Source organism: Dipteris shenzhenensis, chromosome 6 (genome assembly GCF_047967505.1).
Source record: "Dipteris shenzhenensis isolate YYH24624 ecotype China chromosome 6, Dip_SZ_1.0, whole genome shotgun sequence".
In the NCBI taxonomy this organism is placed as follows: domain Eukaryota; kingdom Viridiplantae; phylum Streptophyta; class Polypodiopsida; order Gleicheniales; family Dipteridaceae; genus Dipteris; species Dipteris shenzhenensis.
This window is the reverse complement of record NC_141601.1, coordinates 59,142,429-59,286,607: the sequence shown is the minus strand read 5'-3', so window position 1 is coordinate 59,286,607 and position 144,179 is coordinate 59,142,429. Positions and strand designations below refer to the sequence as shown.

The 144,179-nt window shown below is 44.1% G+C and overlaps 1 protein-coding gene across 1 annotated transcript; it reads left to right on the top strand.

Moving 5' to 3' along the window:
• The first annotated feature begins 23,688 nt into the window (after positions 1-23,688).
• LOC147901427 (uncharacterized) lies at positions 23,689-74,983 on the top strand. Its single transcript, XM_087376486.1, has 5 exons — positions 23,689-23,905; positions 50,953-51,041; positions 54,930-55,070; positions 74,640-74,751; positions 74,919-74,983. Exons 1-5 carry the CDS (start codon positions 23,689-23,691, stop codon positions 74,981-74,983), a joined length of 624 nt encoding a protein of 207 aa, XP_087232612.1.
• Positions 74,984-144,179: the final 69,196 nt, after the last annotated feature.

Genomic DNA, 144,179 nt, shown 5'->3' with positions numbered 1-144,179 from the left:
GCACGCAAGTCCATTTCAACTAGGTTGAGATGCGTGCAAGGTATTGTCACCATCGAATATGCTCTGCATGGTCGATTACACATTATACAATGTTTTTCCCGTAGTGATATGCACATCCACAAAAAAACACGCCCTTAGTACGTTATCTGACCAAGTACTTATCGGATGGGTGTGTCTCTTTGAGAACATTTCAATACCACCTAGTTTAAGGCATAGGAAAAGTATTGTGTCCATCGGATATGCTTTGCATGGTCGATCAAGCATTAAATACCATTTTTGCCTTAGTGTCATGCAGATCCGTAAAAAAACACGCTGCTAGGTGTGTTATCCTATCAAGTACTTGTGCGATGGGAATGCCACTTTGCATGTAATTTAATTCCACCTAGTTGAAGGTTTGTGCAAAGTATTGTGCCCATCGAATATGCTTTGCATTGTGGATCAAGCATAAAACACCGTTTTTGCCTCAGTGTCATGCACAACCATATAAAAACACGGTCCTATGTGTCTGATTCAAACAAGTACTTATCGGATGGGGGCTCCACTTTGCACGCAATTCCGTTTCAACTACGTTGAGGTGCGGGCAAAGTATTGTCACCATCGGATATGCTTCGCATGGCCGATCATCCATTATACACCGGTTTTCCCTTAGTGATATGCACATCCATAAAAAAACACGCCCTTAGGTGTGTTATCCGACCAAGTACTTATCGGATGGGTTTGCCTCTTTGAGAACATTTCAATACCACCTAGGTTGAGGCATAGGAAAACTGTTGTGCCCATCAGATATCCTTTGCATGGTCGATCGAGCATTAAATACTATTTTTGCTCGTGTGATGCACATCCGTAAAAAAACACACTGCTAGGTATGTTATCCCATCAAGCACTTATGGGATGGGAGTGCCACTTTGCATGTAAGTCAATTCCACCTAGTTGAAGGTGTGTGCAAAGTATTGTTCCCATCGGATATGATTTGCATTGTCGATCAAGCATAAAACACCGTTTTTGCCTTAATGTCATGCACAACCATGAAAAAACATGGTCCTAGGTGTGTTAATCAAACAAGTACTTATCGGATGGGGGCTCCACTTTACACGCAAGTCCGTTTCAACTAGGTTGAGATACATGCAAAGTATTGTCACCATCGAATATGCTCTGCATGGTCGATTACACATTATACAACCCTTTTCCGGTAGTGATATGCACATCGGCAAAAAAACAAGCCCTTAGGTATGTTACCTGACCAAGTACTTATCGATCCACCTAGGTGTAAGTCATTGACTTACATATCGGATATGTTAACCACCAATTACTTATCGACCAAGCACTTTGCATGTAAGTCAATTCCACCTAGTTGAAGGTGTGTGCAAAGTATTGTGCCCATCGGATATGCTTTGCACTGTCGATCAATCATAAAACACCGTTTCTGCCTCATGGTCGATCGAGCATTAAATACTATTTTTGCTCTAGTGTCATGCACATCCGTAAAAAAACACGCTGCTAGGTATGTTATCCGATCAAGCACTTATTGGTTGGGCGTGCCACTTTGCATGTAAGTCAATTCCACCTAGTTGAAGGTTTGTGCAAAGTATTGTGCCCATCGGATATGCTTTGCATTGTCGATCAAGCATAAAACACCGTTTTTGCCTTAGCATCATGCACAACCATGAAAAAACACGGTCCTAAGTGTGTTAATCAAACAAGTACTTATCGGATGGGGGCTCCACTTTGCCCGCAAGTCCGTTTCAACTAGGTTGAGATGCGTGCTAAGTATTGTCACCATCGGATATGCTCCACATGGTCGATTACGCATTATACAACGTTTTCCCCGTAGTGATATGCACATCCGCAAAAAAACACGCCCTTAGGTATGCTATCTAACCAAGTACTTATCGGATGGGTATGCCTCTTTGAGAACATTTCAATATCACCTAGGTTAAGGCGTAGGAAAAGTATTGTGCCCATCGGATATGCTTTGCATGGTCGATCAAGCATTAAATACCATTTTTGCCTTAGTGTCATGCACATCCGTAAAAAAACACGCTGCTAGGTGTGTTATCCGATCAAGTACTTATGCGATGGGAATGCCACTTTGCATGTAAGTCAATTCCACGTAGTTGAAGGTGTGTGCAAAGTATTGTGCCCATCGGATATGCTTTGCATTGTGGATCAAGCATAAAACATCGTTTTTGCCTTAGTGTCATGCACAACCATATAAAAACACAGCCCTAGGTGTGTTATTCAAACAAGTACTTATCGGATGGGAGCTCCATTTTGCATGCAAGTCCGTTTCAGCTACGTTGAGGTGCGTGCAAAGTATTGTCACCATCGGATATGCTTTGCATGGTCGATCATGCATTATACACCGTTTTTTTCCTAGTGATATGCACATCCGCAAAAAAACACGACCTTAGGTGTGTTATCTGACCAACTACTTATCGAATGGGTGTGCCTCTTTGAGACCTTTTCAATACCACCTAGGTTGAGGCATAGGTAAAGTGTTGTGCCCATCGGATATCCTTTGCATGGTCGATCGAGCATTAAATACTATTTTTGCTCTAGTGTCATGCATATCCGTAAAAAAACACACTGCTAGGTATTTTATCCGATCAAGCACTTATCGGATGGGCGTTCCACTTTGCATGTAAGTCAATTCCACCTAGTTGAAGGTGTGTGAAAAGTATTGTGCCATCAGATATACTTTGCATTGTCGATCAAGCATAAAACACCGTTTTTGCCTTAGTGTCATGCACAACCATGAAAAAACACGGTCCTAGGTGTGTTAATCAAACATGTACTTATCGGATGGGGGCTCCACTTTGTATGAAAGTCCTTTTTAACTAGATTGAGGTTCGTGCAAAGTATTGTCACCATCAGATATGCTTTGCATGGCCGATCACGCATTATACACTGTTTTTCACCTAGTCATATGCACATCCGCAACAAAACACGCCCTTAGGTGTGTTATCTGACCAGGTACTTATCGGATGGGTGTGCCTCTTTTAGAAAATTTCAATACCACCTAGGTTGAGGCATAGGAAAAGTTTTGTGCCCATCAGATATCCTTTGCATGGTCGATCAAGCATTAAATATTTTTGCTCTAGCGTCATGCACATCCGAAAGAAACACACTACTAGGTATGTTTTTAGATCAAGCACTTATGGGATGGGCGTGCCACTTTGTATGTAAGTCAATTCCACCTATTTGAAGGTGTGTGCAAAGTATTGTGCCCATCGGATATGCTTTGCATTGTCGATCAAGCATAAAACACCGTTTTTGCCTTAGTGTCATGCACAACCATAAAAAAACACGATCCTAGGTGTGTTAATCAAACAAGTACTTATCGGATGGGGGCTCCACTTTGCACGCAAGTCTATTTCAACTAGATTGAGATGTGTGCAAGGTATTGTCACCATCGAATATGCTCTACATGGTCGATTACGCATTATACAACGTTTTTCCCGTAGTGATATGCACATCCGTAAAAAAACACGCCCTTAGTATGTTATCTGACCAAGTACTTATCGGATGGGTGTGTCTCTTTGAGAACATTTCAATACCACCTAGTTTAAGGCATAGGAAAAGTATTGTGTCCATCGGATATGCTTTGCATGGTCGATCGAGCCTTAAATACCATTGTGCCTTAGTGTCATGTAGATCCGTAAAAAAACACGCTGCTAGGTGTGTTATCCGATCAAGTACTTGTGCGATGGGAATGCCACGTTGCATGTAATTCAATTCCACCTAGTTGAAGGTTTGTGCACAGTATTGTGCCCATCGAATATGCTTTGCATTGTGGATCAAGCATAAAACACCGTTTTTGCCTCAATGTCATGCACAACCATATAAAAACACGGTCCTACGTATCTTATTCAAACAAGTACTTATCGGATGGGGGCTCCACTTTGCACGCAAGTCCTTTTCAACTACGTTGAGGTGCCGGCAAAGTATTGTCACCATCGGATATGCTTCGCATGGCTGATCATGCATTATACACCATTTTTCCCCTAGTGATATGCACATCCGCAAAAAAACACGCCCTTAGGTGTGTTATCCGACCAAGTACTTATCGGATGGGTGTGCCTCTTTGAGAACATTTCAATACCACCTAGGTTGAGGCGTAGGAAAAGTGTTGTGCCCACCGGATATCCTTTTCATGGTCGATCGAGCATTAAATACTATTTTTGCTCTAGTGTCATGCACATCCGTAAAAAAACACGCTACTAGGTATGTTATCCCATCAAGCACTTGTGGGATGGGCGTGCCACTTTGAAATGTAAGTCAATTCCACATAGTTGAAGGTGTGTGCAAAGTATTGTGCCCATCGGATATGCTTTGCATTGTCGATCAAGCATAAAACACCGTTTTTGCCTTAGTGTCATGCACAACCATGAAAAAACACGGTCCTAGGTGTGTTAATCAAACAAGTACTTATCGAATGGGGGCTCCAGTTTGCACGCAAGTTTGTTTCAACTAGGTTGAGATTCATGCAAAGTATTGTCACCATCGGATATGTGCTGCATGGTCGATTACGCATTATACAACGTTTTTACCGTAGTGATATGCACATCTGCAAAAATACACGCCCTTAGGTATGTTATCTGACCAAGTACCTATCGGATGGGTGTGCCTCTTTGAGAACATTTCAATACCACCTAGGTTAAGGTGTAGGAAAAGTATTGTGCCCATCGGATATGCTTTGCATGGTCGATTACGCATTATACACCGTTTTATCCTTAGTGTCATGCACAACCATGCAAAAACACAGTCCTAGGTGTGTTAATCAAACAAGTACTTATCCGATGGGGGCTCTAGTTTGCACACAAATCCGTTTCAACTAGGTTGAGATGCATGCAAAGCATTGTCACCATCGGATATGCTCTGCATTGTCGATTACGCATTATACAACGTTTTTCCCGTAGTGAAATGCACATCTGCAAAAAAACACGCCCTTAGGTATGTTATCTGACCAAGTACCTATCAGATGCGTGTGCCTCTTTGAGAAAGTTTCAATACCACCTAGGTTAAGGTGTACAAAAAGTATTGTGCCCATCGAATATGCTTTGCATGGTCGATCGAGCATTAAATACCATTTTTGCCTTAGTGTCATGCACATCCGTAAAAAAACACGTTGCTAGGTGTGTTATCTGATCAAGTACTTATGCGATGGGAATGCCACTTTGCATGTAAGTCAATTCCACCAAGTTGAAGGTGTATGCAAAGTATTGTGCCCATCGGATATGCTTTGCATTGTTGATCAAGCATAAAAAACCGTTTTTGCCTTAGTGTCATGCACAACCATATAGAAACACGGCCCTAGGTGTGTTATTCAAACAAGTACTTATCGGATGGGGTCTCCACTTTGCAAGCAAGTCTCTTTCAACTACATTGAGGTGCGTGCAAAGTATTGTCACCATCGGATATGCTTTGCATGGTCGATCACGCATTATACACCGTTTTTTTCCTAGTGATATGCACGTCCGCAAAAAAACACACCCTTAGGTGTCTTATCTAACCAAGTACTTATTGGAAAGTGTTGTGCCCATCGGATATCCTCTGTATGCTCGATTGAGCATTAAATACTATTTTTGCTCTAGTGTCATGCACATTCGTAAAAAATCACGCTGCTAGGTATGTTATCCGATCAACCACGTATGGGATGGGCGTGCCACTTTTCATGTAAGTCAATTCCACCTAGTTGAAGGTTTTTGCATAGTGTTGTGCCAATCGAATATGCTTTGCATTGTCGATCAAGCATAAAACACCGTTTTCGCCTTAGTGTCGTGCACAACCATGAAAAAACATAGTCCTAGGTGTCTTAATCAAACAAGTACTTATCGGATGGGGGCTCTAGTTTGCACACAAGTCCGTTTCAACTAGGTTGAGATGCATGCAAAGTATTTTCACCATGGAATATGCTGTGCAAGGTCGATTACGGATTATACAACGTTTCTCCCATAGTGATATGCACATCTGCAAAAAAACACGCCCTTAGGTATGTTATCTGTCCAAGTACTTATCGGATGGGTGTGCCACTTTGAGAACATTTCAATACCACCTAGGTTAAGGTGTATGAAAAGTATTGTGCCCATCAGATATGCTTTGCATGGTCGATCGAGCATTAAATACCATTTTTGCCTTAGTGTCATGCACATCCGTAAAAAAACACGCTGCTAGGTGTGTTATCCGATCAAGTACCTATGCGATGGGAATGCCACTTTGCATGTAAGTCAATTCCACCTAGTTGAAGATGTGTTCAAAGTATTGTGCCCATCGGATATGCTTTGCATTGTCGATCAAGCATAAAACACTGTTTTTGCCTTAGTGTCATGCACAACCATATAAAAACACGGCCCTAGGTGTGTTATTCAAACAAGTACTTATTGGATGGGGGCTCCACTTTGCATGCAAGTCCGTTTCAACTACATTGAGTGCATGCAAAGTATTGTCACCATCAGATATGCTTTGCATGGTCGATCACGTATTATACACCATTTTTTCCCTAGTGATATGCACATCCGCAAAAAAACACGCCCTTAGGTGTGTTATCTGACCAAGTACTTATCGAATGGGTGTGCCTGTTTGAGAACATTTCAATACCACCTGGGTTGAGGCATAGGAAAAGTGTTGTGCCCATCGGATATCCTTTGCATGGTCGATCGAGCATTAAATACTATTTTTGCTCTAGTGTCATGCACATCCATAAAAAAACACGCTGCTAGGTATGTTATCCGATCAAGCACTTATGGGATGGGAGTGCCACTTTGCATGTAAGTCAATTCCACTTAGTTGAAGGTGTGTGCAAAGTATTGTGCCCATCGGATATGGTTTGCATTGTCAATCAAGCATAAAACACCGTTTTTGGCTTAGTGTCATGCACAACCATGAAAAAACACGATCGTAGGTGTAATATTCAAACAAGTACGGAAGTCTGTTTCAACGAAATTGAGGTGCATGCAAAGCATTGTCACCATTGGATATGCTTTGCATGGTCGATCACGCATTATACACCGTTTTTCCCCTAGTGATATGCACATCCGTAAAAAAACACACCCTTAGGTGTGTTATCTGACCAAGTACTTATCGGATGGGTGTACCTCTTTGAGAACATTTCAATACCACCTAGGTTGTGGTGTAATAAAAGTGTTGTGCCCATCGGATATCCTTTGCATGGTCGATCGAGCATTAAATACTATTTTTGCTCTAGTGTCATGCACATCCATAAAAAAACATGCTGCTAGGTATGTTATCCGATCAAGCACTTATGGGATGGGCATGCCACTTTGCATGTAAGTCAATTCCACTTAGTTGAAGGTGTGTGCAAAGTATTGTGCCCATCGGATATGCTTTGCATTGTCGATCAAGCATAAAACACCGTTTTTGCCTTAGTGTCAAGCACATTTGTAAAAAAACACGGTCCTAGGTGTGTTATCGGATCAAGTACTTATCTAATCGACATGCCACTTTTCATGCAACTCAAAAACACGTAGGTTGAGGTGGGTTCAAAGTATTGTGCCCATAGGATGTACTTTTCATGGTATATCACGTATTAAACTCCGTTTGTGCCTCAATGTCATGCACAACCATAAAAAAACACGCTTTCAGGTGTGTTATGTGACCAACTGCTTATCACCACTTTGCATGCAATGCAATACCACAATTGTTGAGACTCATGCAAAGTATTGTGCCCATCGGCGGATATGCTTTGCATGGTCGAACAAGCATTAAACACTGTTTTGGCCTTAGTGTCATGCACAACCGTCAAATAACGCGGTCCTAGATTTGTTATTCGACTAAGTACTTATGGGATGGGCACGCCACTTTGCATGTAACGTCAATAATACCTAGATTGAGATGTGTCAAAGTATTGTGATGATCGGATATGCGTTGCATTGTCGATTAAGCATAAAACAGCATTTTTGCCTTAGTGTCATGGACAACAACCAATAAAAGACATGGTCCTAGGTGTGATATTTATAAAAAGTACTTGTCAGATGGGGGAGCCACTTTGCAAGAAAGTCAATTTCAGCTAGGTTGATGTGCATGCACAGTACTGTGTCTATCGGTTATGCTTTGCATGGGGGATCACACATTATACACCGTTTCCCCCCTAGTGTTATGCACATCTGTCAAAGAACATGCTCTTAGGTGTATTATCATACCAAGTACTTATTGAATGGGCGTTCCACTTTGCATGGAACACCATACCACCGCTTTTGAGGCACGTGCAAAGTATTGTGCCCATCGGATATGCTTTACATGGTAGATTGAGTATTATACCGTTTTTGCCTTGGTGTCATGTACAACCGTCCAAAAACACGATCCTAGGTGTATTTTTCAAACAAGTACTTATCGGATGGGAATGCCACTTTGCACACAAGTCAATACTGCCTAGGTTGAGGAATGTGCAAAGTCTTGTGTCCATTGGATATGCTTTACATAGTTGATCGCACATTATACACCATTTTGTTCCTAGTGTTATGCACAATCATCATAAAATATGTTTGGAGGTGTGTTATCCGAACAAGTACTTATGGGATGGGTGCACCACTTTGTATGCAAGTCAATACGACCTAGATTGAGGCGTGTACAAAGTTTTGTGCCCATTGGAGAAATGTAGATGCGATAATATTAGAAAATTCTCAGTATGTGTATATGTGTGTGTGTGTGGCAAACAATTTTGATACAAGTAAACACCTAGTGCACAAATTATGCACTTCATACCTTGAGTATTGTGTCAAAATAAAAGCTAAAATAAGCTTGTTGATGAGGATAAATACTCCCTTGAATAAAAGCACAGTTGTTGTATGACCACAATAGGATCACTTTGACACCTGTGATTTTGCCCACATGTAAGTTTGCAAATAGTATAAAAAATCATATAATAATATATTAATAGTTTGCAAATGTGTATAGCAAGTGAGTAATGGGAAGTGGAAGTGGGAGTGAGGAGGGAGGAGTGGAATGGGAGAGGGAACTAATAGGGGTGTATGATAATAAGTATAAAAAATAGTATAATAATATATTAATAATTTTCAAATGGCAAGTGAGTAATGGGAAGTGGAAGTGAGAGTGGGGAGGGAAGAATGGAATGGGAGAGGGGGAGGTAATAGGGGAGTAGGATAATAAGGGAGTGAAATGAGTGAGGGGAGTTAATAGGGGATGAAAAAGAGGAGGGTGAGATGGGGAAATATGGGATTTTGGGAAATGGGAGGAGTATGGGACGTGGTGGAAATGTGGGATGGGAGTCGTGGCAATGGGGGAGGAAGAAGAAATGGATGGGGGGAGGCCCAATGGAAGATTGGGATGAGGGATGGGGGTCCAATGGGAGAGGGGGAGTAATGGGAGCCAATGGGAGAGGGGAGAAATGAAAAGCCAATAGGAGAGAGGGGAGGAATGGAAAGCCAATAGGAGAGGAGGAGGAAAACCTAATTTTTCTTATATATAGTCTTCCTTCTTCATTCATTCTCCCCTCATTTCATTCATTGAAGCAAGAAAGCAAGAAAGCAAGGACGAGCAAGAAAGCAAGGAAGGAAGAGCAAGAAAGCAAGAAAGAGCAAACTTACAAACTTTTCCCAGGTACTTGTAAATTTTTTTGATTAATTCTTTATCTAGATTTTTGTTCTTAAATTTGAAGAGAGAGAAAGAAAGAAAGAGAGAGAGGAACTAGAGAGAGAGAGAAACTTTAGAGAGAAGGAGAGAATCCTTGGAGGCCGCGGCATCCAGGAGGAAGAGGGAAGTGGAGGGGGATGAGAGGGAGGAGCGACGGAAGAGGGGAGGGAGGAAGAGGGAGAGAGGGAGGGAGGAGCAGAGGTAGGGGGAGAGAGGGAGGGAGGTAGGAGGAAGGAGGAAGAGAGAGGGAGGAAGGGGGGACTAGAGGGAGGGGGGGCGGCGTCGAGAGGGGGGGCGGCATCGAGAGGAGGGGGGGCGACTGGGTCGAGAGGAGGGAGGGGCGACGAGGGGGGGGCGGCATCCAGAGGAGGGGGGCGGGGTCAAGAGGAGGGGGCGGGGGGGGGTCAAGGGAGGGAGGGGATGGAGGGGGGGTCCTAGCGGCCGTGGCCGCCAAGACAGGAGGGAGGGGAGGGAGGGGCGGCGGGGGGTCGAGGGAGGGAGGGGATGGAGGGGGGGTCCTGGCGGCTGCGGCCGCCAGGACAGGAGGGAGGGGAGGGGCGGGGGGGGTCGAGGGAGGGAGGGGATGGAGGGGGGGGTCTTGGCGGCCGCGGCCACCAGGACAGGAGGGAGGGGCAGGGGGGGTCGAGGGAGGGAGGGGATGGAGGGGGGGGGTCCTAGCGGCCGCGACCGCCAGGACAGGAGGGAGGGGAGGGAGGCAAGAGGGAGGGAGGGGAGGGAGGCGGGAGGGAGGGAGGGGATGGAGGGGGGGTCCTGGCAGCCGCCAGGACAGGAGGGAGGGGAGGGAGGGGCGGGGGGGGTCGAGGGAGGGAGGGGATCGAGGGTGGGGGTCCTGGCGGCCACGGCCGTGAGAACGGGAGGGACGGGAGGGAGGGGTGGGGGGGGGGGTCCTGGCAGCCGCGACCGCCAGGACGGGAGGGAGGGGAGGGAGGGGCGGGGGGGTCGAGGGAGGGAGGGGATGGAGGGGGGGCTTTGGCGGCTACGGCTGCCAGGACGGGAGGGAGGGAGGGGATGGAGGGGGGTCCTGGCGGCCACGGCCGCTAGGACGGGAGGGAGGGGAGGGAGGGGCAAGGGGGGTCGAGGTAGGGAGGGGATGGAGGGGGGTCCTGGTGGCCGCGGCCGCCAGGACAGGAGGGAGGGGAGGGGAGGGAGAGAGAGAGGGGAGGGGAGGGAGAGAGAAAGCGAGAGGAGGGAGGGGAGAGGAGGGAGGGGACGGGGGGTCCTGGCGGCCACGGCTGCCAGGGTGAGAGGGAGGGGAGAGGAGGGAGGAGAAGGAGAGAGAGGGGAGAGGAGGGAGGGAAGGGAGAGAGAGAGAGAGAGGGAGGGGAGAGGAGGGAGCGGAAGGAGAGAGAGGGGAGAGGAGGGAGGGGAGGGAGAGAGAGAGAGAGAGGGGGGGGAGGGAGAGAGAGAGTGTGAGGAGAGGGAGAGAGAAAGCAAGAGAGAGAGTGAGGGGGGGAAGGTAAGGGAGCGAGAGAGAGAGTGAGGGAGAGAGAAAGCGAGAGAGAGAGTGAGAGGTTGGGAAGGTATGGGACTAGAGAGAGAGAGATATGCGACTAGAGAGGGAGCTCCATCGTATAGAGAGGGAGCTCCATTAGAGAGAGAGAGAGCCCACTACATAGAGAAGAGGAGTAGAGGGAGAGAGGTCAAATTATTACAAGAGCGACAAATAAGATTTGACTTAGGAAGCTTTCAAGTCATTTTTGAATAAGTTTTTACAGGTGTTCTTGGATAATTTGTGCATCCATTCAAACAAACAGGACCACTTCAAATGTCTTGAAGAAGTACTAATCAAATGCAAGGAGTATGGCATCTCCCTAAATCCAACAAAATGCCAGTTCACATCGTCTCTCAACATGGGATTGCAACTGACATGGACAAAATCAAAATTATCATGGAATTGCCTCCTCCTACAAATTCCAAAGGTGTACAAGTCTTTATGGGACATGTCGGCTATTATAGAAGATTTATATTACGGTATGCCATGATAGCTAGATGACTTTACAAATTATTAGTGGAGTTCTTATGGACTGAAGAGTGCGACCAAGCCTTTGAGCTTTTAAAGTGGCGCCTAATCACAACACCCATCCTTATATCTCCCAATTGGGATATTGATTTTCATGTTCATACTAATGGATCCAAGTATGCAATTGGGAGTGTGCTTTGTCAACCTGGTGAACATAAGAAAGACTACCCCTTCTACTTCGCCAGTCGACAACTCAATAATGTAGAGATCAACTATACAACCACAGAAAGAGAAGCCCTAGCAATGGTGTATAGTGTAAAGAAATTTCGGCACTATCTATTGGCAAATGATTTTGTCTTCTACACTGACCATCAAGCATTACTTTATCTTGTGAACCATCCATGTACCACAGGAAGAATAACCAGATGGCCCCTCTTGCTTCAAGAATTCAACTTCAAAATAGTGGTCTGCAAAGGTGCGCAACACTACATTGCCGATCACATGTCTCGAGTCAAGTCGGAAGAAGAAGACACTGGAGTAGAAGACGACTTACTAGATGCAACACTATTTCAAATAGATGTTGTTCCAGAATGGTGCGGAGATATCATTGGGTACTTAATGGCAGGAAGACCACCCCCTGACATGAAGGCAGTAGATGCCAGAAAATTGATTCTAAAGGCTGCACCCTATCAACTCATTGCAGGACAACTGTACAAGATGGGCAAGGACCAGATCTTAAGAAGATGTGTTATGCCTCATGAGATCATGCCAATCCTGAGTGAAGTCCATGAAGGCATTGCAGGAGGACACTTCCAAGGGGAAGCCACAGCAAGAAAAGCTCTCCTCGTAGGTTACTAGTGGCCAACACTATGGGCAGATGCCTATAAATATGTAAAAGGCTGTGATGTATGCCAATGGACTATTAAACCACAACACAAAGACTTCAATCCCCTAACACCAATTGTTGCACAAAAACCATTTGAAAAATGGGGGATTGACTATGTGGGTCCCATACATCCAGCAGCAAAAGGAACACAGACCCGCTACATCATTGTGGCCACTGATTACTTTACAAAATGGGCTGAAGCTAAAGCAGTCAGAAAGGCAGATGCCAGAAGCACAGTAAGATTCTTATACGAAAATGTGATCACCCGATTCGGATGCCCCATTGAAATTGTGTCGGATAGAGGCACACATTTTGTCAATAAGGTAATCCAAGAACTCTTGTCTAGCTTCATGGTAATCCATAGAAAAAGCACACCCTACTACCCCCAAGGGAATGGACTAGCAAAATCCACAAACAAAATAATATGCATTATCCTCACCAAGGTAGTAGAACCACAGCGTTCTGATTGGGCAGAGAAACTGAATGCAGCCTTATGGGCATACAGAACCACATTCAAGGTCAGTACAGGGAACACACCTTTTCAATTGGTGTACGGCCTTGAAGCTGTGGTCCCACTTGAATTTGTAATACCAAGTCTACGCATCGCAGTACGGGAACGCATGGGTGACCATGAATCCTTGAAAGAAAGGCTCTATCAGTTGGAAAAGCATACAGAGATAAAACTAGTCGCCTATCATGCCATGACAACAGAAAAATGTAGAAGAAAGGCATGGTTTGACAGAAACCTTAACGCTAAAGACATCAAGGAAGGCGACTTAGTCCTGTTATACAATGCCAAAGTACACAAGGGAAAACTAAAGTATCTAGGTCAAGGACCATACCGAGTACGAAAGATGAATCCCATCGGAGCTGTGCTACTAGAAACATTAAATGGAGTCCAATTCAACACAACAGTAAACGGGAGCCGACTAAAGCACTACTACATCAACACGCAAGCCATCCCCGACAAAAATGAAGATTTGGGAAACCTAGTCTTCCTTAGTTAGGATTAGATTGTATCACGAGCACTCACTAGCATATGCACGTTTTTGCACATATAATTTCCACTAGATTGTTACACACACACTCACTGGCATATGCACGTTCTTGCACATGTAGGAAGACCTACTCAATTTCGTATTAGGGATGATTGAGTCATAGTTTCCTTAATAAATCCCACAAATAAGCATATAGTTAGACATATCACATGCACTCACACGATTTTTCATAGGCACATAATAGATTGCATCAATAATAGTATCACACACTCTCATTCCATACTCTCAAAGCATGCAATGAATTCACAAGCATGACATGAAGCTCTGCCAAAACTCTAGATGAATTGGCAAAAGAGTCTGTAGCCTCCGCAACGAGACCCCCGCTAAACATCATAGCCGTCTCCTATATGCAAAAATATCCGACTTGCATACTAATTATCTACAAGCTCAATGCTATAGGTGTAATCGCATCCAAGATGTATGCAAGATAGCAAGAAATGCCAGCCTCAACAACGAGACCCCCACCAAACCTCTTCCCAAAGAGATTCGATGGCAGAGTCCGTAACCTTAGCAACGAGATCCCGTCTGAAATTCACAGCTGTCTACCCCTCTTTAAGAGGAGATAAGCTTCTTGACTACAAACTACAAATTGTCTGGTGCAAAAGCATTATAGCAGGAACGACTCGCATGCCACAAGCTAAACAGCCACTGGATTACGCACATGGCATCCCAACTTTGAAATCAAAATAAGCCATAACCCGAGGACAGGTAATAAAATGGATCCGGGAGTATGTTGACTCTGTGCCAACATGAACTTATGTAGAAAGAGAATGTGATACAACTTTGTGTTACAACTTTGTGATACAACTTTGTGTTACAACTTCTACATACGACTTCTACATGTAGAAAGAGAATGTGTTACAACTTTGTGATACAACTTTGTGTTACAACTTTGTGTTACAACTTTGTGATAAAACTTTGTGTTACAACTTCTACATGTAGAAAGAGAATGTGTTACAACTTCTACATGTAGAAAGAGAATGTGTTACAACTTTGTGTTACAATTTTGTGTTACAACTTTGTGATACAACTTTGTGCAGAGAGAGAAGCTCTCCAACTTGTATAAATACCCCATAATGGAATGAAGCCCACACTCTTCAGGGCATTGTGTTGAGTCTACTTTAGTATTCCAAGCATTTGTCTCAAGTGTCCATGCTTCCTTGCACCTTGCAACTCCTCCTCCCCTCTCCTCCAACCTTGCAACCCATCCTCTCCCTCTACTCTTCCCTCCTCCTCCTCTTTCCTCCTCCTCCCTCCTCCTCCTCCTCCTCCCTCCTCCTCCTCCTCCTCTCGCCTCCTCCTCCCTCCTCCTCCTCCCCCCTCTCTCGTCTTTCCCCCATGCTCTTACACCTTCTTCCTCTCCCACTCCTATGCTCCCCCTAAACCCTTTGTTCCTCAACCCTTAAAACTCCATGATCTATGAGGAAGACGGGTTCTCCACCATGTACTCTACCCTGAACCTTGGAACCTCCTTCTAAACCCTGGAACCTCCTTCTAAACCCTGGATCCTCCTTCTAAACCCTGGAACTCCTTCTAAACCCTGGAACCTCCTTCTGAACCTTGGATCCTCCTTCTAACCCTAGACTCCTTCTAAACCTTGGAACCTCCTTCTCAACCCTGGAACCTCCTTCTGAACCCTGGAACCTCCTTCTAACCCTTGAACCTCCTTCTAACCCTTAAACTCCTCCTAAACCCTACAACCCCCAATGAAGGCAAAAGCCTTCATTACCTCAACAAAGATGATTTACGTTCCTTTTACACATGCATGCACTTTGTTTGCTTACCACACTTAAGCTTACGTCTCTCACCGGAACATGACTCAAGGTCCTAAGCTACACATATACTACAACCGACAACACCAATATATCTATAGGTGACAAAAAGCCTTGGAACGCTGCATACTGAGGTAACCCAGCTCTTCCTACGAAAGCCATAGGAAAGAGCCAACACCTGTGCATGGTCATCTATGAAAGTCGGCAAAAATTGATAAGAAAGAGCCGCTATGAGGGCATCTGGAGCGTTGGGCTAGTGGTTGCCATCTACACTGGCAAAGATTTGTTCTTTCGATTCTTCTGACAAGAATTCCCACCAATTGGCAATGACTCTAGTGAAACCTTTTGTTGTCTCAACTATAGCGTCTTGTGAATTCCATCCATAAATAGTGACCAGAGACATCATATGGCCATAGAAATATCTTTCATGGCCTGTGGAGAGGCTGCATCAATGTTGAGAATATACATCTGGGGAAGGACTTATGCTGAAGGCATCGTTGCAGATCAGCTTGATCGTTAAGGTCACCATCAGTGTAATGTGTCTGGAATTCACCATGCATGAACTGGGCACCTGGGGAATCATAGAATGCAGTGCGCTTTCCACACCAGGGCTACTGTTGGAGCTTGCGGAGGGGGAGCTGAAGTAGAAGGTTGGGGATCTTCATCCATTAGCTCAGGTTTAACTCCTTGGTTCATATACAAGAAAGGAGAAGCAAAGGAAGAAGAACTAATAGAAAGAATACTGGGAGATTCAGGACATGATGGAGAATCTGGCTCTAGCTCAAGTGCAGGTGGAGGAACAGGGGGAACTTGTTCAGGGATAGTCGGAGTATGCACAAGCGGAGCTTCAGGGGTGACATATGGAAAGAAAAGTGTAGGATCAAGTGGGATAAAGAAAATAGGAGGAACTTCTTCAACATTATAATCATCTTGGTCGGTCTAGCAAAAGGCACGAATAATGGGATGTGCAGGATCCAGCCATTGAGAAGGTTCACAATCAAAATCAGAGGGAGTAGAGACTGTTGGCCAAAGCATGAAAGTGGGAGCATCAGCAAGACGGATTGAATTGTCAATAGGACTAGAATAAGTATATTGGGTTTTATAAGGTGAAGTCATCATTGAGCACCATTTGCACTCCTTTTGCCCCTCCACATAGATCAAGTCGTATCTCTTGATCCAGGAACTTGCAAACAAAAGAGAACCAACTTTGGCAGAAGTACCTCTCATGCATGAGGTATTCTTGATTTAATTCATACAGATGTATGGGATTATGCCCAGACCCGCAACATCAATGGTTCACTTTACTACTTGACTTTCATCGACGACTACAGTAGATATTATTGGGTCTACTTTCTGAAAGAGAAATCTAAAGTGTTTTCCAGATTTCAATAATTCAAAGCCATGGTAGAAAACCAGACAGGTAGAAAGATCAAGGTCATCAGATCAGATAGACGAGGTGAATACATGTCTTCAGCATTCATGAACTTTTGTAGAAATCACGGCATTCGAAGACAATTCACATGTGCAGATACTCCTCAGCAGAATGCAAGAGCTGAAAGGAAGAATGGGACTTTAGCAGACAGTGCTAGAGCAATGCTTAGTGAAAAGCATCTTCCGAATCAGTATTGGGCAAAAGCAATAGCTACAGCAAACTACTTGCTTAATCGGCTTCCTACCAAACCGATATAGGGTATGACTCCTTATGAAGCATTCATTAGACACAAGCCACACATTGGGCATCTCCACATATTTGGTTGCATTGCATATGCTCACATACATGATAATCATCGCAGGAAATTGCATGCGAAGTCACGCAAATGCATCATGGTTGGCTACAGTGAAGAAAGTAAAGCATATAAATTGTATGATCCCATCAACCGCAAGGTCATTATCTCCAGCGATGTAATCTTTGATGAGGAATCAAAATGGAAAACCTCACCTACACAGGAGATAGAAGCATCAACTTCACAATCATCTACAAAACAGGCTGATGAGAAGAAGAGCAAGAATTGCTGGCAACACCCCAAGCAGAACCACAATAGCTTACATGGTCTACTAGGGAAAGTAGCCATCCAGCCAGATTAACATATGCTCAGAAAGGCAAAGCAATTCAGGTGGAAACCACCAACTATGCTCTTATGACTACCATCATGGCTATAGAAGAGCCAGTGTACTTCGAAAATGCCGTAGACAAGCCAGAATGGCAAACTGCTATGAATGAAGAAATGGATGATTTGTATAAGAATCATACTTGGGAATTATGCGACCTTCCACCAAGAAAGAAGGCCATAGCAAACAAATGGGTATACAAAGTGAAGTACAATCTAGATGGTAGTATTCAAAGATACAAAGCCAGACTAGTTGCAAAAGGATTTGCACAACAATGTGGTGAGGACTATGATGAGACTTATGCTCCAATAGCAAAGATGGATTTCATACGGTTCTTGATATCACTAGCGACACTCAGTAGATGGAATGTGTACCAGCTCGATGTCAAGAATGCATTTCTCAATGATTATCTAGACCAGGAAGTCTACATGCAACAACCAGTAGGTTATGTTGAACCAGGAAAGGAGAATAAGGTTTGCCATCTCAAGAAAAGTCTCTATGGCTTAAAGCAAGCACCCAAAAGTTGGTACAATAGAATTGACAAGTATTTTGCTGATCTGGGATACATGAAATCCAATGCAGATCATACTCTCTACTACAAAGTTCAAGGGGAAGACATTACTATTGCACTTTTGTACGTAGATGATCTGATTTTATGATAGGAAGCAAGGATAGCTTCATCAGAAAGCTAAAACAAGACTTATCTACAGAGTTTGACATAAAAGATCTTGGACTCATGCACTATTGTCTTGGAATTGAGTTCTGGAAAGATTTAGATAGCACATTCATGAGTCAGCTCAAGTATGTTGACAGTCTGCTAAAGAAGTTTCATATGGTAGATTGCAAGATTGCAACCACTCCCATGGAGCAGAGTTTGAAACTTACTAAAGATTCAGAAAAGCCTACAGTCAATGACAGGTACCACAAGCAGCTCATCGGATCTCTTATATATCTGACTATCACTCGGCCAGATATTTGTTATCCAGTAAGCTCACTAGCATAGTTTATGGCAAATCCAAAATAGTCTCACTAGAATGCAGCCAAAATAGTCTTGAGATACATCAAAGCTACAAGACAGTTTGGGATAGAATACAGAGGAAGTCATCCACGGTTCCATGGATATTGTGACAGTGACTATGCCGGAGATCATGAGACCAAGAGATCGATGCAAGGATATGCATTTTTCCTTGGTCAAGGTGCTATATCATGGTTGTCAAACAAACACCCAACTATTTCTTTGTCTTCAATTGAAGCAGAATATAGGGCACTCACTACAGTTGCATGTGAGTCCCACCAGCATGGAGCACCACCACTATTGTATCGATACACAAAGCAGGATGCCTCACGGACATTGGAAACAATTGCACCCTCATTATTGGCCACACATTGACCAAGATCTATGGATCGGTACTAGAGAGAGAGATCAACAATAGTCATACAGAGGCACGGGGGTAGCAAGCACTAGGGCAAGCAGGATTTAGGAGACACCACTCTACTCTAGACCACATTTCCACTCTAAGGGCTATCATTAAGGAGGCAAGGTCTAGACCTCAGAAAGTCTACACATGTTTCGTAGACTTTTGAAAGGATTTTGACACTGTCCCATGATCATGTATGATCAGGAGACTCTAGGAGATGTAGATTCTAGAGATACTGATCTTGGGTGTGATGAGCTTATACGAGCCAGTCACAAGTAGGGTCCATGATCCACGCCTGAGGTAGTCTATCCGATTGGGTTGAGAGCATAATTGGGGTGAAGCAAGGCTGCCCTCTCTCATCGACTCTCTTTAGAGTCTACATCGATGAAATCACATCCTTTATAGATCGCCTAGGGAGCGAGGGTTCATTACTGGGTAATCTCCTCATACAAATATTGTTATATGATGATGACATACTCCTTATATCCTCTTCAACGGAGGCCTCATGATTACTACCCCTACGAGGAGGGAAGTGGCACCTTGATCCACTACCTCTTGCCAAAGGATCAACAGGTCCCCGTATTCCAGACTTGCCCCCGTAAATGCAAGGGTGAGAGACCTAAAATCAATTTCTCGGAGACCCCCGCTCTAATGTTACACCTGCCAGGGTCCTCCCCATAGAGCAAGTGAATGCCCTACCGAGGTACTTTAAACCATCCGGTGTCCTATTTCAAATGCCAGGGCCCACACTTCTTGAAGGATTGTCCATATAGGGATCGTACCCCCACCGCCCCAACCATGACCGACCCCACCCCCTTATGTGCAAGGTGTGGAATCGGGCATCTATTCTAGGACTCTCCCACCATGAGGAGACCAACCACCCCAATCATCCTGCCAAGGAGCACCAGCCTTAATCTGCTTAGCATTGAATAGGGCCATGTGGCCGCAATGCCACTAAAAGTCATCACGAGGATGCAAGCCAAGGCATTATGCAAAGCAATGAGGAATCTCAAAAGGAAGGGTAAAGGATCCCCGTTGCATGGCCCCAAGATTCCCCCACATCCCCTAACCCAGTCCAAGAAGGCCATTCGAGTAGGTGACGGCTTCGATCAGGTGCTCATCCAAAACGGTTCTGATGAGGAGATAGCTACTCTTGCCACCTCCTCTACTTCCGAATAGTATTCCACCTAGGGTGACCCTGAAGTGCCCCTGATTCGAGAGTTGAACAATCCAGTGAGGGCCCAGGGCCTAGCACCCTCACCCCCCTACAAGGAGACCTATCCCCAGTCTTAGAAAAGCAATACATAAAATATGCCCAAAACTTGGTACGGGATTGCCAAGAGAAGTTCAAGCATCGACTAAAGGCCAGTAGAGGATCATATACTATTCATCTAGCCCACTTGATGGGCCATCGAGGGGCGAAATCACTCAAGGTACTGGAGAGGGTGGAGGAATAGGACCTCAGCTTCGAGCAGTCAGAAGCTCTGGATCTGATGCAGAAGATGTTCCAGGAAGACCCAGTGTTGAATAACCTCCAGGAGGAAGGAGACTTGTATGGCTTTGAGGACATGTTGTTCATCGAGGAAGAAGCTTCACCAGAGGCCTGCGACAATGTCGGGTTGGTTGTCTTCCTATTGATAGAGGTAAAAATGCGGATCGCTTCCCTACTATGAGGAAATCCCATCCTATGGCGCGATCTATCCAATTGGATGAATAGGCCATTCTTACCTCCAACCCTTGCCGGCCCTAAGCCCAACCACATAAAGCTATTCCAACCCTGTGATAAGGAAGAGGATGAGAAGGAGTTTGACGACTTCTGGTATGCACCTCTCTGCGAGCCTGAATTCTTGGAGAATTGGATGCACATCTTAGCCAATATAGATGTTACACAAAGAGTAGGGTTGCAGATCACCACTCCAGAGCTCGAGGGTTTGACCCTGGTGGTTCCCCTAAGAATGTTTAACATGCTCAAACCCCAAGAGGTAAGCAAGGGAGCCGTGAGGGTAAAATTAGATCTTCATTGGTTGTGCTACGTAGGTGCCATGACTGCTCACCACAAGTTCTCCAATTGTGAAAACAGGGCGAGTAGGGTAACCACCCCCGTCGGCTCTATAAGCGCAAGGGAAGAGCCCCCTTTAGGTCCCAAATCCCCTGTATGCAAAGGCAAGGCTAAGTCCAAAAGGACCATTGCTCCAGCAGAGATAGAGGAGGAAACTGCAGATAAAGAGGACCTACGGCAGGTACCGGCCCACTACAAGGCCTATACGATTCAAGATCGTAAGATCTTATAACCAAAATACAAAAGCCTCGAGAGGACGGTTGTTCTCAAGGGTATGACGGGAGAGCCCCGGTCAAGGAGGTAAACCTAGCCCCAAAAGGGCAGGACCCACAACCCGTATTCATCATCGATGACCTCACCCCCAATGAGGAGAGTGCGTTAATAGCTCTTCTATAGGAGTACAAGGACTACATGGCTTGGAAGTTACTGCACTACTTGTTGGCTAACAAGTTTGTCTTCTTTTTGGACCATCAAGCATTGCTATACTTGGTCAAAAACCTTGCATGATGGGACGCATCACTAGGTGGATGCTGATCCTTCTAGAATTCGACTTCACAGTCGCTATACGTAAAGGCAAAACCCACATCCTAGCTGACCACCTATCGAGGATCCCAAATGATGAAGCCCCAACGGGAGTAAAATATGATCTCCCCGATGCTTCTCTCTTCTTCCTCGACATCATTCCCGAATGGGCCGCTGAAATTGGCCACTACTTGGCCAACGAATTACCCTTAGGCCAGGCCCTTAAGAAGGATAGAGCTCGCAAACTCATTAAGGATGCAGCGCCGTATCAATTGATAGTCGACCAACTATATTGCATGGGCAAGGATGGCAACTTACAAAGATGCATGTGCGAACATGAATACATCAATGTGCTTGAAGAAGCCCACTCAAGAATTGCAAGAGGTCATTTTTCCCGCTGATGTTATGGCACATAAGGGCAGATGGCATCCAAATCAAGGGCCTGCTCTAGAATTCACCTACTTCTACATCTTCTCTTGCTCCTTCTTGTTGCACCAGACCTTTCAGAGGTTGCTAGTCATTGTTTTGCTATCATTTTTCTCTGTTTCCCTGCATCTAGCCCTGTTGCACATAGCCCGAGTCAAGGAACACCTCCTGCAACTTGTTGGAGCCCCTTCTAGTGCTGTTTTGCTCCTGTACAGTGGCATTATATGGACTTACAAATAAACTGTAAGAACCTTCTTCAGGCTGCAGGGGCTGTGTATGGACTGTACGGCCATGACGTACAGCCTGTGCGGACCTTGTATGCGTTCGATGCTTGCACACAACTCGAGGTTGGTTTCTCTTGCTGCAAATTAGGGTTTTCGGCTGTGAAACTCTATTTTGAGGTCTTTGGCAGGGTTCTGGATACCTCATGGACCTATTCTTGTGAGGAGCAGGTGTTTGTGGTTGTAGCCCGTGCTGTGGGGCCACAATCCCAGATTTCCAACCCAGTTTCTCTTTGTTTTCACTGTGGGATTGATTTCTAAATCTCTGTTTTGAGATTCTTTACGGGATTCCTTGGGTCTATTGCAATCACCCAATTACAGAGGATGAACACAGGTTGAGACCAGGTTGTTGAGGACAGAGGATGCATGTGCCTTGCTCTAGCAATTGGGATGCACAGTTTGCCAGTTTGATGCATTGAGTGCCTAGTGTGGGCCGATGAACAGTGGTAGCTAGTGTTGGGAACGGTTTAGGGTGCACCCTAGTTGTAAGTTTGCTATTACTTTTTAGTAAAGAAGAATAAAGAAATACCGCAAGGGGCGCCAAGTGTTTGGGGTCAATTGGTGTCGCTGTGTGATCATTGATAAAGGGCATTCTAGCCTCACCTGTACTTTCTTTTATGATATTTGATGTGGTGTGTTTAATTGGGTGCTAAGTGTTTGTAATTGACCGTGTGATCAGAGATAGTTGTGGTTTACTATCCTTTGGGGTTTCAAAGGCTGGTTACAGTGGTTCCATTGCCGGGATCACACTCTCTTTCAACAGAAGGTGGGCCTTGGTAACTTTGGGTGAAGAGAAGTGGTTATTGCATCTGTATTACAGCCACGATGTCACACTGTGAGCAGTCAAAGACTCTCCACATAGGAGGAGGTAGAGTTGTCAGATGGCCATGAGGAAGAGCCTTATGCCAGTGGGGATGATGCACCTGATGCGGGACAGCATCTTCCCCTTGAGTCTATGCATGTAGCCCCTCAGGATGATGAGTCGTCTGATGAGTCACATGATTCAGAGGCAAAAGCTCTCCTTAAAGCACGAGTGGCAAGTACCATGGAAGCTTTGAATTTGCTCACGCAAAATCATGTAGAAATTATGCAAGCACCTCCCAGAAGCAAGCGGGCAACAAAGAAGAAGAAGACTCATAGGCATGTATTTTTCAGTGGACAGCCACCAAAGGTACCCTTGCATGGACCAAATATGCCTTTGCATGGATCTGGGATGGGAAATGCCCAACAACCCGATAATTTGCAGCAAAATCCCTCGCAAGGGAATAATTTTCAGTTTGTGCATCAAGGAAAGTAGTCCTACCCTCAACCTATGATGCAACCAGGTTATTTTGGCAATGAATCATTTTTCCAAGCCATGGTGGGATAGCCCATGGGAGGAACAGGTACGCCAAGCCCTCAGAATGTTCCATTTCAGCCCTGTATGCAGCCGATACATGATGGGAGGTATGATGCAACCCGAGAATGCAAATGTAATGTATGCCAACATGGGAATGCAAATAGGGGTGCTTTTGGTATGCAAGGTGGTTCCTTGGGACCCCCGCAAATGTCTGGTATGGGACCCGGCATGGGTAATCCTAGTATGGGAACTGGAACTAATGTACCTAGAATGATGCAGTCCCCATACTTGCAGCCACCAATGTATGACAATTTGGTGCCTAATGGCAAATTAAAGGACTTCAAAGAAGGTGGGGCAGCGGTCAACTTTGAGACTTTCAATGGGATGCAGGACCAGTTGAAAGCTTTGATGTATTTGCAACAGTTTGATGCTACGTATACTGGAGGTAACTTCACTGAGAGCTCAAAAAACAGAAAAGCCGCCACTTTCTTGAAGGGTAATGCTCTTCAGTGGTGTACTAATTTACTTTTGCAAGGAAAAGCTCCCACGACATGGGTTGAGTTTAATCAGTTGTTTTCAGTGGCATGGCTGACCACCACATTATTTGAAGTGGACATTATGACTCAATGGCATTAGCTTAATGCAGAGGGTTGCAGAAATTTGGATGAATACAACAAGAAATTTTGGGTTGCCTTGTTACCTATCAGTTCTTACCGTCGGATTTCCTTCTCTGAATAGGTTGAGAAATACTGTTGTGGATTGCCTAAAGAGATAAGGGATTATTACACAAAAACACAGGTGACAAATCTATCCCAACTCATAGAGAATGCAAATACAGCATATGCTTTGATGCAGGGATGGATCAGTGGGTTTAAAAACAACTTAGGAAACAAAGGTAATGCCAGGAAGATCTTAAAAAGGCTAAGTGGTTTGAAAAACCAGAAAATTCAGCCTTTATTGCAGGCCAGAGGCATAGACAGCCTTTGTCATGACCTCAATTGTCTCCCGAGGAGAAGCAGGCATTGTTTGAAGCCCACAAGTGCTTTATTTGCAAGCAGGAAGGCCATAGAGCCCATGAATGCACTCATCGGAAGAGAAAGTCCTTTGCAAAGGAAAAGCATGAGCATAAAGAGGAAAAGAAAGATGACACAAGGGGGGAAAAGCCAAAGCTGAGTGCTGGTCTATTGCCTGATGTTATTGGAGACACGCATGAATCGAAGAAAACAGAGTTATGCAAGGCTTGGAGAAAGATCAGGGATCACAATCATGTCTTATTTTCTTTGATCCGGGAGTCCGAGCGAATTTCATTTTACCTAAGCTCACAGCAAAGTTGGGTATACGTGCAGAAGATACGGGAGCTCAGTGTGAAGAAAACATCGCTAATCCCAAGTTGGTCACTCCTGTTACTCCAATCATTGGGAAGTTGCAGTTGCACAGCTAGAACTATGTGGGTAGAGAAGAGTTCTATATTATGCCACTACCTGAGTGTGACATTTTGTTGGGGATGCCATGGTGTTATCGAGTTGGAGGTGTGCTTGACACTAGAAACAAGAAGCTGACACTTACTCATCGGGGCAAGACCCATGTTCTTGATGTAAAACATAAGGGAGAGTCAATCCCTATTATATCAGCTTCTGCTATTACAAATATAATGAAAAAGCATCTTTCAGCTTACTTGATTTTTGCAAAAGAGGGCTCTTTGAGTGAGGAAAATCCCAGCTCTTTTAGAGCTGCATAAAAGCAGGACAATTTTTCTTTTACAATTTCACGATTGTTTTTTTGATGCTTTGCCACAAGAATTGCCACCTGAAAGGCCGGAAGATCATGGTATTGATGTGATTCCAGGTAGCTCACCACCCAACAAGCCTCCATATCAGGTTAGTGTAGCCCAACAAGAGGAAATCATGAGCCAGGTGAAGGAGCTATTGGAAAAATCCTCTCCCTATTGCTCTCCAGTGCTTCTTGTTCAGAAGAAGGATGGGTCATGGCGGATGTGCATTGACTACAGGGCTATGAACAAGGTCACGATCAAGAATAGATTTTCAATTCCATGAATAGATGACATTCTAGATCAATTGGAAGGGTTCATATTCAGCCATATTGATTTGAAAAGTGGGTATCACTAGATATGCATACGGCCAGGGGATGAGCACAAAACAGACTTTAGGGTTTGTATGAGTTTTTAGTGATGCCTTTTGGATTAACAAATGCTCCTGCCACATTCAATAGGATGATGGACATAATTTTCAGAAATCATCGGGAGTATGTTGGCACATTCTTCGATGATATCATTGTGTATTCTAAGAGTGAGGCAGAGCATGAGAAGCATTTGGCCACAGTTTTCGAAGAGCTGCGCAAGCACAAGCTAGTTATAAATGCCAAGAAGAGTGAATTTTTCATGGCCAAAATTCACTTCTTGGGCCATATTATCTCAGCAGATGGAGTGAGAATGGATCTTGCTAAAGTAGAAACAATCAGAAATTGGCCACCTTTGAGGAATATCCATGAAGTAAGAAGATTTCTTAGCTTATGCTCATACTACAGGCAGTTTATCCATTACTTTGCTAAGATAGCATCACCTCTGTATGCCTTATAGAAGAAAGGGGTCACTTTTAGATGGAAGGATCGGGAAACTGCAACCTTTGAGGAACTCAAAGAGAAGTGTGTGCCTAGTGTGGGGCGGTGAACAGTGGTAGCTAGTGGGAAGGATTCAAGGTGCACCCTGGTTGTAAGATTGCTATTACTTTTCACTAAAGAAGAATAAAGAAATACCGCCAAGTGTTTGGGGACAATTGGTGTCATTGTGTGATCATTGAGCAGGGGCATTCTAACCTCATCTGTACTTTCTTTTATGCTATTTGATGCGGTGTGATTAATTGGAAGCTAAGTGGCTGTAATTGATGGTGTGCTCAAAGATAGTTGTGGTTTACTACCCTTTGGGGTTCCGAAGGCCAGTTACACACCACACACTATACACCATAAAAAAGAACCTGATTGTCACAAGTAGCGATGGCTGAAATAGAGATCAGGTTCTTGCGAATGCCTGGAACATAAAGCACATTCTCTAGAGTGACAATACCACCAAAAACAGAAGTAAGAGCAACTTGCCCAACACCTTTCACTGTATATGATGCATTATTGGCATATGTGACACTCCCCCCCTTAGATGTACACTCAAGTGAGTTGAATAACTTCTTGCAAGAAGTAATGTGCTTGCTAGCACCACTATCGAAGAACTGTAAGAAAACAATACATCTGTGCTCAACAGATAACAGGATCTCGTATGCAAGAGAGAAAAGTAGATAGTATGGAGAATCAAGAATTTGATTACTATAAAACTGATACAATAGATGGCGCTGCCTCCCATCCGTGCACTCCTGTGTGAGAAGCTTTGATGGCATGCTGGAAACAGTAGAGGACAGAGGCTGGATGCTAAGGAATCAGGGTTGCTGTAGCCAGTGATGATAATGGGCTTCATGAGCTTGCTCTTATATAGCCACCAGTCATAGTCGATTAGACCCAATTGGGTGACCGACCCAGTCCGCCCAAAACAGCCGACTAGAGGTCGGGGGGTCCCGAATTAGGCCACCGACCACATGATAGAACCGGTGCCCAGAGTCATCTGGGATCATCTGGGGCTCCAAACGGGCCCCGCAACCCAAGAGTGGGCTGCCCCAGTAAATGCTCCATCTACCCTCAGTGCGGTCAGTCATGGGATGCCTCCTGCACTTGCATGTAGCCTAGTTGGCAGTGTGCCAACTCTATCTGAAGCCGTCCATCCATCAGGCCACACATGGCCCCCATCTAGTGTCCAAACCAGGACCTACCGGATAACTAAGCTACTCAAATGCCTTCTCCTCATATGGGGGGCTTACAAGTAGAGTTAGCTGGTTCCCACGTAGTTACACGAGAGTGAAGCATTGATATCTAACACCCCCCCTCAATGTCCACCTACAAGTGAACTTACTTTTTCGGCCCAATGCCAAGTCAATGAAGATGCCTCTCCAGCAAGTCTCTTCCAAGAGCCTTCGTGAAGATGTCCGCAGCATTCTCTGTAGTCAGACAGTACACCAAGTCGACCTCTCCATCCATGATGAGCTCACGTACAAAGTGATATTGAATCTCAATGTGTTTTGTGCAAGCGTGGAACACAGGGTTCTTTGCAATTGCCATGCAACTCTGATTGTCACATGATAACTGTGTAGGCTTGTTCTGCACTGCACCCATGTCCCTTAAAATCCTCCTTAACCACACTGCCTCACAAGAAGCAAAACATGCTAATTTTGTACTCAGCCTCGGTAGAAGAAAGAGCAACTGTAGGTTGCTTCTTACTGACCCATGACACACCTCTAGATCTAAGTGAGAAACAGTAACCTGTCACTGATCTCCTGCTGTCCACGTCTCCTGCCCAATCCGAGTCAAGATGTTGCCCTTGGTATAGGTGATGCCATAATTAAGTGTGCCTTTGATTTATTTTAGCACCTGCATCCCTGCCCTCCAATGGCTCTCCTGGGGCTTATTGGAAAACCTGCTTAGTACACCAGTCGCAAAACTGATGTCCGGCCATGTGTTGCACAAGTAAATCAAACTGCCCACAAGCCTTCTGTACTTCGCTTTGTCCACAAGTGGTGATGAATCCTTGTTTGAGAGCTTCATGTCAACCTCCATAGGGGTGCCAACTCAGCCATGCCAAATGCCTTCAGTATCTCTCCAGCATACTTCAGTTGTGAAATGAAGATCTATTTTGGCTCTTGCCAAACTTCAATCCCCAAACAGAAATGCATCAATCTAAGGTCTGTCATTGCAAACTCTCTTCCTAGCAACTGCTTTGTCTGTGAGATCTTCTCTTCATGGTTCCCTGTTATGACAAGGTCATCCACATAAAGGACCACGATCATACACCTGCCTCCTCCTTTGTAGATATACAAATTTGCATGAGATGGGCTCCTCCTGAACCCATTTTGCATAAAGTAGGCATCAATCCACTGGTACCACGCTCGTGGGGCCTGTTTCAGCCTGTAAAGTGCCTTCTTCAGTTTACAGACTTTACCTTCTGAACCGGGGATCACAAAACCTGGTGGTTGTTCCATGTATACCTCCTCCTTGAGATCTCCATTCATAAAGGTGGATTTTATATTCATCTGAAACACGTGCCAACTTTCCTATGCTGCTAAACCCAAAACACTGTGAATTGTCATTAGTCGAGCTACGGAGCAAAAGTCTCCTGATAATCAAAACCATGTACCTGTGTGAATCCTTTTGCCACGAGCCGAGCCTTGTACTTATCCAACGTGCCGTCGGACTTGTACTTGGTCTTGTACACCCACTTGGTGCCGATTACCTTGTGTTTTGGTGGTCGATCCACAAGGTGCCAAGTGTTGTTCTTCATTATGGAGCCATACTCCGACTGCATAGCCTCCATCCACCTATCATCACCCTGTGCCTCTTCAAGACACTTGGGTTCTTCAGCATGGATCACCTCTGTCATCCAAGCGTAGTTGACCAAGTGTTCCTACGCACTTCTTTGCTCCTCTAATCTCTTAGACCGCCGGCGATGTTCAGATGATTCCTCCTCAATGGCTGGAGGTTCTCTGCCATCCAAAAGTTGCTTTACCCACTTTGGGAATGGTCGTTGCCGTTGTGGTTCTGCAGGCTCTTCTTCCTCTTCTTTATCTTGAATCCTCCCAAGCACCGTTGGGGGAGTTCGGTCTACTGTTGGTGGTTGTACTGGATGGATATCCTGGTCATGGTTGTCTGGGAAGGAAGCATCCTCCTCCAATTGATGCGGCTATTTTGAAAAGACCACATCGTGACTTACTATTACCTTCTTGGTAACAGGATTATAGAGACGGTAACCCTTCGCCTCTTCACTATAGCCCAAGAAAATACACTTTCGGCTCTTCGGCTCCCATTTGGTCTTGTTAGCATCAGGGACATGCACAAAACAATCACATCCAAAAACTCTGAAATGTGCAGCTAGAGGTTTCTTACCAAAAAAGGCCTGTAGTGGAGTCATCCCATTCACAGCCTTCGTGTAGCTATGATTCATAATGTAAACTATTGTGTTACATGCTTCAGCCCAGAAAGTCTTTGGCAAATCTTTCCCTTTCATCATACTCCTACCCATTTCATAGATGACGTGCATCTTGTGCTCTGCTACTCCATTTTGCTGTGATGTATGTGGCAGGGGTTTTTGCCTCTTGATCCCGTGACTTTTGCAGTAACTTTCGAATTCACTTGATGTGAACTCACCACCTCTGTTTGATCTCAACTTCTTCACTTTCCTCCCCGTTTCTTTCTCGACCATTACATGCCATTCTTTGAACTTACTGAAAGCCTCATCTTTAGTCTTCAGGAAGTATATCCATATCCTTCTACTGTAGTCATCGATCAGCGTCATGAAGTAGTAGGAACCACCCAAAGCTTCCGTCTCCATCTTTCCACAGAGGTCCATGTGAATGAGCTTTAGAGGAGCCTTTGCCCTACTGGCCTCTTTAGGAAAGGGCTGTCGATGCTGCTTGCCCATCATGCAAGCTTCACATACATCGGGCAGATCTGTAATTTCTAGTAGGTCTGCAATCATTCCACTTTTATGCATGTCCTTTAAAGAACTAAGGTTTAGATGACCAAACCTCTCATGCCACAGCTTAGTGTTGCTCACATCGGCTCGAGCACTGAAAGTTGAGAGTTCGTAGATGTTGTTGTGCCGTGTACCTTTATGAACGACCTTCGCTTGAAGATCCAAAATCTGTGCACCATTCTTATTGAAGTGAACTTTGAGATCCTGATCCGTGATTGCAGAAACGGACAACAAGTTCCTCTTGATATCTGGCACATAAAAAACATCAGACAACTGTTTTACAACTCCATCTGACTTGAGAGCAATCGTACCTTTTCCTTTTGCTGGACATTTTGCATCATTGCTGTTTGCTATCAGGATGTCATTCCCTACCAGATGTAGAGAGGTATACCAAACCTTCTGACTGGTTATGTGGCGCAATCCACCACTGTCAATAATCCAAGGTTCATCCGTAGGTACATGAACTGCCTCGGTGCAAATCTCCTCAATTGCTATGAACAACTCTACTAGTACTGCTTGCGTGCTGTTGCTGGACTCTTTCTTTACTCCGTTCTTTTTATCTACAATCTTCTTCCGGCACTCATTCTCCTTGTGCCCTGCCTTGTTGCAATGGAAGCACTTGATCTTCTTCTTTCTCTTTTTATCATCAAAAGAAGATGGGTTACCAGAGTCCTTACCCTTACCTTTCTTTGATCCAGCCGAGAAAGCCGAATCTTCTCCAGTGCTCATCTTTTGACGCATCTCCTTATCCAGAAGCATCACGCTGAAATCCTCAAAGTTGAGGGAAGGATTTATGTTCTGTGTATTCAGTGCCATAACAAGACCACTATACTTATGTGGGAGAATCCGTATGCACCTTCGTGCTAGATTCTCCTTGGTGATGGTGGTGCCAATCGCAGTCATCTGATCACATAGATTCTTCACCCTGGTGATGAACTTCTCTGCCGTTTTAGACTTAGACACTTTCTCTTTCACGAGTTGAGTCTCCAAATTCTAAATCCGCGTCTAATTCATGGTCTCGTACTGATTTTTGAAGACCGTCTATGCCTCCTCCGCTGTGGTGACATGTTGAATTAACGCCATGATAGAATCACTTACACTGCAGACAATAGAACACAGTGCATCTGCATTTCTTCTTGTCCACGCAAGAATATCATCCACAGTTGGTACTATCTGTTGTCCTGCATTGGTTGGATTCGCGGTCTCGCAACCGGCTTCACGTCCACCCTAGTAGCAGTATCCCAAGGCTCATATGCGCTTAGGATGGTCTTCATCTTGTACTTCCAGAGTGGATAGTTAGTGCCATCCAACTTTTCGCTTTCGCCAAACGGTGGGATTCGTAGTCTTGTAGGCTGGGCCATCTCTCACAATCTGCTCGCAAATAGAAACACACTTCCAAATCTTCTTGCTAGAACCCAAGCTTTAATACCATGTAAGAAAACAATACAACGTCTATGCTCAACAGATAACAGGATCTCATATGCAAGAGAGAAAAGCAGATAGTATGGAGAATCAAGAATTTGATTACTGTAAAACTAATACAATAGATGGCGTTGCCTCCCAGCCATGTGCTCCTATGTGAGAAGCTTCGATGGCATGCTGGAAATAGTAGAGGACGGAGGCTGGATGCTAAGGAATAAGGGTTGTTATAGCCAGTGATGATAATGGGCTTCACGGGCTTGCTCTTATATAGCCACCAGTCGTAGTCGGTTAGACCCAATTGGGTGACCGACCCAGTCCGCCCAAAACAGCCAACTGGAGGTCGGTAGGCCACCGACCACATGATAGAACCGGTGCGCAGAATAGAGAAACTAACCTACGGTGGCCCAGAGCCATCTGGGATCATCTGGGGACGGGCCCCAAGAAATGCTCCGTCTACCCTTAGTGCGGTCAATCATGGAATGCCTTCCCGCACTTGCATGTAGCCTAGTTGTTAGTGTGCCAACTCTATCAAAAGTCGTCCAACCATCAGGCCACACATGGCACCCATCTGGTGTCCAAACTAGGACCTACCGGATAACCGAGCTACTCAAATGCCTTCTCCTCATATGGGGGGCTTACAAGTAGAGTTAGCTAGTTCTTGCATAGTTACACGAGAGTGGAGCATTCATATCTAACAAAACCAAGCATCAGATACATCAGAAATTGTCATGCAAGCATCATGAACATTAGGATTATACTGACATGTAACCAAGAAAGCCCAATGCTGGTCTTGTGAGAAATTAGATGACTCATGTCGATCTTCTGCACTAGGAGAACTAGATACTGCAAGACCAGATTCTTTATTCTTCTTTTCAGATGCAATTCTTTTCCTGCATTCAGACATATCATGCCCAGGTTTTCTGCAATAGTTGCATCTCTTCTTCTTCTTGTTATTTCCCAAAGAAGAGGCACCATGGGATGTTGAGAGTTCATGCTCAACATCATGTGATCATGTGTGCATAGCACCATCACGTGATCATATGTGCATAGCACTAACCTTATAGAGTGCTATAAAGGAAAGGGTTAGATCCCCTAACCCTAACCCTAAAAGGGTTTGTATATATTCTATTTTTTCAACTAATTCTAGTGTACAGTTAGTCATTTGTGGTGTGCTCTCTAGCTGTGCCCTCTCTCCTCATCTCCACTCTTCTCCTCTCCCCTCTTCATATTTTGTCATGGTATCAGAGCTTCCTTGCCTTCCGCTGAGGCATTGTGATTCTTGAGAGTGTGAGAGAGATTGTGAGATTGAGAGTTCTCTTGAGTGATTGTGAGATCCTTCCCTTCACTTCCGTTGAGAGAAATTTCCGTCCATTTGAGAGAAAATTCCGTCCATTTTCTTTAAGAGATTTCCGTTCATTCTTCGGTGAGAGTGAGTGGTTCTTCATAGTGTGAGAGATTTCTGAGAGTGATTTCCATCTTTGAGAGCTTCAAGAGAGACATTTCTGAGTTTTGTAAGGTACTTTGATTGTGAGAGAGACACGGAGAGATCTTGTTCTTCATTTTGAGAAGTTCTTGAAAGGTTTGAGGACTACTGAAGCCTGCAAACCTTCAAGAAGCAAACTCCAAGAGCTATCTTCAGCAAGCAACCCTGCGACTTTGGCTTTGCAGTCCTTAGCTACCTTAGCTACAACGTAGTCCTAAGCCTCTTCTATATCTAAAACGACAAGCCTACAACTCGTAGTAGCAGCGCTCCATACAGCTGCATCAATGCCATCGTAGCTCCTTACGAGCCTCCTACTCCGACCATCGTGCTAGCAGTGACTTCTCCTTCAATCAACAGCCGCCCTCATTGCTCTTTACAACCCGACTTGTTGTGTTGCTCAACTGCTGCTCTCCAGTCTTCTTCAGCACCAGCTGGTCTCTAAAGTTGCAGGCCTCGATCGCCATCTACGATCTCCAAACGCCAACGACTGCCACTAGCTGTCCACAGCAGCTACGGCATCCAGACCTTTAAGCTCTACACAACTACCTGGACCAACGGACTCCTAGCCGCCGCCAACAACAAGCACCACTCAAGCATATCCACAGGCGGCTCCTTGAGCAGCTCTCGTCGCGTCCAGCCTCGCTCCTCGCAATCAACACCTCCGAGAGCCGAGAGCCGACCCTTTGACTTCAGTTAAATGGTACAGTCAAGTTAACCCCGGTTGAGGTGTGGTCAGCCAAGTGCCACGTGTCAATCCTATCTGACACGTCATCAGCCACATCATCAGTGACACATCATCAGCCACATCATCTGCCATGTCATCAGTGACACGTCATCAGCCACATCACCTGTGCCATGTCATCAGGGACACATCATCAGTGCCATGTCAGCATTACCACATCACCCTGCTGACATCATCTGTGCCACCTCAGCAGTCCAGTCAGCACTGACCCTCTGCAGGCACAGTCCCTTGCCAGGCACACTGTGCACACACTGCATGTGCACACTCCTGCGACCTCAGCACAGAGCTTCACTGGCACACCTCTTGCTAAGCACAGTGCCACATCATCACTGCATGTGACTCACAGTGACACATCATCATTGAGCACCATTTGCACTCCTTTTGCCCCTCCACCTAGATCAAGTCGTATCTCTTGATCCAGGAAGAATTTGAGGGTGCTCCAAAAAGGAAAGTCGCTCGATTTTTCGTGCTCTACGCGCTCGTTACATCATGTGCACATTTCGGCGCAAGTTACACTCACATTTGAGCCTCGCTGACAAAACCACTTCCTTCACGCACATTTGCATCTACATCGACGCATCTGACCCAGCACTTAAAAAGAACAAAAGAAAAGGAATTATTTGCTGCTCTTTCATCGATCGACGGTTGGTTTAGATCTAGATCAGAGTAGACTAGATTGCCATAGAGGGGACGCTTTGAATTCCCCAAGTTGCCAATCTAAGCCATGCCCGAAATTCCCGACTAGTACCTAGTCCATACGCTCACATCCGATTTCACATCATTACATTACCTGAAACCTTACGTTCATCAGTTCAGTGAGCAGACTTCAGAGTTCAGAGGCATTGCAGATTGATTCAGTGGGCAGATAGCACTTGATTTCACACACACATGCCACCATTGTAAAGCCTATTTGGCTATCTCACGGCATCGTGCACATCATTTTTCAGCCTTGTAAAGCCTCTTGGCTATTCCCAGCATCATTGCCACAAGCCTTGTAACACAGATCAGATCTTATATACTGCAGTTCTATCTTCACCGACGGTACAGAGATTTCACTTGGCATCTTCAGTGTATTTGCAGTTGATTCATACAGAGTTTTTCAGGACACTTTTGAGTACATTGTTTGCACCATGTCGACTAGCAACCTCAATCTGGAGGCATCTGCTAAGTTAGACAACTCCAATTACGGTACATGGAAATACCGAATGGAGACCATTCTTGTGCTTCAGGACAAATGGGAGTATGTCGATGGATCTATACCTAGACCATTGGCCGATCCAGCCACCAGTAGCTCTACTCCATCTGTTGTCACAGGTTCAGCAACGGGATCTACATCTACACAAACAGTTTTCGCACCAGTAGCAGATCCTGCCATTGCCCGAGCTCATGCAGAATGGGATAAGAAAGACAAGTATGCCTATCACCTGATCAAGCAGAACGTGCAAGATGTCATGCTAGGACAGCTCAACACAATTAAGACATCAAAAGAAGCATGGAATACGTTCGCAGCTCTCTACGAGTCCAAGAACACATCCAGGATTCTCACCCTGAGAAACCAGATCAACCAGAGTTTCCGCAACAGCAGTGAAACCGGTCATGCTTATGTACTCCGCATCAAAGACTACAACAATCAACTTGCAGCAGCAGGAGAGACTATGAATCCCGCAGAAATGGTTCAAGTAATCCTGAATGGACTAGGAGAAGGATATGAGAATCTAGTCCAGAGTATTGCCATCCAATGGCAAATTCCAACACTGGAAGAACTTCAGTCAGTTCTACTTGGTGAAGAACTCAGGACTCAGGCCATTCAAGCACGTAAAGGTCATTCTAATGATCAAGCATTCACAGCTTTAGACAGAAGCAGAGGCAAAGGCAGAAACAGAGGTAGATCATATCAGAAAAGTGGTCATCATCAACAAAATCAAAGTTAGAATCAGCATCAGCATCAGCATCATCCTCAACAACATCAGAATCAGCAAAGAGGAAATCATTCCAACCGAGGAAGATTCCAAGGACGAGGGAATGCATCCACCAATGTGTCAAACATTCAATGCAACTACTGCCACAAGTTTGGACACTATGAAAGAGAATGCCGCAAGAAGCAGTACGACCAAGGCGGTCAATCCACCAGCAGTAATCGAGGGAATTCCCGAGGAAGAGGAAATCATCGTGGTGGACATTCTAATCACAGTCATTTTGCAAATGAACATGGAAATATGTTTCTTGCAAGTGAGGAATTGCATCAGACTGATACAATGCACCTAGACACTGATTTCAATCCCAAAGAGGATTTCAGCTATCAAGTCGACCAAGTGGAACAGGATCCTTGGTACATCGACAGCGGTGCATCATCTCATATGACAAATCATCAGGAATGGTTCACAGAAATGAAGCCATTAGAAGGACAAAAGAATGTCATCTACACAGCAGACAATACACCGAATCCGGTTCAAGGGACAAGTGTTATCCCTATGAACAATTTCACTGGTACAAAAGGATTAGTCAAAGATGTGCTCTATGTTCCGAAGCTCAGCAAGAACCTTTTGTCAGTAGGTCAAATGACGGAACACAACTACAAAGTCATCTTCGACGGTGATGAATGCACTATCAGAGACAAATCCAAAAGAGGTCAGCTAGTAGCAAAAGGTGTCAAGGAAGGACGCTTATACAGGATGCTAGCTACAGTACCAGATAAGCATGCCATGTCAGCTCAAATGCAACAGATGCCACTATCTGCAAAATGGCACAAGAGATATGGTCATGTCAACTTCAAGTACTTGTTAGATCTAAGGAATCAGAATATGGCAATTGGGATTCCGAAGCTACAGTTTCTTGGAAAAGTTTGCGAAGCATGCTGTTTCGGCAAACAAAAGCGAACCAACTTTGTCAGAAGTACCTCTCGTGTACGAGGTATTCTTGATTTGATTCATTGTATGGGGTTATGCCCAGACCCGCAGCATCAATGGTTCACTTTATTACTTGACCTTCATCGACGACTACAGCAGATATTGTTGGGTCTACTTTCTGAAAGAGAAATCTGAAGTGTTTGCCAGATTTCAAGAATTCAAAGCCATGGTAGAAAACCAGACAGGCAGAAAGATCAAGGTCATGGGATCAGACAAAGGAGGTGAATACATGTCTTCAGCATTCATAAACTTTTGCAAAAATCACGGCATTCGAAGACAATTCACATGTGCAGATCCTCCTCAGCAGAATGCAAGAGTTGAAAGGAAGAATGGGACTTTGGCAGACAGTGCTAGAGCAATGCTTAGTGAAAAGCATCTTCCGAATCAGTATTGGGCAGAAGCAATAGCTACAGCTAACTACTTGCTTAATCGGCTTCCTACCGAACCGATACAAGGTATGACTCCTTATGAAGCATTCACTGGACACAAGCCACGCATTGGGCATCTCCGCATATTTGGTTGCATAGCATATACCCACATACATGATGATCATCGCAGAAAATTGGATGCAAAGTCACGCAAATGCATCATGGTTGGCTACAGTGAAGAAAGCAAAGCATACAAATTGTATGATCCCATCAACCGCAAAGTCATTATCTCCAGAGATGTAATCTTTGATGAGGAATCAGAATGGAAAACCTCACCTACACAGGAGATAGAAGCATCGACTTCACAGTCATCTACAGAACAGGTTGATGAAGAAGAGCAAGAATTGCCAGCAACACGCCAAGAAGTGCCACAGCAGCTCAGACGGTCTACTAGGGAAAGCAGACCACCAGCCAGATTGACATATGCTCAAAAAGGCAAAGCAATTCAGGTGGAAACCACCAACTATGCTCTTATGACTACCATCATGGCTACAGAAGAGCCAGTGTACTTCGAAGACGCAGTAGATAAGCCAGAATGGCAAACTGCTATGAATGAAGAAATGGATGCTTTGTATAAAAATAACACTTGGGAATTATGCGACCTTCCACCAGGAAAGAAGGCCATAGCCAACAAATGGGTATACAAAGTGAAGTACAATCCAGATGGCAGTATTCAGAGATACAAAGCCAGATTAGTTGCAAAAGGATTTGCACAACAATATGGCCAAGATTATGATGAGACTTATGCTCCAGTAGCAAAGATGGATTCCATACGGTTCTTGATATCCCTAGCGACACTCAATAAATGGAATGTGTATCAGCTCGATGTCAAGAATGCATTTCTCAATGGTTATCTAGACGAGGAAGTCTACCTGCAACAACCAGCCGGTTATGTTCAACCAGGAAAGGAGAACAAGGTTTGCCATCTTAAAAAAAGTCTCTATGGCTTAAAGCAAGCACCCAGAAGTTGGTACAGCAGAATTGACAAGTATTTTGTTGATCTGGGATACATGAAGTCCAATGCATATCATACTCTCTACTACAAAGTTCAAGGGGAAGATATTACTATTGCACTTTTGTACGTAGATGATCTGATTGTGACAGGAAGCAAGGATAGCTTCATCAAAAAACTAAAACAAGACTTATCTGCAGAGTTCGACATGAAAGATCTTGGCCTCATGCACTATTGTCTTGGAATTGAGTTCTGGAGAGATTCAGATAGCACATTCATGAGTCAGCTCAAGTATGTTGACAGTCTCCTGAAGAAGTTTCATATGGCCGATTGCAAGATTGCTGCCACTCCCATGGAACAGAGTTTGAAACTTACTAAAGATTCAGAAAAGCCTACAGTCAATGACAGATACTATAGGCAAGGTTTGGCCTCCATGGATTTTCTACACTCTTTTCGCTGGAGATATCCGTCTGATGTATAGACCACCTCCATGGTGGTTGCAGGAAAATGGAAAGACCAGGATTTCCGGAGACTAGTGATGATACTACACATCCTATTGTGTAGATTGGTAAAGTTCCTTTGTCTATGTAGGATGGAAAAAAGAAATACCTGTCTGATGTATTTCATGTCCCGAATATCACCAAGAACTTGGTTTCTGTTGGTCAAATGGTTGAGCAGGGCTTGGAGGTCAGATTTAATCCTCATGGATGCTTTGTTGAGGATATGAAAAATAAAGATCGCTTGATAGCAAAAGGGAAGAAGAAGGGCAGGATGTTTACGTTGGATGCAGACATGATGCAGACATGCCTGAATTGAGTGTAGCAATGTTTGCACATGGGACCAGTGTAGTTGCAGATATTGATATGTGGCAAAAATGCATTGGTCATGTTGATGTACATCGACTTAAATTAATGCAGGCCCAAAATATGGTTGCAGGATTGCCTAAGTTTAAGGTTGCAGAAATGCATAAGGTATGTGAAGCTTGTCAATTTGGAAAATAGGCAAGGAAACCATTTCCTAGACATGTTAAAGAGAGTAAGAGGCCATTGGAATTAATCCACTCTAATGTGTGGACTACTAAAGCTGCATCTATTGGAGGTTGTCATTATTTTTTCGCTTTTATTGATGACTACAGTAGAAAAGTTTGGGTGTATTTTATGAAAAAGAAAAGTGAAGTGTTTGGGCATTTCAAAGCTTTTAAAGCTATGGTTGAAAAAGAAACAGGCCTGCAAATAAAATGCCTAAGCTCAGATGGAGGGGGAGAGTGTTGGAATGCTGAAAGGAAAGAGTAGAGTTGACACAAAATCAGAATACTTGCTTATAGAATGAAGAAGAAAGAGGTCCTTAAGTAGGCACCTCATACAAGGTCACTGACATCACTGATGACCTCAGAGCTCCACAATCATCTCCTCAATCTGCTCCTAGATTCACTCAATCATCCTATGTGGCTTTTCCACCACCTAACTGTGCTTGTGGGCACCTAACTGTGCCTCTAGCACTCACACATAGAAACATAAGGTGTGCCTGAGGCATACACCTTGAGATATCCCAACAAACCCCCCCTCAAGGAGATGCCTCAGGCTATGTCAAGGATACATCTAGTCTCATAGTTTCTCATGCCATCTCATGGTGGTCAAGGATTAATCTATGGCTAGGTTCTCATGCTAGCAAGGGTTCCCTTGGGTGTAAGGTAAACAGAAAGGGATACAAACAGACCTTCCAATGGTTATCTCCCTTGCATGTACATGCACACAATGTCTGCAAGAGGTACCATGGAACAAAACATACACATGGCCTACATCATAAGGTGACCAGAGGTGTTTACAAACACACACAACACAATAATTTATTTTCATTCATTTTGGAGGACTATCCAGGCTGAGTACCTTGACATAAAAAGAGAGATCTGGAGCATACATAGAGATGAGTTTAAAATGCATAATCTTCATGGGATGCCTCATCTTGTGGAGGCAAAATATCCATGTCAAGGCAAGGTCTTACCACATGGGCAGTGTCTAGTGCCTTATAAGATGGTACTATGATAGAACAAGTGGATCTGAAAGTCATATCCTTCAAGAGAACAATTATCTTGTCATCTCCATAGTTGTGTAGAGAAGCATATCTTAGGTATCTGAGCTTCATCTTTTTCTTGTACTTGGAGTCAAATAAAAGTGCCATGAGAGGGTAGATCTCTGTAGTTGCTTCCTTTTTGGCAACCATTGTTTTGGCAATCTTCAACAAGGAAGTCAGGTTGGCATTTTCATCCTTTGTAGCATAACAAGACATTGCTTTATGTTTTGGCTTTTCACATATTTTGCATAAGCAAGCCATGAGAGGCTCTAACCCAAGTATTGGGTAGTGTCTTCTCTCTTACAGGGCTTAGAATAACAACTGAAATGCTTCAAAATATAAGCATTTAATGTAGCAAATAGTAGTGACTAGATTTCAAACAATGATGCTTCCTTTTACATGCTTCATAGAAGTGGATGAAATAAACACTTTCCAATCACAACCAGGTCTAGCAAATCAAAGCAAAACTGAAGCAACACTTGTAATGAAGTTATTGAAAACTTCAAAAGACCAGAAATGCTAGAGTAGCATTTTATGTAGCATCATCTTCAAAACTTGTCCAAAACTGTCAAAAATGAAAAGCTGAACTTGGAGGGCTTGTAGCTCACTCTTCAAAGCAAGGAAAAGAGGGCTTTCTGAAGCAAAAGAAAGCTCATATACCAGAGAAGGTCCAGCACAGAGGTTGGACGAAATGGTGCGCACTTTTGCCCGGGAGAGTTGCTACAGGCTGAAACTGAGTTTTGACGATTTCTCCCTCGTTACTGAACCAAATGACTTGAAAAATGGCTCAAAATCTTCGTCTTGAGGTCGCCCATCTACTCCTAAGAGGGCTCAAGCAATGGCAGAGTATGCAGGGAGTATTGAGCAATAGAAGAAATTCGCTGTTTGGAGAATGGCAGCCACCACAGACGTTTTTTCTTCAATTGCTTGCAGGTGGAAGTTCGCCCATACTAGAGGAGTTTCCAGCTCAGAGGGTTTGGGCAATGGCTGTTTGTAGATGGAGAACCAAGCTCTCAAAGATTTTGGGAAGAAAGAGGAAAATGGAGAAGAAGAAGATGAAGAAGAAGATGATGATGTGGCAGAAATGGGCTCAAGGGGGATCAAAGGGCTCTGATACCATGTTGGAATGCTGAAAGGAAAGAGTAGAGTTGACACAAAATCAGAATACTTGCTTATAGAATGAAGAAGAAAGAGGTCCTTAAGTAGGCACCTCATACAAGGTCACTGACATCACTGATGACCTCAGAGCTCCACAATCATCTCCTCAATCTGCTCCTAGATTCACTCAATCATCCTATGTGGCTTTTCCACCACCTAACTGTGCTTGTGGGCACCTAACTGTGCCTCTAGCACTCACACATAGAAACATAAGGTGTGCCTGAGGCATACACCTTGAGATATCCCAACAGAGAGTACCTCTCAAATGAGTTTGCAAGGTTCCTGCAGGAGCATGGCATAAAGCAGCAATATTCATGCAGTCATACCCCACAGCAAAATGGACTTGCAGAAAGGAAAAACAAGAAAATTGGAGAGGTATCTCGTGCCATGCTCAACAAAAAAGACCTGCCAGATTATTATTGGGCTGAAGCAGTTGCTACAGCAGTCTACATAATGAACAGGACTCCCACTGCAGCAATACATGGCATGATGCCAGACGAGAGGTATACTGGTAGGAAACCAGATATTTCTCATTTGAAAGTTTTTGGTTGCATTGCCTATGTTCATGTGCCAGATGAGTTGAGATCCAAGTTGGATCCAAAAGCTAAGAAGTGCATCTTTATTGGTTATTCTCTGTAGCAGAAAGGGTATAGATGCTATAACCCTTCTACTTGTAAGTTTACGGTGAGCAAAGATGTTTTTGATGAGATGAGCAGCTGGTATAAACCAGTAAATGTGATTGATGATGTAGATGCACAAAAGGGTAATGCTACATAGAATTCATAGCAGCAATCACAAAATATTAGTGGACATGTAGTGTCCTCTAGCAGTGGTTCACATACTTCACCATGGACATGCAGATTGAGATCAAGAGAATCTCGTCAAAGCAATGCAGATAGTGGTATGCAAGTATCACAAAAAGGAAAAGAGAAAGTAGATCAGCCCATGGTTGATGTGAATGCAGGTCACTCTTATGTGGATGGTGAATCCAATGACTCAGAACAGAGCCTTGATGATGAGTTGGGTATTCCTTCTGTTGTTACACCTGGAGTAAGAAAGACAAGGGATGTTTTGAGAGCACCTGGTAGTGAGCCTATTTTGCTCAGGTCTACCAGAGTTAAGTATTTTGTGGATAGGCTGAAATATGATGGATTTACAGCCATTCACTATGCCTATGTGGTCAAAGTGATACAAGAACCATAACCCACTTCTTTTGAGCAAGCCATGGGAAAAGAAAAATAGGAGAAAGCCATGGATGAAGAAATGTATGCCTTGGAAGCAAATGCTACATGGGAATTGGTGCCTTTGCCTAAAGACAAGAATGCAATTGGCTGAAGTGGGTTTATAAGGTGAAGCACAATGCAGATGGCTCTGTGAGCAAATACAAGGCAAGATTAGTTGTCAAGGGGTATGCACAGACATATGGCATTGATTATGAAGAAACATTCACTCCAGTTGCAAGGATGGCAACCATAAGAGCAATCATTGCTATAGCTTCATCAAAGGGATGGTCTTTACATCAAATGGATGTAAAGAATGCCTTCTTGCATGGTGATTTGCAAGAAGAGTTCTATATGGAGCTGCCACCAGGTTATGTGCATGCTGTTCATCCTAAGTTTGTTTGTAGGTTGAAGAAAGCCTTGTATGGCTTGAAGCAAGCACCCAGAGCATGGTCTGACAAGATAGGACAGTATCTTGTCACTATTGGCTTTCAGATTTCCATGGCAGATTTCTCACTTTATGTGAGAAAAACAGAGAAAGGCATTATGCTGCTTGTCATTTATGTTGATGATTTGATCATCACAGGTGATAGTAATGAAGATATCCTTCATGTGAAAATGCTATTAAAGCAAAAGTTTGAGATGAAGGATTTGGGAGAGCTGCATTATTTCTTGGGCATTGAGGTGATTAGATCCACAAGTGGGATACAGCTCTTGCAGAGGCAGTATGGATTGGACATGCTGTCCAAATATGGGATGACAGGCTGCAAGCCTATTTCAGTTCTTTGGAGCAGAATGTGAAGTTGAGCGCAGATGCAGGTGAGCTTCTGGAAGACCCTACTATGTACAGACGCATAGTAGGAAGTTTGATTTATATGACTATTACCAGGCCAGATTTGAGCTATGATGTTGGTTTGGTAAGTCAGTTTATGCAGGCTCCAAGGAAACCGAATTTGGATGCGGCTAGACGCATATTGAGGTATGTGAAGTCCACATTGCAGTATGGACTATTTTATGAGACCAGGGTTCAGATACAGTTGCATGGATACACTGATGCTGATTGGGCTGGTAGTATTTCTAATAGACAATCTACCAGTGGATATGTGTTTTCTTTTGGGAGTGCTGTAGTCAATTGGAGCAGCAAGAAACAGCCTACAAATATTGCCTTGTCGAGCACAGAGGCTGAGTACAGGGGTGCAGCAATGGCTGCATGTGAGGTAGCTTGGTTGTGTAAGCTACTTTATGATATGCATCAGTCTACGAATGGGCCAGTTGTCATTTATTGTGACAACATGAGTAGTATACACTTGGCAAATAACCCAGTCTATCATGCTAGAACAAAGCACATTGAGGTGCATTATCACTATGTGTGGGAGAAGGTTCTAGTAGGTTTTATTGATCTAGTTTATGTCAGCACAGAGGATCAGGTAGCTGACATATTCACGAAGGCATTGGGTGTAGAGAAGCTGCGCAAGTTCAGAGACCTACTTGGTGTGCAGGAATTGGGATTGAGCTCAAGGGGGAGTGTTGGGATATCGAGCTCCACTCATGATACGCGAGGGTGACCGTTGTGCATTTTTGTCACTGACTTGTTAGCTGCAGATGCGGTTGGTACACCACCCATGAATAATAGCTGGATGACAGCTATCTTTATGTACTCTAGTTAGTGGCTCAATTAGTATGCCACCTAGGTTAGCTGAGTTTGGTTTGAGACCCACATATAGGGTTCATCTATTCCTTTTGTACTAAGAGAGAGTTCTTTATGCTTACACAACTAAGAAGAGGAAAACTATTTTCATCCTCCACCTTTGTGTGTATTCCCCCATTGTGTATGTGAGAAAGCTGCAAGTGAGACTCCTTACCTCTCTCCCACTCTCTTCACATCTTAGTCTTTGCTCTAAAGGGGGGTGTTGGACATATCATAGCCAAAGAGTGTGTTGATGTGATGTGTTGGTGTGTAGTATTAGGAGATCTTGTACTAGTATTGTGTGAGTCATGTGTGAGTGCCACGTGTCAGTCTGTGACTTGTCCCATACACACTTGGTGCAAGTGTGTAGCCTATAAGGCTTGTACTTCATTTGTCTCATTGAGTGATGATGAATGAATGAAAGCCTTCATGGATTCTACATTTGTCTACCATGAAGGCTTTCGTTCATTCATCATCACTAAATGAGACAAGCCTTATAGGCTACACACTTGCACCAAGTGCATATGGGGTAGGTTCCATAGTGACACATGGTGGCACTCAGCTCCGCCCCTGCTACTAGCCCACCCCCCCCGGCGGGCTGTTGACTATTGTGCCAGCCTCTCCTACTACCCCCGCCACCCTGCGCCATCTGTGGCACCACCCTCGCCACCTAGGGGGGTTGTTGCATTGCCGCCCCTAGCTGTAATAATGCAGTCTATAGGGCTTTGTGCCGCCCTCAGCTGTAGGCATGCATCAACGTGTAGGCTGCCAGGGCCTGCAGGCCTTCCTACACCTCTCTCACAATCGGGGTAGATTGTGCTCGAGCCAGCTCCAAACTTGCAACAATCAAGAAAGAAAAAGTTTGAATCAAGAAAGTTCAATAAGGAAGAATTCATAAGTAGTCTCTTTGTTCCCTCAGCATCATTAAAGTTCTCTGGCAAAATTCATCACTCTATCCTGGACCACATTTTCACCTTGAGGGCTATCATTGAGGAGGCAAAGTCAAGGCACTAGAAAGTCTACACTTGCTTTGTAGACTTTCGTAAGGCATTTGATACCGTCCCATGCTCCTGCCTGATCAGGAGGTTACAGGAGATGCAGCTCCTAGAGATCATGATCTTGGGGGTTATGAATTTATTGGAGTCCTTCTGAGGGAGGGTACATGCCCCAAGAGGTCTATTAGATTGGATTGAGAGCACTATTGGAGTGAAGTAAGGCTGCCCCCTCTCATCAACTCTCTTCAGGCTCTATATTGATGAGATCACCTCCTTTGTAGATCGCCTAGACAGAGAGGGTTCACGTCTGGCTGACCTGATGGTGCAGATACTACTGTATGTAGATGACATAGTCCTCATTTCATCCTCAGCAAAGGGATTGCAGAAACATCTAGAGGCCCTGCAGGTGTTCTACAGAGAGAGAGAGAGAGAGAGAGAGAGAGAGAGAGAGAGAGAGAGAGAGAGAGAGAGAGACTTGATAGTTAACCTTGGAAAAACCAAGGTTATGATCTTCAACATCTCACGAGTAGTGTCCCGTCACCATAGCTGCACGTATCGAGATGAGCCAGTGGAGATAGTGCAGTCTTACATATATCTCAAGGTAGTCTTCACCGGATCAGGTTTCACGATGATTCATGCTACAACATGACTCATACGAGCTCGACTAGAGAGTTGGTGCTTCCAGGCACACTTCTAGGACCATCGACGAAGGGTTGGCTTTTTGACACCTTGGTGAGGCTAACTGCTATGTATGCATTACCTTTCTGGGAGAGTGACATTTCAACCATAGAGTGGAAGAGATTTGAGGGGCTATAGGTGACTATGGGTTCCAGCATGATTCGAAGTAAGCCCTCGGTCTCCTATTAGATTATACATGGAGAGTTCTCCATAACCCCTCTCCAGGTTGATGCCATCTTTCAAACAGTGACTTTCCTTCGTAGAGTCTGGGCCTTACCCCACTAGAGATTACTAAGGCTAGCATTGGAGTCTTCTAGGCGACTGGCAAAGAGCAGTGTAAATACAACATGGCATGCACAAGTATCCACTTGGTTTGGTAGTGACAAAATAGAGAGACTTTCCCCCTTTCAGTACAGCATGGATGCAACACCTGAGATGGTCCCGCGAGATGAGATCAATCGTATCATATGGTTGGACCTCCTCCATCTCCATACATCTAGGGCCTGGGGTGGAGAGGAATTCCCCACCAAGATCCAGTTCTACCATGACCACTTCCTCAGGGTCTCGAAGCATGGTCTTGTCTTCAGACCTTAGTATCTCGAGGACATGATAGTCTCACATGCACTGATATCGCCATCAGGAAGTTGTGAGTCTTGTCACATCAGCTGAGAATTGAGGCAGGGAGAGCTGCAACCATGTGTCTAGGGCCTGGGGTGGAGAATAATTCCCCACCAAGATCCAATTCTACCATGACCACTTCCTGAGGGTCTCAGAGCATGGTCTTGTCATCAGACCTTAGCATCTCGAGGACATGATAGTCTCACATGCACTGATATTACCATCAAGAAGTTGTGAGTCTTTTCACATCAGCTGAGTATTGAGGCAGGTAGAGCTACAAGCATATTAGAGAGCAGAGGAACTGCAAACTATGCCAGATGGGAGAGGTTGAGACAGAGGAGCATTTTTTATGTGTTTGCCCAGTCTACTATGAGATCCGAGGGCGGTATCATGGCCTCTTTTAGGGGGGGCATGGCTTTTTGGTCTGCTTACATCGTTGATCTATTTTCCTGACCAAATTTGTGTTGGGCTCTATCTGATTGAGATGCGACGACAGAGAGATACACTGATGAGACAGACCAGAGAACAGTAGGGAGCAATGCCATAGGTCCCTGAGATCAACAGAGCACACACATGTTACAGTTTTCTATGCATTTGAGTAAGCTACCGAGGTGGAAAAAGGAGAGGAGCCATGATGTTTCTAGACAAGAGGCACACACTCCACATGTTACACGGAGAGTGACCAAAGCATGCACAATCGAGGTTCAATCTATTTCAGCCCTCCTTAGAGGAGACTACTATAGATAAGGTGTGAGCCTTCATAGCCCACCGGATACAAAGATCAAGGAGACCACGCCCTCCACTATATTGAGAGACAGCTTGACTAATGCAGATACGAGAGCTCCTTACAGCTCTTCAGAAGGCCACCAAGGTACCTGGATACATGGAGCGTGGGCATGTACTAGGGGCTTTAGCTCTAAGTACCTGATACTCTTATGCTTTTTTGCTTGCTAGTTTAGCACTTAAGCTTTCAACAATGGCCTTAGTGAGCTCTTTGCTTCAGCCCACAGTGGCTTATATGAGTTACTTTTGGTTTTGTACTTTTGTCTCATAGGCCCGCAAGATCTCCTACAAACGTTAATACATCTTTCTTCTTTCTTTCACACATGACTCACACAATGACTAGTAATAGATCTCCTAGTACTACACACCAACACACTTTTTGGCTATGATTTCTCCAACAAAGATGAAATGCTAATCTGACTCGATCTCTTGTAGATCACGCAAGGTACAAATTCGCTTCTCATTGGGTACTCCCTTAGTGCGCCCACTCTCAATGTAGAGTCGATGGGATGAAATCCGAAACTGCCCAATAGAGGTCCTCAATGAATAGGGAGATGAATTTGAGTATATCCTGGAGGATCAACAAAGCCCTCAAAAAAAATGTGCAAGCAGTTATCTCTGTAGAAGCTTAGCTTCACTGAGAGCTCAATTGTTGCCAACCATGTCTTGAATGTGTGTAGCTATAGAAGATCCTTGTGTATGACCTAGTTGACCTCATATATCCGAATGGGAGAAACAATGCTATACTAGAAAGGAGGTATTTTGTCCATGTGGAGCCCCAATCTCTCAAACCACTTGCATGTGTGTGCGTATCGGCATCTTTCATCGCAGCTCCTAAGATCATAGAAGATGATAGTGCTAGCTATGGTAGTCCGCGTCGTCGTATCCTCTCATTCGGTATAGATAAGTGTTGACCTGGAACGTTGCATCAAGCGGCATCGGGGATGAGACCCTGGGCCTGGATGATCTGACGGGGAATTGATGGCTTACTGCGTATCATCCTTGATAGCATGAGAACTTAGAGATGGTCTACTAGAGCCCACTCTGCATCAGAGAGAGATGATCACCAACACGGACTACCATACATGCTTTTGCTGGCTGGACCAAGGAGTCGAAGAGGAGAGCCTTGGTCTGAAGGTCCTGAAAATGTGAGTGGATGCACTGTCTCTCTTGTTTGTCTAGTGAGGCATATCCTTTGCTCAAACGGGCTTGCATTGCCGGTCTCATCGTAAAAATAGGGTTAGAGAACCCCTAGATAAGTATATGATGAAACATCCTCAATTGGTGAGCCATCAAAGGTAAATTTCTCTCTATGCATAGCTACTCATGATGTGTTGAAGATCATGACCTTGGTTTTACCAAGGTCATGACCTTTAAATCATGCAACTCACAAAATGACTATAATGCATCTAAATGTCTCTGGAGACCTTCTGCAGAGGAGGACAACACAACATCATCCATGTACAACAAGATCTGAATCAAGAAACCAATGAGAGAACATTCATTCCTCCCCAGTGTCTTGATAAATGTCTCTAGCTTGTCTATCAAGGCCAAACACGCTTGGTGAGAGAGGGCACTCTTGTTTGACCCTGATAGTGCTCATGATCCTCTGTCCATCCAGCTCCTATCCGAACTCTGCTTGAAACCCTCATATATATTGCCATAACAACCCACATAATTTCATGGTCGTAACCCAGCTCCTGTAATCATCTAAAAAGGCAGGCCCTCGGTACTGTATCAAAGGATTTGCGAAAATCTGCAAAGCAACAATAGACCCTCTATCTCCCTCCTCGTTGACCCCTTGAGTGTGAGTATGTGATCCATGGTCTCCACGTCACATCGGAAGCCAGCTTGCCCCTTTGCCCTGAGTTATTGCATCTATATGAATCGATTAACCTCGGTATCAAGTATTGATGCATATATCTTAGACATGACATGGCCAAATCCCTGTGGTTTTTCGGGATCATGTAGAAGAGCCATGTTGCCATGTTGGGAAAGCTTATTGTCAGGGGTTTGGCTCTAGATTCCTAAGGAACACACCTGGGATAATGGCAATATTTTCAAAAATGGATCTTTATGGAGGCCCCTGGTGTCATCATTGATGCAGAGCTTGATAAGAGTGTGGCGGAATCTCTCAGATAGTCTTGTTCAGGTCCCCTCCCAGGGTAGAAATGAATCTGATGACCACCCTTAATTTGGCACCTAGACCTCCGTGACTAGGAGGGTGGTCTGCCAAGGCAATGCACACATTGGGTGGGCTCAGTGAGACAATGGTGTGGTGAGATCCTTGGGGGCACATAGTCAACTCTTATAGTTGCCCAAGGAGAGGTTGAGCACGCTTGGCCACTTGAGACGTGCCAGTAGTAGGATCTTGGAGGCCATCTTTGAGGCAATAGGGATGGGTTTGCAGGACCCTAGATGTCACGGATCCTATGTGTAGAATAGGCTTTTTGGACTAGTGGGTGCGGGGGGTTTCTTCTCTTAAGTAGGGTAGCCTCAACCAAGTTCTCATATGGGGCACACACGAGAGGCCTTCTCACTCTTGTGCTTCGTATGACAAGGCTGCCCCTTAGTCGTCTTCCTCTTCCTTTTTGTGGCAATGACGCTACGATGTTCCCTCTACTCTTAGGTAGCTGACTTGGTGGACATGCACCTGGCTAGAGAGGGTTCCTCCCTCCTTGGGGGTGTTGGGAACCATAATTACCTGGAACAAGTTGGTTGGTTTTAGTATAGGTTCTAGGGAGCTTACATTGTGGGGCACTATTCTGTTGGATTCTCTAGGGGTAGATGACAAGATACCTAGATTGCCAGGTGGGACTAGATATTTCTATAAAGTAGCAAATTGCCCTAGTGTTAACTTCTCTATTAGAGCTCAGCCGGGCTTTCATTGGCAAGAAGGTGTTGGTGGTAAACTAGATCCCTATGGCGATGGTGTGGTTGATCTCATTTAGTTGGTGCTTTCACGACGAGTACATGGGGCGGTTGAGGCTCTTAGTAAGCAATGTTTTGTGGGCAGGCTCACATGGTACATGGAATAGAGATGGAGAGTAGAGGCATTTTGGGGAAGCTTATAGTAAGGGGTCCGGCGCTAAGCCTTGAGCCTTGGAAGCTCCTACTATGGATGGGGCTTCTAAGGAATATATTCGGCACAAGCAGGAGATGGTAGAAGTCTCACTGATGGATATTCATGGAGGCTCCTCTCCTAGGGAAGGGTGCCAATGATGTGGAGCTTGATGAGAGTGTGATGGCATCTCTCAGGCAATCTCATTCGTGTTAGTCCCTAGGGTAGAGATGAGTCCAAGCGAGAGCTCTTGATTTTGACTTGTACGTCTGTGACCAATAGGGTTGCACATTGGGGCAGCACAAACATTGGGTGGGCTCAGTGGGACAATGGCCTTGCTAGATCCTTGGGGGCATGGACGCAGCCCCATAATAGCCTAGGGGAGGTTGAGATTGGCCACTTGAGAGGTGGCTGTGGCAAGATTCAGGGGGGCGAGGAGGCCATCTTGGAGGCATGGAGGGGAGGGCTTGGCCGGACCCTTGGAAGCCACAAACCTTCCAAATTGTTTGGGCAGAACTGTAGGACAGGAGTTTCTCTTAGAGTCTTCTACCTATGGCAGGACCATGATGAACGCTACTCGATCGTCTTATTTTAGCTTGCGTAGTGTACTCTAGATGGAGTTGTGCGAGGGGACAAAGACTCATGGGACAATATGGTCTCGGACTCAATGGACTGATAGAGGACTAGAGTAGTTGGCTGGTTGGGGCAGATTTTGACCACCGATCTCAAATCTTTTCTCGTGGTGGCATCTTTGGTCATGGGAGGGCAAACCCTTCTGCGAGGTGCATTGGGATCCAAGTGAGTGGTTTTGGCCATCCAAGGTAGGGCACTTTGAGGAGCTAGTGGCGAAGATGCCCTTCTTCTTCTCCACCACCTGCATTGGTAGACGAGCTTCGTCACGAGAGTGGCATCAGCTTTAGCAGCAGTTGTTGCGTTTCTTACCAAGATTTGGACTTGTGTCGTTTGAACTAGCCTCCATTTGAGGATCTCTTATTTCTTTTGGCTGTTTGCTCATGGAGGGCTGCCCGTAGGCCCATGTTGGAGCAAATGAGGGTGGACGAGGTGTGTTGCTGTTGTGGCAGTGAGGACCTTGAGACGATAGCTCACTAATGGTGGAGTTGTCCGGGGGCTTAGAGGGCAATGCTCCCTCAAGATTGTGGGCAGGATACGACGTACTAGATGGCACTTCACCTAGGTTATGGCAACTTGGTCGATAGAGGGATGACATGCTTTCCACATTGAGGTGGTCTCTCGAGCTTATAAGATAGACTGTCTGGGTGTCACCCACTTGGATATCTAGGACACGACCTCTCTCTCTTGCCATGACTTGAGTTCTTTCCGGAGGATGGTGTTGGAGAGACACTGGCCAGCATCACAGCTTGGAATACTTGGGTGATGGAAGGGAAACGTATTCGGCATGCAGCCACCCTCGTCAACATATGGCATGATATCATCTAACATAATCGTTGCTTTGCTTGCTAAGTATGTCTTCCTTTTGTTTTTCAAAGAAGTTTTTGACCCCTCTTTTTTCTTCTCTTTCGTTTTCTCTTTTATTTTCCGTGTAGATTTTTGGACTTTAGAACAACAAAAAATCTAAATTTGTATGATTGGACATATTCTAGTCTTACAAAGGTATATACAATATAGATGCATATAATTAAAGTCATCATGAAAGCTTATAGAACAACTAGAAGCACATGTGGGAGCGATTCCAAAGTTTGGGAACTCTACCCCCTACCTAAATCCCTTTTTTTAGAGAAAGGGAAAGGGAGCGAGGAAGGGGAGGGAGGAAGGGGGGGGGCAGGTGGGGGACGTATCATTCTTCAACCGCCTGGTTGGAATCATGCACCAAACCTTGCTAAATAACAGCATTGAGGTCAAAGAACACTATATCCAATCACAAACCATGTTATGGTGTTCTAGCCTAGCCACGATGAGGTTCGAGACATGTTTATCTCAAAGCTCTTGGTACTTCTATTTACATGCAGTGGTCTAGATGGGAGAGAGGACTCGCTTTCTCTGTGGGTTCTTGGACGGATTTTAAAAAGCTTCTGGATGACCGTAAGCTTCAGTTGGTAAGTCGCCTTAGAGGAAGTGGAATAAGAATTGATTACATTGATGCAACCCTATCCTTGGATTGGGTTTTCGTAGATGGCAGGTCTTACTATTGCTCTACCTGGTTTGGGGCTTTTACGAGATCAGGTATCCCCCTTCAGGTCATAGCCTATAGGGCTTAAAGAGATTCAAACGGGGATGACTTAGTTTCCGATATCCTCTCTAGGGTAGATTATCCAGGTCCAGGGATGTGGATATCCTTGTGGACGTTATTTTTGACATGTCAGGGTTTTGGGTCATGTGGAGCAGTGCTTTTTGATTTCATGTTGGTACCTAGACCTAAAGTTAGATCACATTCCTTTGGGTTGATGATGGTAGTGGGACCCCTGAAAGTGGGAATGGATTGATGCAAGAAACCATGTGAAGAAACCTCTTCTTCTTTCGCTACATGACTAGCTACGCCACAATGTTCCAGCTTAATCTTAGGGGTTGGAAGCCCTCTAGAGCTAGAATTGGGAGAGTCCTACAAAATGTTAGAGTTAGCTCAAATGTCCACCTCTCATGTAACCCACCAATATTCTGTGTACCCAATGTTGTAAGGCCCCCATATGAGGAGAAGCCATGATGGGTATCGGATATTGGGAGGGATCCCCAGTTTAGACACTGGAGGGGTCTTAGAGTAGACCAGATGGTTATGAGGGCCCCCGGGGGGGGTCTGGGGGCAAAGCACCCAGCGGCAGGGTCCGGGGGCTGCCGGTAGCCCCAGGCCCAACGGTATGACCTATGCGCGATCCTTCATCTGCCCGCCGGCATGTTTTCTGAAGGGTCGGCTGGTCTTCCAGGCCGACTGTCTATTAGGCCGACTGCCTATTACAGGACCGCCCGTCAACCACTTACACTATATAAGTGGCCACCCCCTATCATCAGATCACCAGTTCTTCACGCTCATAGTCCTCCGTCCAGCATCTGTCTAGATCACCATCGAAGCTCTGTCTGTAGAGCGCATGGGTGGACAGCCAACCATCAGTTGTATCAGCAGTTTGGTATATCAGAATTTTTGTATTCTCTCCAGCTTTCCATCGTGTACTTGCGTTTTGTTGTTATCTTCCGCTGCGTACTATTTTCTTACACAAAATCCTTTTTGGAGAAGACTTTGGAAATCAAGAATAGAAAAATCACTATTTTCTTTTGGCTTTCTATTCATGAAGGGATAGCAGTGAACTTGTGGGGGTCTAGGTTTGGACCAGTCCCTACTTGCCCTCGTTGCCTTTCTACTGAGGAGTCCATTCAGCATTGTTTGAGGAGTCCATTCAGCATTGTTTATGGGATTGCATGCATGAGAGGGTTTTCTAGGAGGGGATTGTTAGACTTTTGAGTACTTTTATTTCCTCCCCTTTATTCATGACCCAGGGCTCATCGGCTTGGCTCTCTCTTTCGGGGCCTCAAATATTTTATGAGGCATGACTCTTCTTGGTCTCTAGTTGAGTCATTTCTACATGATGTTCCTCACACTCCTTATAGACCTGCACATGCCTCATGGATACATTTTGGGAGATTTTAGCGGGCATTCATTGTGGCATATTTGGAGATCGAGATGCACAAATGCTCTTTATGGCTCTCAAGTTCACCCTTCTCACACATGGGCTAGTAGTTGGACAGACATTGTACACACTTTGATGGCCATCTGCGTGAGCTTGCATGGGTCTTCTTGGGCGGCATCTGCTAGGACGATTACTTTTCTCAGGGAGTCGAGTGGCTTCCATTTCTCGAGTCCACCACAAGTTTGAGATGGCATTTTCAGCCTCACCTTGGTGCTTTACTGAGGAAGTTGTCAGGGTTTTCATTGTATGCATAATGTATTCTTTCCATGAGCATTGCTCTTGGGGTATTCTTCATATGTAATAGACAAAATTTTCATGGAAAATAAAGTTAGCTTGAATAATTACGCAAGGAATCTTTTTAACACTAGAGTTAACATGTGGTGTGAGTGAAGTCTCTGTGTTTGTGTGCGTGTGCGAGTTCACGCACGCACGCACGCACACGCACGCACACATGAACAACTGTATATCAGTTTACGCCTATATACCTCAGAAAACTACGTACCTCATGAGAAGATCTCGAACTGTCACCTTGGCTTTGTTGAATCTACATATCAAAATAGTTCTAGTGACCAAGGTGTGCCAGTTTTAGGCTTTGTTCTTTTTTGCTTGTGTAAACATTGTGTAGGTGCAATGGTTTCCAATATCCCATACATAGCACTTGAGGTAAGATGCATTTTGTCCATAGGCATGTGACTGTTGTTTGCCCTTATGTGACAATTGTTTCGAATCTGGACATGCAATGTTATCTGAATAGCGTTGAACATAAGTTAACACATTATGCTGCAGAATTTCTAAAACTTGATCCGTGTTTTTGAGTGTGCACCATAGCTAGACGTAGGACAGGTTTTAGTGCGAATATTCTATATCAAAAGCTTTCAAGGTACTGAGATGTATAAATAACATAAATCTCAAGTTTTGTGGTAATACCCTTCTACCAACTTCTGATTGAATTGGGTTCTTGAAGTTATCTACGCTTTTGAATTCCACATCTTTGAGTTGGATGACTCCTTCAGCTTTGTTTGTTTGGCAGGTGGTGTGTATTGAACATTGTGAAAGGGTGCAATTGATTGTGTGTACCATCCGTATATGCATTGCGAATTGTCGTGAATGCGTCTTTTACTTGGCTGTAAATCAAAGGCCACTCATACTTGGTGAAAATCATAATTTACAGGTACTGTCATAATCAGTGACTTTTTAAAAGGCTTTTAAAGAAATTTGGAATCTTTTCAGTGGCATATATAGGACTGTGAAAAAATACGTGCATTTGTGTGCACAAATAATTTGACTTGTTTGTATCTTTTGTCTAAAATGAAAACATCGTTGTTTGCTGAGTAGGAGTGGGATACACTCAGAGATTTGAATTTTGAATTCCACCACATCATGATAAGATGCTTAGTTGCAACATTGTAAAGTTCATTTCTGATGTGCCACAAAATTTTGATTTTGTCTTGATTAAGCTTTTGGCTTTGTGTGTGTATGATTATGTGTAAAGTCCCAAATTTAAGTCCACATTGGATCTTTCCCCTAAAGTGGTTAGCCACTGCTTGGTTGGTTTGTTCTTGTTGGTGCTAGTCATGAGGGTGCATTGGACAGCTGAGTCTTTTGATACTAGAGCCAGGGTGGCTTGGGAGACACTGATTCTTCCTACTCTCAGGAGGGAGGGTGGAAGGATTTTTCCTTGATTGGTTTGATAACACTAGGTGGATTTTGACTTCTGCAGATATCAGATGCCTTCATCACCATTGATTATAGCTATTGTGGGGGCCTGGCATAGTTTTGGAGGCTCTTGTAACCAAATTTTTATTTCCACACAAGATGAGATTGATAGACAGTCCACTATGTGGAATGATTCTATTTCGGAGGATTATGATGAGAACATAAGCTTACTTTGCTTACTAAGCAAATTTTTATCATTTATTTTTATTTTTGTCTAAAGTCGCTTACAAATTTGCTTTTTCTGCTTGTTTCTTTTGTTTTTTTTTTTAAATTTTGAATTTGTAAGATTGGGTATATTCTAATCTTATGGAGGTATATCTACTGTGGATGATTATGGTATGACTCTTGGAGCCTATCCCACACGTTACATGCTCTTGATCTTTGTTTTCTTTCACAATCCCTATTTTGGCTGTCCGACCTTATATGCATTTCTCTTTCATGCTGCAAATATGTTGCTTTGTAATCGCTCCTTTTCCTTCTGATTTACCCATCGTGGCAATTCTCTTTTCATGCTGCCAATATATTGCTTTGTAATCGTACGTCGTGCTTTTGATTTACCTGTCATGGTTGTTTCCAAGGCCAGGCAGTTTTGTTTTTTTTGGTAGTTCTTCTTGTAATGTGACTTGAAAAGTTGACCATCTACACCAGAGTGTATGAATGAGGAGGCAACAGTCCTGTGTATTGAGCAGTTTGATATTGAATGAAAACATATCTGTGAATGTTTGTATGTTACTAAAATATCAAGGCATCAGTTTTACATGCCATAGTTTGAAGCATGCCAAAGTACTTCATAACACTTTCTTGAATGCTCAAATCACTTGTATCTGCTAGGTAGCACCTTACAATACCTTCGACCCTAGACTAGAGGCGCATTTGGCACAAGTGGATATTGATCCAGCTGTGAATAGTTGGGACAAAGCTTTGACGCTTGGAGTTGTACACCCTCATGATTCACTTCCACATGCAGCTGGTGTTGCAGATGCTCAAGCTGAGGGTGCATCACTATTGCCACCAGATCGATACATTAACTTTGTGCTATGTGCAAATGCTTGAAACTCCTGCTACATTGATTGTGTGTTTCCATGCGTATGTGGCCTTACCGACATGCCAAATTTCTAGGGATTTTGCATAAATTATTTTGTTGATATTGTTTAACCTTGCAGATCCTCAAATGGAGTGACAGTGAACCCCATCAACAGCCTTTGACACAAGCCAATCCCTTCATATTGCCAAAAGCTTACTTGGTAGCTCAGCAGCACAGGGTAGGCACTTTATTTTCTAGTTGGAAACAGTCTCTTGATCAAGGATTGATGCGTTTTCTCTTAGGAATGCCACTTTTCTTTGTATTATGGGGGGGGATTCTGAAGACTAAATGTGAGATGTACCGTCGCCTTCATCTGTTAACAGCTCTTTGTCTAACAAAAAAGATATATATATATATTTTTGCAAAGAAACAAAAAAGATATGTTGATGCTCATGTGCATGGTTAGGGAATTTGTGTCCGCTCCTGTTTAATATGTGTGCTGATTAGCTTGTATGAACCATAAAGATTCAGGAGGTATACTGTCCAATGAATGTCTGTGGACAGCTCTCTGTTGAAAACAGAAAAGGCATGTTTTACACTCATGTGGACCGTCACAGATTGCTCTCTGCTTCACACTTTACTTTTACAAACAAGGATTGAGAACTGGTTTCCTGTGTTTAATGCAAGATCCATACGAACCTTTGTGATTGGACTTGTACCAAGTCTCTTGTTGTGATAATTGTGTATGTTCTTTGGAGACGCGTGCTATTAAGCCACACTGTTCTGTTAAAACTGTCCACGGTCACTAGGAGCAGAGACAGGGATTTCAATTTTTGCCCACTGATTATCCTCCTTATATATTTTTTGGCATTGCCAGATTATTATATCATCAGGAGAGGTAGTGTCAAGGAGTGACGAGAATTCTTCAAAGCTTAGGCTATGAACAATTTTTGTAATTGTTCATCATACGCTGCACATTTAAATGGATGTACCTGAAACAGTATGAGTGTCTGAAGAAAATGCCAAATATTTGCCAAGTTGCAGCCTGCTGGTATTGCAATATTTCTTTCTATCTTAAATGGTGCGTTGCCTTATCAGCTAGATTTAGATTTAGATGCTCGTTTGGGAAAGACTAAAATGAAATCGTTTAGACTTCACAAGCAGTTGTAGCTTGAATGAAGAGATTTGGACTACTTTTTGATTAGCCTTCTCCTTTAGTGCTAGCCTTCGTCATGGCTGAGTTTGCCCTTCACCTCCGGAGTGCCGATAGAAACTCAGTACGAAGACTTTGTATAAATGGATGCTCAAGTATGTGTGGGTGTGTGGATTTGTATGTGTGAGAGCATACTTTTATAGTATGGTCTACACCCATTGTTGGGCACTGATGATGTCAGTGGGGATGTCATAGTAGCTAGTCCTTGCTATGTGTGATGGAGTTTATGGTTTTCAATTTTATGAGTGACTCTCGTGAGATTGAAACTGCACTATGTTGTGTTTTTAGAGGATGAGTTTGGGAATGTTCCTGGATTCATCAAGGTATATGCTTCTGCCGTATTAGCGGACATGCAAATTTCACCTTGTGAAGTTTTTGTCCAAGTTGCGGCCTGCTGGTATTGCGATATTTCTTTCTATCTTAAATGGTGCGTTGCCCTGTCAACTAGATTTAGATCTAGATGCTCGTTTGGGAGAGACTAAAATGAAATCGTTTAGACTTCACAAGTAGTTGTAGCTTGAATGAAGAGATTTGGACTACCTTTTGATTAGCCTTCTCCTTTAGTACTAGCCTTCGTCATGGCTGAGTTTGCCCTTCACCTTCGGAGTGCCGACAGAAACTCAGTACAAAGACTTTGTATAAATGGATGCTCAAGTATGTGTGGGTGTGTGGATTTGTATGTGTGAGAGCATACTTTTATACTATGGTCTACACCCATTGTTGGGCGCTGATGACGTCAGTGGGGATGTCATAGTAGCTAGTCCCTGCTATGCGTGATGGAGTTTATGGTTTTCAATCTTATGAGCGACTCTCGTGAGATTGAAACTGCACTATGTTGTGTTTTTAGAGGATGAGTTTGGGAATGTTCCTGGATTCATCAAGGTATATACTTTCTTGTTGGCCCTTTGATTTTTACCACGACACTACGATATCTGCTTCTTTATTTTGTGAGAGTGCACATATATCTCTGTTACTTGGTGAGCATTTTACTAGCATAAGGACTTTCATCTTACATTGCTAGGATGATCTAGGCATGGTGATGTTGCTGGTACTTTATTGCTTGCATGTTTGGGATGGTGCTGTATAGGATATGTACGTTCTGGGTTTCTTATCATTATCTTTATCAAATGCAATGATGGTGGCTATAGTATTGTCCTATTGTAGCTTTTGTGCATCTGTGTGCATGCGTGCACATGCAGATGCAGACGCATGTATGGGCACATGCAAGGTGCATGCATCCACTTATGTGCATGTGCTTGCATTTGTTTGGGTGTATGCTGTGAGGATCTTAGAACACAAAGTGAGATTGAAGAAGGTTGAATAAAACTAACAAAAGTGCAAAGCTAGGATGAACACAAAATCTGTAGTGAACCAAAATATCTGGTTATCCTCAATTTACTGATTTCTACCCAATTTGTGTATACATTAGGACTTTATGGTTTTTTACCAGGCCCTCTTATAGTGTTGATGCTGCAGTTAGTGCCCCTATGACCTCTACTCTGGGTATTTCTTTCCCTATCCTATATCATTTCGTACCTTAGGCCGACTAACTATGTGTGTAGGATGTATCCTATGTGCTCCTTTGGGTGGGTACTACTAGGTGATGGTATGAGAGAGAGGAGATTCCTTAATGGAAGAAGATGGGATGTGACCACACAAGTGGTTACACCTCATTAGATGTGCCCTTTCAATGCTCCCTAAGACCTAGGTATTAGAGTTTTTAAGGTTCCTTGACCCCTCTCCCTACACTTGAATTATTGTAGTATCTCTTTACCCCTAGGCAATGACCTTTAAGGGGCTACTTCCGGTACTAATTAGGGAGCACTAGTTCAGGCCGTTCATAGAGTGTTCACATAAGTGTGCATTCCTTGGCATTTAGTGAGTCTAGTTACTAAAATCTCTTAACGGCTTGTTAAAATTCTTGTAAATTTAACCTCCCAAAACAAGTACTTGAAGGACTCTGAAGAGAGAGTAGAAATTTAATGGTTAGTGTGACTAGTGGGAATGCTAAGAAAATTTCAAGGTCAAGTTAACTTAGAACTGTACAACATGGGTACTCGTTCGAAAGGTTTTTTAAAGAACATCCATTGTGACCTTAACTTTAAAGAACAGAATTTGGATTGACCCTCCCCCCCCACCCCCCTTCCCCCCGAAAGTTTTAGTCAAGTTCAATTAGTGCATAACATAATGGGTACCATGGGAATGCAATTTCCTTATTAAGGTCATCTTTAACTTAATGGAATTGGTTGTGTTAAGCTCACTAACAGAACATAACTGTAGGTACGAAACAACACAAAGTTAATCGTTTTCCTCCATATCTCACCACTCTTGGCTACAAATAATTTCCTTATTTGACATTTTGGATGTGTTAGCCATCCTTGGTGGAAAACCTTCGATCACTATGAGACTTGAGGTTGCTATCTCCATCTCTTTAGGGATGGTATCAAACCCCTATCAAGTTTCCTGTCCTACCCAGATCAAAGATACCTCGTGACTTCCTTCATGAGGCTGTCTAATGCAGGGCGTATTTCCTCAAAACATAGCCGAGACCAGGGTATATAGATAGACTTCACTCAAAGCATGATCATTGAGTTTTTCCATCTAGACGTCATGGATTAGCAAACTCTAGGGAGATGACATGTCCGAGGTCTAGAGCGAGTGACATGCTCGACTTGCTAGTGGGTTGAGGCATAGAGCATGCTTGGGGACCTTTCCTCCATGGTCACCAGATTGGAGGCGCGATCAATAGGGATGATCAAGGCACTTGTCCGACAGAAGGCCACAACTAGGAGACCACAAGTTTTATGCCTGTGCAACCTCGTACACCTTCGACCCCTGTGTGAGTTTTTGGAGAATCACTGCAGTGATGAAACACCACAGCTTCCATCCTCTCTATGGGGTCAGAGAATCTTTTATATATTGGTGTTTCTATCATTACGAGGATTACGAGTATGCTGTATTTGTCTTGGGTGTGGATGCTCACTTAGAGGCTTAGCTCATTGTATTCAGGCTTTTCAAAGTCTCATCTTTCAAAGACTTTTAATAAACTTTCTTTCTTTTTTTCGGTCTCTTTACTTTGCTATCTTACCACTCACCCTTAGGCTTCTAATCCAAACCTAATCCCTTAGGTTCATTTTAACTTATTTGTCCCTTTTAATGAAATAATAATCAAAAGGAAGGGTAAGAATACTTAGCTTTGTTAGTGTCCTCTCATTGTCCATGTTATCTTTTTCGTGCACCTCATTGAACTTCTCTTACAAAAATAAATAGATATAAACAGATGGTTTGTACCAACTTGAAACTACCTTTCTATGCTAGCATACCTCTTGATATCTTAAGAATAATACGTTAAGAGATATATTGCCTTTGGTTTTAATTTACCAAGCTGAAATAGATTAACAATTGGGTGGTAAGTCCGACGCTCAATTCCTTACAATCCCTTAATGATGTAGTTTCCCTTTGTACTCTTAAAGGTACAATTGGAAACCTCCTTCAAGTATCTAAGTAAATTGGCCAATATAACTATGTCTTTTGGTACCATGGCCCCCAAATGTGGGTGCCATCAAAACCTTAGTTTCTCTTGGGTGCCATCAAACCCTCAATGACTCTTGGTACTTTCCAAATTACCGTCTTGCTTAATTTAAGCAAGGCACTGCCATGAACAATATTTTATCTTTCTTGCTTTTCATTTCTAATTACTTACTCTTTAAAGGTTTATCTCTTGAGATAACATTTGAGCACAACATAGGTTTCCATTTTCTAGGAGCATTTTCTTGTACCTCCTTGTGATAAATGTTGCAAGCTACATCCTCTAATACTCTAGTGTAAGTTGTCAAAAAGTTGGAGACATTCATGGACAACATCCAGTAACTTCTTTTTGTAAGTGCTATACTTTTAATTCAACACTTTGAAGCTTTCAACTCTCGAAGGCTATAGTAGGGCTATGTAGCTATGCATCCTTAAGAAGATCTCATCTCATGAATATTTTTTGGAGAAGGCCACTCTGACTATTTTAGTCTTCTTATTATCCCTTTGGTAGAGATATTTCTTGATAGATTGTTCAATGAGAGTATTCAAATTGTCTTCATTATTATTCCCATCCTCCCTTGCCGGGATGCCATTACAATTAAATGAATTGGAGGAATTCAAATGAGAGAGTTCGTTCACCTAGAGCACAACAAGATTCTTAGATTTGAAGCTCTCCCTTTTGCTTGTAGATAGTAATGTTGCCTTATCATCTCAAATATCTACGTTCGATTTTTGACTCTGGCTCCCTCGAATACTAAGCAAGACACCGCCATGAACAATATTTTTCTCTTTCTAGATTCTCATTTCTCATTTCTTAGGTTTATCTCTTGTGATAACATTTAAGCAAAACGTAGGTTTCAAATTTTTAGGAGCATTTTATTGTACCTACTTGTGATAAATGTTGCAACCTACATCCTCTTTCCTAGACTAATGCTCCTGTGTAGGTTGTCGAAAAGGTTAGATACATTCATGCACAACACCAATCAACATCTTTTTGTAAGTGTTGTACTTTTAATTCAACACTTTGAAGGTTTCGGCTGTCCAAGGCTTTAGTAGGGCTATGTAGCTACACATCCTTAAGAAAGATCTCATCTCATGAATGTTCTTTGGAGTAGGCCACTCTGACTATTTTTGTCTTCTTGGGTCCACCATTCCCCCTTTGGTAGAGATATTTCTCGATAGATTGTTCAATAAGAGTACTCGAATGGTCTTTATATTATTCCCATCCTCCTTTCCTCGGATGCCCTTACAATTAAATGAATTGCAGAAATTCAAAATAAGAGAATTCATTCACGTGGAGCACAACAAGATTCTTAGTTTTGAAGCGCTCCCTTTTGCTTGTAGATATTGATGTTGTCTTATCGTCTTAAATCTCTACGACCTTCATGTTCTAAGTGTTTGCCCAAAACGGTTTTGAACACGTTAGAGACCTTTCATTTGCGCTTCATTACTTGCCAAGGTGTCTGAAGGTGACTTCCTCCATGGCTCTTGATCCTCATCCTCGTCAAAATTGGCCACTAGCATTCCTTTGCCAAGCCTTGCCTTGCTACCACACGTTTCATTTTGTTGGCCTGTGTTGTGATCTCCACGGCCGATTGATTCCTTCATGCATGATTGTTTTTCGGCATGCAATCATCCATTGATGCTTTTCTTTATACACCTTGCTTATCCATTTGCTTTTGATCTAAGCTCTTGAACGCCTTTGTTCAAGAGTCGTTGCACATTATTGGATCTGTTTGATTTGCTTTAGACAAAGATTGCCTTGAGCTGTCTCTAGTAGTGTAGACCTCTAGCACATTCGAGATTGCCTCAATCCTTTATGTTTGAATTATGCGCCCCAAAATCTACTTTGAATGTCGATTAGCTGTCGAACCTCGTACAACTCTCCGATATGTGTATCAGTAAGGAGGGTAGACCACCCCGTATTATGTTTGTTGAGAGGATCTCCTACAATTACACACATTTAGGACATGGTTGGCACCTTGTGAGCTCCCTGTACAGCTTGGCTTCTACAGAGACCACTGCTTACGGGTTTTAGAGGAGGTCTTCATGGACCCATTGGGATACATGCGGATCCACCTACACCGAGGATTTCGATTGGGTAGTTCTGGGTCTAATCACACCGCCTCCATATAGAGAGTGAGCGAGCAAAGGGGATACCTAGAGAGGGCCGCATTTGGTGCGATTCTTGGGAGATCGAGTTAGAGGAGCATTTCGCCTTCAGGTACCCGTTGTACTACGAGATCAGAGGTTGGTACCAATACTTTTTTTGAGATGGCTTTGGCTTCCTACCCAATCTCCTATCCTACCCAAACCAAAGGTGCTTGGCAACCTTCATTCACGAGGCTGTACGACACAGGGGGCCGTTGCTCAAGGCATGTACAGGAGATCTTAACACACATCTAGACTCCTCTCAGAGCAAGATCATTGAGTTTTTCCAGCTAGATAGTATTGACGAGCAAGACTCATGGAGACGGCGGTTGCAGGGACCGGAGCTAGAGTCAGAGACACGCTAGACTCGGAGGCAGCGATCATGCTAGGGGCCTTACTTCCATGCTTACTAGACCAAATGCACAACACATAGGAGTGACCATAGCAGTTGTTTGCTGCACAGGGCTACAACTTGGAGACTTCATTGGGATGTACATGTCGATAGCCGCCGGCGCCCTATCATAGGGTTATTACCACCATTGTAGGCTGTAGCCTCACACACCGATGCCTCCCTCCTCGGGTTGACACTATCACTGGCTTTCACTCAGAGAGTTTTTCTTAGGTGATGGTATGAGAGGAGATTTCTCAATGGAAGGGATGGAAGATGGGATGTGAGCATAGGAGCGGTTACCCCTCATTAGATTTGCCCTTTTGATTCTTAGTAAGACCTCTTAGACCTTAGATACTACAATGTCCAACTTCTAAGGTTCCTTGACCCCTCTCCCTCCACTTAATTAATCTAGTCCCTTTTTACCCCTTTGCAATGACCTATAACTAAACATAACCTTTTATCTCCATATCTCACCCAATATGACTCCAATTTTAGAGCAATTTGACCCAACATTCTTCTTCTTGGCTAGTCCCATTATTAGCATATTAATTTGAGTAATATTGGATACTCATGCCATGACAAAATTGGGTTTCAGTCATTTTATAATGGGCTGAAGTAAAGACCCTATTTTAGGGCACACTTCCTTGTGACACAACAGTGGATGCCCTGTCAGTCTAAAAATACAAAATGCAACATGGATGTGAACTCAAAGCTTATTCAATGGGCTATTGAGCTATTAATTCATAAGCTGAGCTTTATATTTGAAAATCATGAGAAACCATGCTTTGAATACGGGACTCACGTATATGATACGTAGAGGGTATATGCGGTCATTTATCCTTCACTTACCCTTTTTAACGATGACTACATTATATATATATATATATATATAGCTGTCTTCGGGTAGATAGAAAGAAAGAAAGAAGATGTATTACCATCGTCGGAGGCCTCCTCGTGCGGGCCTATGAGACAAAGTACAATATTTGATTAACTCTTACAAGCCACTGTGCAAAGGGCTCACTAAGGCCCTTTGCTGAGTACTATACTAAACTAAGCTCATAGCTAATACTCAATATCAAGTCAAAACATATAACCAAATGCTATGGTGGCTCTCTTGTGAGCTGTGAAAATATTGTGTATCTATGTCTGCCTAGTTGTCTTGCGTTATGGCGGCGGGCACGGTCTCTGTGACATCTATATCCAATGGGCCATATCGAGAATGATGCCTCTACTCGGGCGATCTCCTTTGAGTAGGGTTGTGATTGGCTAAACCTCCATTGTGCGTGCTGTGGTCCGTCTTTGCATCGTGTGTGGCCCCTTCGTCTTAGCTGCATCGTTTCTCGTCATCGTCTCATTACCCTGACCCATGCTGCTGTCATATCATCTATCTGCTCCTCCTCTACTCCGCTATGTCCAAGGGTAGCTCGAATGCGTAGGAATTTGTGGTGTGTTGCTGAGCTCGATTCATCCTTGTCTCCCGTGGTACTATCCACTCTTGCTGTCTGATTTGATGCAATTGGGTCTCTCTATGTCATTGCCTCTCCATCAGATAGAGGGATGCTCTGGTCACTCTATGTGTCATTTGTGGTCTCTGCGTCCCTGGCTTGGTAGCGTCATGTTGTCTCTCTCTGCTGATCCAGATTGCCCTCATGTTAGTTAGCTCTTCCTCCTCCACCCTGTCACGATCTGTGACGTATTCCTTTCTCTTTCTAGACTTATGGATGGTTTAATGAATGGACACTTGTGGAAGGGTATGACCTTTCGACGGGACACTTCCTAATGAGGCACAAGCCTTCACAAGAGACATTCTAATGAAGAGACATTCCTATTGTAATGTACCCTCTCATCAAGGGTCACACCCTTCACAAGGGGTACACACCTCTTCATGCACATACCCTTTGGAGTACACACCTTTTCATGTGTGACTCTTCACTCTCTATATAAGAGAGGCCAAATTGTATGGATAACAATCACATCCACCCTACAGACATTCAAGCAATATCATTATTCCTTTGCTCTCTGCTATCTCAGTCTCTTTTCTGTTCCTTTAGCACAGTTCTAAATATAGTAAATCTAGGATTTCTTACAGTGGTATCAGAGCAAAATTCGCTCCTGCCTGTAGGAAATGCCCCCCACCTTAGCGCTGATCTGATACATTTTTGCCGCTAGAAGGACATCCGTGCACATAGTGCATGGAAGAGATGGAGAGGATGAGCGTAAAATTTTTAAACGCCTAAAGTCATCCTGGCCTCTCCATCCCCCTCACATCACAAGTTGATGTGAATGGACACGACCAAAATTGTGTCCTTTAAGGTGCTTGGGTTGTCCCAAAACAAAGGGACGCGCCTTTTCCACCATGGGACACACCTTTTGGTGACGAGTCTCGACTCCTCACTCATGGGACATACCCCATCGTGGGCAAAGGGACATACCTATTCATGCAGGGTCGCATCCCTTTTGACAATAGGGACATATCCCCTCATGAACAGGTGCACCTATTCCAAGGGTCACACCCCTTCGAATAGGCACACCTCCTAGGCCCAAGTACCTACAAAAGGGAACCTAGAGGGGTAAAAAGGGATAATAAATTAAACCCATCCCCTAACCCTAGGTTTACCCTAACTACCCTAGGGTTAACTTAACCCCCAAATTAATTTGGGGCAAATAACCCATTGGGCAGCCCCAACGAAAAGAGGCAACCGTACGGATTTCGAGACCTTCTGCGCAGCCAGCCGTACGGATTCCGTCCATCCAGTCGCAGCCAGCCTGCGCCATCCGTACAACCCTGCTCGGAATTCCGTACCACCCTGCACGATCCGTACCACCCTGCGCGATCCGTACTTTTTACCCCCAGCCTGCCGTACAGGCCGCACAGCCTGTACCGTACAGGCCGTACGGACAGCCTGCGCAGCAGTCCGTAAAGGCCGTACAGCCTGACGTACAGGCCGTACAGCCTGCCGTACAGGCCTGGCCCGTACACACAGTACGGCTAGTACATTCCATTCCTACGCTGCCCAGCCCTGCTTCGACATTTTGCGCTGCCAGTCCCTGTTCCTGCCAGCCCTTGCCTCGCCTTGTTCGCTGACAGACTACTCCTTATTTGCAGTCCTGCATACCCGATTTCCTGACAGCCTGCTGCCTCTCCTTGTTTCGCCATATTTACCCTGCCAATTCAGCACCAGTTGCCTTTTCTCGCAATGAAGAAAGCCCGTTGACAGCCCGGACCAGACCAGCCTCGAGCACTCCTCGCAAAACACTGCAACAAGGACCTCCGGACAACGATTTGCAGCCTTCTTCTACGCAATCATTTGGCAGACTAAAGTATTGCCAGGTGGAGTCTTTCCAATTTGCTTTTTCAGGATTCTTTTAACAAATTACAGCAAATGAAAGAATCCATATTAAAGCATGGAAACCCCTGGTAATTCACCCGGCCATTCAAGGACACCTCAGGCACCTGCTACTACACAATATCGTGTTCAAATTGCACAGCCAGCCCATTTTGGAGCCTTTGCATCTTGGGTCTTCTGTGTCACGTGCCCTCCGAGTGACTTGGATCACATCCTCTACCTTCTGCGTGAGGCGCCTCAATTACATTATTTCCTCAGCACAGTACAGGTTGTGTTCCACGAGACACGAAGATATCCGGAACACGATATTCCTCAGGAGTTTGCTGTTCATTTTTGGAGAGAGTTCTACCCTTCACCTTCGGCATCCCCAGGGTACTCTCCACCTCCTTCAGCTCCCCGATATCCTCCTCTACAGGGTGTACCTTCTCCCAGTCAGTATTTACATCCTGAAGGCACTCCCTCTCCGGGATATCCTCCTCTTCCGACAGCAGCTCCTTACCCTTTTTCAGATCCGTGGACTCTGCTACCTACCCCTGTCTTATCACGAGCAGTAACACCTTTCTCAGAATCTCCAGTGTTACCTCCGACAGGACCTCCCTTACCAGATTTCCACGGGTGGTTCCATCCTGCCTCGCCTGCCCCCTCCAATATGAGCAACCTCAGGGAGCAGCCCGAATCCTCTTTCAGGGATGGTTCAAACTAGAGCGCAAGTTCGCGCCTCCATCACAGGGATTTCCGACATGTCGCACCGCTCGCGTGAAGCCTCTCCCGAGATTAAAGAATCAAGTCCCAAAAAGACCCCTGAAGGCAACACCCAAAGTGAATCTCTATTGCAACTTCAAATATCTCAGCTTCAGGACAGCATCTCCGACCTGGTTCAAAAAGTTCAATAACTCCAAGATTCTCGAAGTCCAGCACATACAGAGGACGACGTGATGCAACCCGACGACGATGCGGATTCTTTCCCTCCCGAGGTAGAAAATACTGAACTGCGTACTCTCTATCGATTACTTCAAGCTTCCAAAACAAAACGACTTGACGTCAAACTTCCGGAAGCCTACACTGGTCAACGTAATCGCCGAACTGTTGACCAATGGCTCGCGAAAATGCGCATGTATTTTGACACTGTTGACCTCACGGAAGGCAAAAAGATCGCCTTGGCAGCCTCCCTCCTGAAGGATACAGCATTTCTATGGTGGCAAAGACGCTTAAAGGACGGAAAAAGTGTGTTAACTTGGGAACGTTTTGAACACGTGCTCCGTAAGCAGTTTGTACCTGCCAATGCGGACTTCCAAGCACGATCAAAACTTCGACAGTTGGAGTAAACGGGTTCCCTGTCTTCTTATATCTCTCAGTTCACCACATTGGTGCTAGAGATTGATGGTTTAACTGAGGATGATCGCCTTCATGCTTTCATCTCAGGCCTACAACCCTCGTTACGCATTGATGTTCTTAAAGCCAATATTACCACCACAGATGGCGCTATTGCTTACGCAGAGCGCATTACAGATTTCCTCAACACAGGGAAGCAGAGTGCTACTCGAACACAGAACTCTCCTACGGCCAAAGGTGCTCGCCCTCAAGATAATACCAGGTTTCGCAAAAACTTCGGTAATCAAGGTCAGCGACAGTCTCAAGATCCCCAGAAGCCTCAGAAATCATTTGCTGGATCCCAACAGAAGCAGTCCCCCAAGGATCGTGTTTCTTCTTCTTCACAAAGTCATTACCGACAGCCCCAACATAAAGGTGCGGCCACTGACAAGAAGAACAACTCCAGCTCAAAAGGACTTTGTACCATCTGTACAGGCGACCATAGATGGTTCGATTGTCCCAAGCGACCAAAGCAAAATTCTAATATGGAATCTAGTACTTCCCCAAAAGAAGATGCTACCTCAGCACAAGACAAGAAAGGCAAAGCTGTTCGAATGGCGAATACCATCCACCTGAGCCTTGCCAGCAACCCCGAACCTTCCCTGGCCACTCAAGTACTTTGTGTTCAAGGATCGATTCGTGGAACAACGGTCACCATCCTCATCGACAGTGGCTGTTCTCATAATTTCCTAGCCAGTTCTGTGGTCGATAAACTTCGGTTGACCACCAGTCCTAGCCTCATGGACTATCAGATTGAACTCGCAAATGGAACAACTTTCTTGTGCAACACCAGGATTAAAAACTTGTCTTTTCGCATCCAACATTATACGGACAAGTTGAACTTCGACAGTATGCCTCTTTCTCGGTACGATGTCATACTCGGACAACAATGGCTCTACGACTATGATCCATCAATCAGTTTTCGCAGCCATACTATCCAGTTTGTCCACCAGGGAAAACTTATTGAGCTAACTGGTTCTAGGGATTCTCCTTCAACCCCAGTTGCCTCTGCCCTACAAGTAAAGAAGTGGGTTCGTAAACGCCAAGCAAAGACTTCACTTCTGTTGGTTACGGCAGTCGAGGAGACACCAACAAAGGATCCTCCTGAATACCTCAACCAACCTTTTTTCCAGCCTTACCTGGATCTTTTTCCACAGGAATTGCCAAAGCAGTTACCACCTCGACGACCAGTGGATCACCCAATCGAACTTATTCCAGGCAGTAATCCACCGTCGAAGCCTCCTTATCGGGTTTCTCACACTCAAAATGCAGAAATCCAAAGACAGGTCACCGAGCTACTCGACAAAGGTCACATTCGGCCCAGTCGCAGCCCTTTCGGATCTCCTGTACTACTTGTGGAAAAAAAGAACAAGTCTATGCGCCTCTGCATCGACTACCGAGCCCTCAACAAGCTCACTATCAAAAACAAGTATCCATTGCCTCGCATTGATGACCTCTTCGATCAACTTCTACATGCAACACACTTCTCCAAGATTGATCTTCGTTCAGGATATCATCAAATTCGTATACGAGAAGGCGATGAATACAAGACAGCTTTTCGAACAAAGTATGGATACTATGAATGTTTGGTCATGCCTTTTGGGTTAAACAATGCCCCGGCCACATTCATGACATTAATGAACGACATCTTCAGGCCTTTCCTCGATAAGTTCGTCATCGTTTACCTCGATGACATCCTCGTTTTCAGCAGATCCCTACATGAGCACAAACAACATCTTCACCAAGTTTTTGAAGTTCTCCGTGCAAATTCTCTCTACATCAACATTGAGAAGAGTGAGTTCTTCAAAACCCAACTTGAATATTTGGGACATGTTATTTCAGCTCAAGGTATCTCTGTGGATCCCAAGAAGGTCGAGGTAATCCGAAACTGGCCTACTCCTAAGAATGTTCATGATGTCCGCTCTTTTCTCGGATTGGCAAACTTCTACCATACAAAGGTCTATCAGTTTTCCGAAATTGCAGCTCCTATGTCCGAATTATTGAAAAGCACAGCAATTTTTCAGTGGCTTCCCGAAACAGAGTATAGTTTCCAACAACTCAAGCAAGCACTCACTACCACACCAGTTATGGCTATTGCTGACCCAAATCTTCCATTTGAGGTCATGACCGACGCTTCCGACATCGCTACAGGAGCAGTCTTGATGCAAGAAGGCAGAGTTATTGCTTTTGACAGCCATAAACATTCTGATATCCAAACCCGATATCCGGTCTATGATAAGGAGTTTCTTGCTGTTGTACATGCTTATCGCTCTTGGAAACATTATCTCATGGGTGCCGACTCTGTGGTCAAAACAGACCACCACTCTCTCAAGTATATTTTTACTCAGCCAGTCATGAACGCTCGACAAGCACGCTGGGTTGAGTTTCTGGCCAACTTTCACATGACCATTGAGTACATACCAGGACTACGCAATGTAGTTGCAGATGCTCTCAGCAGGTTACCTCTAGCATCAGCCATGGTAATCTCTACATTATCTGTGGATGTTCCGAATTCATTCAAAGGAAAGTATTTCAATGATAAAGACTTCGGCACCGCAGTACAGGTTCTTTCCAAAAATCAACCTTCGACTTCCGAACAAAAGATTTTCTCATCCTATTCTTATACGGACGACCTTCTGTATTATCAAGATCGCGTCTGTGTACCACATGACAAGGATGTTCGACGTCTTTTGTTAAAAGAGCATCATGTAGTTCCTTATGCTGCCCATCCAGGCATCAATAAGACTTATCGGTTACTCAGTGCAACATACTACTGGCCTCAGATGAAAAGAGATGTCATCAACATGGTTACATCTTGTCTATCATGTCAACAAATGAAAGCAAGTCGACGCCTTCCAACAGGACTTCTTCAGCCTCTTCCAGTTCCAACTGAAAGGTGGGAAAGTATTTCCATGGATTTCATTACAACACTACCACGATCCTCCAGAGGTAATACTCAGATTATGGTAATTGTTGATCGCTTGTCCAAAATGGCACACTTTGTTGCTTGCAAAAGCAGTGCACAGGCCCCGGACATAGCCAAACTCTTTATACAACACATCTTCCGACACCATGGATTACCCAAGAATATCATATCCGACAGAGATCCTAAGTTTACCAGTCACTTTTGGATTTCCCTGTTCGAATCTTTGGGTACTACTCTACTGTTCAGTTCAGCTTACCACCCCGAATCAGATGGACAGACTGAAAGAGTCAACCAAGTTCTGGAAGAAATGCTTCGACATTATGTTCAGTCACGCCTCGCAGCCTGGGAAGAGTATCTACCACTCCTTGAGTTTGCTTATAATAACTCTTTCCATAGTGCCATCAGCATGACTCCATTCCAAGCAGCTTATGGACACACTCCAATTGTACCAACAAATTTTGTACTTCAACATCGAGTGGCCCTAGCTGATCAATTGGTTCAAGAAATGCAAGATATTCTACTGCAAGTCAGGGATCATATGCGAAAAGCGCAAGAGCGGTATCAACGGTCTGCCAACAAACATAGACGTCACCTGGAATTTAACACTGGTGACATGGTGCTATTATTTGTAGCTCCACATCGCTATAAGACGGTTAACTCTGTGTTTCCTAAGTTGCGACCCAGATACTATGGACCTTTCCGGATCGTCAAGAAAAATTCACCTTTAAGTTATAAATTGGAATTACCACCATCATGGGGTAAAATCCATCCAACATTTCATATTTCTTGGCTAAAGACGTACATTCCAGGCGATGAAGCAGTTCCTCCTGCAGGTGATTATGTCCCAGAAATCGAAGACGATTATGTTCTCCTTATTCCTGAGCGTATTCTGGACCATCGACAGCGAGAGACTCGACATCGACTTATCACGGAATTCCTTGTTCTTTGGCGAGATCTGGACGACTCCGACGCTACTTGGCAGTCTGATGAAGACTTACAGCAGTACCCTGATCTGTTACAGCAGTATTTTCAGCATCTCCCATGATATTTTCTACATCAGTTCATTATCTCCACCAGGGTCTTCTTTTGAGTGGGAGGGGATGTCACGATCTGTGACGTATTCCTTTCTCTTTCTAGACTTATGGATGGTTTAATGAATGGACACTTGTGGAAGGGTATGACCTTTCGACGGGACACTTCCTAATGAGGCACAACCCTTCACAAGAGACATTCTAATGAAGAGACATTCCTATTGTAATGTACCCTCTCATCAAGGGTCACACCCTTCACAAGGGGTACACACCTCTTCATGCACATACCCTTTGGAGTACACACCTTTTCATGTGTGACTCTTCACTCTCTATATAAGAGAGGCCAAATTGTATGGATAACAATCACATCCACCCTACAGACATTCAAGCAATATCATTATTCCTTTGCTCTCTGCTATCTCAGTCTCTTTTCTGTTCCTTTAGCACAGTTCTAAATATAGTAAATCTAGGATTTCTTACACACCCCATTGTCCTAGAGCAGACTCAAATGCATAGAAGTCCGTTGTAGCTTGAGATAGACTATTCTCACTCTCTCTCCTGCTCAATACTAACTGCAATTGCAAGATGATGCACTCAATACAAAAAGTGATGCTGTGGATGTGAGTGGGTGAATAAGAAGGAGAGAATATAACTGGAATGTATGAATTCCCAAAGGGCTGAATACAATTGTATGGTGGGGCTGAAACCCTCAACTTCAAAATTGGAAAGAAACTAGACTCCCTAGAGGAGTTGAATTCTCACTAGATCCCTGAAGAGGCTGAGGCTACTCTGCTGGTGTGCTGCGGGGAGGCGTGGCTCTACTGCTCTGAAGGCTTGAAGGCGTGAGGAGTGGATGGGCCAGAGGGCTGCTTTTATAGGCCCCCTCTTTGGGCTTCAAAATACCGACCAGCAGGGCCGACCCTGCTGCTGCACCACCAACTGGGCTGATGTGGCCGACTAGCTGCTGACGTGGCACTGACCAGGCCACGTGGTGCAGACGTGGCATCGCTGGGGTGGCGTCTCTGCTGCGACAGCTCCTACACCCATTCCCTGCTGGCAGACTGCCTGGCAGGTCCACGTGGAAACTGCTGACATGGCAGGCCACGTGGCTGCTTGTGTGGGCTGCTGCTGAGCTGGCTGCCTGCGTGGCAGTCCAACATGGCCACGGGCTGTGGATGCCCGTGACATCGGTGACATGTGTCTGTGCTTGGTCGACCTCAGCTGCTACGGAGCATTCACATTTTGCTGCTGTTTGATGTGTCACAATAGTGTCTCTCTGTGCCATTGCTTAGAACATGGCCACGGGCTGTCGATGCCCGTGACATCGGTGACATGTCTCCGTGCTTGGTCGACCTCAGCTGCTACGGAGCATTCACATTTTGCTGCTGTTTGATGTGTCACAATAGTGTCTCTCTGTGCCATCGCTTAGAGCCCAACACAGACCTGGTTGTGGAAGTGGTTCAACTGTGAGAGTGGACAAAAGCCGTGCCCCTCCTGAAAGAGGCAGTAGTATCGTCCCCGGACCTCATAGTAGGCTGGGCAGGTGCACAGAGAGAGAGAGCACTACTTTGAGTCATTTCTAGGAAGCCTTTGTTTGATGTGGATGGCATTACGTAAATGCTTCTCAAGACTCATTGACATGCCCCTGGTGTAATTGTGTTGACATAGGGCATGGTGCTTTATACACTAGCTACATTTTTTCTGCTTATTACATTTTCTTCTTCGGTATTGGTTTCTTTGATTGCTTGAGATATGCTGCTATGTGGATAGCATTACCTCAATACTTCTCAAGACTCGTTGACATCCTACTGACATAATTTTGTTGACGTAGAGCATGTAGCTTTATATACTAGCCACATTTTTTCTGCTTACATTTCCTTCTTCGGTATTGATGCAACTTTTTATGAATATGCAGAGGCTTTACGATTTCCCTTGATTATAGCTATTCTGTCTTTCTGTTTTGTAAATTAGGAGAGAAATTGCGGCCTATTCATTTGTATATATGGAAGGTTGTTTATTTTACCCACTTGTTATTTCCACAGAGCAGATCTGTTGAGGTTTTGAGGCAGACTTTGAAGACTGTTCCAATGGATGATGCCAGAAAGCACGATCTGTCACATGCTATTCACGTGCATTTCAGAGAATGGCTATATGGTAAGACTTTTTGAAACTATATCTACTTAATCAAGCTTTGATCTTACTGCATCAGAAAATTGCATTGGAGTATGCTGACCTTCACTGATTATTTCTTTTGCTTTCTGGTTTTATCAAAGAAGGATTCTTATTGATCTCTCGGTTTCTTGCTTGCTCTCCATGTGTAGCTTCAGGAAATATTCGCCAGCTCTATGACTTTCAAAGTGACCGGGAGCCTAAAGGCATGGAGTAGGCAATTAAGGTGCTATCTCTTGGTCACCAAAGAGACAGTCTATCCTTCATACAAGTCTCGTGGGTTGTGTTCAAGTTGGGCATAATCGCATGAATGCAATGTGTACTGGGAGGTGGTCTACATATCTTCTCACATGAGTCAGACATTCTGTTCAAGTTCAGCAAATTGTCAATGATGCAATCTGAACCTTTGATGCTGTAATGGTCATATCATCGCTTGAGTGTTAACGATGTTTCTGTGTGCAGTACCCAGCAAATTAGGCTTTCCATTTGATGCGCATAGGTACTTGATGCTAATTATTGGTGTCCTGATTTTTTTTTTTCAAGAAAGAGACTTCTATTAAGTAAGAGAAAAAATCCGCGAGAGCAAGCTCAAAGTAGAAAACATCATGAAATCATGAGGATAAATAAAACCCCCTCAAAGTGAGGTGGAAAACAATCAAGGCTGAGGCTGAAAGTGCTACTCAACCCTGTAGGAGTCTCAGAGAAGAAAGGAGAATCCTTCCATTCCCTGAAAAAAGAAGCCCTCCTAGCTGAGGCTGCACGGGAGTCTCCCTGCATACTCGTCCGTACAGCCATCAAGGTATGTATGGTGTCTGTCCAGATACTAGCCAATGTGTGCGAGGGATGAACCTGAGTATCCTCCAAAGCCTCTGTGCGTCTGGCTCTCTAGATATGCCAAGATGCTATGCTCGCTAGAATCTCCCAAGAGGTATCCATAGAGGCATGTACAGCTGCAAAAGGAAGGTGTGGTACCACATCCAACGAACAAGACTCAATCTGATGACGTCGAATCGAAATGGCCCGAGAGGAGTCAAGTCTCTCATAGAATACCTGAGGCCCTGTAAGAGAAAGCCAAGCCACTGAGCCCCATGTCATAATGAATGGGGAGTGAGCAAAGTGACTGAAAATCCTAGCTACCCCTATCCAAATCATCCTCGCGTGTCTGCAATCCCATAAGCAATGCTGAATAGTCTCCGAAGCAGAGAGGCAACGAGGGTAAGTAGGGTCGGCCCCAAACCTAGATCTCTAAAGGTTCATTGCAATCCCACCATGGATAGAAAGCCAGAAGAATAGAGTGATCTTTCTATTCATGTGGAATTTTCAGAGTCTCCTCCAGAAGCACCTCTGCAGATCTGCAGTGATATCAAATGTCTCCCAACGAGGAATTCTGGAAGGTCTTCAACCTCTACTACTGAGCTGAAATCTCTTGGCATTACTGACCGTGTAACAAAAGAAGGGGATGCTCTTCTCTCGATGCCCTGCGTCAATCCACTCCCACTCTCTAGGATCCCACTGCAAATACCTAATGGGAACTCCCTCGTAGAGCCAAAGCCTCCAAGATCCGGTGGAGATGTAGCCGGGGGTTTGGGTCGAGGAACCACTTTGAATCTGATCCCTGCACCAAAAGACCTACAACCCTGATAGGTTGAAAAGCAAACTCAAGCAAGATGTCCTCTATGGACCTGAGCAATCTGCCACCATCTTGCACACTAAAAACTAAAGCATCCTCATGTGCATCTCGAAAGGCCAAAACCTGAAGCGAAACATCGCCTCTCATAAAAGTACCTGCCCAAGTGGAGCAAGTGCGTGGCATATCATTTGTGTCTACCCAATCCGTTGGAAGGGCTACCTCAATCTACAAGATCCTCCATGCACTCTCTCTGAGATGTCCTGTCAAGTGAGATCTGGTCTCCTCTGGAAGCCTACGGAAAGCTTTCCAAGACCCCAAAGATGATGTAGGTTCCCTCTTCCACTTGGACCACTGCATGTAGAGTGAGGCACCAAGTGGTCTGCCATGATCATCCAAAATACTATCATTCCACATGATCGGTTGCCTATCAATCTCTTCACGAGAGGAAGGAGAAATCCTTCGAAGAGTGCTTCTGAAACTGGCCCATGTTTTCAGAATGGCAACCATGAGAGGGAACGAAGGTGATTTGAGATGTGCTATGGTGAAGATTTACCTAATACTGCTCATCCAGTCTCCTCTTGAAGAAGGTGTGCACGTCTAAATGCTGCTAATAAGAAAGGCCTTCCACGGTTCTTGCCCTGCCATAAGTCCCCGCACCACCATCTTGCATAATAAAGCTGTGCACTGTAAATTTGGATCAATAATATGGAGACCCCCTTCCTGTGTAGGGAGGATGAGGGTCTCCCAAGCCACCCTGGCTAAGGCATTTGCTGTGCCATTAAGTCCACTCCAAAGAAAAATTTTGATCGGTCTCTTGAGCTGAGTGATGCAGTCCCTAGAACGGCACCAGCATGAATGAACAAACCCGGCCGTGGCCAAGAGGACCTGGTTGACCACCACAACTCTAGAGGCAAGATCCAGCTTGGTTGAGCTCTAAAAAAGGAGCTTCCTCCTGATGCTCTCTAACACGGGAGCAAACTGCTGCGTGGAAGAAATATCTAGGCCGACTTGGCAGCCCAAATACCTGACAGGCACACCCCTTTGAACCCAAGTGTATCCTATGTCAAGCCCCCAAACTGGAGTCTCCTGATCACTATTCCAAAAGCCATTGGATTTATGCCAATTTATCTGCGCCCCCGTCGCCAAGCAAAATAAATCCAATGCTGTCCTGAAAGAAGTGAGCGTCTGTGGAGTGGCATCCAAGTAAACTGATGTGTCATCTGCCAACTCACTGTCAAGGAGTTCCTCTTCCCTTCTTATGGGAAGTCTCAACCCAAAGATGTCAGCTTGAGATCTAACATAGATACTCATAGCTTCGGCCACGAACAAAAAAAGAAAAGGAGCAAGGGGGCATCCTTGATGGACTGATCTGGAAATCTGAAATCTCTCAATAAGTACCTGGGTGTGGGCTGATCTATACAAAGAGGAAACACCTCTAATCCAAGCATCAGTAAATCCAAAACATAGAAGGGTACCCTCCAAAAAACCCTAATCTACTCTGTCATAAGCTTTCTCAAAATCCAAAAGTAGAATGGCTAGATTTTGGCCACTCTGCATGGCCCACTCTGAAGCTTCCCAGAAAGAGAAAATGTTATAAAAAATGCTTCTGCCATGCACAAATCCCGTCTGAGTGTCATGAATAAGATCTAGGAGAAGGGGCTGCAATCGGAGGTTGATTGCCTTGGCCAGAATCTTGTAACAAGTCCCCAGAAGTGTGATAGGCCTCCACTAGGACACTAGATTTGTGCAACCTCCTTTCAAGATAAGGTGGATGAGACCCTCTGTGAGCGACCTGGGCATCTCACCAGAGTCCCAAATGCCCTGCAAGGCTGAAGTAATGTAGTCTCCGATCATATCCCAAAATGCAATGAAAAAAGAAGGGGTAAGGCCATCCGAACTTGGGCACTTGCCCTTGTGAAGGGCTGAAAGTGCAGTCTTGAACTTTGTGTTGGTGAAAGGTGCATCAAGCAAAACATGCATATCCGGTTTCACCAACAAAGGGATGCTCTGCCAAATAACCTGTCTAGCATCCTCTCTATCCCCTGTCTTAGGATCAGCATTAAGAAGGGTGGCATAAAAATCTGAAGCTATGTGCATGACATCATCTGGATCTGTTTGTAAAACCCCATGTGAGTCAATAAGCTGGGATACACTCTCTTTGCTATGTCTGGGGCCAAGAGTAGAGAAAAAGTGTTTATTGACTCTGCCACCCATCTGAATCCAGAAGGACTCTCGTGCATGAAAGGCATACTCTGCTCTCTGATCAAGCTCTCTGATCAAGCAATATCTGCTGATGAGCCTTTGCTGTAGCAAGGCGCTCCTGAATCCAAGCATCTAAAGGCCATTTCTACTCTTCCCTCTGCAAAGCTGCTAACTGCTGGCGAATACCAATCTCACATCTGAGAATCTCTCATCTCCTGGTACAAGCAATTAAGAGGTAGAAGTCGCTAATACCAGAAAGAGCAGCAGCTACATGTGATGGAAATGGCTGCCCACCCTGGACATGAGAAACCCATATCTGCAGGGCTGCCTCAGTAAGGTCCTCCTCTGTGTACAAGGCATCTAGAATCCTGATGCTGGCAGACCGGCCTCTCAAGTGAGGCTCTGAGATAGCCAGCATAATAGGAAAGTGATCTGAGGTGGAAACCCCAGCAATAATGCATATCGATCCACCTCTGTCTAGTGCCCAATCATCTACATAGAATCTGTCAATGCGTGCATGAATAGGCATCTGCTGCCTCCTGTTCGACCAAGAGAACAGGAGGGACTGTGGTTGAATAAGAAAGGCATCGTCCAACCAAGTATCTCTGCCATAGTAGTGAAAAAGGAAGGCATCCCAAGCTGCTCTCTCCAAAGAGTGAAGTCCTCCTTCTCTACCCCCTTATTTGTCTGACGGTAACTCAACCATATTAAAGTCACCTCCAATCACCCATGAATCCACAATGGGGGCCCAAGAGAGCAAATCCTTCCACATAATGACACATTCCCCTCTAATGTTGGAGGCATACATGTGAGCCCTAGAGGGAATAATGACTCTGTGTCCAGCAACTAAGGGGAGAACCGACTGCGAAACTGAAATAGAAGTGCCCCCCCTGGTGCCCAAGGCAGGCGACCAAAAAGTATGGCTAGAAAGCAACTTGCCTGACTTGGCACAATGTCTAGAATCCAGTTTGTGCTCTTGAATAAATAAGATATCAATGGAACCCCCAGTAACACCTGGATGAAGCTGATCTTGGATCAGTTGTCTATGGCGGCGATGTGGGAGGCCACCTAGGCCCTGTATGTTCCAACTAATAATCCTCATCGACGGCCCCCCGCCTCTACCCTTCCCTCTGCCTCTTCCCTCCCCCTACCCTTCTTCCGCCTCTACCCCTTCCCCCCGCCTCTACCCTCCTCCTACCCTTCTCCCGCCTCTACCCCTTCCCCCCGCCTCTACACCTCTCCCCTCTACCCGCTCCCTACCCCCGCCTCTACTTCCCTCTCCTCTACCTCCTTCTACCCTCTCCCGCTCAGCTACCCCCTCCCCTCCCCTCTCAGCCCGCTTCCCCTTCCTCGCTCCCCCGCTCACTCTACCCTGCTCCCTCCCCCGCTTCTGCCTCAGCCCTCCTTCTACCCTGCTCCCTACCCCTAGCATTTTTCTTCTTTCTTCCTATCTCCCCCCTCTTCCTTCTCCCGCTGCGTTTTTTGGAGTGGAAGGAGCCCCAAAAATGTCTGAGTCGGCCTCCTCACCTCGATTGGCAATAGATATTCCGTTAGCCAATCCTACTCCACCTCCACCGGCCGCGAAAACTATTACTTTTTCTAAAGACGAGTTGTAGCAATTCAAGAAGGACGTAGAGATTGAATGCTCTACCACGTTGCTCGCACGCATCTTCGGGTCTCACCCTTTCAGATCCGAAGCCAGAGATTAGATGCTTGCGGCTCTCTCCCCAGACCTCACTCCACGATTGTTAGATGTTCGTCTTCTGGGACGAGGTTTTTTCCAGGTTGTTTTTGACACTCCAGAGGCTGCGAGCACTATGATCAAAGCTGAGTTTTTACACCTGGGACACAGGAAGATCTTCTTTGATGCCTTTGATATTGGTTTCGACCCAGTGGAGGCAGATAAAGAAATCTTTTCGCCCTTCATCAGATTTCCCGGGCTTCCCCAGGTTTACCATCGACTTCTTTCTGTTATTGGGAAGCATTTCAGTGCGGTTGCTGAGATCCCACCCCTCCGTGGGTTGCCATTGACTGTAGCAGAGGCAACCAAGGCTGATGGGGTACCTAGAGTTAGGGTCCTCTGTAAGGATCCTAACCTCATGATGGAGCATGTTATGATCCAACGCCCAGATGATTCCTTTTTTTGCCAGAGAGTAGAGATTATAGGTAGGCAAGACTAGTACAGGATTTGCAGGACCATTGGACACTTTGCCAGGGATTGCCCCAGGAAGAAGAAAAGGCCCAAGAAGCCCTCTAGTACAGCTACCGCCCTACGACCTCGACAGGGGGGTGGTACAGGTCCAACACCTGCTCCTCGACCTCCGCATGGTGGTCCTCCTCAGGATGGTGGTGGTACAGGTCCAGCACCTGCTCCTCGGCCTCGACAAGGGGGCGGTACAGGTCCAGCACTTGCTCCTCGACCTCCACATGGCGATCCTCCTCAGGATGGTGGTATAACTCCTACTCACCAGAGTGCTCCTCCACTGAGCGCTCCTTTGATACCGCCACCTTCTACCTCAGGTGCCTCACGACCTTCTACCTCAGGGGCATGTGACGCATACCAGTGGGTTCCGGTTCGTGTGTAGACCCCTCCTTCAGTTCACGAGGATACACTAGTGGACTCTGCTTCACCTCGGGCTGTCCCTCTAGTCTCACCTCGCACAGTCCGAGACGCTTCAGCTTCGACCTCCTCCCTGGTTGCAGCTTCTCCCCTAGAACCAACGGTGCCAGACACTCTCCTTGAGGTAGTAGAGGTCTCCGCAGCTGGGCAAACACATAATCGAGAGCAGTCCTCATTTCCTCCCTTGGATAGGGGAAAAGGGATGGTTTACACTATTGATCCTCTTCCCTCAGAAATGATCCTTCGCACTCCGGTGTCTAGCTTGATTCACAAGAACTCATTTTTAGCCCTGGCAGATGCTTCAGATGTTGGGGTAAAGGCACATTGCCACCCCTTTATTAAAGGTATGACACCTATGACTGTCTTAAGACAGTCATAGGGGGGAAAAACCTAATCCTAATAAAACTTAAGAGTTTGTGGTGTGGCTCATCACTTCACACCCGCACATTTGGAGTCTTCTCTCTCTCACTCTCTCCCTCTTGTACTTCTCCCACTCACCTTCCCCCTTCAACTGGTATCAGAGCCTACCCCTCCCTCTCCACTCCGTCTACCCACTCCCTACCTCTTTGCCCTAGTGGCCAGCAGGGCTGCAGCGAGGCAGAGCGGGCAGCAGCAGGGCGGCAGCAGCGCAGCAGCAGAGCGGGGGGGCGCAGCAGCGCGCCATTTCGCAAGCGGGCAGCAGAGCTAGCAACAGGCGCACGCGTGGGCGCAGGCAGCGCGTCATTTCGCGCACCGTACAGCACCGTACGGACGTACGGACATACGTACAGCTGTCCGGACACCGTACAGGCGACCGTACCGTACGGACGCCGCCGTACGGACTGTGACAGGGAGCTGTGTCAGGGATTTTCGACAGGAAGGTGCTTTTTTGTTTTGGATCTGCGTCAGAGGAGTACATTTCGAAATTTCTCCTTGGATCTGTACCTTGCACAGGTACAGCAGGTACATTTGTACCCTGCACAGGTACACAGGTACGAAAGTACAGCAGGTACATCAGTTTTTTAATCTGGGGAAGAAAGAGAAGGAAAAAGAGCACTCTGCTCTTCATTCAGGATCATTTTTCAGTTCTCAAAACTGTGTCTTTTTCAAAGTACAGCAAGTACCTTAATCTCCCTCGTGCTTGAGGTGACTAGTACCACAGTGTGTGGTTGATTGCACAGTTATCTTGTTTTGGGAAGGTAATGCCTTGATCTTGCAGAGGACTTTTATGCTTTTGCTGAGTGAAATCTTAGCTTTTGGGTGACATTATCAAAGGGCTTTTGCCTGGAAGCTTATGCAGTGTATGCCTTGAGGCAGTGTGGAGCCAGGGAGCCCACATTAGTCTTGTTTCCGCAGTGTATTCAGTGACATTTCTTGCAGGTCACATTTTGTGTACGACACCTTGGAAAATCTCAGTTGAGCCACGCTTGGCCAGGGCGCATCGAGTTTACTCGGTCCCTAACTGTCCATCGTTGACAGTGCTCAAAAGATTTTCTCTTCAGTGTCTGTACGTTGGGATCTGTGTTGTTATTGTGTACACAGGGCTGTTTATGCATTGCATTGTCAGGTGAAAGTGCCAGGAGAGCGCTACATTTTGTATGCTACCTCAGTGTTGAGGTGTTCTTCACTTGGTTCAGGTGTCAGATCAAGGGGCTTTTGCCCAGATTTTGCTTGAGAGCACTTGGGTTACTGTCTGAGACCCTCAGATGCCTTTTATCCCCTTGGAAGAAGGGTGATTGCTTGGGATCTGTCCCATTTTCTGTTGCAGGTTTGTGACAGGCTGAAGTGTTTGGAGTCTTTTTTTCAGTGAACAAAACAGTGTATGCCAAGTGGTTTATGCATATTAAATCAGTGCAATACCTCATCTGAGGTGGGAGAAGTGATCAGGACAGCAGTGCAGCAGTGTTTACAGCAGTGTTTTGTGCTTTGTCAGCTGTTGATGCACTGTTAAAGTGCTTGTGGAACAGCTACAGCATTCTGGAGTTACTGTTTTATGCCTATTTGAGCACGGTACAGTGTGTCAGAAGGTACAGTGACTGGAGGGACATTTACTGTTTTGCTGCAGATCCTTTTGACAGTAAAAACAGCACTATTGTGAGTGCTTCTGGCTCTTGATAGAGCGGGTTTTTTCTGAGAAATCAGAACTTTATTCAGTCATTTTTTTGACTTACAGGGAGTCAGGGACTTTCCTTATCTGATATGGCATCAGGGGGAAGTGAATCATCAATTCTGAACATAAAGAAATTGGAAGGAGCACACAATTATGCATTATGGGCAGAACAGTGTTTGAATGTACTTCTGTTGAAGAAGATTTCTAAGCCCATAAGGGTGAAGGGTGTCAAGCCATCTGACATGGTAGATGATGACTGGGAAGAGCTTGATTTGTCCGCAAGGGCAGCTATCATGCTTACTATTTCTGATACTCTTGTGTTCAATGTTCAGGCTGAAAAGACCTCTTATGGCCTATGGCAGAGGCTAGCAGAGTTATATGCCCAAAAGAGTTCAGCCAGTAAGGTTTATTGGTTGAAGAAGCTGGTTGATCTTCGCATGAAGGAAGGTACAGCTATGACCTCACACTTGAGTGAGTTCAATGCCATCTTTACACAGCTGATTGCACAGGGGTTGAACCTTGATGAGGAGTTCAAGGCTACTTTCTTGTTGTGTACCCTCCCTGAGAGTTGGGACACTTTCAAGACCACCCTGTCTAATTCAAATATCACTCTTATGTATGCTGATGTAGAGAGCTCTCTCCTTATGGAGGAGATGAGCAGGAAGAATAATGCGGGCAGCAAGTCTTCAAATGCTTTGCAGGTACAGGATAGAGGCAGGACTCAGCAGAAGGGGAGATCTGCTAGTAAGTCCAAATCCCGCAGTCAGTCCCGTGGCAAAAAGGATATTGAATGCTTTTATTGTGGCAAGAAGGGACATGTGAAGTCTAAGTGCTTTAAGTTCATACGGGATCAGAAAGCCAAGAAGGCTGAAGCAAAGGATGCAGGCAGTGGAAGCAAAGGCAAAGGCAAGGCCAAGGTAGATGACTTGGATGCAGTGAATGTTGCAGCAGAGGATAGTGACAGTGACATACATGATGTATTATGTTCTTCTGCTGTAATTGCACATACCTTGGTTATTGATGGTCATGACATGCACACCTGGCTTTTGGATTCAGGTGCTTCTTTTCATGTTACTCCTCATAGGGAGTGGTTTACTTCCTACACAGGTACTCATGGAGTTGTTCACCTTGGGAACAACTATGCATGTCAGATTGCAGGGATTGGCAGTATACAGATAGTGTTCCCTGATGGACACACTTTCATGCTTGATGGTGTTCGCCATGTGCCGCAAATCAAGAAAAATCTGATTAGCACTGGCTTATTGGATGACAGTGGTTACCACACCACATTTGGGGATTCCAAATGGGTGATTACTGATGGCCAGGTTGTAGTGGCTGAGGGTTTTAAGAGTGATACCTTGTACCCTCTTTATGTTTCCAGTGTGGGTAATCATGTTGTTGCCATAACCGAGCTGCCAAAGGTTTCATTGTGGCATAGCCGGTTGGGACACATGTCTGTTAAAGGAATGCAAGAACTGTCACGTTTGGGTTATCTGCCGTCTCTTTCTTTTTCAGATTTGCCTACTTGTGATCATTGCATATTTGGCAAGCATTCTGTGACTCCTCATAAGAGGAGAACTCCCCAGAATAGAGCACCGCTTGATCTAGTGCACACTGATTTGTGTGAGATGCCACAGTTATCACTAGGGGGTACTTTTATTGATGATGCCACACGCAGAGTGTGGGTCTATTTCTTGAAGCATAAAAGCGATGCCTTAGATGCTTTCAAGAAGTTTGTCGCTCAGGTTGAGAATCGGACAGGTCGCAGGCTGAAATGCCTCAGATCCGATAATGGGGGTGAGTATGTGTCACATGCTTTTGTGCAGTTTTGCGAAGCTAAGGGCATCAAACAGGAACTCACAGCCCCTCATAATGCATCTCAAAATGGTGTAAGTGAGCGAATGAATCGAACTATTCAGGAGTGTTGTCTTATGCTGCATTGCCCCATGGCTTTTGGGCAGAAGCCGTGCAAACAGCAGTTCACATTATTAACAGGTCGCCAAACAAGGCTTTGGAGTTGAAAGTGCCAGAGGAGGTGTGGTCTGGCAAGCCACCTTCATATAAGCACTTACGTGTGTTTGGCTGCGAGTGCTTTGCTCATATACGCAAAGAACTGCGCACCAAACTGGAGCCAAAGTCTTCCAGATGCATCTTTATGGGCTATGGTGACGAAGGTGAAATGGGGTACAGGTTATGGGATCCCGTTAAACGGAAGATTATACGCAGCAATGATGTCATCTTTAAAGAGGATAGTGTACACAAGGAACCCATGCAACCTGTGGAATACAGGAGGGTTATTTATGATGATGTTGGACAGCAAAGAATGCCCATTTATATGCAGCAGCAGGCTGCTGCAGATAACCCTGTTCAAGAGGGTATACAGGCTGAAAATCAGTCAGATAATTTTGCCAATGATGCACCACTGGATATGCCAGCAGATGGGGCTGTAGAACAGCCAGATATGGTGGTACAGCCACCCGTGATGCATGACGAACAGGCTGGACAGCAGCCTAATCCGGAACATTTTGTTAGGAGGAGCACCCGTGTACAACGGCCTCCTGCCAGGTTTGTTCCAGGAGCCAATAATGTGGCTGATTTTATCATGCTGACAGATTGTGGTGAGCCTTCCAGCTTCAAGGAAGCTATGGGAAGAACAGAGACAAGGAAGTGGGAGAAAGCCATGCAGTCAGAAATGGACTCCCTACTTCAAAATGATACATGGGACTTGGTGTAGTTACCTGCAGGCAGAAAAGTTTTGCCATGCAAGTGGGTTTACAAAGTCAAAGTGGATTCAAATGCTTTACCGAGGTATAAGGCCAGACTGGTTGCCAAGGGATTTAAGCAGGAGAAGGGCATTGACTTTGATGAGATCTTTTCCCCTGTAGTCAAGATGACTACTTTGAGAGCAGTGTTAGCTCTTGTTGCTCATGAGGACATGGATTTATGTCAGATGGATGTGAAGACTGCTTTTCTTCACGGAGATCTCCATGATGAGATCTACATGAGTCAGCCAGAGGGATATGCTGTTAAAGGGAAAGAGCAGCTTGTGTGTAAGCTCAAAAGGAGCTTGTATGGACTCAAGCAGGCACCAAGAGAATGGTACAAGAAGTTTGATGCCTTCATGCAGTCCCAAGGGTATCATAGGTGTGAGACCGATCATTGCTTGTACACCAAACGGGCAAAGGGTGGCAGTTTGATGCTACTCATTCTATATGTGGATGACATGCTGATTGCCAGTAAATCTCAGCATGAGATTAGTGCTTTAAACAAACAACTGCATAAGTCTTTTGACATGAAAGACTTGGGTGATGCCAACCATATTCTTGGCATGCGGATTACTCGTGACAGGTCCAAGGGACTTTTGTTTCTGTCACAGAAGGAGTACATTGACAAAGTACTGCAGAGATTTAAAATGGAGGGGGGGAAGTCTATTAGTACCCCGATGCCTCCACATTTAAAACTCAGCAGTAAGGACAGCCCCAGATCAGATGATGATAAGGCTGAAATGGCCAAAGTTCCGTATGCATCTGCAGTTGGTTCTTTGATGTATGCCATGGTTGCCACTCGTCCGGATATTGCTTTTGCGGTGGGAGTCATCAGCAGGTATATGGCAAATCCAGGCAAGCGGCACTGGGAAGCAGTGAAAGGTGTCTTGAGGTATCTCAAGGGTACCAAAGACTTGTGCATATGCTATGGTAGGCAGCATGCATTGGTGCATGGTTTTACAGATTCAGACTATGCAGGGAATGCAGATAACCGGAAATCCACTACCGGTTATATTTTCACATTTGCAGGAGGTGCTATATCATGGGTGTCTCGGTTGCAGAAATGCGTTGCACTGTCAACTACTGAAGCTGAATATGTTGCAGCCACTGAGGCTTGCAAGGAAGCAATATGGCTTACTCGGCTGGTGGGAGATTTGGGCATTACAGGAGATATGCCAGTTTTGCATTGTGATAGTCAGAGTGCTATCATGTTGGCAAAGAATCCGGTCTTTCATCAGAAGACCAAGCACATAGAAGTGAAATATCATTTCATCAGGGAGGTACTGGAAGACAAGCGACTTGAGCTTGTGAAAGTGCATACTGATGATAATCCTGCAGATTTGCTCACTAAGAGCTTGCCTACAGAGCGGTTTGCACATTGCCGCCACATCATGAGATTAGGATGAGACCACTCTTATTTTATGGTCTTGTATACAGTAACTGTATATTGCTGTAATTTTTATTCTTTTCTCCCCTTTAGGCACATTGGCCTTTAGGTGGGAGGTTGTTGGGGTAAAGGCACATTGCCACCCCTTTATTAAAGGTATGACACCTATGACTGTCTTAAACCTAATCCTAATAAAACTTAAGAGTTTGTGGTGTGGCTCATCACTTCACACCCGCACATTTGGAGTCTTCTCTCTCTCACTCTCTCCCTCTTGTACTTCTCCCACTCACCTTCCCCCTTCATCAGATTTCCCAGAGGAGTTTGTGCCCTCTACTTTTGGTGAGCCAGTGATTGGGTTTCTTGTTGACAAGGCTTCTTCTTTAGGTGGCCGGGTTCTTTCCCCTGTTGATTTTCTGCCACTTGGTTTCATTCCTCGCTCCTCGAGCAGGAGGTCTTCCCCTGTTGAGGGGTTTGTTTCCGCCACTAGGTCGGGTAAGGTGTTCCACTGGGGGAGCAGGGTAGAGGGAGCGAGGGAGCAGGGCAGGGAGGAGCGGGCTGAGAGGGGAGGGGGCAGGCTGAGAGGGAGAGGAGGGGAGGGGGTAGCGGGCTGAGAGGTGATGGGGCGGGCTGAGAGGGAGAGAAGTGGGAGGAAGGGAGAGGCTGAGGGCGGGGGAGGGGGAGCGGCTGAGGCAAAGGGAGGGGGATGAGGGAGGGGCTGAAGGAGAGGGGGCAGCAAGGGAGCGGGGAGCAGCAGCAGCTCTTAGTAATATTGGTCCACATGCTCATATAGGCTAGGAGGAACAAAAGTAAAGCCTCTCCTTCAAGAAGTGAAATTAACTGGTGCACCAATTCTGCACTAAATGCCTTTTCTTATCAATTGCAAGGGATTATGTTAGATAGAGTGACACCATTTATGGGATCGTTCTTAACATGCAGCAAGTTCTCACATAGTGTCAGTTGCTTCAGTGCAAGAGATTGTTTTACACAAGTGAACTCCCCTTATGGCTTGATTCTTGTTAACGTGCAGCAATTACTCACCATGCAATTTTGAATAAAGGAAAGGATGTTGGAGAGGGTGCGTCCCAAACGTCTTTCTTATTGGGAGCACATTTGATGTCCTCTTTACTGATGTCTTCAGGAGAAAAAATCTTCTAGAAGTAAAAATCTTTATGTCTAGGTTGTGTTAAGTGATGTAACATACAATATAAATCACACTAGGGCATGATAATAGAGAGCATGATTGGCAGATTTCTTTTGAGGCTATAGCTATTGACTTTTGTCTTTGAATGTGCAAGTGTTCTAGAAATGAATATGCAATTCATGTTGCAGACCTGAGCTTGTTATGTGTCCGCTTTCAAGTCGTAAAAAATTTACTTTCGCGTGCACGGAAACTTCCCAATAAATTTGTATTTTTTATATGGTAGCCATGGTTTTTTTTCCTTGTTAATTAAATTCTTCTAAAGAAGACGAGTCTGTCATGGAAGAGTAAGGCTCCAATGTTTCCTAGCTTTGTAACTACAATAAATAAATTAGAAGTTGATTACAAGATAACATGCTTACTCCCTCCTCCCTCTCCCTCCTCTCCCTCCCTCCCTCCCTCCTCCCCCTCCCCTCCCCCTCCCCCTCCCCCTCCTCACTCCCTCGTCCCCCTCTCTCCCTCTCTCCTCCATGCTTGCTCCTCTTACCCTCCCTCTCCCTCCCTCCTCCATGCTTGCTCCTCCTCCCCTCCCCCTCCCTCCTTCTCCATCGCTACTCCTCCTCCCTCCTTCCTCTTGCTCCCTCCTCCTCCACGTCTACTCCTCCTCACCCTCCACACTTGCTGGTCTGTCCCCCTTTTCTCCTCTTCAACTACTGGTCCTCCCTCTCCCATCCCTCCTCCTCGCCCTCCCTCTTTCTGCATGCTGCTCCTTCAAGCCTGCATCTCCACACCTTCTCCTTCTCTACACTTCTTTAGTCATGGCACCATTCGAGGGCGTCTCCAACAAGTACCAGGTTCACTTAGAGTTGGAGGTTGAATATGCAAGCACACGTAGTCTAGGATTGAGGGGAGCTTTCAAAATCCACAGTCTTCGTTCACAAGGAAAGAAGCATCTCGATCTTTGGGTAGAAGGATCCTTGTATCCTTTAGATCCTACCAACCAAAAGCGCTCTCCTTTCCATACAATGCATGAGCTAGTTCAGTTTGTTAGAAATGGACATGCGGGGTTGCTTGGTTATTGCAATCGGTTAAACAATGCTCAGTCAATGGCTATGCAAGCAAGCGAGATGTGCAGAGCCCAAGCAGAGATGCTAGCACATTTAAGAAATAGCACCATTGTTGCAATACATAACTCTATGCAGGATCTTCAAAAGAAGAACCAGGATCTTCATGATAAAGCCAAAGCATTGGAGTTGGAGCGAAATGCATTGGACTTGGAGCGACATAAATTAGAAGAGTTACTCTGTAAGCTAGCTGAATCCAAAAAAGGCTTGGAAAGATCTATATACAATCAAGTTTGACGAGCTGTAGAGAAGGAACGAGAGAAGGCAGAAGATTGAGTACAAAAGATATTTGGGATTGAAGGAGAGGAAAAGAAGGTACTTACATAACATGGATGCATTGGCACCCACTGGTGGTACTAGTCCGGGCTACAAGGTTGGTTATCAAATGTTCTAATGAGATTACACTCTTTTGTGCTACACTGTTTGTGACAGTTTTTATTATGTTATTCTTTAGGAACTTCATGGAAGATGTGTTGGGAAGAATGGACAGGGATGATATTGACTGTTCATATGCTCTAGCTAGTTTATTGAAGTCAAGTGATATCATTGGGATACTAAGGGACCCAAGACACAAGCACGTACGTGTGTAAGTTGCTGAAGAGGTGATGAAGGACTTCAAGGATATTGTGCATGCAAAGGAGATGCTTGCAGCTTGTGATACTGCCCGTGTAAGTCGTAAAGCTTACACATCTGTTTTTAAAATTTTCAAGTTTGCTATTTTGAGAAAGTATAAGAAGTCTACAGTGTCCCTACCCACACCTTGGTCTATGAGAGGTGCACGGCGAGAAACAAACCAATGTGCAAGACAAATGCTTGGAGGGTACCATTGCATAAGGGGCACAATGACTTGGAAGAGTAAAAAGAAATCTGGCTTGCAAACCTTTGAGATGAATGCTTTCAACAATGTCTACTTAGATGTTGAGAAACTGCAACAAGCAATGGTCAAATTCTATGGCATGAGAGAAGATGGTAAGAGGAAATCCATTATAGCATTGCACTTTACTTAGTTCATTTCCTATAACATGTTTATCCTAACAATTTTTCTCTTTTGTTGTACAGATTGCAATGGAAAGCTCATATTTGTCATCAAAATGGATGAAGCTTAATTGGTGAAAGAACACAAGTTAGAGAGAGTCAGCATCTGCATTATGAATAAAGCCTTAGTCTTTGTTCAAGGGGACGAAGGTAGAGGAAGATTTCTCAGTGCAATCAGAGAAAGATATATTGTGGCTTGCTGCATTTAAGACTCCAAAAGAGTGCCATGAGACATTGAAGTGGATTTTAGATAGAACATGAATCTCATCGACGATCCGAATTTCTAGTACCATCCACTGGTGGTACTAGAAAGAGGAGAGTCTAGGCTATAAGGTTGGTTATCAAATGTTCCAATGAGATTATACTCTTTTGTGCTACACTGTTTGTGACAGTTTTTATTGTGTTATTCTTTAGGAACTTCATGGAAGATATGTTGGGAAGAATGGACGGGGATGATATTAACTGTTCATATGCTCTAGCTAGTTTATTGAAGTCAAGTGATATCATTGAGATACTAAGGGACCCAAGACACAAGCGCGTACGTGTGCAAGTTGCTGAAGAGGTGATGGAGGACTTCAAGGATATTGTGGATGCAAAGGAGATGCTTGTAGCTTGTGATATTGCCGGTGTAAGTCGTGAAGCTTACACATCTGTTTTCAAAATTTTCAAGTTTGCTATTTTGGAAAAGTATAAGAAGTCTACAGTGTCCCTATCCATACCTTGGTCTGTGAGACGTGCACAGCGAGAAACAAACCAATGTGCAAGAGAAATGCTTGGAGGGTACCATTGCATAAGGGGCACAATGACTTGGAAGAGTAAAAAGAAATCTGGCTTGTAAACCTTTAAGATGAATGATTTCAACAATGTCTACTTAGATGTTGAGAAACTGCAACAAGCAATGGTCAAATTCTATGGCATGAGAGAAGATGGTTAGAGGAAATTCATTATAGCATTGCACTTTACTTAGTTCATTTCCTATATCATGTTTATCCTAACGATTTTTCTCTTTTGTTGTATAGATTGCAATGGAAAGCTCATATTTGTCATCAAAATGGATGAAGCTCAATTGGTGAAAGAACGCAAGTTAGAGAGAGTCAGCATCTGCATTATGAATAAAGCCTTAGCCTTTGTTCAAGGGGACGAAGGTAGAGGAAGATTTCTCAATGTAATCAGAGAATGATATATGGTGGCTTGCAGCATTTGAGACTCCAAAAGAGTGCAATGAGACATTGAAGTGGGTTCTAGATAGAACAGGAATCTCATCGACGATGCGAAGACAAGAGGAAGGGCAAACATTGACAGTCAATGGCCATGGAACCTTTCAAGTTGAATGGCATCTTGCTGGTGATTTGAAAACCCTCAAGTGCTTGCATGGTTGTGATACAGTGGCAAATGCAATGAACACATGCCTTTATTGCATGTGCTTGCAACGTAAGCAAAATGCTGGCTTACAATTGGAGAATGGCATTCTATCTTGCAGCCAAACACAAGCTCCCAATCACGAGCGACAAGAAGGATCCAAAGTGGGATCCCATCTTGTCCATCCCACTTGAGTATACATATGTACTTTACACGCAGAACTGCGAGTACTTGATAAGTTGTATTTGCATCTTGTTTATGCTTGGAATTTAATTCCACAAGAAGTATCTGCACAGTGCATTGCAGAAGCTAAGAAGTTGCTGTCAGAGATGGGATTCTATGGAGGACATGTCAAACTTAAGGAGGATAAGAAAATGTCTGGGGCAACACAGAATCTTCTTGCAAAAGTGCCCATGGGTCGAGGGAAGGCAAGGAGATTCCTATCGAACCACAATCTCGACAAAGACAAACATACATTGTCTCAAAGTAGTTTGGGTTAGGAATACTGGAAAGCATTGTGTGAATGCACGACCAATAAGGCTTCTCATCCTCAAGTAGCAACTTTGAGAGCTAAAGTATGGACAAAGGTAGATGCATTGATAAAATTGCTTTGCCAGGTTCAAACCAATGAGATGTATTATGAAAGGTTCAGGATGGCTATGAAAGAGTTTGTGCAATTAATGGTGAAAGCATGGGGGGAATCGCACATTACGCATTACATGGTAATCTTGGCACCATCGTAATATTTAGCACTTGCTTTATAAACAATTTTTGTTGCTGAAATGATTCTCATCATGTTTGCAGCATATTCTCTATGCACATGGACCATGGCTTGTACAAAATTAGGGTCCTTTGTCCATTTGGAATACACAAGGCATGGAGAAGTCGCACTATAGAGCCAAGGCAGCCTACTTCAAGAACTCAAGACATGGTGGTGGTGTCACTCGCAGCAATGCATTGCATGAGATGTTCGACTGGTTTTTTAGATGTTTACTAGGAAGGACTTTGAAGTCTGAAAAGGCAAAGGCATCAGCACTCAAAGAATAAAAGGCATAGTGCTTGGAAACCATCCATAGGGAGTTGAGGAGTCGCACTAGAGTGAGAGAAGGGAGCAGATGGGTCCAACCACCAATAAAAGCTATGGTGTAATTATATACAAATATGAAATCAATATATTGCTTATTTTGACCACAATCTGTGTACTCACTCTTTAATATCTTGCTTATTTTGACCACAATTTTTGTACTCACACAACGTTAGAGAAAGTGGGGACATGGTGAAGGAGGGGGAAGAGAAGGGAGGGGTGTGGGGTGGGGCAAGGGGAGGGGTGGAGTGGTAGCAAGGGTGGGAGGAGGGGGGGATGCGTTGTATGGGGGAGGGCGATGGGTGTGGGTGGGACAAGTAGGGGGAGGGCAATGGGGGGGTAGGGCAATGAGGGTGAGGGGGGGTTGGAGGGGTTAGGGCGGGGGTAGGGGGCACGATAAAACCCTAAATGTAATTAAAAGGGATGTCAAAACATGATGGATCCATATAAAACGTTAAAAAAAATCCTAACTCTTATTATTCAATAGCAAGAGTGAAGAACACTGCTAGACCCACTGGACGCCGCCTCCATCCTTCCTCCTGTAGCTCTACTACCTCCATGGCATCTGCGCACACGAACCTATCAGGGTCCGGTGGCGCCTCTCTCGACTCTCGTGAGCCCTCCCACAACTCTCGTGAGGTCTCCCCCGACTCTCGTGAGCCCTTCCCCAACTCTCGTGATCCCTCCTCCAAGTCCCATGAGCCTACTTCCCAGTCTCGTGAGCCTTCTCCTCCTCCCAAGTCCCGTGAGCCCACTCCCCAGTCTCGTGAATAGGGGTCTTTGAATCCCCTAGTGGATTCCTAGATATAAATCTAGCCACAACAGTACTAACATCCTCCTCTCCTGCTGCCAAAGACATAGTTGTTGCTGTCAATGCCTTGCCATGAATGTTTGATCCAAAGGCATTAATAGCAGCTAAGCGGTGTACCAAAATGACTTTGTCGGCATTCCGAGTAATGTTGGAGTATCCGATAACGCGCGACAATGCCTTGCACTTCAGCAACTCCGAAAGACCTCGAGGAGAAAATTTGCTGTGAAAGACCACGATATGCTCTGCGACTTTGCCAAGGTAATGGACCAAAGAATGATCTCGCTCAAATGTGCTGCGAACATTACCCGTTGCAGCTCCTCTCTCTCTCTCTCTCTCTCTCTCCCTCTCCTGTGCCTCTGTTGGAGCTGCTCTGTCCCTCTCCTGTGCCTCTGTTGCTGTTGCTCTGTCCCTCTCCTTCTTCCTATTTTATGCCTCTGTTGGAGCTGCTCTGTCCCTCTCTTGTGCCTTTGTTGCTGCTGCTCTGTCCCTCTCCTTCTCCCTCTTTTGTGCCTCTGTTGGAGATGCATTGCCCTGTGTAGGAGTCCCATTCTTGCTATTGCAACCTCTGCAAGCATGGTGAGGAGCAAGGCTACAAGACCACGCAATGTTATGACCTCTTGTACAAGCAGGCTAGAGCAAGAGGGAGCAGAGAAAGAGGGGGAAGAGGGAAAATGCATGGGATTTGGTTCAAATGGAGTAATTTGGCAGGCTGGACCAGAACAGTGGGAGGCAGAGGCCCTAGAAAGAGGGAGGGGAGAAGAAAAATTCACCAGAAGGGTCCTACCATCCCATTGAAGGCAGTTTTGGGCTCATGTGGGAGAGGTGCACCTGGTAGGAGGGTCAAACATGGGTTAAGAGGGGGGGGGGATGGTTTGGGTGGTCCCTAGTATAAGGGGAGCGACCAATAGGGGCTCTCTGCAGGCCTACCCACCCTCCACCTCAACATACCATTGCCCCACACCTTCTAGCACTCTCATTGGTACACCTCAAATCACTCTTTAATCCCTTGAAATTAGGAAACACTAAAATGAGGCCCTTTTGAGACTCCAATTCTCCCCTAATGACTTTTCTTGAAGGAAAATTCAGCATCACCAAATCATCGAGCTGAAATCTTGTGAAAACATGTCGATTGTTATAGTATTTTCGTTGTCAAGCTTGAGCCTTTTGAAGATGGGACGCTGCATTTTGCCGAATAATTTGTAGAGCTTCTTGTAAAAACTGGGACCATTGAATTGCATCTTTGTTTTTAACATCTTGAATCTGAATTAAACCTATTTCTGCTGGAAATCGGGCCGGCCTTCCAAACAAGGATTTGAATGGACTAATCTGAGTAGACTCTTATAATGCTGTGTTGTAAGCTGCAAGTACATACGGTAAACAAACATCCCAATTTTTATGTTGGGGATCAACATACATGGCTAGCATTAATTTAATGGTGCGATTTAATCTTTCTGTTAGACCATTGTAGTCAGGATGAAGTGGACTTGTGAACTGCTGCTTTATATTGAGCTTGTCTGCAATGATCCTCAACACTTCTGAAGTGAAATTTGAACCCTGATCGGAAAGAATGTATTTAGGACAACCATGCTGCAGTATCACACAATCAAGAAAAAATTTTGCGATGTTGGAAGCTCGAGCTGTCGGCAATGGTTGAGCTATTGCCCAATGAGTGACATAATCAGTGAGGACAATAATGTATGAGTTACCTGCCTCTGAACATGGGAACGGGCCTGCAAAATCATATGCAATAAGCTCGAATGGTTCTGAAGCTGATATTGATTGTAGATTGCCTACTGTTTTTTTTTTGTTGGAGACTTATACAATTGACATATTGGATAGGATTTGAGATAGTTATGGATAGATAACCTCATCCTAGGCCAAAAAAAATTGGAACGAAGCTTTTCTAAAACCTTGGCAAATCCTAAATGGCCACCAAACAAGTCGTCGTGAAAGGACTTAAGATAAAGATTCTGAACTGAAGGAGGTATGTATAATCTCGGCTGGAACGGAGGATAATGGAAATATAGCAGACCATTAAACAACTTATAATATTTGGGAGGACGTGAAGACTGAATTTGGTTAATGAGGGCTGCAATAGTGGGGTCTTGAGCTTGGAACAATTTAAGATCACTAAGAGACGGCAAAGAAGTATCTGCAATTGGAATTGGAAGAGGAGTTCGATGAGCAACTGGAAGAGCTTGAGAATGGGAAGGATTGGGAACTACATGATCGATTATTTGCACAGACTGGTAATACACCCGAGAGAGCATCACCGACATGATTAAATTTACCAGGGCGGTATGTTATGACAAAATCATAATCTTGTAACAATAAAATCCATCGAGCCAAACGTCCATGTACCTGTTTCTTTGTCAGCAAGCCGACCAACGCCACATGATCAGTTTGTAAATAGAACTTAGAACCATGAACATAAGAATGAAATTTTTGAACTGCCCAAATCACTGCCAAACATTCCAATTCAGTCGCAGAATAATGTGTTTGAGCACATTGGACAAAGCTTTGCTTGCATACGAAATTGGACGCCAATTGCCATCATTGTCTTGCTGCATCAATACTGCCCCCAAACCTTTGTCAGATGCATCTGTCCTGATAAAAAAAGGCTTTGCATAATCTGGATGTTTTAAGAGAGCATCTTCCTTCAAGGTGTGTTTGATGGCGTCAAATGCAACCTGATGTTCAAGTAACCATTTAAAAGGAACCTTGGAGTGTAACAATTTTCTGAGTGGAACTGTCAAGGCTGCCAATTGGGGAATGAAACGTGAACTAAAACCTGACATGCCTAGAAAACGATGAAGCTGCTTTGGAGTTTGAGGAGAAGGGTAATCTGTCAATGCTTGAACTTTTGCCGGATCAGGCTGAACTCTTGCTTTTGAAATGATGAACCCAAGATATTTGAGCTGAGTCTGAGCAAAATGACATTTGGCTTTGTTAAGGCGTAAATTGTACTGCTTCAACAATCGTAAAACCTCCTCAAGAACCTGCAAATGTTCTTCAAATGTTGTGGTATGAATCAACATATCATCCAAATAGACAAGAACCTTTCCGGTTACAATCAAGTCGTGCAACACAAAATTCATCATGCGCTGGAAAGTGCTAGGTGCATTGGACATCCAAATGCCATCACGTTGAATTCATACAATCCAAATGGTGTTCTGAATGCGGTTTTACATTTATCTTCCTGTTTCATTGGAATCTGCCAATACCCGGATTTCAAATCAAGTGAGGTAAAGTATTGTGAATTGGCTAATGAATCAAGAATATCATCAATTCTTGGAAGCGAGTAATCATCTCGAACGGTGACCTTGTTCAAGGAACGGAAATCAATACAGAAACGAAATGTGTCATCACTTTTGCGCACTAAATGCGGTTCACATGCCCAAGGGCTTTTTGAATACCGGATGATGTTTTCTTTAAGCATGCTATCCACCTGTTTCCTGATTTCTCTGATTTGTTCTGGTGAACGTCGCCTTTAAGCAGCACAAATACGACGAGCATCTCCTGTTGGAACCTCATGAGCAATGGCTGCCGTAGTCACTGTTGGAATGCCTTGTGAAAATGCTTGAGGGTATCTATCCAGAAGTTGACTGATTTGAGCTCGAATCCACACATCTTTAACGATTGTTGCGGCTGACACTTGCTTTGAAAAACGGCGAGAAGAAATCCATTCAATGGGTTGAACACCCGGTAGCAACAAGTGTCGATTAGAAAAATCCAGTAATGCTTTGTGAGTTTGTAGCCAATCACAACCAAGTGTTAGAGGCAAAATCTGATGTTGCAAAACTGTCGTTTGAACCTCAAATTGATGCGAACCAAATGCAATCGGCACATTGCAACCCCATGAAGAGTTAAGAGAAGTTTGAGCATCACCAAATAAAACTTGTCTCGAGGGAACGACATACTGCGGCAAATGAAAATCGTCAATGAATTTCTTATGAGCAGTTGTTAGAGAACTCCTGAATCTACTAGAACCAGAATCTTTGAACCTCGGAATTGAGCAGCAACGACAAATGCAATTGAGGGCTTGAGAGATTGATGTGAGACTGAGGAAATCACTCTCTTGACTTCCCCAGTTCGTCTTTTCCCGAAACCAATGAAAAATCAATTGAGTGTTGAGCATTTTGTACTGAGTTGTGACCTTGAGTTGCCAAAAATTGTTTACAATACTTTTGTACATGACCAAACTTATTGCAGAAGAAACAGCGTGGTCGCCCCTGAGTATCACGATCAGGCAAACGTGCTTTTTGATCATTACTTGGTTTTCTGAAAGAAGGCCTGAAATTCATCTGTGCGTTATGCACATGATCGATATCCATGGGCGTTGGAGCTGTCGACGGTGGTGGCAGAATTGGTGGTAGAGTAGAAACTTTTGCAGAGCTTTTCCCTGAGGAAAATTCTATTCTTTGAGCGATCATTAGTGCTTCTTGAAGAGTCTTTGGACCTTGATCCTGAGTCCGACGTTGTGAAATATCAGATCGGAGACGAGGCCACAAAGAGAACAATTTCAGGTCTTCCACCATGTTACTGTCAACTCGCATCAGAAGATGTGTTAATTTGACACCAAATTGGGACATTGTTTCCTTCGACGAATGCTGCAACTCTTGCAATTGTGTTAGCGCATCCTTCACCGTATCTGTGCTACCAAATGCAGAAGAAAGTGCTAATCGCAAATGAAACCAGGAAGACTTTGTTTCAATATTCAATTGGTGATACCAGGCAGCGGCCAATCCTTGGAATGCTGGTTTTATTTCTTCTGTCTTCTGTTGATCAGACCATTGATGGTATTCAGCAAGATTATCAAAGTGATCCAGCGGGATGAATCATGACGTTGACGATTTGCAGGAAAAAATGTTGATCGTGAAGCCAAATTTGCAACGTTGATGTTCGAGGTCACCAATTCTGACAACAGAGTCGCCAAAACTTCGGGAGTCAATTGAAAGCCAGTGTTATGCTGACCGTGTTCCTCCTAGTGATTGCGATTATTGTCATGCTCCATTTGGGATTTTCGAACAACCAGATGCTCAAAGCAAGGAAATTTTCTTGTTTTTGCATTACATGCATCACACAGGATCATGAAAATTGTTGAAGGGATGGGAGCCACTTCAAGTTTTCTCCCTACATGAAGATTCCATAGATGCAAACAATGACTCACCATAGTTTGGGAAGTGTTTCAATGGCCTCACTAACTTCCTGGAAGAGGGGGATAGCTTTGCAGTTGTCGCTGCCTCTGGGGAGAACAAGGAAGATGAACCATACTTTGTGTTGTAGTGTACCAAACCCAAGCACAAGGTTGAGAAATAATTTATGGATTAATGGCGAACAACCTATGACACGTGGGATGTAGTAGTTGGAGCTATCCACAATACAAAAAAACATCCAAGAGAGGCCACAATTACATACTGTTACATAAGAGTCTGCAAACATTTGTGAACTCTCATTTGATAAGAGCTATTAAGTTCTAGTTCCAAGCTATGCCTAGATGAAATAAGGTCAAGGGCAATACTGGATTTAGATATGCATGAGCACATCATGAGGTGTTTAGGAATAGTGGATGATGACTAAGACAATACAAGAAAATGTGTATTGTCATTATGCTGGTTGTAATTACACAAGGATAATATATTCCACTTATTAAATGGAAAATGAAAAATGTATTTATAGTCAGCGTTGTGTACAACCACTATACTTGTTTTAGTAAAATTCACTAGGATAGTGACCACAAATTCTTATAGAACTAAACCATAGTGCTGGTGGTAATCGGGGGCAGTCAATCCTAGATGACTTACCATGTGCAACCAACCACCATGCTGGTAATCAATCATCTTGTACTACCACCGTACCACCATGTTGGTTGCAAACCTAAAATATATTTGCATAAAGGAAACTTGCTGTAATAATACTATGCTAGCTGCGATGCTAAAATAACTTTTGTATTTAAAGGAAACTTGTGATCGGTCGCATTGTTGCAAACTTTCGAGTGCTCTGGCAATAATTAAAGAGTGGTTTCATTAATAATTGAACATATACATCTCATAAATTGTGTAATTGTTTCAATCCTTGTATAAAAGAAACTTGTGCTTGCATTGTTGCAAACTTTCAAGAACTTTGGCAATAATAAAAGAGTGGTCTCATTAATAATTGATTAGATACATCTCATAAATTGAGGTCTTTTAGCTATGTCCACTTGCTTTAAGGTCTTTTATCTCCCTAATGGGTGGATTGGCCCTTCCTCGCTCATTTCCTTCAGGGGGCTGCCCTTCTTGCTCCTTTGCTACTACAAGGGGTTGGATCCACATTTTGGTTTTTGGGTTGAGCTCTCTTCATCATATTGCTTGGAGCTCTTTGAGCTACATCCTTCAGGGGGCTAGTTATTTCCTTCAGGCTCCTTTCCTTCCTAAGGCTCGAGGTTGATGTTCTTCCCTTTAGGATCCTTTTCAGGGAGCTAGTTCTTCCCTTTAAGGTTTTTGAACATCCAGCCTGAATAGCAAATGCAATTATAGAATCTACTTTCTCATTATTATGGATAGCTGTGATAGGCAGACACATTTGATCTACCCATGACTTGGGTAGTAGAAAAGATACTTTGGATCTTGAGGTTTCATCCAGAAACACCCCCCAAACCAAAACATGTGCAGAGGGTGGCCGCAATGGGGCCATTGAATCATGCACTCATCTATGATGTGCCCATAATAGATAAAGTACATAATACCTTGCTACATCTGAAGAGGATATTCATACTTTTTAACTATTGCAGATTTCAATACCACAGCCTGACCCTTTATATGAGCAAGCTATTTTGTGGTTCTTTCCTTCCTCATCCTAAAGGTGCGAACATTCTTCTTCAACACCTTCACTTGCTACTCGTTGCAACAACATCTCTATTTAATTTCATCACTTGTCGATGAAGCTCATGAAATTATTTAGCAATGCCTACGTAGGCCTCTTTAAGAAACCCACTCTATGTTGGGTTTCAGTGAGGACGGAGGACTTCTTTTCAAAACTTTGAAAGCTATGGCAAGCTCATGCGCAACCTTATTGTAATTCAATTGCAGGTCATCGTGCTTACCTTGCCGATATTCCATAGTGTTATTATATTCTCCGTGGCTTCTCTCTACCCAATCTGCATTCTTATTTCTCTCTACCCAATCTGCATCCTTCTTTGCCTTGAATCTCTCTCATAGGTCCTGCATCACTTCTCTATTTTTTGCATTCTCCATAAGTTTATGGTTCCTCTATAATTTTATCTTTATTAATGTTTAATGCGCTCTTCATGTTGCAGAGACGTTTGTAAGGATCCTCCTTTTCAACTCTTTGATGTTAAAGAAGTTTTATTTTCCTTTCTAGCTCTTACTCCACATTGTCCCCATCCATTATAATGTCTTGAAGATGCTGATGTAGCTACTTGATGTGCTTCTCTACTTCTTTGGTTCTTGGTCTTTCCATCTCGTCCAGTTTTTTAGCAGACTCAGCTTGCTCTTGTGCCTGTAAAGACTTTGCTTTTGCCTCCTCTTAGACTACCTTAGCTTCTACCTCCTCTACCTTGGCTTGTGCACCTCCCTAAGGATTCTCTCACATAGCACCATCCTTGCTACATCAGTGGCTTTCTCATGTAGAAACTCATTTTCTTATTGTATTGCTTAAAAACAAATTTGCGAGTAGTCCCTATCTGGTGCACAAAAACTCTAATTGACTAAGATGACAATTTGGATTTTCCATCCTTGCCATTCTTCAAGCTAATCATCATGCTCTTGGAGATTTCCCTTGAGGAAGAGACCGTACATTTGCTCCATTTCTCTACTACTACTCCCCTAATTGACCAAGGTGACAATTTGGATTTTCCATCCCTGCAATTCTTCAAGTTAATCCTACTCTTGGAGATTTCCCTTGAGAAAGAGATCGTACGTCTGCTCCATTTCTCTCCTACTACTCCCCTACTGCTTGAACATGCCAAAACTTCACGGTTCCTCTCATATTAGGAATGAAGTGCCTGGTCATTTTCAAGACATCTTGAAAAACTTTTGGCAAGCTTAAACCTTGACTCTACCATATATACTAATCTGAGAATTAGGGTATAAAGCTAAAATATTATTTCTTTTCCACAACTTCTATGAGAAATTTGCTTGTGAATTGCCTCTAGGAATGCCTAGCACCTTTTTAATCATGCTTTTATCCCTCCTTGACATTCACTTTATCCATCGAATTAGTGAAGTTGACTAGAGTACTGACATTGGGCTTTTGAAGATTGTGTATGGAGCTCTCGTATGTCAAGATTTTTGAGATTGAGGGAGGAAAGATTGTGTGAGGAGCTCTCGGACTAAGCAAAGGGGGATGACACATCCTAGAGCTCAGTGTGTGTTGGCTCTTTCCCATGGCTTTTGCAGGAAGAGTAGGGTATTCTCAATATGCAGGGTTTCGAGGCTTTTTGTCACCTACAGATATATCAGGGTTGTCATTTGTAGTATATGGGTAGCTTAGGACCTCGAGTCATATTCCGGTGAGAGACATAGGCTTAAGTGTGGTAAGCAAACATAGTGCATGCATGTGTGAAATGAAGGAACACAAATGGAGACAAAAAAGTGAACACCAGTGAATGGATGTGCTCACACACGAAAGCTCCAACAGATGTTCAATAGATAAGAATACAAAGTACTTGGCATATATAGTGACCAAGTAGAACATAAAAATAAACCAAGTACTAGACTAGCCTACAAGGTCATATCTTTGTATATGTCTACAAATCCCCCCTCAAAGATATGACTGAAGTACTCTGGAAACGTGTCAGAAGTACCTAGGGCACCTAAAGTACCATGGTTGCACAAATTCATCCATCAGGATATAGCAACCTATGGGGTAACACATGAATAACAATGTCATTTTATAACCCCCCCTGACATTGTTGTTATATCTCGTATCCCCAAGCCGTGTCGGTGACGAGTAAAAGGTGGAGCTGACAGGCTTTTAGTGAAGATATCCGCCACATTATCCTCAGTAGGACAATAGATAAGATCAATGAAGCCATCCTGTATACAATCCCAAACATAATGATAATGAATCTCAATATGTTTCATGCGGGCATGAAAGACAGGATTTTTCCCAATGGCAATGCAACTCACACTGTCACACAAAATGGAGGTGGCCTCACCATGTTGTACATGATGCAAATCAAACATAAGCTTCCTTAACCACATTGCTTCTGTAGTGGCTGCGTTTGCTGCTCTATACTCTGCTTCACTAGAGGAAAGAGAAACACGATCTTGCTTTTTACTGAGCCGAGAAATGCAAGCTGAACCCAATGAAAAACAATAACCAGTGGTGGATTTTCTATCATCCATATCCCCTGACCAATCTGAGTCTGTGAAACCACTCTGAGAAATGTCACAATTTGTAGCATAGTGCAATCCATGAGTAAGAGTGCCCTGCAGATATCTGAGAACCCTCTTGGCTTCTTGCCAGTGTGTGACTGTAGGACAATGCATAAACTGACTTAGCAACCCAGTGGCATGTGCAATATCAGCCCTGGTAGAACACAGATAGATAAGACTACACACCAACTATCTGTAAAGTGTGCCATCAAACTTCTCTGCTGTGTCATGCTTTGAAAGCTTGAGTCCTTTGGTCAATGGAGTGGCCACAGGTTTGCAATTTTCCATCTTAAATTTCTGCAAGAGACTCTTTGCATACTTTGTTTGGGACATACATATCCCTTCCTGGGTTTGCCAAAACTCAATACCAAGACAATAGTGCAAGAGACCCAAATCTGTCATATCAAATGTCTGACACAATGCTGTTTTGATGGCTGCAATTTGCTGATTACTACTGCCTGTGAGTAGTATATCATCCACATAAAGAACTAAAATTAGCAGATCTGATTTTTCTTGCAGAAGATAGAGGTTGGACTCTGTATGTGTGTTCACAAAGCCCTGGGACAGCAAATACTGATGTATCTTGTGATACCAAGCACGGGGTGCTTGTTTTAGCCCATACAATGCCTTGCGTAGCTTGCAAACCTTGTGTTCTTGTCCCGTAACTTCAAATCCTTGGGGTTGCTGCACATAAACTTCCTCTTGGAAAAATCACCGCTCAAGAAGGCAATCTTGACATCCATCTGAAAGACGGGCCAGCCATAACTTGCAGCAAGAGAGATGATAGACCGAATGGTAGTCATCTTGGCTACCGGAGCAAATGTTTCCTCATAATCCACTCCCTCCTCTTGGGCATACCCCTTGGCAACTAGCCGGGCCTTGTGTTTTTCAATAGTGCCATCTGCATGGTACTTAACTTTATAGATCCATTTGGTACCAACCACATTCTTCCCAATGGGCTTATCAACCAAATCCCATGTGGCATTCCTTTCAATGGAACTAATTTCAGATTTCATGGCTTCCTGCCATGCGGGATGTTTCATGGCATCCTCAAATCTTTGAGGTTCAGTTTCAGCTGCCATAACTGAACCCATCAAAGCATAATTCACCTGTGATGATGCATTCCTTGTGGCTGTCCTGGTCCTCCCTAAAGTTGGCTGAACATTAGCCTCTCTGAGGGTCAACCGTGCCCATTTTGGGACTGAATTTGCAGCACCACCATTGGCTGGACCACTGTTGGTATGGCGAGGTAAAGGATTCCAAACATGTGGCTGTCCTGCCCCACTAGCTGGCTGCCCTTTTGGAACATTTGAGGGAAATCCCCCCTCAACATATGGCACCAAATCTGAACTGGGTGAGGAGGATAAAGACTCCATCTCATTACTATCAAACTGAACAATATCAAGAGGCACATCATCATATGGTGGCAAATCAACATTGACCGGTTGCATGGTTTCATTTTCAGCAAAGACAACATCTCTACTGATAATAATCCTCCGAGTAACAGGATCATACAAACGAAAACCTTTACTCTCAATACTATACCCCACAAATATGCATTTGGCACTCTTGTCATCAAGTTTAGTTCTATGTTGAGCAGGAATTAGAGCATAAGCAACCGACCCAAAAATTCTGAAGTGATTTACCTCGGGCTTGTACCCATAGTATGCCTCAAATGGTGTCCTGTTAACCAAAGCTTTTGTTGGGCATCTGTTCAAGATGTATGTGGCTGTAGTAATGGCTTCTCCCCAAAATCCTTTTGAGATTTTCTTGAATTTCAGCATGCATCTGGTCATTTCTACAAGAGTCCTATTCTTCCTTTCAGCAATAGGATTGTGCTGGGGTGTGTATGGCACAGTTAAATGATGTTTGATGCCATGTTCTTGCAAATAGCTTGCAAATACCTCTGAAGTATACTCTCCCCCTCTATCTGTGTTGAGTGTTTGTATCTTGGAATTGGTCTGATTCTCAGCCATAGCCTTGAATATCTTGAACCAATAAAACACTTCGGATTTGTTCTTCATGAGGAAGAGCCATGTAAATCTGGAGTAGTCATCAATGAAGGTAACAAAGTACCTTGCCCCTCTATGAGTAGTAACATTCATGGGGCCACAAACATCACTGTGCACTATTTGCAATGCTCTTATTGCTTCACATCACCTTTCCCATCCTTTTTGAAAGGTAAGCGGTGCAATTTGCCAAGGGCACACCCTTCACATACTTCATTAATTGGCTGCTGTAATTTTGGCATTCCAATAACCATGTTGTTGTTAAACAAATAGGTCAAAGCGCTGTGATGGATATGGCCAAACCTGGCATGCCATAAATCACCCTGAGATACACATGATACAGCCATAGCATGTTGATTATAAGGCTGAGCATCAAGCTTGTACAGCCCTTTTTCATAAGTGCCTGTAGCCACAATAGCATAACCCTTTTTAGGATCCTTAATCCTGCATTAGCTGCCTTGAAACTCTACCAACATATGTTGATCATGAGCAATGGAGGAAACTGAAATCAGATTCGTCGTCTTCAAATCTAGAACATACCAAACATCACGAATGTATTGTTTCTTTCCTGAACCATCCAAGAGAATAGGAACATGTCCCACTCCCGTGATATCCTGAGTGGCATCATTGGCACAAACAACATGTCTGCCATGGACCGGTATAATGTCCTCAAACCAATCTCTGTGATGAGTCATATGCTTAGAAGCACCACTATCCACGTACCAAGGAGCAGTGGTGGCCAATTATGCATCAATACCCTTTGACACTGGCTCAATAAGAGCATGAGCATGTGACATACTGGGCTCCCCCCCTGTGTCAATGATCTCATGATCCACAACACCAAAGGCAAAGTCCTTGTCATCCTGGGCATAATGTGCATGAGAAGAGGCATTTGAATTTTCAGCAGGTGCCACAAAATTACTGTTTGTAGTCCCCCTCTTCTTCTCATTAGCAATCCGCTTCTGACACTCGGCAATGTAATGATCAGGCTTTTTGCAATAGTTACATTTACCCTTTTTCTTAGAGGCGGGACTTGCCTGAGAACTTGCATTTGCTTCACTTTTGGGCTGAAATCCATTGCTGTTTTTTTTGTGAAAGTATCCTCCTTTTGACTGAAATTTGCCCTTTCCCTGCATAGCAAGAGCTTGCTCACCTTGGCGAGATGAATGAGCAAAATTAGAGGTTCTTTCCTCTTCTTGCAGGACCAGCCCTACCAACTCATCAAATGAGACAGGTGCAGCTCTAAGCATGATAGACAAAGAGGTAACAAAAGTGCTAAATGACGGAGCCAGGCTATTGAGAGTGATAGTGACCAATTTTCTGTCTTCTATCTCCTCATCAACGCCTGCTAATTGATCTCTAAGATCAGTAATCTTAGCAATATGCTCTGCAATTGTTTGCCCTTCTTCCATCTTCAACTCCTTGAGTTGATTTGTCAAAGCTAGCACTCTAGCTTCATTTTTGACCTGATACATAGATGCCAATTTATCCCAAGCATCTTTAGCATACCTGCAGGACTTGATAGTAGACATAATGTGCCTCTTCGCTGAGAGGGATATCAAAGATAAAGCCTGGGCATTTCTTCTATCAAACCTCCTTTGCTCCTTCAATAGAGCAGGAGTAGGAGCTGTGGATGTAGATGTGATGGATGAAGATGAACTAGTTGCAGCAGCAACTGGCCTAGTTTCATCACCACTCACAATGTCCCACAAGCCCTTGCCAACCAAAATATTGCGGAGCATAAATGACCACAAGGCATAGTTTGATCCTTCTAATTTATCCCCTTCAGTGATAGTGCCAAAGCTTTCAGAAAGAGACATTTTTCCTTGACAAATAACTGACTGCAAATATAACCAAGCACTCAAGAGCAAACAGGCTCTGTGCAAGTTGGAGTTCTTGTTCAGTGAGAACCTGTAGAGAGTAGCTTTCTTACTGTTGGGATATCCCAAGGTGTATGCCTGAGGCACACCTTATGTTTCTATGTGTGAGTGCTAGAGGCACAGTTAGGTGCCCACAAGCACAGTTAGGTGGTGGAAAAGCCACATAGGATGATTGAGTGAATCTAGGAGCAGATTGAGGAGATGATTGTGGAGCTTTGAGGTCATCAGTGATGTCAGTGACTTTGTATGAGGTGCCTACTTAAGGACCTCACTTTTCTTCATTCCATAAGCAAGTATTCTGATTTTGTGTCTACTCTACTCTTTCCTTTCAGTGTTCCAACATGGTATCAGAGCCATTTGATCCCCCTTGAGCCCATTTTTGCCACATCATCATCTTCTTCCTCTTCTTCTTCTTCACCATCTCTCCCTCTTCTTCCAAAAATTTGCTTGAGCTTGTTCTCCTCCGATTCTCACCCATTTCCCACGCCCTTCCAGCTGGAGATCCCTCTTGTTGGGGCAAATTTCGGGCTACAAGGAATTGAAGAATTGCAAGCTCTGCTGGTCGCCATTGTACGAGTTTCATCGAATCTTCTTGCTGCGTTTTCTCTGCGCCTGCTCTGTCTTTGTCTAATTCCTTTCAGGGGCAAGCTTCTCCATACTAGAGCTACCTTGTGCTGAAATCTGAGCAGCAATGGCTGCATATTGAAGGAGAAAACAGAGAAAAACCAGTCGATTTTGTTCAAGAAGGAGAAGGCGACCTGACGCATATTTTCGCCTCTTCTTCCCAGAGGATCTACTGTGGTATACCAACTTTATTTTGCCTCAAAAAGCCCCCTTTCTTTTGCTTTGAAGAGTGAGCTATGAGCCCTCCAAGTTCAGCTCTCTAGTTTTGACAGTTTTGACATGCTTTTGAAAATGATGCTACATAAAATGCTACTCTAGCATTTCTGGTCTTTTGAAGTTTTCAATAACTTCACTACAAGTGTTGCTTCAGTTTTGTTTTGACTTGCTAGACCTGGTTTTGATTGGAAAGTGTTTATTTCATCCACTTCTATGAAGCATGTAAAAAGAAGCATCATTGTTTGAAATCTAGTCACTACTATTTGCTACATCAAGTGCTCATACTTTGGAAGTATTTCAGTTATTTTTGCCTTGTAAGAGAGATAGACACTGCCCAATATCTGGGTTAGACCCTCTCATGGCTACCTTATATAATCTTGAGAAGTTCAATGGAAAGGGCTTCCATACATGGCAAATGAAGGTGAAATTTGCATTGATGCGGGAGAAATTATGGGGACTTGTCAAACCTACTCCTACCGCTTCTTTGTAAGAAAATAGTACGCAGCGGAAGATAACAACAAAACGCAAGTACACGATGGAAAGCTGGAGAGAATACAAAAATTCTGATATACCAAACTGCTGATACAACTGATGGTTGGCTGTCCACCCGTGTGCTCTACAGACAGAGCTTCGATTGTGATCTAGACAGATGCTGGACGGAGGACTATGAGCGTGAAGAACTGGTGATCTGATGATAGGGGGTGGCCACTTATATAGTGTAAGTGGTTGACGGTCGGCCCTGTAATAGGCAGTCGGCCTGGAAGACCAGCTGACCCTTCAGAAAACATGCCGGCGGGCAGATGAAGGATCGCGCATAGGTCATACCGTCGGGCCTGGGGGCTTTGCCCCCAGACCCCCACCGGGGGCCTGCGCCCCTCGGACCCCCTGCTATCGGGGGGGCTATTGCCCCCCCGAACCCCCCCTTTTTGCAGACGGGTATCTACTCTTGGCTCCTAAGCCGTCTCATAACCATCTGGTCTACTCTAAGACCCCTTCCAGTGTCTAAACTGGGGATCCCTCCCAATATCCGATACCCATCATGGCTTCTCCTCATATGGGGGCCTTACAACATTGGGTACACAGAATATTGGTGGGTTACATGAGAGGTGGACATTTGAGCTAACTCTAACATTCTTCTACGGCCTCAAATGCTGGACAATCTTCAACTCCAACACGACCGGCAAGGGATCCAGCAAGAGAAGAAAAAGCATATGGTATAATTGCTTTAGCTTTGGGTGATGATTACATACATCATATCTCTAACTTGGAGTCTCCTTCGGAAGCTTAGCAGAAGCTAGACATGATTTTTGGTGCAAGCTGTAGTAGTAGATGAACTCGTATTGAAGAAGATGGCTGCTGCTGCTGAGAAGAGCATCAATGCAACTATAGGAGACTGCTGTAGGCAGTAAAAACAGCAAGAGGAGATGCCGGAAAGTGCTGGAAATCAGGGCGACCTGAAGTAGAAGCCCCCGGGCTCAAGGGCGATCTCATTTTTGGGTCAGGAGCAGGGAAAAATGATCAAAAAAAGGGGCGAAGTGAAGGTGACCTGAGCTTGAAGCTGTGCGGGCTGAAGTCTGAGTGAAAACAAGCTGAAAATCAGCAGCATTGGTTGTCGACCAAGTCCTGGAGAGAGGCGACCTGAAGAAGACCTCCCGGGGCAGCAAAAAAACTCAAGTTCTTCACGGCAACTGACTGAAAAACGAGCTGGAAATTGAAGTGGGCTGAATGTAGGACTGAGAGCAACACGAGGACACGAGAGAACTTGCCACAAGACAGAAGGCAAGGCTGAATCTCGGTTCAAGTGACTGAGGCTCTGATACCACTTGAAGGAACACAAATGGAGACAAAAAAGTGAACACCAGTGAATGGATGTGCTCACACACGAAAGCTCCAACAGATGTTCAATAGATAAGAATACAAAGTACTTGGCATATATAGTGACCAAGTAGAACATAAAAATAAACCAAGTACTAGACTAGCCTACAAGGTCATATCTTTGTATATGTCTACATGAAAGGAATGTGCATCATCATGGTTGAGGTAATGAAGCTTTCGTATTCATTGGGGGTTGAAGGGTTTAGAAGGAGGTTCCAGGGTTTAGAGAGAGGTTCTAGAGTTTAGAAGGAGGTTTTAGAGTTTAGAAGAGGTTCCAGAGTCTAAAAGAGGTTCAAGGGTTAAAAGGAGGATCCACGGTTCAGGGTATAGTATGTGGTGGAGAACTCGTCTCCCTCGTAGATCATGGAGGTTAAGGATTGAGGAACTAAGGGTGTAGGGGGAGCATAGGAGTAGGAGAGGAAGAAGGTGTAAGAGCATGGGGGAAAGAAGAGAGAGGAGGGAGGAGGAGGAGGAGAAGGGAGGAGGAGGGAGGAGGAGAGGGAGAGGATGGGTTGCAAGGTTGGAGGAGAGGGGAGGAGGAGTTACAAGGTTAGGACATGCTTTTGGATGTGGAGTGCAAGGAAGCATGGACACTTGAGACAATTGCTTGGAATACCAACGTAGAACTCAACACACTGACCCAAAGAGTGTGGGCTTCATTCCATTATGGGGTATTTATATAAGTTGAAGAGCTTCTCTCTCTGCATGTAGGAATTGTAAGACATTCTCTCTCTACATGTAGAACTTGCATATAGAAGTTGCGTGTAGGAGTTGCAAGTTGCATGTAGGAGTTGCATGTTGCATGTAGGAGTTAGTGGTTAGATATGGGAAGTTGGATGTGAGATATAGGCCGTGTCATCTTCCGACACTTCTTTTTGCTGGTGCAATGGGATCATCAGCTACATGGGTGGGATGTCGGTTATGTCATGCCTTGCAAATAATAGTGATGGCCTTTGTAGCAATGGCAACAAACCAGCATTAACCCTGAGGGGAGGACTACCCATGAGGCATACATATGCAATGAAAGCATCCATCTTGAGTGCTATAAACTCGTCATGTATAGACAGGCAGAAGATATTTATCTCATCTTCGGACAAGTCTTGGCAAATTATGCGCAGATTTTTGGTCCCTATGGAACGTTTCCATTTGATTGTTGGATGAGCGGATATGATCCCGATTTGGAGTTGCTTCCATTGGATAAGCACGCATGCATTGAGGTGATCTTCCACTGAGCAAGCTCTTGGTATACTACCATTGTGCATTGTAGTGGGGCTTCATTGGTGCTATCTTCCATTGCCTCATTATTGTACACTAGCAATTGGAGTTCAAGCTTAAAGATGATTATCTTTTAGGAGTGCATCTCCTCCATTTTTTCTTTGTATCTTTTGTAGATGGATGTATATGCCTCCTTAAGCTTTTTCATTTGCAAGGTGATATTTGCCTATTGAGGAATGTCTTCAGTGGTATTGGACCATTGGTCCAAGACATGCTAGTGTTGGCCTCTTTAGCGATAGCAAGTTGGTCCTTTAAGATTCTGCATTCTCTTATAAGCTCATCAATGCTGAAGGCACATATTGCCAAAGATTGTTTCATGTCTTTAAGCTTATCTTTGCAATCCTAGAGCTCTTCTTCTTTGTGAATTAGTGTGAGTCGAGCTTGTGCCACTACCTTTGTCTACTAAGCATGTGCAGAGGTTAAGGAGTTATAGTAGGTCTGTAGGATTGCCGTTGCTTGTACTGCCTCTACTGTCAGTTGTGTTTGACTTTGGTGGAGCTTGGAGGTGACATCCCTCACTACCTTCTCTTGAGCTTGGAGAGCTTGGTTCATGCGCACTTCTTCTACCTCCTTCGCATCTATCTGCACCCGAAGTGCCTTGAGCTCTATGGCGATTGCCTGTAATTGGTCTTCAATTTCTGTTGCAGTCTATCTATCGACCAACTCTCTTTCATATTCTTCCTTGGCCAAGCTAGTGAATAGTTCGGACATTTGGATCATTTGGCTAGCTTGATGTTGGAGAATGACAAACGGTGATGAGGACTGGCAATACTGCTGATACAAGTGGTGCCCATGTAGCCATCCCGAATGACATAGAAGTGTGTGAGTGCACGTGACGTAGTAGCTAGGTAGGGACTAACTATATGCTTTTTTTTTGTTACTGGGATCTCATGCAAGTGAGTGCTTGTGATACAATCTAATCCTAACTAAGGAAGACTTGGGTTTCCCAAATCTTCATTCTTGCTGGGGATGGCTTACGTGTTGAAGTAGTAGCACTTCAGTCGGCTCCCATTTATTGTTGTGTTGAATTGGACTCCATCCAATGTTTCCAGTAGCACAGCTTCGATGGGATTTATCTTTCTTTTACTTGGTAGGGTCCTTGACCTAGATACTTCAGTTTCCCCTTGTGTACTTTGGCATTGTATAAGAGGACCAAGTCACCTTCCTTGATGTCTTTAGCTTTAAGATTTCTATCAAACCATGCCTTTGTTCTGCGTTCTTCTATTGTCATGGCTGTTGAGATATCGAGCTCCACTCGTGATATGCCAGGGTGACTGTTGTGCATTTATGTCACCGACTTGTTAGCTGCAGATGCAGTTGGTATACTGCCCATGAATAATAGCTGGATGATAGCTATCTTTATGTACTCTAGTTAGTGGCTCAGTTAGTATGCCACCTTAGTTAGCTGAGTTTGGTTTGAGATCCACATATAGGGTTCACCTATTCTTTTGTACGTTCTTTTGTGCTTTCACAACTAAGAAGAGGAAAACTGTTTTCAACCTCCACCTTTGTGTATATTCCCCCATTGTGTATGTGAGAAAGCTGCAAGTGAGACTCCTTCCTTCTCTCCCACTCTCTTCACATGGTATCAGAGCTCAGTTCATGGTAAGGAGCTCAAGAAAGCAAACCAAGTTCGCGGTGTCCTATTAAGAGGATCAGTGTTGCTTTTCTTTTTTTTTCGAGTTTAGGAGCAAATCTCTGCAGGTAGCACATCCAGAAAGTGCAAGAGCACACTGTCTTAGATTGGGATGCCCTTCATGGTGTGGCGAGAGGGCAGTATATGCTATGGGGCCATTTCGGGGTTGGTTTTGGTGGCGGAAGTTTTCCATAGGCACTCAGGAAAGTGCCCTGTTTTTGCTGTGCGACCACTGTTCTGCAAGTCGGTGAAAAGTTATCACAAAAATTACATCGTATGCCTGTGCGTAGAGATATTGGGAGTGACAAAATCATTCTTATTGCCTGTTGATGCATAATCATCACTAGGAAGTGACTGTGTGGTCAAATACCACTCTCGTCAGTTTTGCAGATTTGTCCTTGTAAGTTAGAAGTTGTGTTTTTTTGCAGTGACAGAATATTATGCAGTGTTCTGTAATGGCGTCTGATGCTCTTTCACAGATTGTCACTGAAAAGCTTGACAAGAACAACTTCCAAGCATGAAAGTTTAGAATGACGAATTTCCTTAAGGAAAAAGGCTATTGGGAGTTCATTACTAGAGTTGAATGAGAACCAATTATTCCTAATGTTCCCAATCAACAGGAGTTGCACACATTTAAAGGATGGCATGAGAGAGCCATAAAAGTTATGTACTGGCTGTCTATCAGTATTTCAAATTCTATGATTGTGCATATTCAAGATGCAAGCACACCGAAGGAGGCATGGGATACTTTGATAGAAATGTATAGCACAAATACACAAGCCAAGAAAATGCAGCTCAAGGAGGAGTTGCATAATGTGCAAAGAGAAAATATGAGCATCAATGACTACCACATGAAGGTGAAGAAGATTGCAGATGCACTTGCTTCTATTGGGTTGCCAGTGGAAGATGATGATTTAGTTTCTGTGACCTTGAATGGTCTAGGAAAGAATTATGCACAATTCCGGACATCCATTGCTGTCCGTGCGAATTTTCTTGATTTTGAGGAGTTGATTGTTCTTCTAATTTCTGAAGAGCAGAGAAATGGTAGTGCATCTTCCTCAGGAGGAACTTCAAAAGAAGCTGTCTTCTACTCAAATGCTAGAAGAGGTAGACGTAGAGCAGGCCGATTTGGAGGCCATGGCAGAAATTAGAATATGCAGCAACTTCAAGAAAACTAGTCCTATGGAGGAGGACGTGGTAACTTTAGAGGTAGGGGGAGCCAAAGAGGTCGTGGTGGATGGCAGAGAGGCCAAAATGCAAACAACAATGTTGAATGCTACTACTATGGTAAAATGGGTCATATGGTTAAAGACTGCTATAAAAAGCAGAATGACATCATGACTGAAAAATTGCAGTAAGGCAATTATGCATCCTCTAGTAGATAGGGTGATGACAGAAATGAGCATCTGTTTATGGTGCAGCACATGATCAATTCTGTGACAAGTGCAGAAGAAAGCAATGATGTGTGGTATGTTGACTTAGGTGCATCAAACCACATGACAGGTCATGCAGAGTGGATGCAGGATACAAGGAAAATGGAAAGACCAAGATTTGTGGAGACTGGTGATGATACTGCACATCCTATTGTGCAGATTGGTAAAATTTCTTTGTCTATGTAGCATGGAAAAAAGAAATACTTGTCTGATGTATTTCATGTCCCGAATGTCACCAAGAACCTGGTTTCTATTAGTCAAATGGTTGAGCAGGGCTTGCAGGTTAGATTTAATCCTCATGGATGCTTTGTTGAGGATATGAAAAATAAAGGTCGCTTGATAGCAAAAGGGAAGAAGAAGGGCAGGATGTTTACATTGGGATGTGGACATGCCTGAATTGAGTGCAGTAATGTTTGCACATGGGATCGGTGTAGTTGCAGATATTGATATCTAGCATAAACACATTGGTCATGTTAATGTACAGTGACTTAAATTAATGCAGGCCTAAAATATTGTTGCAGGATTGCCTAAGTTCAAGGTTGCAGAAATGCATAAGGTTTGTGAAGCCTGTCAATTTGGAAAATAGGCAAGGAAACCATTTCCTAGACATGTTCAAGAGAGTAAGAGGCCATTGGAATTAATCCACTTTGATGTGTGGACTACTAAAGCTGCATCTATTGGAGGCTGTCATTATTCTGTCACTTTTATTAATGACTATAGCAAAAAAGTTTGGGTGTATTTTATGAAAAAGAAAAGTGAAGTGTTTGGGCATTTCAAAGCTTTTAAAGCTATGGTTAAAAAAGAAACAGGCCTACAAATAAAATGCCTAAGGTCAGATGGAGGGGGAGAGTACCTCTCAAATGAGTTTGCAAGTTTCCTGCAGGAGCATGGCATAAAGCAGCAATATTCAGCAATATTCATGCATTGCCTATGTTCATGTGCCAGATGAGTTGAGATCCAAGTTGGATCCAAAAGTTGAGAAGTGCATCTTTATTGGTTATTCTCTGTAGCAGAAAGGGTATAGATGCTATAACCCTTCTACTCGTAAGTTTACAGTGAGCAGAGATGTTCTTTTTTCATGAGATGAGTAGCTGGTATAAACCAATAAATGTGATTGATGATGTAGATGCACAAAATGGTAATGCTACACAGAATTCATAGTAGCAATCACAAAATATTAGTGGACCTGTAGTGTCCTTTAGCAATGGTTCACATACTTCGCCATGGACAGGCATATTAAGATCAGGAGGATCTCCTCAAAGCAATGCAGATAGTGGCATGCAAGTATCATGAAAAGGAAAAGAGAAAGTAGATCAGCCCATGGTTGATGTGAATGCAGGTCACTCTTATGTGGATGGTGAATCCAGTGGCTCAGAACAGAGCCTTGATGATGAGTTGGGTATTCCTTCTATTGTTACACCTAGAGTAAGGAAGACAAGGGATGTTTTGAGAGCACCTAGTAGTGAGCCTATTTTGCGCAGGTCTACTAGAGCTAGGTATCCTGTGGATAGGCTGAAATATGATGGATTTATAGCCATTCACTATTCCTATATGGTCAAAGTGATACATGAGCCAGAACCCACTTCTTTTGAGCAAGCCATGGGAAAAGAAAAATGGGAGAAAGCCATGGATGAAGAAATGGATGCCTTGGAAGGAAATGCTACATGGGAATTGGTGTCTTTGCCTAAAGACAAGAATGCAATTGGTTGCGAGTGGGTTTATAAGGTGAAGCACAATGCAGATGGTTTTGTGAATAGAAACAAGGCAAGATTAGTTGTCAAGGGGTATGCACAAACATATGGCATTGATTATGAAGAAACATTCAGTCCGGTTGCAAGGATGGAAACCGTAAGAGTTATCATTGCTATGGCTGCATCAAAGGGATGGTCTTTACATCAGATGGATGTAAAGAATGCCTTCCTACATGGTGATTTGCAAGAAGAGGTCTATATGGAGCAGTCACCAGGTTATGTTCATGCTAGTCATTCTGAGTTTGTTTGCAGTTGAAGAAAGCCTTGTATGGCTTGAAGCAAGCACCCAGAGCATGGTCTGACAAGATAGGACAATATCTTGTCACTATTGGCTTTTAGATCTCCAAGGCAGATTTCTCACTTTATGTGAGAAAAATAGAGAAAGGTATTATGCTGCTTGTCATTTATGTTGATGATTTGATCATCACAGATTATAGTGATGAAGATATCCTTCATGTGAAAATGCTATTGAAGTAGAAGTTTGAGATGAAGGATTTGGGAGAGTTGCATAATGTGAAGTTGAGCGCAGATGCAGGTGAGCTTATGGAAGACCCTACTATGTACAAACGCATAGTAGGAAGTTTGATTTATATGACTATTACCAGGCCATATTTGAGCTATGCTGTTGGTTTGGTTTGGTAAGTCAATTTATACAGGCTCCAAGGAAACCGCATTTGGATGTGGCTAGACGCATACTGAGGTATGTGAAGTCCACATTACGGTATGGACTATTTTATGAGACTGGGGTTCAGATACAGTTGCATGGATATACTGATGCTGATTGGGCTGGTAGTATTTCTGATAGACTATCTACTAATGGATATGTGTTCTCTTTTGGGAGTGTTATAGTCACTTGGAGTAGCAAGAAACAGCCTACAGTTGCCTTGTCGAGCATAGAGGCTGAGTACAGGGGTACAGCAATGGCTGCATGTGAGGTAGCCTGGTTGCGTAAGCTACTTTATGATATGCATCAGTCTATAGATGGGCTAGTTGTCATTTATTGTGACTGTGGGGGTTAAAGGTCACTGTACCTTTACCCCGGTTATGTACAATACTCAAACACATATATAAATGAATGAAAAAGAAGATTAGGGTGGTTTTGCACCCACCAAAACTTGTGTGGCTCTCTATCTCTCTGTCTCTCTCTCTCTCCCTCTTCCATTCTTGCTTCCATTGAGAGCACTCTCAACTGGTATCAGAGACCGGGTGATCTAGCTAAGCGTGCGTGAATGCTTAGAAGCTCAGCAGCTCTGTGGGAGGAAGGAGAAGCTTTGTCGGAAGCTTTGTGGGTGACTTTACTTACATCCGAGTATGAAGAGACCTTGGAGGAACTTTGAAAAAGTCACTTTGGTTTTGCGAAGTGGTTTTGAGAGCCTGTTAAGTGTTTTCAAAGAAAAAGTCATTTTTTGAGCTTTTCCCTGTTCCGTTCGATGACAGAGACTCCATATTACTTGTAGAGGCAACTATTGCTTACTTTTGGTGTCCACTTCACTTTAGGAGCTTGGAAACACCTTCATTCTTGAATCTGGGATCATTTCATTGGATTTCTGACTCACTGTATCAGTTTTTGCGTTTTTTGCCCAGGTGTTGGAACTCAAGTTTAGAGCAACCATTTGTAGATCTGTCAGTTCTGGTGGACTCAGGAGGTCCTAAAACTTCTATGTTGCTCATCATTCACACTCCGGTGGAGTTTACAAACAGCTCTGTTTCCAAAAACATTTTTCAATCCATGTGTTGGACCCAGTGATTGAGACCACAGTTTCCAAAACCGTCTATCCCATTGTGTTTCGGATGCCCAAAAACCCCTACTTGTCAGTTCTTACATGATTTGGTGGAGGATTTTCAGAGTTATAGATCTCTGTGTATTCGATTTTGTCTCTTTGTTATGCATTTTTCATTCTAAGGTTTTGAAATCTTAGATTTATGCCACATGGCAGTGGATAAGTGTTGACTCCCATTTCTCACTCATCGGTTGGGATTTTGGAGTTTCGGTAGAAGAGAGATATTTGCGGATTTTCTTGCTGAGTCTGATTATGCAATGGTGCCCATGTTTTGAGGCATCTCAGGTTCTATTTTCAGTAGTGGTCATTACCATGGGACTATGATTTCTTGAGCATACCTTATGCAGATCACTCTGGTTGTAGTTTGAGCAGTGCGCTCATTTGTGGTGTGCATTGGGTTGCAGTGGATGATTTATAGGCCATTTGGATGCATTGCGGTCCTTATTGGATGCGCTGATAGGCCTAAATTGCCTTATGGGATGCTATTTTTAATGGACGCTTTGCACATGTATGCTCTTTTATGCTGAGGGACAGCTTTGACACATTGCAGGTGATGCACTGATAGTGCTATGCTCTCTTGGATGAGATATTATTGATGCATATGCCAGTGGACGGTGTTTATGCTTGAGTCATTTGGCACTTATTGGCATTTCGGATTGCCATTGTAGTTGGCATTTTCTTTTGGACCAGATTTGCTCATATGGATGCATAGTATATGCACATGAGTCATATGCATCTTTTGATGCTTTGAGCTTTGAGTTTTTTTTTTTGTGACATTTCACTCTATTGTGGCATACACATTTGGGTGCACCTAGTATTTGGTGTGATTCTCTCTTGCAGGTACTAGCATTTGGGATTTTCTTTCATTTGCATCATAGCATCCTCTTCCATGTCTGAAAAGGAGTTTTTCAGCATTAAAAAGTTTGATGGGACAAACTTTTCTTTGTGGAAAGAACAGATAAGGGATATGCTTATTCAAAAGAAGCAGATTGAACCCTTGGCAGGGATTGAAGCTAAGCCTGCAAATATGTCTGAGGATGATTGGAATGAGTTGGATGCATTAGCAAAGTCTACTATTAGACTTCATCTTGCAGAGTCAGTTTATTTCATAGTAGTAAATGAGCCTACAGAAGATTTGTGGAAGAAACTGTGTGCCACTTATGAGAAGGAAACTGCCTCTAATAAATTTTACCTCATGAAGAGGTTGTTTGAGCTACAGATGAAGGAAGGGGTCTCCATTGCTTCTCACTTGAATGAATTCAATATTATTTTCAGCCAACTTTAGGCTCAGAAGATGAATTTTGATGTGGAGACTAAAGCAATATTCCTTTTATGTTCATTGCCATCCTCATGGGATACCTTCTGTATAGCTGTCAGTAACTCTGCACCTGGTGGAGTACTGAAATTTGATGATGTTGTGGGTAGCTTCTTGGCCGAGGAGATTAGATGGAAGTCTATGGATGGCAACAAGTAGGATGCAACCTTAAATGTACAAAGGGGCAGATCACAGTCCAGGGGGAAGTCCCAAGAAAGAGGGAAGTCTCATAGCAAATCCAGGGCACGGAACATTGAGTGTTACCACTGTGGCAAGAAGGGCCATATGAAAAAGGATTGCTACAAGCTAAAAAGAGAGCAAAAGGATAAGAAAAAGAATTCAAATTGGGGTGCAAATCAAAAGGAAGAGAGTCCAAGGGAGGACAAAGGAAAAGTGAAGATCGAGGAGATCAATGCAGTCACACATGAAAGTGACAATGACGTTCTCTTCATGTCTAGTTTATCTGCAGAGTTGCTTACCACTTCAGATGATGCATATTCCCAGGATTGGATTTTGGATTCTGGTGCTTCATTCCATGTTACTCCCCATAGGGAATGGTTCTCCACTTATGATAGTGGAAAGATAGGTTGTGTGCATCTTGGAAATGACTATGCATGTGACATAGTGGGAGCAGGTGACAAAGTTTTCTTTTGCAAATGGGTCTGCAAATGCCAAGACCAGTATTCTCAAAAATGCAAGTTCATGGTCACCCACGGAGTTATTTTGGGACACATCATTTCTCAACATGGGACTGCAACTGACATGGACAAAATGGAAATCATCATGGAATTGCCTCCTATTAGATATCAATGCTCCACTCTCGTGTAACTATGCAGGAACCAGCTAACTCTACTTGTAAGCCCCCCATATGAGGAGAAGGCATTTGAGTAGCTCGGTTATCTGGTAGGTCCTGGTTTGGACACCAGATGGGGGCCATGTGTGGCTTGATGGCTAGACGGCGGCTTCAGATAGAGTTGGCACACTACCAACTAGGCTACATGCAAGTGTGGGAAGATATCCCATGACTAACTACACTGAGGGTAGATGGAGCATTTCTTGGGGCAGCCCACTCTTGGGTTGCGAGGCCTGTTTGGAGCCCCAAATGATCCCGGATGACTGTGGGCCAAGTTGCTCTATTCTGCACCACGGTTCTATCGTGTGGTTGGTGGCCTATTTTGTTGAGATATGGTGCCATGAGCACTTGTAGAGCAAAGGTATGAGTAAAGGGAAAGCTGCCACATGGCATGGAGGAGATATCCCACATGTGAGCAAGCAAATGGATATAAGTACCCTCACCTATAAAAGGGAGGTTCATTTGAAGTAATATCAATCAAGCACTTTGCACTATCTCAAGATTCTCTTTATGAGTCCAAGCTAATCTATCTTGGAACCTAATTGACTTGAGATACATGTCATGAGCACTCTCTTCATCATGTTTCCAGATAGGTTCCATCCACCTTAGAGCGCTCCATAGATCCTGAGGCACACATGTTTTGTCATGGTATGAGAGCAGGTTTAGCTATGTCTAGATTAGTTTTAGGTTCTTCAAAGTCTTGAGAGATTTCCGTTGAGAGATTTGTCTTCTCCTTAGAAACAAGTTTAGGTCCATTTTGTTTGAGTGTGTTTTCGGTGACAGTATATTAGAAAGAAAGCAAGAGCTTGTGGAGCAGCCCCAAAGCTTGTAAGCAGCCAAACAGCTGACTCCATCTCCTACGATCTCCAACGGTTGTCTTTGTATGGCGACATCAAAGAAGATCTCTATTTGCAGCAGCTCGAGTATTTTCAAGTTCCTGGACAAGAACACAGTCTTTGTTTATTTGTTTGAAATCGTAGCTCGGTTGGCTCTTGTGAGTTATTTGTAGTGTTCTTCCTCCTAAGCCTCTAGCATCAGTGGTTGCCCACAAGAGATCCAGCACCGAGAGACCACCCGGCTTCCTAGTCTCCATCAGCTTTCTACACAAGTGGCTTCCTGACAGAAGGCAGATCTCCAAGGACCTACCGGCTCTTCTTCTCTAAGAGACTCTAGTCTTCTCTATAGCCGGCCCTCCTGCAACCAAGCTCCTACAACAGCGCCTTCAAAACCTTTAGAACCAGCAGCGGCCCAGCTACCACCACAAATGTGAAGCCAACAAAGGCCGACCTCCCGCTCCTCCACGGGCTGTAGCTCCCTGAGCCCTAGCAACTCCAAGCCTCACAGGCCGGCCCGACCTTGCAGTGGCTCCAAGCATCTTGCCAAGCCTCTCCGTCGAGCCAATCTCTAAAGCTACGACCTTCCACAGTTCCAGCTCCCCCAAGCCTCAGATAACTCCAACGACCATGGACGGCCTCCATCGACCCGGCTCAACACTCTACCTAAAGCTACACAGCTGAAGCCTCTCCTGCATCATGGGCTCATGGGATGACTACCGACGACCAACGAGCGCCCCCTCCACGACCTCTGCGCAATGAGAACACCCAAGGCTCCATCGACGCTGCTTCCTCAGGCTCCCTCATGCATCACAGCTTGACGTATCTACTAGCAGCCAGCCTCGACGACTCCGCTCCAACTCCGTCGTCTAAATTCGTCATCACGCCTACAAAGTTTTTCCTTCTTCAAAGTTTCACCACAAAATGCCACATGGCAAGATAAGGTGGTAATTTTAACTGTGGTTAAGTTAACAGTTCAGGTCAGTTGAACCCTGGTACAGTCTAAGTAACTGTGGTTAACTAAAATGGGGTAATTGGTCACTACAGTGCCACCCAAGCACAGTCCCTTTGTAAGCACAATTTCAATTCTGCATGTGAATACCTCTGCCACATCATCAAGGCCCCCCTCTTCTTCACAAAAGTTTCAACAAGCCATAACTTGCAATCCAGGAAGAATTTGTACATGCATGCTCCAAAAAGGAAAAATAACTAGTTTTTTGAGCTCTACGCACCTGTCAACTCAGATTTTATGTATGCAATTAGACACTGCCAGATTTGAAAATATCATCAACTGGTAAGACCTTTGCAATGGCAATCCGCACTCCAACTGTTGAGAAATTCACCGGGGATGGATTTCACACATGGTCTACACAAATGAGATATCTTTTGATGCACCAAAAACTTTGGAAGATTGTAAAAGAAGACATACCCACTGCACAAAATGATGCTTGGAAGGAAAAAGATGAAGCAGCACTATCACTCATTGGATTGCACTTGGGTCCTAACATAATTCATCATATAGACTCTAAGGATCATGCCAAGGATGCATGGGATGAGTTTGACAAAATATGAAGAGGGGAGAGGAGAAGAGTGGAGATGAGGAGAGAGGGCACAGCTAGAGAGCACACCACAAATGACTAACTGTACAGTAGAATTAGTTGAAAAAATAGAATATATACAAACCCTTTTAGGGTTAGGGTTAGGGGATCTAACCCTTTCCTTTATAGCACTCTATAAGGTTAGTGCTATGCACATATGATCACATGATGTTGAGCGTGAACTCTCAACACCTTCCCTCAAGATCAACATCATGAAGTAGGCCTTCCCTCAAGATGATGATTCTAGGGAATCGAAGAAGGACTGAGCATTACATTCCATCACACCCCTTTAATGGGAATGTCCTTCCTCTGCATCAAACTAAGAGCTAGTCGGTGTTTCTCGAATAGCTCTTTACGGAGTGGTTTGGTAAAGATGTCTGCAACATTTTCTTTGCTATCACAATGCTGCAGTGTGATGTCACCAAGTAACACTCTTTCTCTGATGAAGTGCTCTCTGACATCAATGTGCTTTGTCCTGGAGTGATATACTGGATCTTTGGCCAATGCTTGAGCCGATTGATTATCACAGTATATTGTTGTTGGCTTTGACTCATCAAAGTAATATGTTTCTGACAATAGTCTTCTGAGCCATATAGCCTCACATGCACCTGTAGTGAGTGCCCTATATTCTGCTTCAGTCGAAGACAAAGAAACAGTTGGCTGTTTGTTTGACAACCATGATATAGCACCTTAACCAAGGAAAAATGCATATCCCTGTGTCGATCTCCTGGTCTCATGATCTCCAGCATAGTCACTGTCACAGTATCCATGCAACCGTGGATGACTTCCTCTGTATTCTATCCCAAACTGTCTTGTACCTCTGATGTATCTCAAGACTCTTTTGGCTGCATTCCAGTGAGACTGTTTTGGATTTGCCATAAACTGTGCCAGTGAGCTTACTGCATAACAAATATCTGGCCGTGTGATTGTCAGATATATAAGAGATCCAATGAGTTGCCTGTAGTATCTCTCATTGATTGTAGGCTTTTCTGAATCTTTAGTAAGTTTCAAACTCTGTTCCATGGGAGTGGCTGCAATCTTGCAATCTGCCATATGAAACTTCTTCAGGAGACTGTCAACATACTTGAGCTGACTCATGAATGTGCTATCCGAATCTCTCCAGAACTCAATTCCAAGACAATAGTGCATAAGTCCAAGATCTTTCATGTCAAACTCTGCAGATAAGTCTTGTTTTAGCTTTCTGATGAAGCTATCCTTGCTTCCTGTCACAATCAGATCATCTACGTATAAAAGTGCAATAGTAATGTCTTCCCCTTGAACTTTGTAGTAGAGAGTATGATCTGCATTGGACTTCATGTATCCCAGATTAGCAAAATACTTATCAATTCTGCTGTACCAACTTCTGGGTGCTTGCTTTAAGCCATAGAGACTTTTCTTGAGATGGCAAACCTTGTTCTCCTTTCCTGGTTCAACATAACCGGCTGGTTGTTGCATGTAGACTTCCTCGTCTAGATAACCATTGAGAAATGCATTCTTGACATCGAGCTAATACACATTCCATTTGCTGAGTGTCGCTAGTGATATCAAGAACCGTATGGAATCCATCTTTGCTACTGGAGCATAAGTCTCATCATAATCTTGGCCATATTGTTGTGCAAATCCTTTTGCAACTAATCTGGCTTTGTATCTCTGAATACTGCCATCTGGATTGTACTTCACTTTGTATACCCATTTGTTGGCTATGGCCTTCTTTCCTGGTGGAAGGTCGCATAATTCCCAAGTGTTATTTTTATACAAAGCATCCATTTCTTCATTCATAGCAGTTTGCCATTCTGGCTTATCTACTGTGTCTTCGAAGTACACTGGCTCTTCTGTAGCCATGATGATAGTCATAAGAGCATAGTTGGTGGTTTCCACCTGAATTGCTTTGCCTTTCTGAGCATATGTCAATCTGGCTGGTGGTCTGCTTTCCCTAGTAGACCGTCTGAGCTGCTGTGGCGCTGCTTGGGGTGTTGGTGGCAATTCTTGCTCTTCTTCATCAACCTATTCTGTAGATGACTGTGAAGTCGATGCTTCTATCTCCTGTGTAGGTGAGGTTTTCCATTCTGTTTCCTCATCAAAAATTACATCTCTAGAGATAATGACTTTGCGGTTGATGGGATCATACAATTTGTATGCTTTGCTTTCTTCACTGTAGCCAACCATGATGCATTTGCGTGACTTCGCATCCAATTTCCTGTGATGATCATCATGTATGTGGGCATATGCTATGCAACCAAATATGCGAAGATGCCCAATGCATGGCTTGTGTCCAGTGAATGCTTCATAAGGAGTCATACCTTGTATCGGTTCGGTAGGAAGCCGATTAAGCAAGTAGTTAGCTGTAGCTATTGCTTCTGCCCAATACTGATTCGGAAGATGCTTTTCACTAAGCATTGCTCTAGCACTATCTGCTAAAGTCCCATTCTTCCTTTCAGCTCTTGCATTTTGCTGAGGAGTATCTGCACATGTGAATTGTCTTCAAATGCCATGATTTTTGCAAAAGTTCATGAATGCTGAAGACATGTATTCACCTCCTCTGTCTAATCTCATGACCTTGATCTTTCTGCCTGTTTGGTTTTCTACCATGGCTTTGAATTCTTGAAATCTGGCAAACACTTCAGATTTCTTTTTCAGAAAGTAGACCCAACAATATCTGCTGTAGTCGTCGATGAAGGTCAAGTAATAAAGTGAACCATTGATGCTGCGGGTCTGGGCATAACCCCATACATCTGTATGAATCAAATCAAGAATACCTCGTGCACGAGAGGTACTTCTGACAAAGTTGGTTCGCTTTTGTTTGCCGAAGCAGCATGCTTCACAAACTTTTCCAAGAAACTGTAGCTTCGGAATCCCAATTGCCATATTCTGATTCCGGAGATCTAACAAGTACTTGAAGTTGACATGACCATATCTCTTGTGCCATTTTGCAGATAGTGGCATCTGTTGCATTTGAGCTGACATGGCATGCTTATCTGGTACTGTAGCTAGCATCCTGTATAAGCGTCCTTCTTTGACACCTTTTGCTACTAGCTGACCTCTTTTGGATTTGTCTCTGATAGTGCATTCATCACCGTCAAAGATGACTTTGTAGTTGTGTTCCGTCATTTGGCCTACTGACAAAAGGTTCTTGCTGAGCTTCGCAACATAGAGCACATCTTTGACTAATCCTTTTGTACCAGTGAAATTGTTCATAGGGATAACACCTGTCCCTTGAACCGGATTCAGTGTATTGTCTGCTGTGTAGATGACATTCTTTTGACCTTCTAATGGCTTCATTTCTGTGAACCATTTCTGATGATTTGTCATATGAGATGATGCACCGCTGTCGATGTACCAAGGATCCTGTTCCACTTGGTCGACTTGATAACTGAAATCCTCTTTGGGATTGAAATCAGTGTCTAGGTGCATTGTATCAGTTTGATGCAATTCCTCACTTGCAAGAAACATATTGCCATGTTCATTTGCAAAATGACTGTGACTAGAATGTCCACCACGATGATTTTCTCTTCCTCGGGAATTCCCTCGATTACTGCTAGATTGACCGCCTTGGTCATACTGCTTCTTGCGGCAATCTCTTTCATAGTGTCCAAACTTGTGACAGTAGTTGCATTGAATGTTTGACACATTGGTGGATGCATTCCCTCGTCCTTGGAATCTTCCTCGGTTGGAATGATTTCCTCTTTGCTGATTCTGATGTTGCTAAGGATGATGCTGATGCTGATGCTGATTTTGACTTTGTTGATGATGACCAATTTTCTGATATGATCTACCTCTGTTTCTGCCTTTGCCTCTGCTTCTGTCTGAAGCTGTGAATGCCTGATCATTAGAATGGCCTTTACGTGCTTGAATGGCCTGAGTCTTGAGTTCTTCACCAAGTAGAACTGACTGAAGTTCTTCCAGTGTTGGAATTTGCCGTTGGATGGCAATACTCTGGACTAGATTCTCATATCCTTCTCCTAGTCCATTTAGGATTACTTGAACCATTTCTGCGGGATTCATAGTCTCTCCTACTGCTGCAAGTTGATTGTTGTAGTCTTTGATGCGGAGTACATAAGCATGACCGGTTTCATTGCTATTGCGGATACTCTGGTTGATCTGGTTTCTCAGGGTAGAATCCTGTATGTGTTCTTGGACTCGTAGAGAGCTGCGAACATATCCCATGCTTCTTTTGATGTCTTAACTGTGTTGAGCTGTCCTAGCATGACATCTTGCACATTCTGCTTGATCAGGTGATAGGCATACTTGTCTTTCTTATCCCATTCTGCTTGAGCTCGAGCAATGGCAAGATCTACTACTGGTGTGGAAACTGTTTGTATAGATGTAGATCCCGTTGCTGGTGCTATGACAACAGATGGAGTAGAGCTACTGGTGGCTGGATCGGCCAATGGTCTAGGTATAGATCCATCGACATACTCCCATTTGTCCTGAAGCACAAGAATGGTCTCCATTCGGTATTTCCATGTACCGTAATTGGAGTTGTCTAACTTAGCAGATGCCTCCAGATTGAGGTTGCTAGTCGACATGGTGCAAACAATGTACTCAAAAGTGTCCTGAAAAAACTCTGTATGAATCAACTGCAAATACTGAAGATGCCAAGTGAAATCTCTGTACTGTTGGTGAAGATAGAACTGCAGTATATAAGATCTGATCTGTGTTACAAGGCTTGTGGCAATGATGTCGGGAATAGCCAAGAGGCTTTACAAGGCTGAAAAATGATGTGCACGATGCCGTGAGATAGCCAAATAGGCTTTATAATGGTGGCATGTGTGTGTGAAATCAAGTGCTATCTGCCCACTGAACCAATCTGCAATGCCTCTGAACTCTGAAGTCTACTCACTGAATTGATGAACGTAAGATTTCAGGTAATGTAATGATGTGAAATCGGATGTGAGCATATGGACTGACTCCGAGTAGGTACTAGTCGGGAATTTCGGGCATGGCTTAGATTGGCAACTTGGAGAATTCAAAGCGTCCCCTCTATGGCGATCTAGTCTACTCTGATCTAGATCTAAACCAACCGTCGATCGATGAAAGAGTAGCAAATAATTCCTTTTCTTTTGTTCTTTTTAAGTTCTGGGTCAGATGCGTCGATGTAGAGGCAAATGTGCGTGAAGGAAGTGGTTTTATTGGCGAGGCTCAAATGTGAGTGTAACTTGCGCTGAAATGTGCATGTGATGTAACGAGCGCATAGAGCACAAAAAATCGAGCGACTTTCCTTTTTGGAGCACCCTCAAATTCTGGATCAAGAGATATGACTTGATCTAGGTGGAGGGGCAAAAGGAGTGCAAATGGTGCTCAATGATGATGTGTCACTGTGAGTCACATGCAGTGATGATGTGGCACTGTGCTTAGCAAGAGGTGTGCCAGTGAAGCTCTGTGCTGAGGTGGCAGGAGTGTGCACATGCAACAGTGTGTGCACAGTGTGCCTGGCAAGGGACTGTGCCTGCAGAGGGTCAGTGCTGACTGGACTGCTGAGGTGGCAGTGCTGAGATGGCACTGATGACATGGCCTAATGATGTGGCCTGGTGGCACTGATGATGTGGCCTGGTGATGTGGCCTGGTGACGTGGCACAGATGGGATTGAGAGTTGATGATGTGGCAGTTGTTGAGTGTGCCACGTGTCAATAGGTGAGACAACCTTATCCTAGGTTAACTAGACCTTGGTTAATGTAACCAACCCTATCCACTTCTAACCAGAGTAATGCTACCCAGATTACCTTGACCCAAGGTGGGTGTGGTTTGAAGAGTGCCACGTGGCCTTATCTGCCACGTGGCAGTTTCTCTCTCAATCTCTCAATCTCTCAATCACTCTCAAGAATCACAATGTCTCAGCGGAAGACAAGGGAGCTCTGATACCATGACAAAATATGAAGAGGGGAGAGGAGAAGTAGAGTGGAGATGAGGAGAGAGGGCACAGCTAGAGAGCACACCACAAATGACTAACTGTACACTAGAATTAGTTGAAAAAATAGAATATATACAAACCCTTTTAGGGTTAGGGTTAGGGGATCTAACCCTTTCCTTTATAGCACTAAAGCCAAAAACCAAGAAATCCATCTTAAGATTGAATTTTATGGTATGCACATGGGCTTCAATGAATCCATGGCACAATTTGTCAACAAAATCAAAAGCATTATGACTCAACTAGAGGGCATAAATTTCCTCATCAAAGATTACATCTTTGGAGATAATGACTTTGCGGTTGATGGGATTGTATAATTTGTGTGCTTTGCTTTCTTCACTATAGCCAACCATGATGCATTTGCATGACTTTGCATCCAATTTCTTGCAATGATCATCATGTATGTGGGCATATGCTATGCAACCAAATATGCGGAGATGCCCAATGTGTGGCTTGTGTCTAATGAATGCTTCATAAGGAGTCATACCCTGTATCGGTTCGGTAGGAAGCCGATTAAGCAAGTAGTTTGCTGTAGCTATTGCTTCTGCCCAATATTGATTTGGAAGATGCTTTTCACTAAGCATTGCTCTAGCACTGTTTGCTAAAGTCACATTCTTCCTTTCAACTCTTGGATTTTGATGAGGAGTATCTGCACATGTGAATTGTCTTCGAATGCCATGATTTTTGTAAAAGTTCATGAATGCTGAAGACATGTATTCATCTCCTCTATCTGATCTCATGACTTTGATCTTTCTGCCTGTCTCGTTTTCTACCATGGCTTTGAATTCTTGAAATCTCGAAAACACTTCAAATTTCTCTTTTAGAAACTAGACCCAACAGTATCTGCTGTAGTCGTCGATCAAAGTCAAGTAGTAAAGTGAACCATTGATGCTGCGGGTCTGGGCATAACCCCATACATCTGTATGTATCAAATCAAGAATACCTCATGCACGAGAGGTACTTCTGACAAAGTTGGTTTGCTTTTATTTGCCGAAGCAGCATGCTTTGCAAACTTTTCCAAGAAACTGTAGCTTCGGAATCCCAATTGCCATATTCAGATTCTTAAGATCTAACAAGTACCTAAAATTGACATGACCATATCTTTTGTGCCATTTTGTAGATAGTGGCATTTATTGCGGTTGAGCTGACATGGCATGCTTATCTGGTACTATAGCTAGCATTCTGTATAAGCATCCTTCCTTGACACCTTTTGCTACTAGCTAACATCTTTTGGATTTATCTCTGATAGTGAATTCATCACCGTCGAAGATCACTTTGTAATTGTGTTCTGTCATTTGACCTACTGACAAAAGGTTCTTGCTGAGCTTCAAAACATAGAGCACATCTTTCACTAATCCTTTTGTACCAGTGAAATTGTTCATAGGGATAATGGCTATCCCTTGAACTAGATTCGGTGTATTGTCTGCTATGTAGATGACATTTTTCTAACCTTCTAATGGTTTCATCTCTGTGACCCATTCCTGATGATTTGTCATGTGAGATGATGCACCACTATCGATGTACCAAGGATCCTATTCCACTTGGTCGACTTGATAGTTGTAATCCTCTTTGGGATTGAAATTAGTGTCTAGGTACACTATATCAATCCGATTCAATTCCGTGCTTGCAAGAAACATATTTCCATGTTCATTTGCAAAATGACTGTGACTAGAATGTCCACCACGATGATTTCCTCTGCCTCGAGAATTCCCTCGATTACTGATCGATTGACCGCCTTGGTCGTACTGCTTCTTGTGGCAATCTCTTTCATAGTGTCCAAACTTGTGATAGTAGTTGCACTAGATGTTTGACACATTGGTGGATGCATTCCCTCGTCCTTGAAATCTTCCTCGGTTGGAATGATTTCCTCTTTGCTGATTCTGATGTTGCTGAGGATGATGCTGATGCTGACTTTGATTTTGTTGCTGATGATGACCACTTTTCTGATATGATCTACCTCTGCCTTTGCCTCTGCCTCTACTTCTGTCTAAAGCTATGAATGCCTGATCATTAGAATGACCTTTACGTGCTTGAATGGCCTGAGTCCTCAGTTCTTCACTAAGTAGGATTGACTGAAGTTCTTCCAGTGTTGGAATCTGCCGTTGGATGGCAATACTCTAGACTAGATGCTTGTATCCCTCTCCTAGTCCATTCAAAATGACTTGAACCATTTTTGTATGGTCCATAGTCTCTCCTGCTGCTGCAAGTTGATTGTTGTAGTCTTAGATGCGGAGTACATAAGCATGACCAGTTTCACTACTGTTGCGGAAACTCTGGTTGATCTGGTTTCGCAGGGTGAGAATCATGGATGTGTTCTTGGACTCGTAGAGAGCTGTGAACATATCCCATGCTTCTTTTGATGTCTTGACTATGTTGAGCTATCCTAGCATGACATCTTGCGTATTCTGCTTGATCAGGTGATAGGCATACTTGTCTTTCTTATCCCATTCTACCTGAGCTCAGGCAATGGTAGGATCTGCTACTGGTGCGAAAACTGTTTGTGTAGCTGTAGATGCCATTGTTGATCCCGTTGCTGGTGCTGTGACAACAAATGGAGTAGAGCTACTTGTGGCTAGATCGGCCAATGGCCTAGGTGTTGATGTGGCACTGTGCCTAGCAAGGGGTGTGCTAGGGGAGCCTGTGCTATGGTGGTAGGAGTGGTCACATGAAGTGACTATGGACCACTGTGTGTGCCTGGAGAGGTCAGTGCTGACTGGATAGCTGAGGTGGCACTACTGAGATGGCATAAATGATGATGTCAATAGATGGCGTGGCAATGATGACATGGCAAATGATGTGGCATTGATGATGTGGTAGGTGATGTGGCATTGATGATGTGTTAGGTGATGTGGCAGATGATGTGGTTTCCAGTGTGGTAGATGACATGGCACTGTGGATAAGGTGATGATGTGGCAATCTCAAGGGGCTGCTGATGTGGTAGTGTAGATGGGGTGCCATGTGGCTTAAGCTGGTTGTGCCAGGTGTCAATAGGTGAGACAACCTTATCTACCACGTGGTAGATAAGGTGATGTGGCACATGGGCCATGTGTTGCATTTTGGTAGATCAAAATCTATCAAAGATTTCGACGGAATCTACAAAGATTTTGTCTTCATTTCTGTCGAGGCCGTGCAATATTAGCCTATAGAATTGTGGCGATGGCGATGATGGAGCTCGACGGTTGGAGCTCGTGACCTGGAGATCGTTGGGTGCCCGTGGGTTGGAGTGGAGCCAGCCGAGAGCCAATTGTTCTGGAAGGCGTAGATGGTGGTGGAGCCAATCACACTATAGCTCGTTGGCTGAGCGGCTTGGTGGCTTGGAGAGTTTTGAGCCCACTTGACAAAAGCTACAACTATGCTGTTTGTCAATCTCGTTAGAGGTGGCTATGGAGCATTGGCACTTGAACAGTTGCTCATTAGAGCCGTGGTAGCATGCTAGTGCTGAGGCCTAGGCTTTGGAAGGCTTACTCAAAGCCTTAGCTACTACGCATCGATGCAGGTCGGCTGATTGACTGTGCTAAGTCTTATAGGCATAGGGAACTGTGGCCCTTCGTAGGTTGATGAAGCCATTATAGAGGCTAGGAGTGGTGAGCATGCACGCCGGTTGGATGGCTTTGCAATAGTGGCTGGAGCTTTGAGTTAGTGGGTTGGATTCATTGTTGAAGTTGGCGTACAAAGTAACTTTGGATCTGGGTTATGAGGCCGTCGCGATATGAGCCGCTGTTGTAGCTGGTTGTGTCGATAAAGATGGCCTTGCAGCTTGGGCTTATAGCCTTAGAGCTGCTATATCTTGAGCATACGGGAGCTATTTGTAGAGGCGGGAGCTCGAACTATAAGCCAAGAAGACTATTGAAGAAGTCATCGTGGCTAAAAGTCGCTTGTTGATGCGTAGGAGCTTTGGAGGCTCTAAACAAACTAAACGAGCTTTGGAACAAAAGGTGGTCAACAGTGCTGAACCTATCCTCACAGAATTAGTTCTCTCAATCTCAATTCTCACTTTTTTCAAAAGGAGAGAGAGAAGAACACTCAAAGACTCTCTTATAGTCAATGACTATATCTCAAATGAATGAACGGAGTCTCCTCTCACCAGAAGAGAAGAAAGCACTTAAAAATCTCACAATCTTTCTTTCTCTCTGTTGACTCTGTGCCAACATGAACTTATGTACAAAGAGAATGTGATACAACTTCATGTTACAACTTTGTGATACAACTTTGTGATACAACTTTGTATTACAACTTTGTGTTACAACTTCTACATACGACTTCTGCATGTAGAAAGAGAATGTGTTACAACTTTGTGATACAACTTTGTGTTACAACTTTGTGCTACAACTTTGTGTTACAACTTTGTGTTACAACTTTGTGATACAACTTTGTGTTACAACTTTGTGATACAACTTTGTGCAGAGAGAGAAGCTCTCCAACTTGTATAAATACCCCATAATGGAATGAAGCCCATACTCTTTGGGGCATTGTGTTGAGTCTACTTTGGTATTCCAAGCATTTGTCTCAAGTGTCACTAAGAAAGACTTGGTTTCCCAAATCTTCATTTTTGTTAGGGATGGCTTGTGTGTTGATGTAGTAGCGCTTCAGTCGGCTCCCATTTACTGTTGTGTTGAATTGGACTCCATCCAATGTTTCTAGCAACATAGCTCCAATGGGATTCATCTTTCATACTTGGTAGGGTCCTTGACCTAGATACTTCAATTTTCCCTTGTGTACTTTGGCATTATATAATAGGACTAAGTCGCCCTCCTTGATGTCTTTAGCTTTCAGATTTCTATCAAATCATGCCTTTCTTATGTGTTTTTCTATTGTCATGGCATGGTAGGCGACTAGTCTTGTCTCTGTATGCTTCTCCAACTGATAGAGCCTTTCTTTCAAGGATTCATGGTCACCCATGCATTCCTGTGCGATGCGTAGAGTTGGTATTACAAATTTGAGTGGGACCACAGCTTCAAGGCCGTACACCAATTTAAAAGGTGTGTTCTCTGTACTGACCTTGAATGTGGTTCTATATGCCCATAAGGCAGCATTTAGTTTCTCTACCCAATCAGAACGTTGTGGTTCTACTACCTTGGTGAGGATACTACATATTATTTTGTTGGTGGATTCTGCTAGTCCATTCCCTTGGGGGTAGTAGGGTGTGCTTTTTCTATGGATTACCATGAAGCCAGACAAGAGTTCTTGGATTACCTCATTGACAAAATGAGTGCCTCGATCTGACACAATTTCAATGGGGCATTCGAATCGGGGGATCACATTTTCATATAAGAATCTTGCTGTGCTTCTAGCATCTGCCTTTCTGACTGCTTTAGCTTCAGCCCATTTTGTAAAGTAATCAGTGGCCACAATGATGTAGCGTGCCTATGTTCCTTTTGTTGCTGGATGTATGGGACCCACATAGTCAATCCCCCATTTCTCAAATGGTTGTTGTGCAACAATTGGTGTTAGGCGATTGAAGTCTTTGTGTTGTGGTTTAATAGTCCATTGGCATACATCACAGCCTTTTACATATTCATAGGCATCTGCCCACAGTGTTGGGCACTAGTAGCCTGCGAGGAGAACTTTTCTTGCTGTGGCTTCCCCTTGGAATTTTCCTCCTGAAATGCCTTCATGGACTTCACTCAAGATTGGCATGATCTCATGAGGCATTACACATCTTCTTAATATCTGGTCCTTGCCCATCTTGTACAATTGTCCTGCAATGAGTTGATAGGGTGCAGCCTTTAGAATCAATTTTCTGGCATCTACTGCTTTCATGTCAGGGGGTGGTCTTCCTGCCATCAAGTACCCAATGATATCTCCACATCATTCTGGAACAGCATCTATTTGAAATAGTGTGGCATCTGGTAAGTTGTCTTCTACTCCAGTGGCTTCTTCTCTTGACTTGCCCGAGACATGTGATCAGCAATGTAGTATTGGGCACCTTTGCGGACCACAATTTTGAAGTTGAATTCTTGAAGCAAGAGGAGCCATCTGGTTATTCTTCTTGTTGTACATGGACGGTTCACAAGATAAAGCAATGCTTGATGGTCGGTGTAGAAGACAAAATCATTTGCCAGTAGATAGTGCCGAAATTTCTTTACACTATACACCATTGCTAGGGCTTCTCTTTTTGTGGTTGTATAGTTGATCTCTGCATCATTGAGTTATTGATTGGCAAAGTAGGAGGGGTAGTCTTGCTTATGTTCACTAGGTTGACAAAGCACACTCCCAATTGCATACTTGGATCCATCAGTATGAACATGAAAATCAATATCCCCATTGGGAGATATAAGGATGGGTGCTGTGATTAGGCGCCACTTTAAAAGCTCAAAGGCTTGGTCGCACTCTTCGGTCCATAAGAACTCCACTAATAATTTGTAAAGTGGTCTAGCTATCATGGCATACCGCAATATAAATCTTCTATAATAGCCGGCATGTCCCATAAAGACCTATACACCTTTGGAATTTGTAGGAGGAGGCAATTCTATGATGACTTTGATTTTGTCCATGTCAGTTGCAATCCCATGTTGAGAGACGATGTGTCCCAAAACAACTCCGTGGGTGACCATGAACTAGCATTTTGTTGGATTTAGGGAGATGCCATACTCCTTGCATTTGATTAGTATTGCTTCAAGACATTTGAAGTGGTCTTGTTTGTTTGAATGGATGCGTAAATCATCCAAGAACACCTGTAAAAACTTATTCAAAAATGACTTGAAAGCTGTGAACATGACACGCTGGAATGTGGCCAGGGCATTAGAAAGGCCGAATGGCATGACTCTATATGCAAAAATACTCCATTCTATAGCAAATGCTATTTTTGATTGGTCTTGAGGAGCAATTTGCACTTGGTTATAGCCACTGAAGCCATCCAAGAAGCTATATATTTCAGATTTTGTTAAGGGTAGGGGATAGTGATCCCTAATTTTGGCAGCATTTACATTTTTTAAGTTTATGCATATTCTGAGCTTCTTGTTGCATTTAGGCACAATGACAATGGGTGAAACCCAATCGGTGTGCTCTATCTCGTAGATGAATCCGGCATCTAGTAGTTTTTCCAGCTCGTCATAAACCATGCTGCCATATTAAGGATTTGTGCGATAAGGTCCACATACCTTAGGGTGAGAACCTTCCCTTATAGGTATCATGTGTACTGCCACTTTTGGTGAAATTCCTTTCATCTCTTTGTATGACCATGCTAGGCAGTCACGGTATTCCATTAGGAGTTCTTTGAGTTTGGTTTCATCTTCTTGATGAAGCTATTTCCTCCCCTTCAAGGGCGAGGTTTATTGTGCGTGTTTTTGCTGGTCCCTCATAGATTGGAGTTTCTCCAATGCTATCGACTTCTTGAACTTCAGATTCTCTGAGTGGTCTTGGCATTGCTATTGGTGCACTACCACTTGTATAATTCTTGAAGTATTCCGGCACTTCCTAAAGATCTTGGCCTCTAATGGGGTTGAACTAGCCTGACATGTGTCATGTGGACTGGGTGGCATAGTTGCATTTATTAATTTGTTAGGCTCTTCTTTTCTTTCTTTTTCTGAATGCTCTTGATCGACTTCATCTGCACATGTGGGTTATATTTCCGAAACTTCTTATGTTGGGAACTGTGGGGTCAATTTTCCACAGGTAAGGTGTTTCCAAGTAAGGGTTCATTTGCTGCGCATATGCCTTCTAGTCCCTCAGGGGACCATTCAAGAGGCAGTGGCTCTAATTTTGAGGGAGTTGACTTTGCAAGGTACAATTCGACAATCCTTGTTTGGACTCGTTCGAATTCATTGAAGTGCTCAGCCTTGGCTTTTCTGCGATTTCCTCCTTTAGCTTTCTTGCGGGATCTTCTGCTGTTATTCAACTGAGGAGCTTCAACTTTTGGGAGCTCGACTACCATTAGGGCATGCAGAATGGCTGTCATTATCAAAGATTTGATCTTCAATTTCAGCATTTGCAGCCTCTGTTTCAAGGTCCCAAGGAAAATATGAGTCATCATTGGTATGGGTACCTTCTTCAGGTTCATTATCCCATTCGAGGTCAGCCATAAAGAATGGCATCTCTAGATCTGTTGGTTCTTCATGTGTCGGTGAAGGATCGACTTGTAGTGCATTAGCATCTATCTGTGAGAAGATGGGGTCTAATGAATGGCAATTGTCGATGGTTGCCAATGTTTGTATCCAGTTATTGACATTGCTTTGTGAGTCACTCGCTATGGCATGCTATTGCAGGGGAGATGATTTGCTTGAGATTGTTGTTGAAGATGTGTCATCCAATGCTCTAGGCACAATTGGTATAATAGCTCCTGTCCCCACATTCACCCTGATTGTAGTGTCTCGATTCTGGATTGTCAGTCTATTAGTTCCCCAGTCATGGAGGACTAATGCTTCCCGTAACCAAGGATGTCCCAGCAAGATTTGATACGATTTTTTGGGGAGATCCAAGATTGTGAATTGAGGGGAAAAGCAGACTCTTACGATCTTTGTGGACACGCCATTCACTATTCCCAAGGGTTTATCCCGTGAATCATCGGCAAGGCGTATGATTAAATTTGCTTTTTGCATTGGTGGGAGACCCCATTCTTCGTAGAGCTCTTTTGATAGGACATTGACACCTGCTCCACCATCCACTATGGCTTGGACTTCATTATATGCCTTGTGGATCAAAGGCACAGTAATGTTGCGTATGTCATCTCTCTCACCCATCCGCATAGGGATATCTTCAATGTCGTTCATAGGTGGAGGGGGATTTGAGAGTTCAATCCATCCTTTGAAACGCTCCTAGAGATTGGGACAGTTCCATAGGAGGATTTCGATGGGAATGAGATGGGAATTGACACAGGGCAACTCAGGATGCTAGAGAGTGCGGCTCCTTCAAGTTGACGTGGTGGTACATTCTATTTCTCAGCCCCAAATTGAGCTTGTTCATTTTGGACCCATTGTTGAAGTACCTGAAAACGAGCCTTCTCCACCTCTGCATTCGAGTATGGAGCTTCTTTTATTTGAGGCTCGAGAGTTGATGTGGATAAGCTCGGCTACTCATTGCTTGGCCGAGGTGGAGGCACTTGTGCTTTCTTTTTCATAAGTCGCTTTGGTTGGATTGGAATGTTAGGGTCCTTGGTGGCCTCTTTCTGTTGGTGTGTAATTACATTGATAGGTTGTGACTTTACACTTGCCGAACCTAGACTTTGATGTTCCACCCCAATGATGCCGATGGGGACGTCAGGCTTAACCTCTGTTTGTTTTGGGATCTTATTTTTCATGGGACAATCCATACAGGCATGTCCTATGCCACAATCTCTACAGAGTGGTTGGAAAGTAGCTGGGCTACCACGATGAGGGCACTCTGTGATCTGGTGATTTTCTCGACAACCGTAGCACTTGATTGGTACTCGTAATGTGTTGGATCATACTTGATTTGCATAAACTAGTATTAGACCCTCTGCACCTTCTACATAGTACACTAGGTACTCTGCTTCATACTCAAATAACGAGTCTACTTCCTCGGCTTGTAATTGATGTATGGGAACTGCCTGAGGAGCTGGATTTGGTGCCCTTGGATATGATTGTGGATTTGGATTCCTGAGTAGTTGTGGGACTTGTGTTTGAATGGGAACAGGATTTAGCCTCAGAGTTGGGGGCACTTGTGCAACTACCGGTTGCCTGTATACTGGCATGGGTGCCGCTTGGTATTGTGGAGGTCAAGGCGGGTTGTTGTGCATGTTGAAGATGCAACTGTTCTCATCATGGCCGCCGACGATGCAGATCTGGCACCACAACCTTGGCGGTGGATTTGCCTATGCAGTGATCCTGGCTCTGAGGACCGGGCACTCATTAGTTGTATGATTTGCTAGGCTGTGTGGACACCAGACATTTTCTCGCTGTGGATATGTTTGAGTTGGCAGCTGAGACAAGTGAAGTTTTTGATCCATGGCCTGCATCATATCTTCTTTCAGCTTCAAGGTCATGGCCTCTAGGTGATCTTCATTTGATGTTTCGGTAGTGTCCTTTGATTTACCCTTTTTCGAGCACTTATCTCATGTATTTGATCTGCCGTCATCACTGCTAGTGTCTGAGTCTGTCATGCCATCCTCAATGTCAATGGTTGCCACATGAGCAACACTGAACATTTCATAGCTGCTTATCTTTTTCATATCCTTGCAGATTTTCTTTCTTAGACCTACTATGAACCATGCCGTGAGGTACTTTGCATCTGGGCATGGGTCACATTTGGCAATCAATCTCTTCATCTTTCCCAGGTATGTGCGTACATCTTCTCTCCGGCCTTGTTTGATCTTGCTGAGTTGGAGAGCAGGATCATCTTGTAGCCTCTCCATTTGAAAGCGTCTTTTGAATTCGGTTTGAAGTAGGTCCCATGTGGCACGTTCTTCCATGAGAAGGTCTAGGTACCATTTTAACGCTTCATCAGTTAAGGCCATTGGAAACCAAGCCACCTTGGTTTCATGGGATTGATCGCCACATGCTCGACATGCGGCATCAAAATGCTGGAGGAATCGGGCTGGGTCTCCCCTACCATTACATTTGGGAAGTTCCAGTTTTCCCAAGGGGTGTCGGCCTTGATTGTTGTTATTTCTTCGATTGAAGAAATCGTCAGCCTCTGCATCGAGCTTGATATCCCCATCATTGTCATGATGGCGGCCAGCCATGTTGGGGCATGGAGGAGTTAGAGGGAGTGGTTGAATCTCAGGGGGGGATTCGGGGTAGAGGATTGGCAGGGGCGGTTGTTGTAGTGGAGTTATATGTGGATGTGGATGCTAGTGGGTCAATTACTCGAATGCTTTTTCTCATTTATGGTATTCACATGCAGGCTTTTGTGTAAAATGCTTCCAAGGGAGAATAAATTACCGACCTCAAGAGATATGGCAAGGCAACATGTGACCTCTCTTGGAGGATTAGATTACAAGCGCATCCATGCATGCGTCAACGATTGCGTTCTATTTCGTGGACAACATAAGGATGCAAGAGAGTGTCCTACTTGTAGAGAGGGAGGATATAGAGCAGATCTTAAAACTTTGGATGTGCCCCGTAAGGTTTTGCGACATCCCTTTGCATCCAACATATCTTCAAGTGCAAATCCATTGCAAAGCTCATGTCATGGCATTCCTCCCATCAATCAACCAATGGCAAGGGGAGAACTCCTGTAGACACTCCTACGTGGAAGCATATTGAAGTCACATGGCCAAGCTTCAAGGAAGAACCTAGGAGCTTCAGACTTGGATTGGGTATGGACGGTGTGAACCCATTTGGTCTCAAAAGCACCTCTTACAATGTATGGCTAGTGATATTGGGGTGAATTATAATCTTCCACCCTCTATGGCGATTAAGAAAGGACATGTTATGTTATCCCTTCTAATTCCATAGAAACATAAAGTCAAAAATCCTGAGGTTTATTTGGAGCCTTTGATTGACGAGCTAGAGATACTTTGGTGATCCATGAAAGAGTGCTAGTCTTCACTATGGTTGGGAAGCTTCCAACTTTTGGGCAGCTCATTATATGTAAATGAGCATCATAGAACAAAGTTTTAACAGCTACTATCAATCAAACATATATCCATTATATGTTTGGCTACGTAGTAACCCATCATTGCGCCAGAACCTAGCAAACCTTTAAAGTAGCCAAGATCCTTCTCAAGTATAGGTGATCTGGCTATGCTCGTCCAATTTCAGTAGATGTCCTCTAGATGTCCAAGCTTGCTCACAAGGTTTCAATAGATTTCCAAGTCTGCGGTACTTTCAAAAGTAGTTTATCATAGCGCACGAGAGCCAAAGAGGCATTGTATGTGCATATACTCTCTGAGATACCATGCTATCCTTTATGTCTCATAACGTAACGCCAAAAAAGCTTCATATGTTTCTCTTAGACGAATTTCTATCCGTGAATTGCAAATCACTTTCAAAGAGGTCGTTGGACGACCGTAGGTAGCACTATTGTATTATGTACCATTTGCACTTGAGCAGTGTATACTAAACCATTAGTGCTTGAGCAAATGTGGTGACTATATACGTTGTAAAGTATCAAAAACCTCTCAGATATAAGCTCTCTGAAACCTCTCGGACCTCTTTCCTATAAGCTCGCAAATGCTAGCATAGTAAGAAACATATGGAGGGATATTGTGCTATGCCCTCAAGTAGAGATAGTAGTGCCAAATGAAGGGTATAAATCTGAAATAAAACAACACAAGAATGTCAATAAGCAAAGAAAGAAAGCTTCATCTTAAAAATCCATACACCTCGTAAAGAAAAAAACCACAATAGAAAAATATACAATTAGGCATGTGTTGCGGAAGATCATTTGGATAGTCTCACAAGACAAGTTCTTTATGCATGTACACATGCTGAATCAAAACTTCTTTCACCGATATCTTCCCTCTGGTGATTTTAAAATCTCGTACTCTTCCCTTCTATGACACCAAGAAAATGTTTTTTGTCTGGGGTCTTTTTCTTTTGCTAGGTTGCATGAGCACCCATGCTCCTTTCGAAACACTAAACCTTTCCCAAGTTCCTTCCATTTTGACTATACTTGAATTCTCTACTGAAGAAATAGAAGAAGCAGGTCGACGGGGTAAGGATGTGTGGTATAATTCTACCTTCATAGCATTATCATCCACAGAGCATCTTCCACAAGAACGGCCATGGTGGAGACCTTCTGAATCTGTAATAATAGCAAAGTAATGTAAACAAGATAACAAATTGAAGTTTCAAGAAAGAGAAAGTGGGCAGACAGATAGTTGACAAGAAACATCTTACTCTACACCAAACAGGTTCAAGGGAGCAGTTTTGGAAAAGAAGAGGCTGTTGCACAATGAGGCAGTGGTATAGAATGGTAGACCTTTTGAAGGAAAGGCGGCACAACATTTCAAAGTTCAAAGGAAGGTGGAAGCGGGAAGGCCCTTGTCAGATAAAATGTCAGACTAGATTCTATCTTCTTGTCCAAAGATCTTGTGAGAATAAAAAACCAATCTCCACATTAATGTAGCACGCTTGTACCTACATAAAGTATTGTTTCTTTTTTCTATTTTCTCTTATTTTCGTGAATTTTCAACGTTACGTTGGCCCTCTATTGATTAGTTGAGAGCTTATTTTTCCAAACCATAAAAGGCCCCAAAATGAGCTCCCTTTTTTCCTAATGCATCTCCACCGTGGTCTACATTTGGCATTCAATAACCGAATTTTGCTGAGGCATATGCGGTGCTGTCGTTTGTCGCTTGATCCCTTTGCTCTTGCAAAAATCTCCAAACTTTGTAGAAACAAACTCACCACCACCATCCGCTCTGATTTTCTTCACTTTTCTCCCTGTTTCATTTTCAACAAGTTGAAGCCATCTTTAAATTTACCAAAAGCTTGAGCATTTTCGCGAAAAAAGTACACCCACATCTTCCTAATATAGTCATCGACAATCAACAAAAAAATAGGAAGATCCCCCCAAGGCCAGTATAGGCATCTTACCGCACAAGTCAATGTCATGCACCAACTCTAGAGGAGCGTTTGCTCTATTCGTGCTTTCTTGTGGGAATGCCTTTCTCTATTGCTTGCCCATCATGCAAGCTTCACACGGTTCTTTGATTTCTGTGACTACAGATAAGTGAGCAACCATAGCTTACTTCTGTATCTCCTTCAGCACTGTAAATCCGATGTGGCCGAATCTTTCATGCCAAAGTCTGCTTGTGCCCAATCCAGCAGTGGTTGTAAGAGCACTTAGCTCATACAGGTTGCTCCTCCTTACTCTTGTGCTAACAAGATTGCTTGCACTATCCATAATTTTGGCTCCTGTCTTGTTGAACCTCACCTCATGGTCAAGGTCAGTTATGGAAGCAACAGATAGCAAATTTCTCTTGATTTGTGGAACATACAGCACATTAGATAGTTTCTTAACATCTCCATTCATAGAAACAAATGAAACTATACCTGTACCCTCAATAGGGCATTTTGCGTTATTACCAATCGTCATGGTGATGGGTTCTTATAGAGGCTACATGGAACAATATAGACCCTTCTTGCAGGTCATGTGATGGGAGGCACCACTATCCAACAACCATGAATCAATGGTTGAAGCTGCTTGAACTGAGGAACACTCTTCCTCAATGGCAAGAAATAAATCCAACTCTACTTCCACTGTGTTAGCTATCTCTGTCCCCTTAACTGTCTTCTTTAGGATACCATTCTTTTCATCTGCTTTCTTGACCCGAAAATCTGCAATCATATGGCCCTTCTTTTTGCAGTAGAAGCATTCTCCCTGAAACTTCTTTTGGCCGCCCTTCTTCTTTTGTCACCACTAGTAGAGGACTCACCTTTGGTGGAGGAACCACCTTTGCCTTTTGCAGTGGCAGAGAAAGTAGCATCCCCATTGCTGCCTCCATCTTGAGCTTTAAGCCTCAATTCCTCCTCCATAAGTAAAGCACAGAACTCCTCAAATGACAATGGTTGGGGTCTCACCTGAGTATTAAGCACTGTTACTAGTCCATCAGACCTTGGTGGACATATCCGGAGACACCGCTGAGCTAGCTCTTCGCTAGTCTTTTGTATCCCAGCACCAGCCATCTAGTCACGCAGATTTATGATTCGGGTTATGAACACCTCCGCTGTCTCTCCTTCATTAAACTTCTCAGTTGCGAGCTGATTCTCTAGGTTCTAGATCCTTGTCTAATTTTGCATCTCATACTGACTCTTCAATATGTTCCAGGCCATAGTTGCCTTAGATGTATGCTGAATCAAGGTCAAAACACTATCAGTAGTACTTGTAACCAGAGCACACAGAGCATCTGTGTTCCTGCATTTCCAAGCTCGTAGAAGGTCGGCATTAGGAGGTATCATACTCCCCGAATTTGCTGGGTCAGGGGTTCCTTGTGGTCTGGGTCAATTCCCAATACTGTCTCCATAAGCTCATATGAATCTAGAATAGCAGTAATTTTAAACTTCCACAGAGTGTAGTTCGTACCATCTAGCTTGCCTTCAGTGAAGGCTAGTGGGTGAATCCTCAATGCCTGGATCATTGGTGCAGTAGCAGCTGCTGAACTCGAGCTACTTCCTATGGAGCCGCTTCCTATTGCCATCACTCCGTATGTTGTTGAAGCCCTCGCCTCTCTTCTATTCTTCCATCCTTAGAGGCTCTGATACCATGTTAAATTACACAGCACAGTAGAAAGGAAACTAAACAAAGAGTAGAGAGTACACAGCAAACTGGAGAGGAACAAACTTTTTCTTCAATACTGATGTAGTAGAGATGATGGCTCTATCCACTTGTGCGCTCCCATAGTGGAGCTTAGATGGCGATCTAGACAGATACTAGGTGAAGAGCTACTAGCTGAAAGATTTGATCTGATCTGAACTGATCTAATACAATGGACTGGGGAGGTCGCCTCTTTATAGCTATGAGGGCGGTAGTCAGATCAACGTACTCGGTGGAGTCAACCAATCGACCTAGTCGGTGGAGCCGACAAGTCAACCTACTCAGTGGAACCGACTAGTCATCCATGGAATACTCATGGAATATTTCCTATATCGTCACCTCGAGGGCTCCCACTCCTGAACCCCTACCAAGGGAGCCGCTGGCCCCCCTGGGAGCCCCCAACTGGGGGCCCCAGCAAGAATAAGGGGCTCCCACACAATCACCTTTCTACCATCAACAGTCCCGAGCTCACACATGGCTTCTCCTCATATGGGGGCCTTATCACTTGAGCACCTTGGACCACTGGTGGTTACCAGGAGGGTGGGGCATTGACCATATCTAACAAAAACTATATTGCACTTTTAGTTGCCATTCAGTACGTAAAAATGGCAAAATATATGGCACTTTCGGTTGCCATTTTAGACAC

Excerpts from the sequence above, each read along its gene's own strand:
- LOC147901427 (XM_087376486.1), top strand. The coding sequence starts at position 23,689 with ATGGGTAATCCTAGTATGGGAACTGGAACTAATGTACCTAGAATGATG. Across the intron at positions 51,042-54,929 it reads CGAGGTGCATTGGGATCCAA|GTGGTGTGTATTGAACATTG; the intron begins GTGAGTGGTTTT and ends TTTGTTTGGCAG. Across the intron at positions 74,752-74,918 it reads TTTCAGAGAATGGCTATATG|CTTCAGGAAATATTCGCCAG; the intron begins GTAAGACTTTTT and ends CTCCATGTGTAG.